This window comes from Natrix helvetica (genome assembly GCF_964273705.1).
Source record: "Natrix helvetica genome assembly, chromosome: 1".
NCBI lineage: Eukaryota > Metazoa > Chordata > Lepidosauria > Squamata > Natricidae > Natrix > Natrix helvetica.
In genome coordinates this window covers 38236040-38380218 of record NC_138548.1, presented here as the reverse complement: position 1 = coordinate 38380218, position 144179 = coordinate 38236040, and the positions used below count along the sequence as shown (strand labels likewise).

Genomic DNA, 144179 nt, shown 5'->3' with positions numbered 1-144179 from the left:
TTGTACAAATGCTAACTTACCCATGGGTAGGAGTGTCATGCAAGGGTAGCTCATTTCCCCTGCAGCATTCACCTGTAATCTAATAAGAAACACTTTCAGGTTTTACTGGTTCATAAAACCTGCATTCTGAGTCACGTAATCTATCAGTAAAGAACAAAACAGTATGACTGAAGTTTCGGGACAAATTATTACCTTATATATAATCATATTTTGCCCAGCATTGTTTTTCCCTCTCTATTCTTACACACCTGAGAAATAAATCCCATGTTCCTTTAGGTGCAATGAAACTGTATAGGCCATTCAGGAAATATAGTCATGATTTATACTGCCTGGAAGCACATCTTAAATTGCAGCTCGTTTCCAATTTCATTGCAGAAAATGGGTTTCTTCCAAGGAGGAAGGAATGCAATTGATGTGCATTCATAGGAGACTGTAATATTGCCAAAAATATATTCTAAAACTGTAAAATACAACTTATATTTTCAGAAGAAACTCTCTCCAGACAACTTTCTTCTCTTGTCTTTCACCCACTAGAGTAACTTTGATTCACTTTGCATTTATAGAAATAATTTTATTCAGGGTTTAGGAGAAAACCTTTTTCTTCCAGAAGAAGCTCTACCATCTCTTACAATGGTAGGCAACACAGTATCAACCTTCAGGTTTCTAGGTTCTATTATCTCCAAGGATTTTAAATGGACACCTAAATTAGAACCATCGTTAAAACAGCACAACAAAGAATGTTCTTCCTGAGCTCAGAAAGCTCAGACTGCCTAAGGCAGGGGTGTCCAAACTTGGGAACTTTAAGACTTGTGGACTTCAACTCCCAGAATTCCCCAGCCAGCATGGCTGGCTGGGGAATTCTGGGAGTTGAAGTCCACAAGTCTTAAAGTTCCCAAGTTTGGACACCCCTGGCCTAAGGATCTGCTGAATTATTGAGTCTGTCATTTGTACCTCAGTAACTGTCTGTTTGGCACAGCAACCAAATAGGACAGGTACAGACTTCAATGGATAGTTAGAGCTGCAGAAAAAAATTGCAACCAGCCTGCCTTCCATTGAGGAACTGTACACTGCACGAACCAGAGAGAGGACTGGGAAAATATCTACAGACCCCTCATATCCTGGACATAATCTGTTTCCATTTCTCCCCTCTGGATGCTGCTGTAGAGCATTGCATGCGAAAACAATAGACACAAAGATAGTTGTTTCCCCCGTGCCATCACTCTGCTGAACACTTAATTCCCACAGCACTGTCTTTGGCCTAAAGTTATTTACCCATGTAGCATGGCTGTATTGATATTATCCTTCTCTTCTTTCTCATCTTCTCATCTTTCCTACTACCTTCTCCTATTGGTATCTAAGATTTATCACTTCTTCTTGTATCTTATGATTAATGATAGTAACTATGATCTATGATATATAACCTATCACTTTGTTGTTGTATGTCCATTGAGAGCTTATGCATCGGAGACAAATTCCTTGTGTGTCCAATAACATTTGGCTAATAAAAAATTCTATTCTATTCTATTCTATTAAAAAATTATATTCAGAGTTTAAAATAACCTTGAGTGTTTTCCTTTATTCTAAGAGATGCAGTACAAACTCTCAAAATTCCAAGTGTGCACCCTGACTAAAAGAAAATGTTTCTTTAAGGCGGGGCTCATTTAGTTTACTTTCTGTAGATCTAGAGGAACTGTCAGAATGGTATGTATAGTCCATCTTCCCTTAAGCTCTCAGAGCAGTTATAGGCATTATGTCAGATCACCATGTAAGAGGTTTCTCGATATCTCTTCTGTAAGTTCTGTATAGCATGACCTGGATAACTCCTAAGGTTAATGTGCTGCATATTCTGCATTTATCTAAAATGCAAGGATTTGTGAGTTCAATTTCAGATAGAAAATTCGAATTCTGTTGAAAAACAATTGACCACCTGTATTTAATTATTTCCAATAAGGATGAAACTGAAAATGTGGCACCTGCTTGGTGGTCAAATAAAATAAACACTATCTCATTCCTTTAAAGGATCCAGAAAGTGTTGTGCTCCAATTGAATTTGAACAAGATTCTGACTGAGACATGACTCTGCTTTTTCTTGATTGTGGAACTTCAATCTTAGGAGACATCATCATCAGGTATCTATCAGTGGTAGGATTCAAAAATGTTTACTACCGGTTCTGTGGGTGTGGCTTTGTGGGCGTGGTGTGGAATTGTGGGCATGGGTTGGTGGGCATGGCAGGGAAAGGATACTGCAAAATCCCCATTCCCTCCCCACTCCTGGGGGAAGGTTACTACAAAATCTCCATTTCCTCCTCACCCCACTAACCTGCTTTCCAGCTCCGTTCTCCTGTTCAGGGCAACAAAAGAAGATCAGCTGGGAGGCTAGGAGGCAGCAGGGGCGGGGCCATCCTATTTGGCAGTTCTCCGAACTACTCAAAATTTCCGCTACCGGTGGCCTACTGCCACCAGTAGCCTCCCACCGTCCAGTACAATCCCACAGAGTTGACTCCTCAGGGTGCCGTCAGCCAGGCAGTGTCGGCTGGTGACTCCCAGGGGGAGAGCCTCTCTGTGGTAGCGCCTTCCCTTTGGAATGAGCTGCCCCCCAGAGCTTTGCATAACCCCCGACCTCTGGTCCTTCCGGCGCGTCCTAAAAAGTTGGCTTTTTCAGCAAGCCGGCCTGGCCTGAATAGAATAAAACAAATTATTAATTTTAAATTGTCAATTTTAATTTAATCCTAAATTTGATGTTAATTGTCAATTGAAGGTTATTCGATTTCCTATTTAATCTTTTTTAACTTTTGTCATATGTGTTTTTATGTTGTACGCCGCCCTGAGTCCTTTGGAGGAAGGGCGGCATATAAGTCCAATAAAACCAAACCAAACCAAACCACTGAATCCAACAAACCTGCAGTCTACTGCTGTTTCTGCCTTTTTATCTACCCACTCCGAGATTTAGGATTTAACAAAAGCCAAGAAGAAGCATCCATAACCGAGTCTTCAGCAATATCAAACACATTGTGTCATACATTAAAAAACGGGAGAACCATAAACATGTGGGTTTTTTAAAAAACAAATATTTGAAAGCCATATTATACAGAAGTATCCACACCAGGGATAGCCACAATGAGAGGTGCTGTTTTCAAAATGGCAGGCAAGACAAGGCAATCCAAACTGTGCCTCTTTTTAACGTGTATCACTTACATAGTGCACAGGCAAAAAGTGCAGAGCTTCAATTGCCTATCACTACTACCGTAGTTTGTAGCTCCTTACCCCTTAGTTTGATGTTCATAGGCATCAGCTGCAATGGAAGGTGATTTTTATTGCTATGCGTTTTGCTTGTGCACCTGGAGCAGTTACCCAGGATCACTGAGATAAAAACACAGTCATGCTACAGAGAATTAACACAAACAGCTGCTCTTATTTCTGCAGAGTAGCTTGATTTGGGTTAGCAGCATGTAGTGTGAAACCATTTTTTTGTCTAAATGCTTTACATATGGTGTTCTGTTAGGTAGCATGTGGAGCCTGTCAGCATACCAATATTATTTGCCAATTGCCTACAGTTGAATCACATATGTCAGTTATTAAAGATGATCCAAATATACTAAAGGAGGTGTTTTTACACTTTCCAAGATCTCTGCCTTCTCCTGCTGCTCGCTCATCGCTAACTGTTTAAGTTAAGAATGTCCATCATCTCAGGATGACAAAATTGCCCATCATAAGATAAACAGACTGTCTTAGCATTTTTTTTAAAAAAATTAATTCAAAATTCTCAGGGTCATTGTCATGGAAGAAAAATGTCAATAGCCAGGCTGTAGTTACTATCAATTGTAAAATAAGCTGTGGTGGCTGATTTAGCACACTATCTTAAATATTTAAAAAAAAACATTGTTGTTCCTGTAATACATGATTCAGAGCTATAATTTATAAATCACAGTAATCACAGGTTTTATAATGTGATTAAGACTGATTTTATTTTGGTGCATCTGTAGGCCTAACTTTATGTGAAATAGGAGGAGTGGCTGAAGTGATGTCTCAAGTTGGGATGGATAGGGATTGGACCAGAGGTGGGTTCCTCCCAGTACAGTATGGTACACCAGAAGAGGTAGTGAAAATCTGGCGTACCAGATAGGACCAATAGTAATGGTGGCCTGGTCACGCCCCGGTTCAGGCAAGGGAAAAAAAGCTTTAAAAATAAGACAGAGAAATGAGAGAGGGGGAGGGAGGGAGAGAGAAAGAAAAAGAAAGAAAGAAAGAAAGAAAGAAAGAAAGAAAGAAAGAAAGAAAGAAAGAAAGAAAGAAAGAAAGAAAGAATTTAGGGCTAGATAACTACTTGGAAATCATTTAGTCCAACCCCTGCTGCAGCAGGAAACTTTACATTGTCTGGATTATTTTGGTGTCTCTAAGAGAAAGGAAAATTGCCAGAAAGGAGAAAGAGTTTACTAGGACAAGGCTGCCATGCAAAGGAAGGCAGAGACAGTCCTTGACTTATGACTACAATTGAGCCCAAAATTTTGATTGCTAAGCAAAAGCGTTGTTAAGTGAGCTTTACCACATGTTACCAAATCCATGACATCTCCTGGTGAGTGACATCAAGTTGGCCAGGCCTATCCAGTCACATGACTGCCAAGCCACACCCACAAAATAGGCCACGCCAACAGAATAGGTAGTAAAATGTTTTTAAACCCACCCCTGGATTAGACCATGTGGTGGATTGATGAGTGCATGGGTTGGATTTGGACTTTTGACTTACTGAGGGAAAACCCGGAACTCTCAGATTCGGGGTTTTTCAGATGTGCCAGTACACCTACTCTAATGAATTGGAACTTTGAGAAAATGTCTGTCTTGAAGTTTTCATTTGGAGTTGGGTTCTTCTGGAACGCTGACAATGGCATTTCAATACATGCCTCTTTTAACACGTGTTTGGCATGTATACATCAGGACTTGCATCATGAACTCAAGTCTATCATATTGCCTGTTTTGAACTTCCTTTGTGGATGCCCCTGACTCACATATAAACAGATGATGTTGAAGCTGACTGCCATTGATAAAGAGAACGATAATGGAGGTGAGGTTGCGACATTTTCATATATGTCTAGGATATATACACCACCAGAGAATACGGGAAATCCATGTTCCAGGTACCATACCTCATAAAGGGCTTCAGCAATATCCTATGAGGAAAATTAACATGCTTATTTGGGAGAAGAAAAAGGTAAGGGAGGATACTAAAATAAGGCTACAAAAGTGCGCGCAGAAAAGGGATTCCATTGCACTCTGTCATTCATAATACTATATTTCTGGGTCAATCCCAAGGTCACTGAATGAGGCTGAGTGGTGGGAGATGCAAAGCAGTAAAAGGAAGTATTTTTTCCCTTACAGCTTGTAATTAAACTCTGGAATTTGTAACCACAGTGCAATGATGGACAACAGCTATGACAGTTATGGCAAACCTTTTGGGCTTAGCATCAGGGGTGGGTTCTGGCCGGCTTTACTGCCCGTTTGCTTGTATGCACCCATTGCGTGGGCATGCACATGCGCAGTTCAATTAAAATTGAACCATCAAATACAAGATGGCGATGGTGATGGTGGCGACCGAGGAATCGGTTCAGGGGCATGGCAAGCCTGAATTGCTGCCAGTTCCAGCGACCCAGGCCGCCATACCACTACTGGTTCAGCTGAACCGGGCCGAACCAGTAGGAACCCACCTCTGCTCAGTATGTCAAAAATTTGGAAAATGTCTCATTTGATTCTCCAGCCTGTCACAATTCTCTCTCTTTCTCCACCCAATCTTGGATACCCTGAACAGCAACATTTAATAGCATTGTTGAGGCTTGGCCACCTAGTACAACCACTGTCACTGCTACTCAACAGGCCATCTTGCACCATTCCCCAAGGCACACAAGCCTTGAGGAACTGTGTGATTTCTCCCACAGGCCAGCGGTCCCCACGATCTGTTGTGCACTGCTTACCTTCAGACACTGTTCTCTTTCTGTTCAGAGAAGCTACTCAGAGTGAACGTGTGGCTTTTGTTCTGGAAGTGGCTTCAGAGAATGCTCTTTCACAGTTTCTGTAGCCCCTAAAAGCTCACGAAAGCACTCCCTATTCTTGATGCCTGATTTTTAGAGGCTGAGGAGGCCACATGACAATGGGGTGTGCTGTCACATGGCCTCCAGAGCCCCCCAAAATCATGTGAGAATAGGGTGTGTTCTTACAGAACTATGAATGGGTCTGGAGACTGTGCAAAAGCACACCCCACTATCATGCAGCCTCCACAGTTTCTGAAAATTGTCTGAAAGCATACCCTATTCTCACATGATCCTGAAGGCCATGAGACAGCAAGGCTCTCTTGTGCAATTTCCAGGGGGCCCAGAGGCCATGCGACAGCACACTCCATTCTTGTGCAGCTCCGAAAACCACACAAGAAAGAAAAGGTCATACTTTCAAAAACAGTTGTCAGATAGGTAAATGATGACACCCAAACATCATGGTGTGTTAGCTTATATGTGTGCCATAATTTCTCCGTCACTGAGCTAGGATGAGATTTAAACAAATATGTAGAATTTGTTAATCTGGGAATTTATATAATAAAAAATGGCATAAGACCAGCAATATGGCCATGAAAGAAGTGAATTGCAAAACCATTTCAGTGCAATTGGACCTCAGTTCTGCTGTATGAGTTATATTACAGCATGAATTTGAACAGCATTCAAATTCTGAACTGAAATACTAAAGCCAACAGAAATACAATTAAAAATGCATGATGAGAAAAGATAATCCTTACTGCGGTGACATCTGTAAAGAAAAAGATACAATAACCAGCAATGCAGTGGTGGGTTGCAGGTGGTACGCCCCAGTTTGGGCGTACCGGTGCCTTCCAGGAGCACCAGGTACCATTCCGGTACAGTGCTCTGAAGGGCCCACGTGAGCTCCTTACCTGTATTTGAGCACTTCGGCGCTTCCGCACACTTGCACAGAGTGTAAAGCTCCTGCGGGACACTCCGCTGAGCAGCTGGAGCATTGCGGAGGCGTTGCGGAGGCGTCGTGGAGGTAAGGACGTATGCGTGCACTGTGCGTGTGTGTGCATGTGGGGGACGCCGGGCCCCATTGCACCATACCGGTTGCACCAGGATCCGGAATCTACCACTGCAGCAATGTGTTAAGTTTATTGGACTTAAATATGAAAACAGGTAGATTATTGTTGAAGAAGTTACTACTGGATTGAAATCAATCAACAATGCCAGCTTCACTTTCTATCCACCAAGAGTAAGCTGAAAATCATATTGAATGATGCTGTCCCTGTCTCAAGCATGTCAACAATAAATTGTGCTATAAGAAAGTGCCATATCCAAGTTTCACAAAACATGTCCAGTACCATACACTATAACACAAAAAGGTTTGAATTGAGCTTGATAGGGTAGCTGAAGGAATCCTTTCAAAAGTTGATTGGATCCAATTGCCTAAATACAGTGTGTATTTCCAATTCTAAAAAATAAAATTGAACTATCATGATCTGTGGTGACTTTAAAGCTATTAATCCAACATAACAGGCTGAGCACTACTCCTTGTGCAGAATTGAGAAATTTTATATTAAGCTTGCTGGGGGACGTTTCAACAAAATAGACCTAGCAAAGATTTATTTATAGGTGGAAATGGGTGGAAGATTGCATGATGTTTCTCACTATATTATGTAATAGAATTGTTTTTGAAATAGTATCAGTCCCAGCATTTTGGCAGAAAGCAATGGACCAAGAATACCCTTGAGGCACCTAAAGCTACTTAGATGTCCTCACTATGACTATATAAAATGAAAGGGTGCATCTGCAAATTTCAAGGAATTGCTTGTAGAGATGGAATGACTAAAGCCTTAGAACTTAATATGACAAATATGAGTTCTTTAAAACTGGCATTACATATTACAATTATATCATTGATGCACATGACCTGTACAAATGTACAGAGAACGTTTAATCAGTTGGGAATGCCCAAAGGCTGCAATATGTCAGGTACAATGCTTTTTAGCATTTATCAATTATTATAACAGATTTCTGTCAAACGTAGCCACTGCAATGAGTATGTACTACCCTTTGAACACTTTACTTCATGTGCGGAAGACATGATAGTAGTGTAAACAAGCTTTCATGGAAGCAAAGAAAAGAGTGATATTGGGTACAGTGCAGTAATGGTATTCTATTTTCTTCACTACCGATTCTGCAGGCGCAGAAGGTCCTTGATGACGTCTGGGTGGGTGGGTGAAGACTTGCACCACCACCACTACCAGTTTGCCCAAACCAGTGCGAACCGTCAGCATACCACCTCTGGTACAGGGGTCGCAATTATAACCCACACTTACCAATGACATTGGCTTGTGATGCCTCATAATATAACTCTGCAGTAGTTATGTTACACTTTATAAAAGGCAGCAATGAACACCCAATAGCTTTTGCATAATCACAGCTCACTCACAGCTGCAAAGCAAAAAAATGCACTATGTTTAGTTAGGGGAGCTAAATGTTTGAAGCCGTATTTGTACAGAAGGGAGTCTGCCCTCATCACTGGTCATCAGCCACTACTGTCAATCTTTTGAGTCCACAAAAAGGATTCCTCTTACAGCAGCTGCTCAGCTGCAATGTTGGGTTTTGTTCCTTGAAGGGCACATTCAGAACAATATTCAAAAAGCTGCATAATCCCCATACTTGTGAGATAGGGAGAGAAAAAGAGGTGGGGGGAGACAGACAGACAGACAGTCCTGGTCCAATAACTTCACCAGTACAGTTCATATTGGTTCAAACAAATTTGTACTGGTATTACTAACGTACATTAGTTGTTCCCTTTCTTCTCATGTCAAATAAGAAATCTTTTCATTATGCTATTTTGGTATCGTACAATAATTACACACTTTCTAAACTACAAGGTTCAGTTCCTGCTGCCAGAAGTATTCTTCTTTTCCCTTTCAAGGACACACTGATCATAGCCCTGACGTTACCCTTATGTCCTTAGCAATGTATCCTTTCGGTAGATGATGCTGAGTTGCTAATGGCAAAGTCCCTCCCCTATTTCAGCAGCAGCATCCTTGCCTCCCTCCATGCCTGAGAAGGTTTTCATTTGAATTGTGCTAAATTGTGCTTTAAAATGCTGCAACCTGATGAGATGGCTTTCAGTACTGTTTCAGAATCCTTTTCCTGATTGATCATGGCCTGCTCGAATGTACACATGAAATATGCATTTTGTACACCCACGTACATCAATCTACACTTTCTTCTACTGAACTGCATTTGCCATTCTGAGGTTGTTTCCCAGTTTGGACCAAGAGCTTGTAATGATACAATACAATACAATAGTAGAGTTGGAAGGGACCTTGGAGGTCTTCTAGTCCAACCCCCTGCCTAGGCAGGAAACCCTATACCGTTTCAGACAAATAGCTATCCAACATCTTCTTAAAGACTTCCAGTGTTGGGGCATTCACAACTTCTGGAGGCAAGCTGTTCCACTGATTAATTGTTCTCACTGTCAGGAAATTCCTCCTCAGTTCTAAATTGCTTCTCTCCTTGATTAGTTTCCACCCATTGCTTCTTGTTCTACCCTCAGGTGCTTTGGAGAATAGTTTGACTCCCTCTTCTTTGTGGCAACCTCTGAGATATTGGAATAATGCTATCATGTCTCCCCTAGTCCTTCTTTCTCTTAAGCTAAACATACCCAGTTCCTGCAACCGTTCTTCATATGTTTTAGACTCCAGGCCCCTAATCATCTTTGTTGCTCTTCTCTGCACTCTTTCTAGAGTCTCCACATCTTTTCTACATCGTGGCGACCAGAACTGAATGCAGTATTCCAAGTGTGGCCTTACCAAGGCATTATAAAGTGGTATTAACACTTCACGTGATCTTGATTCTATCCCTCTGTTGATGCAGCCTAGAACTGTGTTGGCTTTTTTGGCAGCTGCTGCACACTGCTGGCTCATATTTAAATGGTTGTCCACTAGGACTCCAAGATCCCTTTCACAGTTACTACTACTGAGTATGGTATCACCTATACTGTACCTGTGCATTCCGTTTTTGTTGCCTAAATGTAGAACCTTACTCTTTTCACCATTGAATTTCATTTTATTAGATAGTGCCCAATGTTCAAGTTTGTCAAGATCCTTCTGTATCTTAAGCCTATCTTCTGGAGTGTTGGCTATTCCTGCCAGCTTGGTATCATCTGCAAATTTGATGAGTTCCCCATTTATTCCCTCATCCAAATCATTGATGAAGATGTTGAAGAGTACTGGGCCTAAAACAGAGCCTTGGGGTACTCCACTGCATACTTCCCTCCATGTAGATGCAGTTCCATTGAGAACTACACGTTGAGTGCGGTTGGTCAGCCAGTTACCAATCCATCTGGTGGTGATGCTGTCTAACCCACATTCTTCTACTTTATCTAGTAGTAGGTTATGGTCTACCTTATCAAAAGCCTTACTGAAGTCCAAGTAAACTATATCAACGGCATTCCTCTGGTCCACTAATTTTGTCACATTATCAAAGAATGCAATAAGATTAGTCTGGCATGATCTGTTTTTGACAAATCCATGTTGGCTTTTGGCTATTACTTTGTTTGCTTCTAGGTGTTCGCAAATTCGTTGCTTGATTATTTTTTCCAGAATCTTTCCTGGTATTGAGGTTAGGCTGATAGGTCTGTAGTTTCCTGGATCTAATTTTTTCCCTTTTTTGAAGATGGGAACCACATCAGCTCTTTTCCAGTCCTCTGGTAGTTCCCCGGTGTTCCAGGATCTCTGAAAGATATAATAGGTAATCCTTTTTTATTTTTACTATCCAGAAAAGTTGGAAACAACCAACAAGTTTTTTAATCACACCACTCACCACTCCAGATTCCTTATAAACAATTTGATTGTTTATAAAATACTCTCTGTAAAGATAGTTTCAGCTTGTTTAAAAATGCAACCAAGATTAGAAGTTCAGTATCAGTTGCCAGCAAAAGGACATTCTGCTCCTTGGAGCAATGCAAAATGTTATTAGAATAACTCTCTATGCTGTGATGACATCCAGGATTGGTCTATATAAGTAATACAAGAGTACTGACTGAATGAACCCCAGGCACAAATCGAATCGCTGCAAGTAGTTTTCATTTAGGGGCACTTTTCATGATTAAAGTAAAAATAATTTAATCTTAATTTTGAAAGAAGGTTTAATTTTCATTCTTAAGCAAGTTTTTTTATAAATACAATGTATTTCAAGTCAGAAAAACATGGTGCTTTCTTCATTAATGATTTCAAGGGGAGGGGGGGGGGAAACTGAACAAAGTGAAAAATCCAACTGGCTTCAATTAGAGCAGGGGTGTCCAAACTTGGAAACTTTAAGACTTGTGGACTTCAACTCCCAGAATTCCCCAGCCAGCCATGCTGGCTGGGGAATTCTGGGAGTTGAAGTCCACAAGTCTTAAAAGTTCCCAAGTTTGGACACCCCTGAATTAGGGAGTAAGAGAGATGACCTTGAGTGAAATATGCAAAACCCATTATCTAGGCCAGGGGTGTCAAACTCATGATGACATGTTGTTGTCACATGATGTATTGCAACTTTTCCCCCTTCGCTAAACTGGGGGTTGGCGTAGCCAGCGCATGATGTCTCCGGCCCGCGGGCCACGAGTTTGATACCCCTGATCTAGGCAAAGAAGGCTGACTCATTCTTTTAGTCCTAGAAAACAAGATAAAATTCAGAAGCAACTCAGACAAATCCGTCTTTGATTCATTGAGACAGAAGCAGAAGGGAAGTAAACCTTGCAAACCTTGTTTGCAAGATTTTATTTATTTATTTATTAATCCAATTTATAGGCCGCTCCCTCTCCACCAAGGGACTCGGGGCGGCGTACAATTTGTTACACAACAAATAAATAACGAGGAGGAGATATATAAAAAACATTGTACAATACATAATAAATAAATAATCAATTAGTTAAGAACAACATAATGCAATTAAAAACAATTAAAATACCCAAAGTCAAACTTAATTTAAAATGTAAACATTATCCAGGGGGATTAGAAGATATAGTTATAATTCAGGCCAGGCCGGCTAGTTGGAACAGGTGGGTCTTGAGTTTCGTGCGGAAGGAGCGGAGATCGGTAGCTGTCCTAATGTCGGGGGGAAGGTCATTCCAGAGGGCTGGGCCCATCACAGAGAAGGCCCTACCCCTCGGCGCCGATTCTGTTATTATGGTCTATCTCAATAAAGTAAAATTCTAATCTTCCTGTGCGAGTGATTTTCTGGTGTGATCAATGTAGTAAGACTCAGAAAATTTCTCCTCTTGCTCATGAAAATTGTTTGCCTAAACCTAATGGTAAAGGGCAGAGGTGGGTTGCTGCCCCGGTTTGGCCCGGTTCAGCAGAACCGGTAGTAGCCCAGTGCAGCTGAGAGTGAACTGGTACGGTGGCTCTTTTGGCCTGCATGCCCATGCTCCAGTGACGTGTGGTGAGGTTTATGGCTGGTGAGGCTGGTGACATCATCAGGAAGGTGGCGAATGGGACCACGTGTGCTGGAGGCTCAGGCTACCTCAGCCTCCAGCACACGTGATCCCATTCCCCGTCTTCCTGAGCGTGCTCCGCCGGCTCGCAGTCCTTGAAAGCGACTGGGGAATAATGAGAACCTTCCTGCCTCTGCTGGACTTTGCGCGCTCCTCACGACTGCATATTGCAGTTGCGAGGAGCGCGCGAAATCCAGCAGAGGCAGGAAGGTTCTCGTCGTTCCCCAGTCGCTTTCGTGGCTTCGTCATCCGGGAGCGCTGACAACATTTCTGCCTCCGCAGCTCCCGGGCGCGGCAGGACGGAGGTAGCCAGAATGGCGCCGAGGTGGTCCGGGCGGACAAAAGAGCGAGCGAGGCAGCATGATCCAGTCGCTTTTGTGCCCTCGTCATCCGGGAGCGCCGACAACATTTCTGCCTCCGCAGCTCCTGGGCACGGCCGGGCGGATGTAGCCACAGCGGATGTAGCGGATGTAGCCACAACGACGCCGAGGCGGTCTGGGCGGACAAAAGAGTGAGTGAGGCAGCCTGATCCTCGGTCGCTCGCCCGCCAGACTGCCTCGGCGCCATTCTGGCTACTTCAGTCTGGCTGCGCCCAGGAGCTGCGGAGGCAGAAATGTTGTTGGCGCTCCCGGATGACGAAGGCACAAAAGCGACTGGCTTTCGTGCCTTCGTCATCCGGGAGCGCCAACAACATTTCTGCCTCCGCAGTTCCCGGGCGCGGCCGGATGGATGTATATAATATTATAATTATATATATATATATATATATATATATATATATATATATATATATATATATATATATATATATATATATATATATATATATATATATATATATATATATATATATATATATATATATATATATATATATATATATATATATATATATATATATATATATATATATATATATATATATATATATATATATATAATATTATAATATTATATACTATTATTTCATGAAGAGAGGTGAGGCTCTGCCTCCCCTGACCGCACGTCCCTGCCATGCTCTATATCTGTTTTTACGGCAAAAGGCAAATCGTGCATGCACACACACATGCACACATGCATAGTGTGCAGCCCCTGTGCGAGCCTCAACAATCAGCTGATTGTCTCAGGGGCAATGGATAGTGTGAGTTGGGTGCGTGCGCAAACCGAACGCATGCATGCGCGATCAGCAAACCGGTAGTCACAGTAAGTGTAACCCACCACTGGTAAAGGGGCATCTCTTATGTCCTGGCCAAACCCATACAGTCCTGTCTCTCCCTATTTCTCTCTACAATTGAACCCTACTGCTTTACCATAAGTATGGAAACAGAGAGAGAAAGAGATTACAGCAATTTCTGAATCAGTTGTTCCTCCTCTGTTTTCAGAGAAGAAAGAGGGTGGGAAACCATTTGAATATGCAACGTCTGCCTGCAATTCTATAGCAGAAGCAGATTGATCTCTAAGCCAAATAACAGCCACCCTATTTCCCAGGGTCATGACGAAAAGGGGAGGGACCAGAGAAGGAATCATTTGGATCAGTTCTCTATTATGGCAGCAACATAGAAGCAACTACTGTGGTAATTTGTGAGCCAATGCTCGCGCGCTCTCTCTCTCTCTCTCTCTCTCTTTCTTTCTCTCCCTCCCTCCCTCCCTCCCTCTCTCTCTCTCTCTCTCCCTCTCCCTCTCTCCCTCTCTCTCTCTCCCTCTCTCTCTCTCTCTCCAAGATGAATAGAGGCAGAAACTGAATTACTGAAAAGTGCAGGACCTTTCTCCTTTGCTGAGTGCTATCCATCCATATTTCAGTTGACACAAGCTATACCGACATGAAATTTCCTGTCTGCACTAATATCTGTCTTACTTGCATTGTTTTGTTTGTGACTCACTGCCAAATAGTTATGACCTGATCATGCATGTGCAGGACATATAAAGTAAAGCTATTAGTTTAATTTGATGATTTTGCAGTCTCACCCACTTCAGTCATTACCAGCTGGTAAGGAAACATCCAACAATCACTACGGTGATGTGGAAATAGGGTGGGGATTGATGTTTTGGAGAAATGAAGGTTAATCCCAAGGTAGCTATCATGTTTGTGAAGGATGTTGAATCACACATGCATATATCTCACGAACATATCCCATGAGCTTCATATTTCAACAGCCACAACAGCACAATCACTAAACTACTCATCTTGCACATCCGTCATGATGCAGGAGGGAAGGAAAGAAACATTAAAAAAAATATTAGTTTGTGGCAGTAGTACAGAAAGCTGTTGATTTCTAGTATATATTAGAAAGGGGTATTGTAGCAGGATTTGAAACTTGTGGCAGATATGGCTCAATCAGAACTGTTCAGGGTTATGTAATATAGTTAGTCCTCAAATTGCAATTGTAATGGGCCTGTCATAATGTTGTAAAAACCATACCAAAATATTTTACAACTATTTCGTGATGGCTGCTAAGCGAACATGGTGGTTATAACTGCAAACTACTATGGGAGCAATTTTGCCAAACACCAGACATGCCACTTTTCAGCAAAACTGCTGTAAAATGTGGTCATGTAATTACGGGATGCTGTAAATGGACACAAATACAACCATGTTGCTGAACACCGGAAGTGCAGTCATATGACTATAGCAAAGACTATAGAACTTTGGATCTGGATCAGTAGTCCCCTTTTTTCAAGTAGGACATAACTTTGGTTGCTAAGTGACTGGCTGTAAATAAAGTCTACCTTTAAACTTCCAAGGTCTTTCATTTTTCTCCAAAGGACTCCAATGTGGTTCATCTTCAGATGAATCAGGAAGTGCTTAAAAAGTTATCTAGATTGAAACCACTGTTTTTCCAGGGAAACTCCAGTACCACAGAGCAGGGCAACTAATGTCTTTTGTGTTTCTTGCAGTTCCTGGACCCATGATGGCGAACCTATGGAATGCATGCCACAGGTGGCATGCAGACCCCTCTCTGCGGGCACGCCAGCCGTTGCCCCAGCCCAGTATTACCATGCATGAATGTGGGCCTCCAGCCGGCCAGCTGGTCTTTAGGTCTCTGCCACGCATGTGCGGGAGCCGGCTGTATGTGCAGGGGGCACTCACATTGCATTTTGGGGTTTTGTGCACGTGCTTTGGGCACTCAGCAATAAAAAGGTTAGCCATCACTGTCCTAGATCATTTTGTGCAAATCCCAGAGCTTTCCCTTTTATCACAACACACTACTGAAATTTGTTAGCAAACCACCAAACTGAAGCAAATGTTCCTACCAATTTTAGTGGGAATTCAATTAAAATAAATCATACTGTATTGAACTTTCCACTAGGGAACACCCACCCCCACCCCCTGCTTATATTCTTGGGTTTTCTCCTTCTCACCACCAATGTGATTTTCTGGAATGGAGCAGCTGAGTGTCTGTCTAAACTTATATTGTCTTGTTGGCAGCTAAAAGTGCCTACAGATTTAGTGCCTTCCCATTCCATACTGTGCTGCTAATCTTAACTTGGGGCATTCATGTCAACAGGTGCCTTCAAGAAAAGGAGGGATGTGGGATATTGGTACAGCTGGGGCAAGTATTTATAGGCTCTGTGTTGTTTTTAAAGAGTAAGCTTCTAGATCATATCTCTGTTAATATATGAAACTTAATCAGGGAAAATCCCTGTTTTGTTTTTTTATATATATTCCACTGATACAGAATTTCCTGTGGAATCTTCTTCAGACCACAAACTTAAAACTAAAAATAAACATCATTGAAACTACACATGAAGTGAAACATTGCAAACATGAAGGTTTAAAAATAATCTATCTTAAGTAAAATACTGATGAATCAGCAGCCACTGTGTATGAAGTACAATTGATCATTTCTTGCCTTATTAGCATACTACTGAACTTTTTGTCAAATCTATTTGCTAGCAAATGCTAAATGTTTCAAAATTGGAGCTGACTGGCATCAGCAGCTTAACTTGTCTGTTCAAACTCAATCAAACAAGATGCAATTCCATTGCAGTTCATTATTCTACAAGTCCCTGGAGGTTAGTGTTAGTGTTAGGGATCTATGTACAACTGTTTACAGCACCCGAAAAGACTCAGAGTTTGGTGGGCAAGTATATCCATGTCCAATCAACAACTTGGTTTGGATGGTCTCTAGGTTTCATTTCTAAATCAGATTTTTTGCCTCGTATATTTAGGTGGCAATGGATTTGTTCTCAGTTCTGACATGAAGCTCAGTTTTAACAGATTCCTTCAGCAAAAACAGCAAAAGGCAATGCCATCCAAGGCAGCAGGCTATCAGACTGGGCTGCCTGTTAGATTGGGTAATGGATAGGCACACACAGGCTTAACGGTAACAACAGCTCTTTATTAAGTGCAACAACTGAGAACAATCCAGTGAAAGTTGAGTCTGACAGCAGCCCTTTTATAGGGAGCTGTCAGACCCTTCGACCAATAGGATTAAACCTCTGTTCCCGCTGGAATAGAGGACCTTGGTGGAAACCACTGTAGTTAGAACAAGTATCTAACACTGCTCATTCCCTCCCGCCTCTAAAGTAAATAATTGATGTTGGTTGAGCATAATGAAGATATCAGATCATTCTTGTAGCTCTGGGGATTGTTTCAATCTCCATTTTTACAGAGGCAACCATTTTAATTTGGGACAAGATTATGTTTATTTTTATAAACATAGAAAAAGCAAAATAGTAGAAATAGGCAGCAAAAAGATCTATATATTATATAATTCCTTATTAGGATTAGCAATACATAGGGAAGCTCAATTTTTATAAAGTATAGGAAATGCATCAATTCATTTTTGTCCTCTAAGGTATTAGACAGCATGGTGTTCATTCAGGGAGATGGAGATGCAGCCTGCAGCGACGTGCGGTGAGGTTTATAGCTGGTGAGGCAGCAATTTTTTTAGACTTGTGGACTTCAACTCCCAGAATTCCACAGTCAGGCATGCTCAGTTGCGACCTGCCGCCCTCCGCCCTGGGATTCGGCCACGGCACCGCCTGCCAGAGCTGCGCGGAATCCGGGGCACGCTTGTCGGGCGAGGGCAGCGCAGGTGGGGAGCGGACGGAGCGGAGGAAGCCTCTACCCCCCCGCTTCCCACACCTGAAAGAACAAAGGGAACCTCTGCCGCCGCCCGGGCAACCTGGCCGGCCTCTCTCGCGGCGGCTCTCTGGTGCCGAGCTTGGGAGTCCCTGGAGGAGCTGGCGGGGGCTGCAAGCACCGCAGGCTGGACTGGAGCCTCGAGTCTAGGGCAGCGAGTCATTCAATAGGAAACTTGCCTCTTGGAAGGAATGAGTCGGATTGGCTCCTGCTTTGTCTCTCTTGCCTCTTCGCTTCTCCGTTTGGTCGTTGGGTGGCAGATCGAAAGCGGGAGCCAAGCTGGGTCATTCCTCCCAAAAGGCAAGTTTCCCATCGAATGACTCGCTGCCCTGATGATGAGAGGTTAGGCTGTGCCTCACTTGCCTCACCTGACTGTATGTCACTGGCAGCTGAATATTTTGAACCTATCTTATTTTAGCTTGGAGGACATGTCCTTTGTGTCAGACCTGGAAGCCATCTTTTACATTTGGGCCTTCAGGCCTGCCACATTTTCTACTGTGGGAAAATGGGGGATTATATAGAGCATGGGTGATATATAGTCAAAATAACATTCTTTTCTCAGAGTGTCAAGGCCACTTGCCCTGCAGCTGTGATGAGGTGACTGGGAGGCATCTCCAGTTTTGCATGGTGCCTGATTGGATCATGAGATGGACCTGTGAGTGCTGGGCAGGGACCAGAACTTTCTTTTGGGTATGGGAAACCTGGAAACTTTCAGATTCGGGTTTTCCCAGATGTGCCAATATGACATTTCTAATAAAATGGAACTTTGAGGAAATTCAAGCCTCGGAGTCTTCTTCTTTTTTTAAATAAAGTTGTTTTATTTTTTTGTTCTCTCTATATATATTCACATAATTATTATTCTTTTTTTTACATTCATAATTCTAATACATTTGACATTCCATTTATAGAATTGTGATATTCCATTAGGGGTGGTTTGTTTACCATCCCTCGCCTATTTTGACACCACCTTCTTCTCCCTTCCTCCCTTCTCTACTTACTTCTTTCCTCTTTTCCCTTCCTTCTTCCCTTACCTCTCCCCTCCTCAGTGACGTGCGGTGAGCTTTGCGGCTGGTGAGGCTGGTGACGTCATCAGCGTGAGCCGCGGTCCCCTTCATGTTGACTCAGGAAGGAGGGGAATGGGACTATGTCAGCCTCCCTCCTGCGCACGTCCCATTCCCCGCCTTCCTAAGTCAACATGAAGGGGACCGCGGAGCGCGCTCCGTGTGACAGCGGCTCACGCTCCGCGATCCCCTTCATGTTGACTCAGGAGTCAGGAAGGAGGGGAATTCTCCTCCTTCCTGACTCCTGAGTCAAGATGAAGGGGACCGCGGCTCACGCTGCGCGATCCCTCCTCCGCGATCCCTCCAGCCTCCCTCCTGTGCACGTCCCATTCCCCGCCTTCCTAAGTCAACATGAAGGGGACCACGGAGCACGCTCCGCGGGACCACAGCTCATGCTGCGTGATCCCTTCTTCGCGATCCCTCCAGCCTCCCTCCTGCGCACGTCCCATTCCCCGCCTTCCTAAGTCAACATGAAGGGGACCACGGAGCGCGCTCCGCGGGACCACGGTTCACGCTCCGCAGTCCCCTTCATGTTGACTTAGGAAGGCAGGGAATGGGACGTGCGCAGGAGGGAGGCTGAGGCTAGAGGAGCCTCCTGCACATGTGGTCCCATTCCCCTCCTTCCTGACTCCTGAGTCAACATGAAGGGGACCACGGAGCGCTCCCATTCCCGACCACGTGTGCAGAAGGCTCCTCAGCGCCTTTTCCCTTTTCCCTTTTTTTTTAATTTTCATGATGAGAGCGGTGCGGCTCTGCCTCCCCTGCCTCCCCTGACCGCACGTCCCTACCCCTCCTCCTCTCTGCCTCTGCCTCTTCTCCTTCCTACCCTGTCTCCTTCTCTCCTTCTACCTTTCATCTTCCTCCCTCAGAGTCTTCTTTTGTTGGGGATGTTACTTGGAACCCTGACATTTTGAATCTTATGTGCATGTGCATATGTGGGTGGGTGTATTCATACATACAACTGTTGCTGTTCTGCTAGGTAATTTCAGCATTGTGATCTTGGGGAACTCCAAAGGCTTCTAAAACAGGAAGTTGGATGGTTGCAGATTGCTCTTCCATGATACACAGTTTGGCTGAAGGATCAAATTTGTGCAAAAAAGCCAACTATCTCTTTCACAAATTGGCTGGTTATATTCTGTCTATTATGGAGATAAATATCACTATGGGAATCATGTGCAGATTTTGTCCTAGTTTCACATTGCTCATAAGAAAAGAACAGAAATTATATGAAGGAAATGACAGAGAATTTAGAGTCCCTCCTTATTTGTGGTTCTGGCTTCAGCCCCATCCACCAAATGGGCCCCAGCTGGCCACCTTTGAGATCATGTGGCTCTGTAAAAGGGGGCCATATTCCTTTCAATATTTTTTTAAAACCCACACATCCAACTCTACCCTGACAGTCCTTTAAGAATCTCTCCCCATATCCCGTCAATATGACTTCACTGTTTCATTAATATGTCCACTGCAGTTTTTGACCCTCTCAAAATAAAAGTGTCCCCTTGGCTGCTAAAAAATTGCCTGTCCTAACATGCATGCAATGTGGGTATGTGTGAATAGAAATGAAATTACAGTGGTCATGTGTCAGCCTTTCTGATATATTCCCTTGGTTACGTCAGGAGCTGCCAGGAGCTTCCATTTCACAAGTTGGAGATTTGTTTCCCTAGATTTTTAATTGCTTTAAATTATCACAGGTCCTTCTTTTGAACCATCAATTACCAGACTGACCCAGATTCAATAAACACAAAACATTGCAAACTTGACAGTTGATTGGGTTTTTCATCTCCCTTCAATGGATGGATGGAGATTTTTATTTTACAAAAGGAAAGCTTACAGAATTCAATCTGTCTTTTATCTTTTTAAGTTTCTGCTTTCTATTTCTGTTCTGTCAAAGTCTTCGTTTCCTCTTCATCTTTTTTCTTTGTTTGATCCTGATTGGGCTTCTTGATTCTTCTTCTCTTCTTCCAAATCTTCATTCCATCGGAGGGAAACCACTTGAAGAACTTTTACCTCATATGAATCTGAGAGAAAGAGATAAATGCCTTTCTTCCCCCCAGTTTTCTCAGCTGCTGCTCCCTTTGATGTTGCCTGTTCTCATCTGGGCAGTCTATCTTTTAGTTTGCCTCGAGTCAAAATTCATGGGATTTGGCTGTGTTTATCCAGCCTATTTGTTGTGCTGACTCATATTTGATTGTCAACTAGGACCCCAAGATCCCTCTCGCAATTAGTACTATTGAGCCAGGTACCCCCCTATTCTATACCTGTGCATTTGGGTTTTTTTGCCTAAATGTAGAGCCTTACTTTCCTCACTGTTGAATTTTATTTTGTTAGATAGGGCCCAATGTTCAAGTCTGTCGAACTACTTCTGTATCTTGAGACTATATTCTGGAGTGTTGGCTATTCCTGCCAGCTTGATATCCTCTGCAAATTTGATGAGTTCCCCTTCTATCTCCTCATCTAAATCATTGATGAAGATATGATGAACACTGGATGAAAATATGATGAACACTGGAAGTCTTTAAGAAGATGTTGGATAGCCATCTGTCTGAAATGGTATAGGGTTTCCTGCCTAGGCAGGGGGTTGGACTAGAAGACCTCCAAGGTTCCTTTCAACTCTATTATTGTATTGTATTGTATTATATTGAAGACTGAATATTCTTTTCTATTGGATGCTTAAGCACAGAATTGCACCTGTGCATCTTCTATTTCTTCTAAAACCCATCTTCTCTTCTGCTAGTTGTGGTTCTATAACAGGTCTTATTCTCATTTATATGATCTTGGTGTACATTTTCCCTATCTGACTTGAGAGAGATGTGTGTGTGTGCATTCTTATTGCTTCCTTTGTTTTACCACAGTGGTATTATTGCTTGTTGCCAATCACAAGTGCAGTTAGTTGTTTCCACGTCACGTTAAAGATTCTGTGTAGCTATCTGATGCTGCTTTCACCTGCTGCTTAAATTATTTCTGTTAGTAGCCCATCAATTCCTGAAACTTCGTATTTGGGTGATTTTTTAACATTTACTATTTCCTCAATCAGTATTTCTGGTAAGACAAATCAGTGCACATTTCAATTTTTCAGATTGTACGTCAAGAATGTGAATTAGCAGTGTAAGGTTATCTGATGCTTGACAAAATTTTGTAAAACCACATTGTACTGGACTGGAAATAAAAGCAATTATCATTTACATGCCATGGTTGCAGTCAATATTTTGACATCATTTTACATTGAAATTGAGTGATAGTTTGCATTGTCAGCAGGAACCTAATCAGTCATCATCAGTTACATAACCATTATTGTAGAAAGTTAGAGAAACTTTACAGTATTTAAAAAGTCATCCTCTTTGACCTTGAAAAATATTGGGATATAGAATTCTATAGATATAACATGGGACCAGTGGAGCATGGCTTTTTCTGTTTTCATAGATTTAACTGCAGCTAAAAAGAGTTTGATCATACATAATTTTAGGAAGAACTAGTATAAAAATGATTTAATTTCTTTTTCCATGTATATTTGACTCTATTGTAAAATAATAGACTAAACATTTAAAAGTTGAAAATTGAGTCAGAATTGTTACATACGATACCTTGCATATTTTTAACACTGAACTAGAAGTGACTATCATTATATTGTGGCAAATATTTCAGTGAGATAACATTTATATCTTTTTGTTTCCAATTATCTTTGCTTATATGATTCAATAAATATTTGGTTTGATATGCATAACATGGTTTTTTAGCACTCATAAAAATTTAATATAATTCTGGTAGGTTGTCTTGTATAATTGTGGTAACATGACAAACATTCCTACCTTAGTCTGTACAGCTTCATTGTCTGAGCATATAACTTCCTCATATATCCCCTTTCAACTGAACTGCAAGAAGATAGGAAATTTGCTCAGCAATATAGTGGACTCTCCCTCCTTGGATGTATTGAAGCAGAAACTAAGTTGCTATCTGTCATGGGCGTAAATGGCCTTTTCCAACTCTGTGATTTTATGGCAGATGGAGAGATAAATGTACCCATTAAGAGGTATAGGAAGGTATTTCTATACTGGTTCTTCAAATTTGTAGTACTAGTAGCTTTACTCATACAGTAGTATAATCAATTATAACATCATAATTAAAACAAGTCTCTAAACTAAACTAAAAAGTCCAGGGTATATATACTTATCCCTAAACATTCAAAATAAAAATAAGAATGGATGTATTTATTTAAAAGAAATTTGTTGCTTGGGATTCAAATCATAAAAATACTTTAGATGCTCTAGATCAGGGGTGTCAAACTCGTGTTGTCATGGGGGCCTCACATGACATATTGTGACTTTTCCCCCCTTTGCTAAACCAGCCGTGGCCGTGGCCCCTTATGAAGCATTTGGCCTGCGGGCCGCAAGCTTGACAGCCCTCCTCTAGATTCTACATAACCATCTCATCTTTCATTGTGCCTCCTCTTGCCTAGGATGTTTGTATATAGTTTTGCCTTTTTTGTTCTTTTAAACAAGGAGATGTGATTGTTTATGAACTAAGGAAAATTAATTCATAATTACCATAAAGTGGTAGATTTAAGAGGCAAAAGTATTTCTCCACCTAGGGTATGGAGTGCCTACAGAAGGCCAACCACAAAATGAAACAAAGAATAGTCTGATGTTTCTGCTCTGGAAGTTTGGCTGCTTATTAAGATTCCAACAATACTAACTTTAGGAGAGAGATGTGATTAAAAAGTTTCATTTTCAGATTTATCTACTATATAGGATGGTTTGGACTATATATTTGCATTACATTATAGCTTTCAATTTCTTTTGGGAATGAGTCGTTTCCCCCCCCCCCCCGTTTCTCTTTTAACTGCATACATAATAATTGACTAAATCTCTGCACCCCTACTTAAGGCTGGTGGTGATATATTAAATTGTTGGCTCCACTTCTTCAAACAATCTGGGAATCTTAGGAAATATTAAATTTCCTAAGGCAATAATAGTGTCAATTTCAATAAAGGAGACAATCAATTCAATAATTATCATGGGATTATCCTGTTGTCACTCATAGGCAAGGTATTTATGAAAGTAGTCCAAAAATGCCTTCAGAAGAGAACAAGTCAAGAGTTTCTGTCAAGAGGATGCTATGTCCAAATTTTGTATTATAACAATTGCTCAAGGAGCACAACAGAAGTGGAAAGCTCATAATTGTGTTAATGAATTGTAGGAGCCTTTGATAATGCCCATTAATCAATACTACAGAAAGCACTCACCGTAAAACATATGCTTGCTAAAACCCTATGTTTCCTGCAGCAGCTTTTTGAGGGATCATGAAATTCTATTTGCATGAATGGCAAAATATTCAAAGATTCACTGATCTAAGGCAAAACTGCATTGTATTTCCTTTGCTGCTCAACATCGTGATTGATGCAGTCCTACAGAAAATCCATGCCAGTTAGTGTGGTGTCAAATTTGGACAAGATGGATTCATCACAGATTAATGTTTCCCAATGACAGTTTGATTTTTGCAGACAATGAAAGAGATGCTTGTGACATCCTACTCAGTATAAAAGTTTCTGCTTATACAGATGGACCATCAATACGATGAGACCCACTTTGAAAGAGTTCATCTTGAGCAAGTTGAATTATTTAAATATCTTGGCTCAATTGTTCAAGAAGAGAAGGTAACTGCTACAGCCAATATCAGCAACTGAATCAGCCAGGCTGCCTAATGGTGTCTAAATATTGTTATCAAAATGTGCAATAATCCAATAATTTGAAAAAGCTTGAAGCTTTCCAAATTCATTGCCTATCCCTAATTCTATATAAGAAATTAGAATTTATAATAAACTACAAAATGAAATAAAGAATGGTGTTGTAACCAATTTATGATAGTTGCTGAAATGTAGAAGCATCAAACACACTGAATTGGACACATAAAAATCCTGCTATTATAGCTATCATTGTTAGAGAGCTTAAATCCAAAATTGAATTGTAAGCTCTGTAAAGAGTTCTAAGATGTTAAAGGCAAAACTATACAAATGAAAGTTTGCTCATATTTGAAACAAACACACAAAGGAGAAAGAAAGAAATACACAGGAGGCTCAATGGTTTTTAGAAGCCATACTTTTTATGATAATTACTTTTGAAATCACATTTCTTTAATAATGTTGTATATATTTATATTTTCTTTTATCAAGTAATTTAGAATAATACAGAAGGGAAGGGAAAAACATTATTCTCATGTTTTACTGTCAAATCCATCCAGTAGAAAAACCACATTATCTGTTTCAGTTGACTATTGTCAAATTATTACTCATATTGTTACTGCTCTTCCTCCTCCTTTTAGCCCAAAGGTTCCATATTTCATTGCTGCAGAATACAGTAAATTTCTTTCTACTAATGTTCAAGCTTATCAATAATTAATTTGTACTTAAAACGCTTATATAGACTGAATAATTCCTTTCTTCCTATTATGAATGGAATCTTTGATTCCATATTAACCACACAGGAAATACAGTGTTGGTGCAATAACATGCCTGACTCAGAAGGTAGCGAATCCAAAGAGAGTGACTCGCCAAAGAGGACATGCTGTGATACGAGTAGACTTCTATAAAACACGTTTGTTGTTTTTAAAACACGTTAAACAAAACCATTGGCATGACTTCATCATCTTCAAAAGAAAAATGCTTAAGAAAAAATTAACCCATTGCTCTTAATAGCATTTAATTTACACAGCTTGACTATCCTTCCTGTTCATATGTTATGGGAAGTTCACGGAACATTATTAAACATCTTTAATTAAAATAATGATTTTGGTATGAAAGGAATTAATTTATCATAAATATTATCAGGGATGCTATCTAATAATGCTATCAATGACATATTTTCAGCACACACACACACACACACACACACACACACATATATATATATATATAAAGAAAACAGCCCCCCCCCCCAGATGCACAATCCAAGAAAATGTACTGTCTGATCTTGTACTTGTTTAATTAGGAGTAAAGTCCAAGTTAGCATACATATGGCTATTGTTTTTATTATTTTTGTTTTGTTTTATTTAGAAAGGGCAATTGGGACCTATCTGATATGAACTATTTGTCTATCTTCTAAGAGAAATGCATGTATTACGTACGTCAAGAGAGCTGGTAACACAGATTTTTAGGAAATTATTTCCTTTGACTTTTTACCTGTTTTCCTCTACTTGGTGCTCTCCAAATATGTGAGACTTCAGTTGCCACAATTCTTAACCAGCATAGCCTATATAGCTAGGGAAGTCCATAAATCTGGAATGTATCATCTTGGGGCAGCTGTTCTATCTTTTTCTAAAGATTTCCAGCATGACCTTTACCTTTTTAATAGCAGCCACAGTTCAGTTTTGACTGCACTACTCAAGGCAAGCCCAAGATCTGTTTCCTCTATAGACATTGCCTATATATACCCATGCTTATGGTAAATGACAACAGTATTTTTAACACCTTCTCCTGCCTCTTAGAGAAATTATTATGGGCTCTAAATTACTCAGAAATAACTTTGCATAACCAGGAACCTTGGCCATCTCACTGCCCAGCAAATCATTTTTAACAAAACTATTTGGACTGTTTTTAATACTGATTCTTTTTATATTTCTCAAATAGAAAAACTGCCCATTTCTGATTTTTTCTTCTTCTTTTATACACAATCACTGGCTCATATTATTGGTTTATCCTATACCTGCTACTCATAAACCATTATTGACTAATTTGTCAATTGGTTTTCAAATATCAAAGTACACTATGCGTACCATCTTCTGTTGTATCAGTAACACCATCAGAATTTTCTTTGCTGTAATTACAATAGAGGGAAAACAAACAGATGTATATCAATTTACATTAAGCTGCATGACAACTTATATTAGAGTTACACTGAAATTTCACACTGAAATAAAGAGGGGAACAAGTGAAATACATATTTTTAATAGAGTATAAATATACCAAATCAGTTACTTCGCACTACTTTTGCACACTGGAAATATAAGCGTTCAGCAAATTTAATTACATTCAGCTAGGTTTTAATGTCAAATTAACAAAAGTAATGCTAGCAGATTATGAGTGAGAATCATGTTTCTTATCTTGTATAAATTTAAGCTTTGTCAAAAAAAAATCTATTTCAATTTTCATTTCTATACCATGTACACCATCTTCTACTATCAACAATATGTATTTGCCAATAAGTATTTGATGAAATGTAGTACTGTATCCAGTGAATAAAAATATATGTAATATAAAGTAGTTAATGATGTATAATAGACCTTTTTTTCCTTTTGCTGCAACAGACAATTTGTTTCCCTTCACTTGCCTTTGATACATTTGTTCTTGTTTGCACAGAACCAGCTATTGGCTGGGGTGATATTGTATTTCTTTTTCCTTCTGCAGTCATGGATAACTCACTATTGAGCAAGAAGGGAGAAACAAATACTTAGCAAGGTCAATATGGAAGAGATCCTCGGGGGGAAAGAACCAGAGGCCCACTCTGCAGATGACCAGTTATGACTTAACATACTTTGAGATGAGTAAATGATTACACATTACTTTAAGAGAACTTCCTTATAAGATAATTAAGAACAACAGAATTGCATATATTTGTTTTTTTCCTCATTTGTAAAATTACATATACAGGAAAGAACAATTTCAGTAATGTTTCTACTTCACTAGCTAATCACAGTCTATAAAAACTGAATGCTGCAACATAAACGGATGGGATACTGAGTAAACAACTCAGTATTTCTATCCTACTAATAAGTATACATATTAAACTAGCTATTAAATGATACAAAAATTTAAAAAGGGTGCTTGCTGACACTATACAAATGTCAGCACTATTAATTGCCACCATTATACACTATAGGTGGAAAAGTGTTTAAACAGATAGTTCAGATGCTAGAATCACCTATGTATTTATACGAATAAATCCTTTGGTCCTTTTAAAAAAAAATGCTGTACATGAAATCAAAAGATTCAACAAATAGCCAGAGAAGGCCAGTGTGAAGAATGATGTTTGGAACTTGCATTTATAAAGCACATTTAATAAAACTATAGCAATAATTCACAATATGGGACTGAAAACAGAAAATGCTACATATTTTATCTCACCACCGCTTTTGTTTTCCAGTTGTTCAAAAGCAGTATGAAGGGGATTTATGATCTTCAAATTTGTTGATCGCAAAACATAGAACAGTAGCTAGGAGTCACTACTTCCTGACTGGATGGACATAGGCATGCTTTCCTAATCTGTCATTGGTATTAATTCATAGCTCCTCCAAGGACATTCTAGCATCTCTTTGAACCCATTCATATGCTTTATCCATTCTCTTCTCCATCTATTTCTTCAACCCTGACAAGCATATTAATTTTTCTAGGCCTTCATCTGCATCTATCACATGCCCAAATATTTCAGTTTCTACTTGTTGAGAGGTCATTCTTTATTTTATCTAGGCTAAATTTATTCCAGCTACCTATTTATTCCAGCTACTATCATTTTATAATGTAACCAATGTATATATTAAATAAGAGAGCATTTTTGTCTTGCTCCATCACCAACAATTCTTGCAACAGCTTTTCACTGCACATTCTCTTGTATCCCCCTTCTTTTGTACAGGCATATATACCAATTTTTTCCAATCTCAAAGCCAGTCATATTTTCTGTGACATAGAGCTGTTAATAATTTAATAATAATAATCCCTCTTCCTCTAGAGTTACAGACATTTCAATAGGTTCTTTTCTATTTGACAGTAGACATATACAATGGTGTAGTATATATTTAAACTGCAGTTGTTTTCTGTTTATTGCCAACAGTACAGTACCTCACACAAAAAAATTTGGAGTAACACTCACATTATTTTTTCATAATATGTGGGGGGGGGGAGAGATATTGCCTAGGGCAGTGGTCGGCAAGCCGCGGCTCACGAGCCAAATGCGGCTCTTTACACATTTTAATGTGGCTCTTCAGTGTGCCGGGCGCCCGCTCCCCTCCCTCCTCTCGGGCTTCGGAGGGAAGCTTCTGCAAAAGCCGAGTGACAAGTCTCCCAGGCTGTAATTTGCCGAGCTGTGCGCACGCGCCTGTTTTCCACGGCGTGGAGCAGCGGCGAGATTCTGCGTGGCGAGCGATGATTCCAGGGGCCATCTGGGAAGATGAGGAACGCGAGGGGAGACCCTGCCCCCCCACTGATGGCCCCCGGAATCATCGCTCACCGCGCAGAATCTCGCCGCTGCTCCACGCCGTGGAAAATAGGTGCGCGCGTACAGCTCTGTCAGTCTCTCTCTGATTCCCTCTCTCACTCCCTCTCTCTGTTCCTCTCTCTGTCTGTCTGTCTCACTCACACACACACTGTGGTCACCTTGTTGAGTGTTCCAATCACATTTGAAACACTCAACAACTGGCCTGCATTTATGGTATTTTGCAGCATACCATAAATGCAGGCCAGTTGTTGAGTGTTTCAAATGTGATTGGAACACTCAACAAGGTGACCACAGTGTGTGTGTGTGTGTGTGTGTGTGTGTGTGAATGAGACAGACAGACAGAGAGGGGAACAGAGAGAGGGAGTGAGGGAGGGAATCAGAGAGAGACTGACAGACACACACACACACAGAGACAGAGAGGGGGAGGGAGGGAGAGAAAGATAGACAGACAGAGAGAGAGACACACACAGAGTGAGTGATTAAGTGAATGAGTGAGAGACAGACACATCCACATACACAGAGTGACAGAGAGAGAGGAAGGGAGGGGAGAGAGACAGAGGGAGAGACAGACACACACACACACACAGAGTGAGTGAGAGACAGACAGACAGACACACACACACACACACACACACACAGAGTGACAGAGATGGGGGAAGGAGGAGAGAGAGACAGAGATACAGAGAGACAGACAGACAGATCGACACCCAGAGAAAATGACAGAGGGAGACAGAGAGGGAGGGAGGGAGAGAGAGACAAAGAGCCAGAGAGAGAGAGAGAGAAAGAAAAAGAAAAAAAGAAAGTGGGAGAGAGAGATGAAATTAAAAACAACAACATACAAACCTGACTTACTCAAACTATCCAAGGAAATGCAAGGCCAATGTTCACATTAGTGGTTGTGACTTTGTCAGTCATTGTCAGGATGTAATTTTCTCTGCATTGTAAGGCAAATTTTACGGAATTTAACGTTATCGATAAATAATATCGTTCTAAAGTTTTTGTTTTATTAGTTGTGTTATTTGTATCCTCCCGGCCTATGTGGATACTTGCATGCAGAATATTCTCAATAAAAACTTATTGAAACTAAAAACAGTGTACCATCCTATGTATTTTCGGTTTTAAAAATGCGGCTCTCAAAATAAATTTCAATCGTGGTTTTGGCGAGATTTGGCTCAGTTGAAAAAAAAGGTTGCCCACCACTGGTATAGGGTTTCCTGCCTAGGTAGGGGGTTGGACTAGAAGACCTCCAAGGTCCCTTCCAACTCTGCTATTGTATTGAAACAGCTTTCAGAGTAGCAAATGCCTTACAACCTAGGAGTCATCAAAAACCACTTTACATAAAAGTATCAGGGTTAAGTTCAGAGTATACTTTAAAAGCTAATTTGGATCTACTTTTATCCCCCCCCCTTCCCCAAATTGTCACGGTTTCAAGATCTACTAATAAACTGTAGTGAATTTCTCAGAGAAGGCAAAGCATGTTATACAATATGGGAAAAAATACTTTTACCGTAGGAAGTACATTTCTTATCTGTACATCTGCGAACCCCTTTGGTGGATTCCAGAAGCCCTCAACAATTTTCACCATAAAATACCGCTAGAAGAATTTCTGTTCGCTTTTATAGGGCCAGACTCTTGTCTGACGCTGTGTTAGGTTCCGTTAAAAACAGTTCACGTTTTATTTAAAAAAAAAACCCGTCTCCGGAAGAAAACGGAGCCTCTTCTAATAAGAGGCTCCCTGAACTGTACTGTCGATTGCAGCCACAGCTGCCTCTCGGGAGAAACGGTTGTCTCACCTCAATTTTAATCAGGGGTCCCCAAACTTGGCGAAGACCTGTGGACTTCAACTCCCAGAATTCTCCAGCCAGCAAGCTGGCTGGAGAATTCTGGAAGTTGAAGTCCACAAGTCTTCAAGTTGCCAAGTTTGAAGACCTCTCATTTAAATAATTCCAAGGAAGATGAATCCACTATGTCCGAAGAGGTTTGTTAGGAAACAAAAGCTGCATTTCCCCACCAACGACTTACTTAGGCGAACATCTGCTCCCCGCCCCCCTCTCACGGATTCCGGGCTGCCCTCTGGAGCAGCGAAGACCAAGTCTGTCTTACACGGATCACCTTTCCAGATACCTTTAAATCTCTCATGTCTGGAGGCTAACCTAGCTAGTTCCCCACCCACCCACTTGCGATCTCCCCTCCCCAATCATTCGCACCCGAGTTCGGTTACCGGTAATTAAAAAAAAGGATCGAAACCTGAAATCTCACTTGAGATTCCTTATCAGGATTCGATCCTTTTTAATTACGCGGGTGACCGCGCAGACCTGTCAAAAAGAGGAGCAGCCCAAGACTTCTCCTTCCCCTCCACGCGAAAAGCGCTCCTCCTCCTCCAATGCCCCACCCCGCCACCCCGCCAAAACACCTTAGCAACAAGAAGCGAACCAAGCACGCACGCCTGCGCCTGCGCCCTCGCCCTCCTCCCCCCCTCCTCCTCGTCTCCTGTCCCTGTGTGGAAGGGACGGTCTCTTCCGGTTCATGTAGGAGCAGAGGAAGCCGGGCGGCCATCTTGGATCATCCGGGAGCGGCGGCGTTGTTGCCGCCGCCGCCGCTGCTGCTTCTAGTGCTGTGGCTACTGGTTGAGAGAGCCGAGGGAGCTGGTTTGGCGGCGGCGGCAGAGGGGTTCTCTTCTTTCAGTGTTTCCAACCCAGGCTGTGACGGAAGGGTCTTTCTCCTTGGGTCTGAGCCTTCCCCCTTTGGGATAGGGGGTTGGTAGGCAGCGAAGGACTTGGGAGTTCTCCTGGAGAAGAAGGAAGAGGAGAGGGCGCAATTAAGACATGAGAGCCCGAGGCCCGGCGAAGCGATCCGTGTAGAGTTAGAAAACGGCTAAGGGCTTGGCCCGCTTCCCTTTGACCAGCTCGGGGGGGGGGGTTGTTCTTTCGCAGCCGACAGTGGTTGCGCGGAAAGCGGCGGCTGCTTCCCCACTTTTCCTTCCTCAGCAGCCTGCTAGTTGGGCTGTACCGTAATTGCTGCAGCGCCTGCCCGTTCCCATCTCTCCCGGCTCCCCGCTTTTTTTTCTTTCCTCTTTTAACGGCACCGGACCATTTTTTGCCCCGTTTTTCTTTTGGTGCTCCATGAGAATCTCCTCTAATCTGTCCGTCCCCACCTTCTTAAAGACCCTAATCTCTCTATAAGATGATTGCTGAAGATTCCCAGAGGGATCTAATGCTCCATTATCAGACTGGAAGATAGATGAGAAAAAGGGTGGTGGAGAAAAAAATCACCCCAAATTTCTCTTCCCCCGTATTGCCTTTTCCTTTGATGGTGGCACTTGATAACTGCTATCATGCTGTAAAATCACATTTTATTTGTAAATATATATATGTGCTCGGAGGGAGGGAGGTGTTAGGATTTTTTTATTTTTATATAATAAATAGTTGGATTTTGCCATTGCAAACGGTGCTTCAGCTAAGTGAATGAAAATGTCTACTAGAACTCCATTGCCCACGGTGAATGAACGGGACACTGAAAACGTGAGTGCGCTTAAGGATTCTTCATTAAGGTGTAGTTTCATAGTAACTGAATACTATTTTAATAATTAACGTCTATCATACAAAGTATAAGTGATAATGCAGATGCTTAGATTAATGGGGGAAAAACCTTTTGTCCTCAGTGAAAAAAAATCAACGTAAGGAGGTAGCATATAGAGAAATAGTCTATGTTCATTTAAAATATAGCTTACTATTACATAGGGAATTCTCTACTGCAGCAACCTTTGTTTCATGGAAGCTGAAAATCTGATAATGGTTATTTTTTACAGGTTGTTTGTTGCCAAATGTCAATTGCAAGAAAAGTCTTATGAGGCCTGCCTGTTGTAATAACCTCCCTTTTCTATTGTTTTTGGAATCCTGCTTTTTCTCTCACTTCTTTTTCAAAATAAGTCTCTCATGCTTTAAAAAATGTTTTCAGAAGACAATGGAGAACATACGTTCATGGACATAATATATATTAGTTGCTAAAAAGAGATCATGAATACATATATTGTGAGAAAGAATGGGTCATTCGTCCTGACAGATAATGAACAGTATCACCTGCAGTAAATAAATATATCTAATTTGTATTTCCTTTAACTATTTAAACTTTGATACTGATATGCAGTTGGGTAATATTCACTTGTTTCCTTTTTGGGTGGTAGTGAAGAGGAATTATCCATCCTTAAATTGTACATTTGCTAATTTCATGCATATTGAAAAAAATGCTATTATGATCTATATTGGATAAAATCTGGTATTTTTAACAATGTCAATGTCAAACAGACTAAAGATGTTTTGTGGAAATTTTAATTGAAAAGCAGACTATGTTGAACCCATGCATTAGTCTTGGTCTGTCACTTTAACAGATAATCAAAGAAATCCGCTACTGTAGAAGAAACATGTTGATTGATAGAGATCTTAAGTCATAAGAAATCCTTCTATCTGTATTTTGTTTGATTGCAAATTAATAGTAAACTAGAAGCTTATTAGGTTCCAAGAAAGGAAGATGTTAAGTTCCATTAGGATTTTAAATGTAGGAATGAATGTTTTATAATGGCTTTTTAATCAATTTGACTTATTATTCAATCAATTCACTGCTATTTATTGAATATGACTGAACCAGGTTTAGACACAAGAAGAAAATATGTTTAGAACAATTACATTATCAAGGTTTTGTATTCACTATCATTGTTGAAACTTTTATCCTTTATTTACTTTAGCTCTTGATACAACTTGTAAAATTGTGTTCAGCAAGGGTTAAATGCAAAAATTCAGCTATAGAATATTTTGAACTTCAGTTCAAGCTTTCAAAGTTTCATTTTATATAAAATTGTTGGGAATTAGATATTTCTGTAAATCATGGTCTCTCTGAGAATTATTTAGTAGGATTATTCATATGGACTTTCCTTAGATCTTTCAGTGTTGTTTACATCAATCACTTAATATAGTTTAGAAGTCACATATTAAGATTGCCTTTACTCTATACTCTAATACATTTAATGATGTTCCAGAGTATATGAATACTTATGTAGCTTATTAATGTACCATTGTTATTGTCAGTCTGAAGTATGCATGTATCTTGAGAAAAAACATAGTAGGGATTTAGAAAACTGGGGAGCAAATTTTCTATGCTTCTTTGTTTCTCAGCATATTATGTGTAATTGTATTGTGGCCTGCAAAAGAAGCAGTAGACAAATCTGGCTTGTTGTATGAATGTAACTAATATAATTTTAGCCTGTCTTTGATCAAACAAGAATAGAATACACGATTCTTAACACATTTTAAATTTCAGGATGTATATTTATAATTTCAATTGTATATAAACTTGCTTTTTTCCTTAATACCTAATGTTGAAATACTTCCTCATTGTAAATGTGGCAACTCTAGTGGAGAAGTTTTAAGTGAAATGGATTTAAAATGAAAAGCACCTTATCAAATTCTTAGGAATTCAGTACTTTGGTATTTAAAAGTTTCATTCACATTCACTGGGAGTTTAGGATTTTTATTTGAGTTGTGTTGAACAAGTCTTTGTAGTCTGATTCAGAAATAGTATGAGACAAATAAAAAATTATTTAAAAAAAAATAGTATGAGACTATAATGAGTAGGCTTGCACATCACACCAAGACTAAAACAAATAACATTGCTTAGCACGGCAAATGAATTTGGCTTTCATTGTGAGATTCTATATACAGTGCTTTCATTCATATTTTAACATGAATAAATGTGCATTTGTATTCCAGCAATATTTTTTCACTTGCAACATCCATCCTGGGGAGACTTTCACATTTGATATTTTTCTTGCCAGTCATAGCTGTCGTGTATGTGTGTGTGTGTGTATATGTGTGTGTAAACCTAAATTTAATGGCCAATCCCTCTTCAAGTTTAATACATTTTTGATACCACTGGAAACATCCCCACAAAATATTGGACCTGACTATTGTATCCAAAGTAGACTAAACAAGGTATTTTTTAAAAAAGAGAACCTCCATTAAGTTTATTTAAATGTCATTTGCATCATTATGATAAACTAGAACATTTGGGAAATATGGAGCTCCTTTACACAAATGTTCTATTAATCAACGATTCATTTGATTGTACATGGAAATAACTCTTGTTTTACACAATATTCTTAAGAATATTTAACATACATCTATACATCTTATTGTCTTTGCACTGTTCCTAAAATAAACCTAATTTATTTTAGATAGAGTGTCAGTTTGGTGTGGTTAAAGCATCAGGCTAGAAACTAAAAAACTGTTCCCACCTTAGGCATAAGGCCAGCTGGGTGACTTTGGGCCAGTCATTCTGTCTTAGGAAGAAGGAACTGGCAAGCTACTTCTAAAAGTGTTGCCAAAAAAACTACAGGCTGTTGCCAGACGTTCAAGACACAGATTTAGTTTGTTACTGAGTTTCTTCTAGACTATATTCTTGCAGTGGCTTGGGGCTGCTTTCCCTAGTCTGATATTTGCAGATGTATTGCACCACAACTGCTATCAAGCCTAGTTAGCGCAGTCAATAGCTATGCTAGTTGAACAGAAGCACAGTTGTAGTCTAAGACAGTGTTTCTCAAACTTGGCGACTTTAAGTCCTGTGGACTTCAACTCCCAGAATTCCCCAGCCAGCTATGCTGGCTGGGGGATTCTGGGAGTTGAAGTCCACAGGACTTAAAGTCGCCAAGTTTGAGAAACACTGGTCTAAGACTTCTGGAGAACCCCAGGTTGTGTAAACTTGAATTGTGGTAATTTTGAAAACATTGTTCTTATAAGGCATGTGCTTGAATTGTGTTTTTTATGGGCACTGTGAACTAACTACACATCTTACTCAATTATTAAAAGACCCATTTGTAGCATGAAATAGATGAAATCAGACTTTGCTATGGCACCGTAAAATGTGCCATAGATCAGTTACTGTGTTTAAATTAAAAAATAATAAAATGTAAGTGATTTATCAGTATCGCTCTTTGAAACAATGCAGTATTCCAACGTAGTGCCTTTGCCATGCAGACTTTCGCAGTAGTCCAGGGTCTTCATAGTAAATTATGTACTATTAATTCATAAATCAAACTGCCTCTGTTAAGTGACTTGTTTTAAATGATATTGTTTTAAATTATATAGTAGAGGTTAGGACATTGCTATAGAATGTGAATCAAGTGTATTTGCTGATGCATTTTTGTGAATTTATAAACTGCTTCAGTCACTGGCAGTCACAACCAGTATATAATCACATATAATTTATTTTCATGATGCAGTGTTAATGGCTTTTTATTTGGAAGCTATTTCACTGGAGAGCCAATTTGGTCTAATGGTTTAGGCATTAGGCTAGAAACAGGGAGATCATCAGTTCTAGCCCTCCCTTAGGCACGAAGCCAGCTGGTGACCTTGGGTCAATCACTCTCTCTCAACCTTAGGAAGGAGACAGTAGTAAACCACTTCTGAAAAGCCTTGCCAAGAAAACTGCAGGGACTTGTCCAGGCAGTGTCAGAATCTGACATGATAGAACTGAAGAAAAACAATCCACTGAGTTTATTAGAGATGGAGTTCTTCTATAAATATTAATGCAGTTGTTTTGGGAATGAAAACCAAGCATAAATTATATTTATCATCTTAGGGATACTTAACAGTTATATTCACATTATACAATTTGTATATTGGAATGTGGAAGTTTCACAGCATTTTCTTATTGATGTTTTGGGTTTATTCAAAAGCACTCAAATAATATAAATCTCTCTCTCTCTCTCTCACACACACACACACACTTGTATAAATAAATAAAAGATTAGAGTTGACATTTGACCTTTACATTCCTAAATTCCCAAGTTAACATATCTTTGGGATTTTATCTCTAAGAGATCTTTGGGTGCAAAAATGACTTCTTAAAATAGCCTTATGTGGCATAAGGTAAAAGTAAAGGTTCCCCTCGCACATTTGTACTAGTCGTTCCAGACTCTAGGGGTGGTGCTCATCTCCGTTTCAAAGCCGAAGAGTGAGCGCTGTCCGAAGACGTCTCTGTGGTCATGTAGCTGGCATGACTAAATGCCGAAGGTGCACGGAACGCTGTTACCTTCCCACCAAAGATGGTTCCTATTCTTCTACTTGCTTTTTTATATGCTTTCAAACTGCTAGGTTGGCAGAAGCTGGGATAAGTAACAGGGGCTCACTCCATTACGCAGTGCTAGAGATTTGAGCCACCAAACTGCTGACCTTTCTGATTGACCAGCTCAACATCTTAGCCACAGCCACCGCATCCCTTTATGTTGCATAATGAAATTGAAATCTAAAAAGATATTTTCTAACACAAATCCCAGAGCTTTGCCTATTGAATGTTATTATGGTTTCATACGTAATTTCTAACAATAGCTGAATAAGAATTGACCTAGGTCCGTGGTGGCGAACCTATGGCACGCGTGCCACAAGTGGAACGCGGAGCCATTTGTCAGGGCACGCGAGGCGCTGCCCTGTCAACTAGCCAGCGCGCATGCGCGTGCTGGCCAGCTGACTTCACCTTTTTAAAAGCTATTTTTCGCCTTCCCCAGGCTCCAGAGGCTTTATTAGGAGCCTGGGGAGGGCGAAAAGAGCCTCCCCCGCCCCGCCGGAGGCTTCAGGGACCATCCCTGAAGCCTTCGGAACGCTTAAAACCACCCTCCGAGCAAACCGGAAGTGACTTCCGGGTTGCTCGGAGGGTGGTTTTAAGCGCTCCGAAGGCTTCAGGGACCGTCCGAGGCTTCCCTGATGCCTTCGGAGCACTTAAAACCACCCTCCGAGCAACCCGGAAGTCACTTCCGGTTTGCTCGGAGGGTGGTTTTAAGCGTTCCGAAGGCTTCAGGGACCGTCCGAGGCTTCCCTGATGCCTTCGAAGCGCTTAAAACGACCCTCCGAGCAACCCGGAAGTCACTTCCGGTTTGGTCGGAGGGTGGTTTTAAGCACTCCAAAGGCTTCAGGGACCGTCCGAGGCTTCCCTGATGCCTTCGGAGCGCTTAAAACGACCCTCCGAGCAACCCGGAAGTCACTTCCGGTTTGGTCGGAGGGTGGTTTTAAGCGCTCCGAAGGCTTCAGGGACCGTCCGAGGCTTCCCTGATGCCTTCGGAGCGCTTAAAACGACCCTCCGAGCAACCCGGAAGTCACTTCCGGTTTGCTCGGAGGGTGGTTTTAAGCACTCCGAAGGCTTCAGGGAAGTCTCTGGACAGTCCCTGAAGCCTCTGGAGGGCCTCCGGGGGGTCGGGGGAGGCTCTTTTCACCCTCCCCGGGCTCCTATAAAGCCCCTGGAGCATGGGGAGGGCAAAAAAAAAACATGTAAAAATGGGGGGGTCGCGCGTTTTGTGCGCATGCGCACTGGGGGGTCGCGCATTGCATTATGTGTGCGGCACGCCTGCACTCGACCCCCCTGCACTCCCCCCACTTGTGGCACGCGAGCCAAAAAAGGTTCGCCATCACTGACCTAGGTTGACAATTTTATTGATGAATCACGCTTGCCTATGTCTTATTCTTAAGTTACTATATTTACATTTAAGTGCTGATGACAGTAAGAATGTAGTCTGATCAGTGAACAGACTGATCAGTGAACAGACTTGGCATGATTGAGACAGTATATCAGTTTGTGAAAAAAGCAGCTTTTTTCTCTCCAGTAAGTAATGATAAAGCTAGAATGTTCTTTTATGCAAAATAACGCATTTGTTTTAGTATTATTTATTTTGTGCAGGAGATCCCCTCAGTTCCTTGATCCCCTCAGTTCCTAACTAACTCACTATTTATTTTGTGATAAATCCAAGTATCCACATCATGGGAAATGTGATGCATTTTGAGTACAAGGATGCTCAAAGCAATTCTTGGCATCTACCAAGTCTCATTTGTTATTGTTTTTTAATTAGAAAAATAATATTGTGAAATTGGCATGCTGTAGAGCAGTGTGCCAGTATCTAGTAATATTCTCATTTGTAACGTGGTTGGCATCCTTTTCCAGCATTCATGCGATTTTGTGAAATGGGGCAGTCATCCAAGTATGTAAAACTGAAAATAAAAATTACAAAAATTTCCCAAGATTTCAGTGATGAGATCCCAAAGGAATATTATATTTTCATGTAAGAATGTAAAAACCTTTTGAGAGTTCATCCACTTTTAATGGTATTTCTTTTAATTATTCTTAAGGTGCAGGGCCTGCATACTTGAGGAATGTTATAGAAATCTTGGTGGCTGGGGGTGCCATTCTTCTGATTGTGTCTTGAAGAATGATTCTTGGCCACACTTCCATAGAAAAAGTGAAAAGTAACAAGGTGATCCAGAATGTTCTGTGACTCTGGAAGGAAGTTCAGAGAGCACATTCATAAGCTTGCCTTCTAGTAAATTGATATTATATAACTGGTTGTGTCCATTACAGTAGTCATTAACAACTCTCTGACATGGACCATTGTATGTGCTCAAATTTCCAAATACACTTCCTCAAAATGGTCGCTGATTGTTAACTTGGGTATTCAGGCAACCCAGATATATGACATAATTTAAGTTTGAAATATGAGTGCTTTGTGATTACCTAATTATTATATATCATTTATCATGATGATGTTATACCAATGACCAAAATTAAAATTGCTTCTTAGTTGTTGTAAGCCACCTAGAGTCACTGTGGTTAAAAATGTAATGAATAAATAAATAAATTGATGCAATTAAATGAAAACTAAGAAAAGTACCTCCCAAGATATGACTGTAAGGGCCATAGAAGCCTCTGGGCTATGAGGAGATACATAATGCAAACATTTAATGAATTATTCCCAGTTCTTTCTCTTTGGCATAGTGATGCCCAGCTTTGTCACTCTTGTTCTGTCTGGTGATTGGCTATGAATAGTATTTTATACTTGGAATGCATGTGTCTTTGACCTATGCTGTTAAACCTTCATGTGAAATACAGGAAGGATCAGCTGCTTATTTTTATTGATCAATTTTGCTTGCTTAGTGGTTGCTGAACATGCTATTCCTCTTGTATTTTTTGTGGTAGTGCAGTAGTTTCCATTCAGATTTAAATATTTGTTGGGAAGAATTTTGTTAACGTGAATATAGAAAAATATTAAAATATGTAATCAGAAAATTGAACTGTTCATAGTAAAGTGATGATCCTGTGGTAAATATCGCCTACTCAATCCGGTCAATTAGTTTAATGACTTTTAATACTGTAGCTACATAAGCTATAGCTACAGAACACAAAGTGGATCCAGAGAACGGAGGTTATATTGTATTGGACATTATTTTACTTTTTAAAATGCAGCATGGTTTCTGGTTACAAATTCACTGGATGTTTCAAATCTCTCTTATTTTACTTTGTCTGTTCAATTCCTATAGCTGCTCATTTCAAGCAAGTGAGTGTAGTAGTCCAATACGTATGCCTCTCTAGCATATTTCCCTTAGAGATGATTTTATTTACAAAAGAAACTTTATTTTTATCCAAAGGGTAGATTTGCACATGGGAAAAAGCTAAGTAGATAATTCAGCTGTTCAGCAGAAACATATATATTAATGGTCTTCTGTATTAAATGCACCTCAAAATTTCAAGCCAGTGTACTATTTTAGTCCAACATGACTGAAGAGCACCTGATTAGAGAAAAGTAATTGAATGTATAGAAATTCAAAGGGTGCATAGATTATTGCTAAAGATTATCATACTAACATGATTCTGGTATGACATTCTGAAGTTCAGGGTAAAGATGATGATGTGCCATCATTTGATTGTGTTAGCAATCACATGGATTTTCTCCATAATGATCTATCCCTAACCGGTCCTTCAACTCCTCCAATCACGCAACTATCATTGCTATAACTGAATCCATCCCCTCTTGCTATTGGTTGATTTCTTCTCTGATTTGCTTCCATATTTACTAGCATTAGAGCTTTCTCCAGAAAGCTACAGTAATATTTCATATAATGTGAAGTAGGTGAAGCCTGGCCATTTGTGCCTCAAGTGAGTAAGTACTATGAGTTGATCAGGTGTGAATCATTATACTAATCCAAAACTGGCAACATGTTATGTTGAAGTATCCCAGGCTTAGTCCACAGGTTAAATCAATCTCGCCTTCTGTTTATGCTAATCTGCAGACCAGGTAAACATTGATAGATTGCTGAATCTGAATTGTTTGGTAGGGTTGTGGTATATATTTGGAGGGGTGCTTCATGAAGCAGCCAAACTACTCCTTTGAACCAATGATTGAAATGTCCAGGTGTCATGGCCTCAAAAGCTCAGGTCATTCTCACTGAGATTGCTCTTGAAGTTGGCTCACACAATATGGGAGGGCCTTGAAGCGGTCATGGGAAACCTCTAAGAGGATATGCTGCCTTAACATTTTGAGCAGCAAGTTTGGACAAGCATTTTTATCACTTTGGAAATTATCTGCCAAATGTTTGTCACATGCCTACAATATAAAAAAGGTATCCTCTCCGTTTTTATAATCTCTATAAAGTCAGTATTTGTGGATCCAAATCATTCCAGAATCTATCTCAAAATAATAAATAATTTTTATTATTATGAGATAATAATAAAAATAATTTTAAATTATTTTAAAATAAATAATTTTGGGGTTTAACAAAATAACAAAGCTAATCTCTGAAGATTGAAATCTGTCCATACCAAATCTTGGTAAGCAAGAAATAGAAATTCAGAATAATTATATATCCTGTAGAGCATATAAAATTAATTTCATTATGACAAAATTGTGCTGAAACTGTAATTCTATTGCAGTGAATTTCTACTTCAGTTAGGTACTGTGTTGTACACTGTCCCCAGCATAACCCTTTTAGTTTATAACTTTTATAACCATCCTATCATCTCTGATATTTAGGGCATCAAAAAAGAATCTCAGAATGAGGCAGGGTAGGAGGCATTTTTCATTGTTGCCCATGCCATCAAATCAGTAATTTAAAAAAGTGTGTCACCTGGCTACTGAATGTTTGCCTACTTCTGTTTTAAAGACAAAAGTCCTAAAAAAATAGAAGATTGGTAATAAATAAGGATTTGCAGATGAATATTGGGAAAATGTAATAAATTATGAGTAGAACTAATAATCACCATTCAAATGTCATGTTGTAAATTGGGAAAAGTTTCTGCTGCATTCCTTATCCTGGTATAAAAAGAATCTGTCAACAAAGAAAATTGATTCCTTGCATATTATTTAAAATAGTATGGCAGTTGGTCTTACCTGAACTGCTATTTTCGGGGCTCGGACAGGAGGCCCCAGTGGATGGTATTGTCACGCCTATTTGGCCACGAGATTGGGATGAAGCTGAAGACGCACGCCTCTGTGCTCCACCCTTTCTTCTCCAGTTCATCGAAGTGAGCTCCCCTGAGACCTGAAAACAAGTCACAAAGGAGAACTCCCACCACCCCAGTTATTCTATTATCGAGGGCGGGAACTGGAACCTCCTGTCCGAGCCCCGAAAATAGCAGTTCAGGTAAGAACAACTGCCATTTTCCGGAGCGACGAACAGGAGGCTCCAGTGGATGGGACCTACCAAAGCTAAGTCCCATGGGCGGGGAAATAATGGTCTGCAATAACCTGCTGTAGCCCCCTGCGCCCAAATGCTGCATCAGCCAATGCGAACGCATCTAACCTGTAATGACGGATGAACAGCGATGGGGAGGCCCATGTAGCCGCTCTGCAAATGTCGTTTATAGGAGCCTGGGAGGCCCAAGCTGCTGAAGTGGCGGCGCTCCTTGTTGAATGAGCCGTGATGCCAGCCGGCACCGGCAGCTTCTGGGATTCGTATGCCAGGGAGATAGCTAGGCGGATCCACCTGCTAATGGTGGAGGGCGTAACTCTTTTACCCAGGGCTGAAGGTTGGAAAGATAGGAAGAGAGCCTCTGACCTCCGAAAGGAAGCCGCCCGCTTAAAGTAAATACTCAGGGCCCGTCGGACATCCAAACGGTGCCACTGCTGCTTCCGTTCCCTACTCGGGTTTGGGCAGAAATCCGGAAGGATAACCTCCTGGGAACGGTGGAATCTGTGCACTACTGGGGGGTGCAGGTTGGAGACCCCCCGAAGGAACCTCTTTACAAGGGCTAGTTGGGTGAGGGGGACCGGACCCTCGCCTGGGATGATCGTGGCAAGGGCAACTAGCTGCCTGGATATGGTGCCCCTGGCGATCCCTTTATCCAGGCCGTCCGGGATGAATTCCAGGTCATGAGGCACTGAGGCCCTGGTGGGCTCAATCTGATTCCCCTGGCACCAGGTTACAAAGGCAGACCAGGTGGAATCATAGACTCTCGTAGTGGATTTCCTGTGTGAGGCCTCTATGGTCTTAATCACCCGCAGGGACAGGTGGGCCCCTCTCAGGAGCTCCCCCTCAACTTCCACACGGCTAGTTGCAGTCAGTGTGGTTCTGGGTGCCTGAGTTTCCCTTAGTGCAGCTCTATTTCCCCCTCCGGGATACGCCAGGGAGGTCAGACCGACAGGATCTTGAGGTCCGCGAACCAGGGTCTCCTCGGCCAGTAGGGGGCCACTAGGATCAGCTCTGCCTCTTCCCTGACTAGTTTCTGAACTACCCCAGGGATGAGGGGAAGGGGGGGAAACGCGTACAGCAGCCCCTTTGGCCATCTTGTGCAAAGGACATCGACTCCTTCCGTTCCCCGAGCTGGGAACCGAGAGAAAAACCATGGCAGCTGGGCGTTGGCCGGGGTGGTGAAGAGTACTGGCCATCCAAACATACAGCAGATGTTCTGGAACAGCTCCTGGGACAAGCTCCACTCTCTGTTGTCCACCGTCTCTCGACTCGGCCAGTCTGCCTGATGGTTGTCGATCTCCATGATGTGTTCCGCCCGGATCAACCTCAGGTGTCTCTCCGCCCAGATGCCCAGTGCCATCGCCTCGTTGTGCAGCACCTTGGATCGTGTACCGCCCTGACGGTTGATGTGAGCTTTGGCTGCCACATTGTCAGTGAGGACCAGGATGTGATGGCCCTCGACGGAGTTTCAGAAGTGCTGAAGCGCCAAGTGGATCGCCTGGAGCTCCAACCAGTTGTTGTGTTGGAGCTGCTGCCAAGACCACTGACCCTGCATCAGCTGGGATCCCAGGGTCACCCCCCAGCTGAAGAGACTGGCATCCGTGGTGAGGACGAGGCGTTCCTGGTCCCTGAACTCGCACCCCTTCAGCAAGGCTGGGGACAGCCACCACCTGAGGGAAATCAGTACCTGAGGGGTGGCCTCGACCTTGGCCGGTGAGCTGCTGGTGTTGGCCCTCTGGAACGGTAGGAGTCGCCACTGCAGGGTCCCGGCCTGCAACCGTGCCCACGGTACTACCTCGATGCAGGATATGAGTTTCCCCAACAGGCTGGAGAGAAAGGCTCTGGGAACATAACGGTCCCTGCGGACCTGTTTAATCATCCTAACCAAACTGGACCTTCGGTCTGGGGAGAGGAAAACCTTCCCTGAATGGGAATCAATCACCGCTGTTGCAAACCTTGTGCAATTCCGGAGGAAATTGCTCTTTCTATGAGGTTCTGTAACCCCTTTGGCAGATTGTCCACATCCAGAGAATCCCAGCCGGAATTCTCTGGGTTTAGAGCTACCCCAGCCTGGGGAGCAAGTGGAGGCCTGGGTAGGGCCTGATCCTTTAGGGGATCCACATTGGTGCAGGGATCCTCCAAGTCCATGTCCTGGTCTTCCAGGAAGAGGGGAGGAGAATGGGATATATCCCCAAATAAACTCCCTAGGGTATCTGGGGAACCTGGGGGGGGGGGTTGCCAGTGCAGGCCTCACTCCCCAAGGGGGATCTGGAGCGAGGAGGGGAAGCACTGAACTTGCCCTGTAAGGCCCTTAGATTTTTAGCCCTGGAGAAGGTTTTCGAAAGGGCCTTGTGCCTCCTTAATTCGTCCCTCTGGGTGGCACAGGAGGGGTGGGGGATGGAAGCCTTCTTGGCCCTGGCAGAGGCATTGGGGTGCTGCCTGGAGGATGGGCCCTCCCCGGGTGAACATGGGGGAGAAGGGGACCTTCCCACCTCTCCCGCCATCTTGGCCACATGGGGATTGAAAATAAGGAAAAGCTACTCACCCTCCTTGCACAGTTTCCTGGCTCTCTCTCTTCAGCTGGAACAATTAAAAAAGGAGAATCAACGCAGGCTCAATTGCTGCTTCCTCCTCTTATGGGCAGCCCCTGCCTCAACACTGAGATCTGTGTGCCTGGGGGTTACCTCCGAGGCTCGGCTTAAAAGGGCTTCGCGCGCTCTCCTCTGCTCCTGCACCACGTGCACAATTAAAAAATATATTCCGTGCTCTTCTCTGCGCTCTGCTGCTTGCCAGGCTCGATCCCAGCCGCTGAAGACGTTTTGCGAAGAGTTGGGGCAGTGGGAGACCCTAGGGCTGGGAATCCCGAGCTTCTAGCCTCCAGATCGCCCAAAAAGCCCCCAGAGTCAGTGCCACGTGTTTTGCAGTGCCGGAAAAACCGCCGCAACCTCCAGCACTCTCTCCGACTCCAGGGATACAAAGTCACTCCCTCGTGGCTAGAAGGAAACCACCTAGAGCTACTCACAGGCTAGAGAGCTATTCACAGAGACTTCAGAGGCAAGGACGTTCCAGTAGATGCAAAATTGCAGGAGAAGTTTAAAATAGGTCTCGTTATTTAGCCGGACTGAGATGAACTGCAGAAGAAAGGGTGGAGCACAGGGGCATGTCTTCAGCTTCATCCCAATCTCGTGGCCAAATGGGCGTGACAATACCATCCACTGGAGTCTCCCATCCCTCGCTCCGGAAAATTGTATGGTTTCAGAAAAAAATAGATAAAATGTCTTCTGTCATTTAATTTCAGCTTTTAGCAGAAAAATAGTTTAGAAATTGCTGGATACTCAGATAAATTCATGTTATTTTTAAAAATCTGAATAATGAAATCAGTAATTATCCCATTTTTTTAGGAAAATGTTTTTGATGTCAAATGGTCAGTTAGGAGAGATTAGATAAATTAATATGTAGTTAACAAGACCATATCCTCCTTTGTATTCAAAATTATTTGCTGCAACCAACAAACATCACTGAGCAATTATTATTTTATTAGATAGAATAACTTTTCTTTATCTATAGTATAACTAAGGAAAAAGTCTAAATCAGTTTTGGTTAGCTTTTCAATATTTTTGATTACAATAAAAGATATATATATCTTGAGTTGAACTAGTCCTTGCTGTTGTCTGAGCTTGATTGTTTGCTTGCAGATGATGTTTCATTATCCAGCTAGATAATTTCATTAGTGCTGGTGAATGTGGGGTTTGCTCCCTGTTTATATAAAGTAGCTTGCTCTGCCAGTGTTGATTGGGGAGTGATTTGTGCTAGCACTAGTGATAATGTGCAACCTTCCAATGACTGCATTGCTTAGAGATGGCAATTCTGGCAGTCTCTGTTGCCATCATTAACTAAGTGGCATGACTAGCAGCTGCTCATGTAAGGTTAAACCCGTGATGGCTAACCTTTTCTGGACCGAGTGCCCAAAGTGTGTGCGTCCAAACCCCAAAAATGCAATGTGTGTGCGGGCTCCGCGCTTGGGCCTTGCTCCCCGCACAAGCATATGTGCTTCCCCTGCATGCCACCTGCCCTCTGTGCATGCGCGTGGGGCTCTCCTCACTCACCCTGCTCATAGCACATGCGTGCAGAGACCCGAAGACCAGCTGGCCGGTGGGAGACGCATGTGCATGCATGGCAGAGCTGAACTGGGGTGACTGCTCGCGTGCCCACAGAGAAAGCGCTGCATGCCACCTCTGGCACGCGTGCCATAGGTTCGCCATCACAGGGTTAGGCCAAGGAAGAGAGGGTGGGGTAGAAGAGAGATGTGTTGGGGACGCTAAAGTGTCCTAAGTATGGGGGAGCTGCCAAGCACTTGAATTTTGATCATGTGACCACAGGAGTGCTGCAGTGGCAGAAATTTTAAGGACCTATTCTAAGTACAATTCATTCAGCGATCACATGAAATTGCTGAATGAATACTTGTTAAGCGAGGACTATCTGTACTTGCTAAGGAGTTGCAATGCAAAAGAAAGGAATAATATATAGCTCAGTATTTTTGGGACAACAGCTTTTTCCTAGAAATGTCATTTTCCACTCTTTCATGTTGCTGAACTTATCTGCAGGAGAGACTGAGTACACAGTTCAGTAAGCAGAATGTGTGGAGGACAAGTTTAGTTTTCATCTCCCCGGGCAGAGTGTGGAGGGTTAGGGTTGAGGTACACATGATCCATTCACAGTACAGATATATTGGTTCATAGTATAATTATTATTATCATATTTTGAAGTAATTATGAACTTGACCTCTGGAAATGATTAACCATATATTCAAAGAGCTTATTATTATATCTGTGTGGTTAGGATAATACACCATAGTCCAAATATATGAATTTTTTTCTATTCAGCATTTTATGATAAGTGTTTTTATAAATACATTTTTAAAGATGGACAATAAATACAAATTCCTATAAAATACAATGCAGTTTCATTTCCTAACCATTTTATGATAAAGTTTTTTTTCTTTTAGCAGGTTTATAACCAACCATGTATCTTAACTGTTGATTTCTTAGTATTTCTATAGAATAGCCAGTAGTTTATCATGCATGTTAATGATAATGTCCTCTTTTAACCATTGTTAATGTGTCCTTATTATAACTTTTTGAAATATGTTTCAATAAAAAGAATATATAAATATCCCTCTAATAAAATTCAACTGCCCCTTTTGACAAGTTTATTTCTATTTATTTTTCTCTTCTTGCTTTCACTACGTCTCTTTCTTAATGAAAAAGGATGCTGGAACATCTGTAGGGGAAAACTTTTGTGAAAAGGTGGGTTATATTTTTTTGTCCAAAAAACATTTTTTTTCTTTCTTCTGAATATATTAACTATCAAATTTATTTCTCTGTTCTTAGTTTGCTGATTTTATTGTAGATCACCAGAAACTAAAATTATATCCTGTTGCTAAGAAGGAGGTGGTTAGTAAAATCACCAATACTTTCCATGAATACTTTGTAAGCTTGGATGTTTTGAAAAAGAATAATGAAATAATTGTGAAATTTACAATTCTTATTTACTAGGATTATGTAATTTATCTAGAATTCTTTACTTTGGATTCTTATAAGGGGAGTTTGTCACTTTTTATCTCAGCTACTTACGTTTCCCTACACATTGCTGATTTCTCAATGTATGCTTACTTTAAGTCATACTCTGCATAAATTTTTCTGTGAAAAAATATTGTTTGAATATTTTAATGTCAATTTTCTTTCCTGTATCTTGCTTTCTTTGCAGTTTGATTTTAAGACAGATGTACTCAAAATATTTTGTCACCAGTGGAAACAGTTGAATAATGTTTACTTAGTTGAAAGTTAATGAGATCCATTGGAGGTGATAGAGATGTGTCTTAATCTTGTTATCGGGGGGGGGGGGGGAGTTCAAACCAGTTGTTACTGAGAAAATGGACAGAGTCCTTGAAAATATTACCAGTAGTTCTGCCACCTATACTCTGAATCCATGCCCCTCCTGGTTGATTAAGCCCTCCTGGGAAATGACATATGGTTGATTTCAAGCAATGATTAATATCTCTTTGTAGGAGAGATGATACAGTTGTCCTGAAGGACGTGGTTGTGCACCCCCTTCTCAAGAAGCCACCTTTGCACCCCATAGTATTGAACAACTTTTGTCCAGTCTCCAATCTTCCTTTTGGGGGGCAGGTTGTTGAAGACTGGTTGGTGTACAACTACAAAGGGCCCTGGATGAAGTGAATTATTTGGACCTTTTCAGTTGGTTCAGGCCGGAGCACAGCACTGAAACGGCATTAGTCACACTTGTTGATGACCTTTGGAGGGCTTGAGATAGAGGTGGTGTGACCCTTCTGGCCCACCTGGACCTTGTAGCAACTTCCAGTATCATCAATCTTGATATCTTTCTGGATCAGCTTTGAGAGTTGGGAGTGTGAGACACTGTTATGATGATTCGCCTCCTTTCTCCATGACTGGTCTCAGTTGGTGTTGGTATGGAAGGAATGGTTGAGCCCTACGCCCCTTCAATGTGAGTTACATATATATATATGTAGACTAGTGATGTTAGGACCTTTTCTATGATAGCCCCTATACCTGTGATGGCAAACCTATGGCACGCATACTAGAGGTGGCACGCAGAGCCCTCTCTGTGGGCACGTGCGCTGTAGGCAGTTGCTCATTTGGTTTCTAGCGCACATGTGGTCTTCACAGGCACCAAAAATGGCCAAAAAGCAGGCATGCATGTGCCGGCCACCTGGTTTTCAGTTTTCCGGTGCTCCGGCACACGCAAAGACCAGCTGGCCTGAGCACATGAGTCTGCTGGAAACCTGAAGACCAGCTGTCCGGTGCGCATGCATGCACGTTCCAGTTTGGGCACTCAATGCCAAAAAGGTTCGCCGCCATAGCCCTATACTGTCCCCTGGATTTTGGCAGGTTTCTATCCTCCTAGCTTTCCATAGAGCTTCTGAAGACCTGGCTTTCCCCTCAACTACTGAGATAAGATTAAATGATTATGCATTAAAAGTTTGACTTGGCACCAGGTTTTTTTGTTTTACAATTTTAATATTTTTGTACAGTGGTACCTCAGTACTCATTGTTAATTGGTTACGGGAGCTGCAATAAGTACTAAAAACAAGGAACGAGTAACAAATCACATGATTTACCACATGATCCTTTGTTTTGGCCAGGAAGGACTTTCTGTCTGTCCTTTTTCTTATGTCAGCAACCTTCCCAGCATGGCTGACTTCCTGTTCATTCTCCACAGTCGTCGCCCTTTTCCTATCATAACACATCAAGTACAAAAAAAGGATGATTGATAAGTGGACAATGTTTTCATGATAAAATATCTCAACTACCAAATTCTATGAGTTTTGAAGCAGTTGAGTACCAAGGCACCACTGTATGTTTTTTTAAAAAAATGATTGAGAGCTGCCCAGAGTTGGTTATAAGATGGGCAGCTATATACATTTTATAAGTAAGTCAATTAATGTAGCATAAAGAGCTAAACTAAATAACTCTTAAGTTGGATAAAAGATAAATCCTGGGCTATTTAACTATGTCTAATGGAGCACTGCAAGGAAAGGAACACTATGCAAAAAGTATTCAAGGATAGCTTCTTCAGTAGTTTGTGATACGTTGACATTTGTAAATGGTTTCAAAAAACAAGTGACTTCAATCATTGAATGAAGATTGATGATTTTGTAGAAGCCATTATGTTGGGATGAGCCAATTTGAAACTTGCAGGATCTTGTTTTTTTAATATAGCCCTGAAGCCTGCCTGCTGAAGCCAGTTCCAGAATACATACTCAGGCATGCAATCATATAAATGACTAATAATGGTATTTCTGAGCATGCATTCCAATACAGTAATCAGATTTTACTATCGGTACCAAGTATAAAGTGACATTCATGAAAACTCATCTTAGTCTATCCTTATCACCAGAATTTCTCTAATCTAAAGTAATTAAATTTGGAGAGAGTGAATTCATTTCAATATTGCTGTTATTAGATAACGAAAAGCACAAAACCTGATCAAATTGTTGTACAACATTTAGAGATATATCAATAGATTTAAATCTGCTTGCTTTTAGATTTACAATACATTACAGTATTGTTCATTATTTTGTAGACAGAACAATAACACTGAAATTATTGTATAGATAAATTATTGAATCAGTTTAGAAAAAATGGAAAGATATTTGGAGGAACTATAAAGACATATAGAATAGTATGAATAATTGTAAAATATAGGAAATTAATTGTAAAATATTTTCCCCAAGTGCTGGGATAAGATTATGACTGCACATATAGAAGTTTGACTTGTTACCAGGTTTTTATTGTTGTTAATGTTTTAATGTGTTTAGTTTTATAGTTTTACTATAATTTTATATATTTTAACTTTTGATTGGCAGCTACCCAGAGTTGGTTAGAAGATGGGCAGTTCTATAAGTGTTTTAAATAAATAAAAATATAAAGGAAATACTAAATGTAAATATAAGGAAGAATATGAAGAATAATGATGCTAGAATATTATTGTAAAGAAAAGACTCATAGTACATATGGCAGTGCCATTTTATTATAATTCCAATAATATAATCAAAATTGTAAAGTCTAAAAGCTTGTTTTGCGGATAATATTGCAATGGCCAGTTTAGGCATACAATAAATTGCGTAATTTAGATTATTAAAAAGCAGGGAAAAATATTTTGACCATTCATGGATGCTATACAAATACACAATTCATTGAGAGAAGCTAATAGCCCCCCGTTAAAATAAAACTTATTTTGCCAGCTTAAAAGTAAGAAAGTTTTCTGAATAAATGTGCTTTATCCTGTCAACAAAAGGATTACATAGATGGAGCCTATGCATCTTCCTTGACTGGTAATAAAATAAAATTTCACTTGACAAGTGGGCAAGCATATAAATTGAATGAAGGAATAAATGAATAGTGTAGTATTGATCATTAATGAGAATTCCAAAATCCAAGGTCATACAGGACATGTATTTGGACCAACCTAATGTATAAAACTGTTTCAAGATTTTGAAATTTCTTCTTTAAGCAGAGTTTTATTTAAAAGTGGTTGTGGGGAAGAAGGGAGGACTTGACTTTCTTTGGAAATCATGAAGTTTGCATATCCAATTATAAAAAAATAGTGGAAAGTGATTCAGAAATATAATGACTTAGTTTTGTCTCCAAGTTTCATTTAAAAAGAAGTTGGGCGCATGGTTGGGTTTTTTATTTTTTATTTTTGCAGACAGGACGAAAATGCTATAGTTCATATTATCAGTAACCTTGAATAATTGTGCAAGATATTGACTTTACATCAGAGGTGGGTTTCAAATGCCGGTGCTACCGGTGCTCTCTCTCTGTCGCATGACACTTCTGCGCATGCGCAGAAGCCTCTGGGCAGGTGGGTAGAGTCTGCCACCGCTGCCACTACCGGTTTGGCCGAACTGGGAGCAATCCACCTCTGCTTTACATCATACTAAAATGTGAAATATAATGGAAACCGGCAGAATATCTCCAGATCATTGCAAGAAATGTCTATATTTGTATTACTGATTTAAACTATTCAACAAGAGTGTTTGTTCAGGAAAATACTATTATGTCATACTGCATTTAAAAGAAAATTTTAGAAATCAAAGTATGAAATCCATGTGTAATCCATCTTGTTCTCAATAGCTACTGAGATTGTTCAATAGGCAGACTGCAAGTCTGCAAAAAATCAGGTGTTTGCTTGTTGGCTTTTCCAAAACTTTTAACACAAATATTTTCTGTTTAAATATCAAAGTTTTAATTTGACTATCATAACATATACTTGAACTGTCTGAATTGATCACCAGCTGTTAACAAAAACTGTAATAGTTGAACATACTGCAAAACAATATTTTGTTCTGTGTCTCCTAATCTGATATCAACTTAATTATGAGTTCGAGTCTATTGTGTCACAGTATATCCTAATTTTTTCTATTTTTATTGTAGCATATCTCTCACAGTGAAGGACGACAGGAAATTTCCTCCCGAACTGGTCGGTCTGGGGCTCGCTGTAGGAATTCTATAGCTTCCTGTGCAGATGAGCAGCCTCATATTGGGAATTACAGACTCCTTAAGACAATTGGAAAGGGAAATTTTGCAAAAGTGAAACTGGCCAGACATATCCTTACTGGCAGAGAGGTAAAGTCTTGTACTGGCATTTTTGTTTTTAGATTTTGGAAGATAAATTTCCTAATATAATCATTTTTAATAATTAAAATAATGTGAACTTTGCATAGAATCATATAAATTTAACAGGATTTTTTCTCTCTATAATTAATGCTAACAAATGTTTTAGCCTAAAACAGTGCAACTAAAAGGTTGATTAAATGTTGCTAAATTAAACTGTGGTTGTTGTTCAGTTGCTAAGTCATGTCTCACTCCTTATGACCCCATGGACCATAGCACATCCTTCATTTTCTTCTGGAGGTTCCATGTTCCAAATCCACGTTCATTGCATCAGTGACCCTATCTAACCATCTCATCCTCTGCCGTCCCCTTCTCCTTTTGCCTTCAATCTTTCCAGCATCAGGGTCTTTTCCAACGAGTCCTCTCTTCTCGTTAGGTGGCCAAAGTATTTGAGCTTCAGTTTCATTATCTGTTTTCCAAAGAACAGTCAGGGTTGATTTCCTTTGGGATTTACTGATTTGATTTCCTTGCAGTCCAAGGAACTCTCAAGAGTATTCTCCAACACTACAATTCAAAAGTATCAATTGTTCAGCACGTAGCCTTATGGTCCAACTGTCACAGCCATACATTACTACTGGGAAAACCATAGTTTTGACTATACAGACCTTTATTGGCAAGTTGATGTCTCTGCTTTTTAATATGCTGTTTAGGTTTACCTTAGCTTTCCTCCCAAGGAGCAAGTGTCTTTTAAATTCATGGCTGTGGTCACCATCTGCAACGATCTTGAAGCCTAGGAAAATAAAATCTGTCATTTCTTCCATTTCTGCCCCTTCTATTTGCTAGGAAGTGATGGGACCGGATGCCATGAGCTTAGTTTTTTTAAATATTGCATTTCAAGCCAACTGTTGCACTCTTCTCCTTTACCCTCATCAAGAGGCTTTTTAGTTCCTCTAGTCCTGTCTTCTCTGTGATATTGTCTGCATAGCTGAGGTTGTTGATATTTCTTCTTGTGATCTTAATTCTGGCTTGTGATTCACCCAGCCCAGCATTTCACAAGATGTACTCGGCATATAAGTTAAATTAGCAGAGTAACAATATATAGTCTTGTCATACTCCTTTCTCTATTTTGAGTAAATCAGTTGTTCCATTTCCAATTCTAACAGTTTCTTTTTGCCCCGCATAGAGATTTCTCAAGAGATCGGTAAAATGATCTGTTACTCCCATCTTTTAAGGACCTTGGCGTAATTTGTTGCGATCCACACAATCAAAGGTTTTAGCATAGTTCATGAAACTGAAGTAGATGGTTTTTTTTGAACTCCCTTGCTTTTTCCATAATCCAGCGAAAGTTGGCGATTTTATCTCTAGTTCCACTGCCTCTTCAAAACCCAGCTTGTACTTCTGGTAGTTCTTGATTCACATATTGCTGAAACCTAGCTTGTAGGGTTTTGAGCATAACCTTGCTAGCGTGTGAAATGAGCTCAATTGTACAGTAGTTTGAGCATTCTTTGCAATTGCCCTTCTTTGGGATTGGAAAGTAAACTGATCTTTTGCTGGCATATTGAGTGCCGCACTTTAACAGTATCATCTTTTAGATTTTTAAATAGCTCAGTTGGAATACTATCAACTCCAGTAGTTTTGTTGTTGGTAATACTTCCTAAGGCCCACTTGACTTTGTACTCCAGGATGTCTGATTCGAGGTGAGTGATCACACCATTGTGGTTATCAGGGGCAGTAAGATCTTTCTTGTATAGGTGTTCTGGGTATTCTTGCCGCCTTCTCTGCTTCTCTGCCCATCTTTGCACGAAATGTTCCTTTGATATCCCCAGTTTTCTTGAAGAGATCTCTAGTCTTTCCCATTCTATCCCCCCCTCCATTTTTTTGCATTGCTCATTTAAGAAGGCTTTCTCCTTGCTATTCTCTGGAAATCTGTATTCAGTTGGGTATATCTTTCCCTTTCTCCCTTGCCTTTTGCTTTCCTTCTTTTGTCAGCTATTTGTAAAGCCTCATCAGACAGCCACTTCACTGTCTTGTATTTCTTTTTCTTTGTAATGGTTTTAGTTGCTGCATCTTGTACAATGTTACAAATCTCCATTCCTAGTTCTTCAGGCACTCCATCTAACAGATTTAGTCCCTTAAATCTATTCACCACCTCCATTGTTTATTCATAAGGGATATGCTTTATGTCATATCTGAATGGCCTAGTTGTTTTCCCTACTTTCTTTAATTTAAGCCTGCATTTCGCAATAAGAAGCTCATGATCTGAGCCACAGCCAGCTCCAGGTCTTGTTTTTAATGACTCTAAAGAACTTCACCATATTTTTGGCTGCAAAGTACATAATCTGATTTCTGGCGATGTCCATGTGCAGAGTCGACTCTTGGGTTGTTGGAAAAGAGGGTTTGCTATGACCAGCATGTTGTATTGACAAAACTCTAACAAAATAAAAATTACCAACCTTTTCCTGTTTCACGTTGTACTCCAAAGTCAAACTTGCCTGTTATTTCAGTTACCTTTTGAAAATGTATCTCTTACTTTAGCATTCCAATCTCCTATGATGAAAAGGACATCTTTTTTTGGTGTTAATTCCAGGAAGTATTGTAGGTCTTCATGGAACCAGTCAACCTCAGCCTCTTCATTATCAGTGGTTGGGAAAAGACTTGGATTACTGTGATCTGAATGGTTTGCCTTGGATTCAAACCAAGATCATGCTGTCATTTTTGAGCTTGTCCCCCAGAACTACTTTTCCCATTCTTTTATTGAGCGTTACTCCATTTCTTCTAAGGGATTCTTGCCCACAGTAGTAGATAATGGTCATCTGAATTAAATTTGTCCATCCCATCCACTTTAGTTCACTGATTCTCAAGATGTCGGTGCTCAATATTGCCATCTCTTGTTTGATCCCATCAAGCTTATCTTGATTCATAACTCTTACATTCAAGATGCCTAAACAATATTGTTCTTTATAGTATAGGTCCTTCTTTTCACTTTCTTTTCAGATACATCCACAGCTCAGCAACCTTTCGGCTTTGGTCCAGCTGCTTCATTCTTTCTGGAGCTACTTGTAATCACCTTCTGCTTTTCCCCAATAGCATATTGGACACTTTCCAATCTGAAGGACTCATCTTCTGACATCATATCTTTTAACCTTTTGATACTGTCCTTGGTGTTTTCTTGGCAAGGATATTGGAGTGGATTGCCATTTCCTTCTCCAGTGGACCATATTTTGTCAGAACTCTCTCTATGACCTATCCATCATGGGTGGCCCTGCACAGTATAGCTCATAGCTTCATTGAGCTGCACAAGCTCCTTTGCCATGACAAGGCTGTGAACCATGAAGGAGAATGATTAATTAAATTAAAATTAAAGTAAAGTAAAGTAAAGTAAAATTAAACTATTAAAAATTAATGTTCTAGGAAATCCAAATAAATTGTATTCATTACGAAAAGCTAAAACATTCCCTTTTATATAAATATTGGTTTGACATGTAGCTTTCTTTATTTCATATATATTCTTGGCAGTACTTATGTAAAAAATCTTTATCCTTTAAAAATCTGCGATTAAAATGAATTTGGATTCTATTGCTCAGTTAAGAATGCAAGTGTACTTCTGCATTAGGATGAGCCCCATTATTCCAATATCCTCTTTTCTATTTTGGCCAACTAGATGCCAAAGGATCTAAAGAATATGAAGAAAGGAGCCCCCTATGCAACTCTTCCCTAGCAATTATAGAATACTAGAGGTGGTTGCATATGTAGTGGACAATGTGATATTAGCTGCTATCCATTAATAACCATATCACCTATGTACTTGTATAATCTTTTTGTAAAATCAGCTGTCAGTGGTTGTAATCATTTTTCATAAATGGATGAGTCCAATTCATCGTTGATTGCCCTTTTCAGCTTCTTTCTGCAGCTTTGGAATATCTTGGTGCTGCAACCAGTTAGATAGAGATATGTAATACATATACAAAGGTTGATACTTTATGTTCATTTGTCTTCTTTCTTATCTCCACAAACAACAAGCAGATTCTCTGTTGCCCAGGAATGTTTTCCTGAGCAGGCAATCATATCTGTTCAAACTGGTGAGATACTTGAACCATATTGCAGTATCTAAGCTGAAAAGGTCCTTTACTAGCTCAATTTAATGCTCTTCCTTCAGTCATTTTGAAAGGCAGATACAAAAAAAATTCCATATGCTGTTTGACTATGCCCACGTGATACTGATGCTGTAGAACAGAGTTCCCCAACCTTTCCAGCTTTGGGACCAAGGGTGGGGGGATGGTTCTTTGCAAGCCGTGGGTAAGCACCTATGCGCACATCTTCATTTGTGTGAGCGGTGGGCACACCTGCCATTGTCCACATATTTTATTTTTATTTCATTATTAAATTTATATGCTGCCCAGTTTCCAACAATTCTGGATAACTGTGTTGGACATGAAGTTGAATAAGGGGAATAAGGCTTATATGAAGAGGGGTTTGAACTATGTTTTATGTTAAAGCTGGTTGATTGATTCTTATCAGCAACTTACACAAGAAAAAAATAGAATTCAGAATTTTGAGTCCACTGTGATTTAACTTGACCAATTAAAAAGTTTCTGTTTGGTACAATGAAAATCATGATTGCAGAGTATTCATAATGTTGAAGAAGTGTATAAATATATTTCTGCTTATAAGAATTCTAGATTCAACAAATTATATCTTCCTGTGTCTGAAGAGAGATAGATTAAGAGGAGATCACTTTCTGTGTACTAAGTAACAATTTAAGTGTCCATTGTTAGTAACAAATACCTGTCTTTACTGCAGAAGAAATATTGCAAATCTTGATCGTGGACTGTATTTAGAAGAGGGATTTGAAGAAAGATTCTGTTACAATCTCTTTTTAGATTTTATGAATTGTTTTCCTTTTTTCCAATCCAGTTTTTTCATCCTTGTCATCTTTATTCTTCATGTTTGTCTCTTGTTGTTTGTCTTATCTTTAATGTTTTAAAAAATTTGTAAACTGCCCAGAATCACTGGCAGCTGAGTGCCATATATATTTAATATATCATCATCCATTATTACTATTACTACTGACATTACATTGATTTTGTGCAGTTTGCTCATTTGGTAATAGGCTGTTAACAATCAAATATTTCTGCTTTGTAATACAGCTACAGTTAAGAGAAATTAAACAATCGTATTTTTTCTAGGTTGCAATAAAAATAATTGACAAAACTCAATTGAATCCAACTAGTCTACAAAAGGTAAGTTTATTAGATGTTCCATCTTTTAGGTATAATACTTAGTTTAGAATATTCTTTTCTGGCACTTCTCCTTTCCATTTTTAAACATTGTGGGTTATTTTAAGAATAATGATTTCATTTTAATCATACTTATTTTCTCTCCTAATGGATAGAATGGAAGGAATCATGTAATCTAATAAAATTAGTCTTGATCTGAGCTCAGAATTTTTATCAAAAACCTGAAATAAGTACTATACCTACATTCTCATACCCAAATCTGTAGTATAAATGGAATTGTCTCTGCCATTTTGATTAATGGACAAAAATTATAAAAACCACATCTTCTCAGATCACTTACTCGGGCTGGAACTATATGGATTGAAATTAGGGATCCAGATTACAAATTGACTGGGAATCTGAGTAGTGGAGGAGATACAAGCCATGCCTATAACTTCCCATCACCCAAAATGTTTCCTTGAGTTATGTAGCAAATTTGTATCAGGAATCTCCTCCGTAGAAAAGCAACTGAAGGAGGGAGAGATGTAGGAGGAAGTGTAGGAAAGATTAAGCAGTCTATCTTGCCCATTGTTTCACTATTGAACATTCCCTGCTGCATTTTTAGGTTTCCAGCAGTGAAACGGATTTTCTGTTGAATGTATATTCCAAACGATGAATGATGGTATTATTTATTCAGTAAATTTTATAGCTGTTTGATGATTGTTTGAATGCTAATTTCTCATATATTTCTAAAAAAAATCCTGTTCTAGCCACAATGAAATGATATTTTGGTAGCATTATCTCTGAGGCAGTGGCTGATTTAAAATAAAACCATTTGATTGCTCTGCTCCTTTCTCTGTTAAAAGCAGAAAATAACAAAACAAATGTTTGGAGTGTCAACTTGAAACCTTGGTTACTTCAAAAGCAGAAAAAGGAAACCATTGTGCAGATCATGCAGTTCTTAGGAATCAGTCTTTGCTTTTGGAATCTTCCCAACTGAAAATCCCAGCTGTCAAATGAATATTGTTTACTTTATTTAACACCTTGATGAAAATACCTTACTTTGAGTTGAAAATAATTTAGCAAGCAGATCAGTTTCCCAGTTAATGCCTATATTATAATAGGTGTGTATTCAATTTAGAACAATCCAGTTACACATTTAAATAGAATCTTACATTTTATAGGAAAGAACAAAAAGGGAATTCTTTTCTTTTAAAATAACTGAATGTCCAAAACAGTGCAAGCACTTTCATGGAAACAAGTAAATACAAATGCAAACCTTCTGTTGTCATGTTCCTTATTAAATATATGAAATAAAATTATATAAGGAGGAAGAACATAAGTATTGTTGAGTTATTATGAACTTTTAATTCAATGGTAGTCATTCCGGTGATTTAAAATGTCTGCCAGTGGAATGGAGAGGTGATTTTTAGGAACCTTCTAATTCTTGCAGCGCAGTGCATATCTGTGGGATTAATGTGGACCGGTATAATGGGCTGGAGGAAACAAAATGGCCAAAAATATTCTACATCCTTGTTTAGTTGAGGGAATTTTCCATCATTTGAATGACTGTTAAAATTTACAGTCTAAAGACAAACCTCCCAATGGCTAAGAGTACCAGTATATCCAGGGAACTTCCTTTGCCACTCATCAGGCTCCTTGTCTCATTGAATTCTGAATTTCTGCATTAAAATGAGAAGTTGGAGAGGAAGCTTGAGCACAAATGAACATCTACACATAAGTGAGGAAGAAACTCCCAAAGTAAAGAAAAATCACCTTATTAGAGTCCCAAAGTTTCCATGTTCAAAGCAGCACACAAAAGAGTTGTCAGGGAGATCTGAGGGTCAAAGAGCAACAGAAGATTTGTGAGACAGTTTGCGATCCAAAGTCAAAGTTATGGGATTCAAAAGTTAAGGTTTCAGGAACATGGAGTATGAATTAATGAACAATTGTCCAAGGGTTTGCTGCCTATCTACTGTATCTACCTACTGTAAGTAGAGACAGTCATCGTTGCTCATTGCGGAAGGTGTGCGTCTTCTTTTGTAAGGAGCCTTGCAGAGTGCCTTTGCTCTACTGTCTTCTCCATGTGGTGAACCCTTGCACTAAATGGAGGCAACAGTTCAGAGCACTCATCTCCTGAAACCAATAGCAGGTAATCCTGTTGATTACCAGCTAGCTCACCTCAACTTCCTGCAGGCCCACAGATAGAAATTCATCTGGTAACTCTGGGGCAGGGTTAGGATATTGATTTAGAACTGTACAGATTCCAGTCACCCATCAAACTGTAAAATTATTTTAGAATGTTTTAGCTTTGACATCTGAAGAAGTAAATCTGTGAAGTTTTGTTTATAATTTTCTCCATCTTTTTTACTTTTATAAATAACTCAAGGCAGTGAACATATCTAATGTCCTCCTCCTACTTACAACAGCAAGCCTGTGAGGTGAATTGGGCTGAGAGAAAGTGACTGGTCCAAAGTCACCCAGTCAATTTTTCATACCTTGGATGGGACTAGAACTCATAGTCTCCTGGTTTTCAGCCTGGTGCCTTAACCACTAGACTAAAGTGACCCTCAAAAGTTCTAATCTAATGTTCAGATTAAGAAAACCTGAAAAAAGATTGAATGTTCTTCTGGTTTTTCTTCTGGTATACTTGTAATTTTCCAGACTCTTCAAATATGATTACAGTTGTAACACTTTTACATGCACATGTTCTCGGGGTTGCTAGCCATGTAATACTAACTTTTAAATTTTCTTTTCTAGCTGTTTAGGGAAGTAAGAATAATGAAGATTTTAAATCATCCCAACATAGGTAGAGTATGATTTAAATGTTCTCTTTTTGCATAGATCTATTTATCCATTCAAACATGCATTTTTAAAATATATGAATAAATGTGTACATTTAACATCTTCATAATCCACATGATTTTTAAAGCACATTAGTCATTCTCCTACTGCATTCAATATTTTCCTTCATTTCCAGTTTCAGTCAACTATACTCAAATTTTATTTTATTCATTTAAAAACTAAGGTCTTGGTACGCAGATTGATCACATATGTATCTTCTGTATGTGAAACCTTTCTATTGGGCATGCTTCTCCCTTAATTATTTGCTGCAAGGCAGAATTAATGTACTCATAATATCACCAATCATTATGTGGTATATTGTGAGCTGATAGCACAAATAAGATTGGCTCATCATAACTCAAGTAGTAGCAGCATTCTGCAAGGGAAGGCAGTTTTCAAAGTCAGAAGCCTTCTGGGTGTAAATTAATACTTTATCTTGCCTGCAGTTTGTTCCCTTTCAGAAGAAGCAATTGTATATATGTATGTATGTGTGTGTGTGTGTGTATGTATGTATATGTATATGTATATATATATATATATATATATATATATATATATATATATATATATATATATCCATTACAGCTGATAATCCAAATTTCTTTAGAGCATATTAAAGAATATTAATTGTTGAGATATGGGAATGAGTGGATTAAATAAACCTTGGAAAGCTTTTCAATTGAAAAGTCTGCTTTCTGTGTTTCATTCTGCCCTGGCTTTGTCTTTTGTACAACTGTCTCATTATCTTGGGCACTGTTCTTCTTTATAAGTGCTCAGACATGCTCTATTATATTAATTCTTTCTGAAGAGGCTTTAGCTGCTCCGAGCAAACATTCAGCTATGCTTCTGTTTTCTCCACCTCCAATAAGCCCTCATTCACCTGGGTAACATGTTGAGGAGCTTCAGGCTAACGGGGAGAGGGAGAGCGCACAGGAAAAAGGAGTGGAAACAATAGAGTATGAAGCAAAGTGGGGAATAGAATAAGATACTGGGGAGGAAGAAAGAAAAGGATTAGAAGCATCGCTAGAGAAAAGGATGATGAAAGAAATATAGAGGGGATTTAGGAGAAATATGAATGGATGGCAAGAAAATAGACTTCCAGATTTAGACAGAAAAAAATGTAGACGGCCACTGAATTGCAGTAAAAGGTTTTTTTGCAGCTCAAATCTAATAGCCTTAATAAATGGAATGGTATGTCCCAAAGAGAATTTGCCTTTGGTCGTTTGCTGCTTTAGGTACAACTTCTGGAAAGAGCTGTGGTGATGCAATGCTTAGAATGCATTATTGCAGGCTAACTGCCCGTTTCCAGAAGTTCAATCCTGACTGGTTCAAAGTTGATTCAGCCTTCCATCCTTCCAAGGTCGGTAAAATGAGGACCCAGATTGTTGGGGGCAATACACTGAATCTCTAAATCACCTAGAGAGTGTTGTAAAGCAATATGGAGCTGTTTATTAGTTATAAAATAATTTGTCTCATTGTAAAAAAATTTCCTCAGCTTCAGGGGACTCATCATTTGTCCTTAAAATATTTGGATCTGCTGAAGCTCTGCAGCATTCAGCAGTGTTCCACATGCTAAATTTATAACCCAAGTACACATTTATTTTCAAATGAGATTGAGTTATATCAGCTTAATTGGCATTTAAAAGTAAACACCAGTATTGAAATTAGTTAATTTTAACTGAATGTATTTTTGTGGAGTCAGCATTTTTGTAACTTGGATATTGAAGAGAATAAAGCAGTAACTAGTTTGCAGCTGCTAAGAGACTATTATTGTTGGATTAAATTCTGAAGATCAATCAACACTGATTCCTTATATCTCACAATTTTTTATTGTTATAAATTGGTCAAAAAAGGTATACTTTTCTCTTTACTTTTTAAATTAACATCTTTTTTCTCAAGATGTATAACTACAACTCACTACAGTGAGTGTTTTTTTGACACTCACGATAAAGAATATCTAATTAAAAACAGACACATTAAGTAACAAAAGAGTTTATATGATTCTAATTTGACAAAAACTAAGAATTAGATTATATATCTTTTAGGATGTCATATATGATTCAGGTGTGAATATTGATTTGAATAATTATTTTTAGGGGAATCCTTTTGAATCTTGTGTGTCTCTAATCAGCATAATTCATTAACAATGTTTAGTTCTCAATTAGTACTTTCATAATCATCTTCCTTTTATGTAGGAAGTCTTTATCTTTGATAAGAGTTATACATTCACCAAAAATTGAATAAATACTGTAATCTTAGCCTGAGGCAAAGCCTTAACCGACCAAATGTAATTAGACAAAAGATCATAATTATGGAAAATTGATTTATTAATACAGAAGTCTGCCTTAATTCCAGTAACTATGTGCATCTCTATTCAAGTTAATCTAAAAATATCTATCACTTCACTATCTAAACATAAATAATATACTAGCATGAATAATTATCTTATTTTTCGGAGCATAAGATGCACCAAGGTTTTGAAGAGGCAATTTTTTTTAAAGTAGGTAGGTAGATAGAGAGAGAGAGAGAGAGAGAGAGAGAGAGAGAGAGAGAGAGAGAGAGAGAGAGAGAGAGAGATGGAGAAAGGTATTTCAGTAATACAGTAGGTATTTCAGTAATACAGTAGGTATTTCAGAAATACAGTAGGAGAGAGAGAGGCTTTTGACATTTTTCTGTGAATACTTATCTCTGCCTGTAAACTGCTTTTGAGATTCCCCTGTGATTTTAATTATAGAATATGCAGTTCAGCTTAAGGAGAGGCAGTGACTCAGTGAAAACAACATACTATGTAGATTCATTCCTTAGCATTTCTAGCCAAAGGACATTAAGTAGAAAATTGGGATGGCGTTTTGCAAAAGGAGCCAGGTTTCTCATGTTTAGCAATGCCTTGCTGTTCTTCTATTCCAGGGAGAATTTGGTTAAAATATGTATTTTGTATTTGATATCATTTACTGGAATATCACATAGGAGAATGAAATACACTAACATTGTACAAGTAGATACATATATTTGATCGCATCTCTAAACTAGTTCTTTCTCTTTCTTTTTTTGGTTGTTGTTATTGTTCCAGTTAAATTATTTGAAGTAATTGAGACTGAAAAAACACTCTACTTAATCATGGAATATGCAAGTGGAGGTAAGTTCAAACACTTGCAAGCAAAACGCTTACCTAGCTTCTGTTTATATAAAATTTTATTTTTGAACAAGATATTTAAGAATTACTACTTTATAAATATAAGAATACTTAATTATTTTCAGTAATTATTTTTCTCTTGTTATTAAGCAAGGACTCTAAAGTTATCTAGAATAGTAATCTAGAACTTTAGATGTTTGTGCTTTCAAAAAAACACTAGTACTTGTTAATTTATTTGCCCAATTTAAATAATTGTATTTTTGTTATATTAATAAACTCCCTTCCCATCCAGTTGGGAAAATAAAAAGTATAATTCTTGGAATATATATTTCAAATAAAAGCATATTCTATTCTTTTTTATGTCCTTGGTGCTTTATATATTTCCCAAATAACATGTTAATTTGCAAATAAACAGTTTTTACACTGGTTTGTCCTTTGTACACAGTACAGTATATCACTTACAACTTTCTTTTTTATCTGTACATGATAAAACATTTTATATGCAGACTGTTATGATTAGCTATCAAAATAATGTTTGGTGTTAAGCCTAAGAATTGTCCGCAAACAAGATAATCTTATCTTCATTACTTCCTCTTTACTTTGCATTTTGGAAAACAAAATGAAATCTCAGTCATTAAGGGTTATAAAAGAGATCTGATTGTTCATGGACAGAACAATTTATTTCTATTTAGCAGGTAAATACTCATATTGTAAGAATTGGTTGGACAGATTTTTTATGTACATAGAATAGCTTCTTTCTACTCAATGATAAAGAATACTGATTAGCTTAATGTGATTAAAGATTGACTGTGGGAAAAGTTGATATTCATATTTAATAGATTATAAAATGTTTTTAAAATGTTTTTCAACACATCGGAATTTAAATTTTAACAATAGTTTAATAATTTTATCTCCTCAGGAATTAGTACTTACAGTTGTTTATTATTTTAGAAAGAGCGCCCCCATATCCTCAGTTATTGCTTAAATAATTTTGTGTTTGTACATTTCATATTTAGTTTTATTTACTTAACTATTCTAAAAGTTATAAATGAATTAAATCTGGTCAGAATGCTCTTCATATTGGGCTTCAAATCACCTTTAATCCCTTGTGGGGGTTACTGTGATTAAGAGATTGATTCGTTTAGTTGCTACTTCAGTATTTCCCCCTATCTTGGCTTAGTCACTTTTGATTTTTAATTTAATTGTTATTAATATTCTGGACAGTCCCAGTATTTGATGTTATATTGTCTTCTGAAAATGAGGTGCTTAATTGCTCTGATGTTTTCATGCAGCTTGTCTTGCAGATAGAAAAGACATATTTCAGTGATAGCTACAAGCTGAAAACTATACCATGCCTTCCTTTTTTGAACAAAAACAAACATACAAATCATTTCCTCTGTATAAAATCTTACTACCATCTAAATAAGACAAAAGGAAAACTTTTCTAGACCATTGGTTGGCTAAGGGAAAAAGAGAAAAAAACAGATCCAGGAAACTACAGACCTATCAGCCTGACCTCAATACCAGGAAAGATTCTGGAAAAGATAATCAAGCAACTAATTAGCGAACACCTAGAAGCAAACAAAGTAATAGCCAAAAGCCAACATGGGTTTGTCAAAAACAGATCATGCCAGACTAATCTTATTGTATTCTTTGACAAAGTGACAAAATTAGTGGACCAGAGGAATGCTGTTGATATAGTTTACTTGGACTTCAGTAAGGCATTTGATAAGGTAGACTATAACCTACTACTAGATAAAGTAGAAGAATGTGTGTTGGACAGCATCACCACCAGATGGATTCGTAACTGGCTGACCAACCGCACTCAACGTGTAGTCCTCAATGGAACTGCATCTACATGGAGGGAAGTATGCAGTGGAGTACCCCAAGGCTCTGTTTTAGGCCCAGTACTCTTCAACATCTTCATCAATGATTTGGATGCGGGAATAAATGGGGAACTCATCAAATTTGCAGATGACACCAAGCTGGAAGGAATAGCCAACAATCCAGAAGATAGGCTGAAGATACAGAAGGATCTTGACAAACTTGAACATTGGGCACTATCTAATAAAATGAAATTCAATGGTGAAAAGAGTAAGGTTCTACATTTAGGCAACAAAAACGAAATGCACAGGTACAGTATAGGTGGTACCTTGCTCAACAGTAGTAACTGTGAAAGGGATCTTGGAGTCCTAGTGGACAACCATTTAAATATGAGCCAGCAGTGTGCACCAACTGCCAAAAAGCCAACACAGTTCTAGGCTGCATCAACAAAGGGATAGAATCGGCTTCTGGTTCCGGCGGCTGACGGCGATGGGCAATTTGTTGCTCGCTCCGGCTCCCCGATGGGCTTCCCCACTTCTTGGGGGGCACAGGACGCCCTGCAGAGGCGTCCTGCCGGAGGGGCGGCACCACGGGGGATCCCTGGATCGGCGGCGGCCGGCAGGAGGTCCCCCGCCTCGCCCAAGGCACCGGGGAGCAGATCAGAGGACGCGTGGGCGTCTTCGCTGAGAGGCTGTGCGGAGAAAAAGAAAACTGAAAGATGCGGCAGCGGAGCAGTGAGGCGTAGACTCCCTCCATCCCCATTACTAATTTAAAAACTCATCAGTTGTGCAAACTTTTTTTTCGGTTTGACTTGGAGAGGCGCGGCTGGAGGGGAGGGGGATTTTCCCCCCCCTCGGACAAGCGGCTGGAAACAAGTGTGCTCTCAGCCCCAAGGGAAGGAGGAGGGGGAGAGCCAAACCAAAGATGCCACACCCTAACTAAGTGGATTTTCGGACTTAAACCTAGCGTGTTTCCCCGAAAATACGCCAGGGGCTTATATTTTTTTGACCCACGAAATATGGCCTTGGGCTTATTAAAGGGGAGGGCTTATTATTTTTGGGTTGCCGGGCGGCTGCTCCCTTGTGACTGGGTTCCCGAATAGCCAGGCACAGCCTCAGGGTCGAATGGCTGTGTTGCGCTGTCGCAGCAGCAACGCAGCAACCATGAGGTGACCAAGCTTATGAGCAGCCGCCCGGCAACCCCCCTTTCCAGCCGTGTATAGTGCCGCTGACCGACCTAGCAGTACCTGGAAGGCACCAAGCAACGTGCGCGCCTGTTCGCCGCCCTGAGCGGCATCCATCCTCCGTGCTTTGAAAAAAAAAAACCAAGCGGGGGACGGCGCCAGCAGCGCAGATGCCCTTCGCGCGAGCCGGGAGAGGAAAAGCCGCTGCGAACTCCCCTCCAGCCATGCAGAGCCCCATTCACTCACCTAGGGGCATTCCGAAGGCACCGAGCCACGGGAGGCGGAGGGCGGCGAACAGGCGCTCGCATTGCTTGGTGCCTTCCAGGTACTGCTAGGTCGGTCAGCGGCGCTGTACCCGGCTGGAAAGGGGGGTTGCCGGGCGGCTGCTCATAAGCTTGGTCACCTCATGGCTGCTGCGTTGCTGCTGCGACAGCGCAACACAGCCATTCGACCCTGAGGCTGTGCCCGGCTCTTCGGGAGCCCGCTCGCAAGAGAGCAGCTGCCCAGCAACCCCCCCCCTCTTCAGCTGGGCACAGCGCCGCTGACTGACCTAGCGGTACCCCGAAAGCACCAAGCAACGCAAGCGCCTTTGCCCCCACCTCATTCCCGTGGCTTGGTGCCTTCGGGATACCGCTAGGTCGGCGAGCGGTGCTCTGCCTGGTCGGAGGGGGGGGGGGATTGTCCAGAGAGTTTATTTTCGAGGGTGGGCTTATATTTTTGCGCACACGAAAAATGTCGCAAGGGTTTAGTTTCAGGACAGGTTGTATTTTCGGGGAAACACGGTATAAAATAATGAGATCTGGAAGCTTTGAGATTTTTGAACTTTGAAAACTTTATTTGTTGCCTCGAAAACCGAAGCTGGCAGGGCAAGATGGCACACTTCCGTTGTCTTTATGAAATGTGAAGCTTGACTCCACCTTCCAAACTTCAGGCTTCCGGTCTTTGTCTCCGTGCTACCTGGATAACTCTCTTGTTGATTGTTTGCCTTTGAACTCCTTGGAGTGAAAAACTTTTGCTTATCTGCCAGCGTGATTAGAAAATCCCCCTCTGCCTGGACTCTCTGTCTCCTGGACTCTCTTGGCTGTTCTACCCCTCTGACTGATCCTTCTTTATACTGACTGGACTCTTTACTTCATAAACAATGGCATCTAAAAGACCACCTCCTGGAAAGTCAGGCTTTGCTGCCTCTGCCCCAACATCTGCAACCTCCAGTCCTAGCACACAATCAACGTTAACAGCCTTTAAGCAACCTAAATCTACGGACCTGGAGTTTCATCAAATGTTTCAACAAATTCTACAGGGGCAAGAGGAAATAGACAACTGAAGGAGATGAAAGAAGAAATTAAAGAGAACCAGGATAAAATTAATAAGAACTCACAGAGACTGGATCTTTTGGAGGTTGGGGCGGCTGAGATGAGGGGGGGGATAGAGGGTGTGCAGAGGGGAAACAAAGAACTTGACACCCAACAAATGAAAATAGAGTTTGAGAGAATGTCTTTTTATCTTAGATTTCAAAACGTGATGGAGACAGATGATGAAAACATAAGGGACATCATGACAAACATTTTGGCTGAGTATATTCAGAAGGAGAAACAACAGATGGGGTGGGAAATAGACCTGGCTTATAGAGTAAACTCAGCTTATGCTAGAACACACAATGTTCCCAGGGAGGTACACATTAAATTTCTTAGGAAAAGTACAAGAGATGAAATCCTGAATGCACAAAGGGTGCAAGCCCTGATATATAAAGATAAGGAGATAACCATCCTGAAACAGATCCCCAAGAAAGTGAGGGAAAAAAGAAAACACTATTCGCAATTGGCGAATAAATTATACCAGAAGGGGGCGTGGTTTAGATGGTTGATGCCTGAAGGTATGTTAATATTCTGGGAGGAGACAAGAGTTAGGATTAATACACCCATAGAGGCGCAGGCCTTTATGGAGAAAAATAAACTCCTCCTAGAAAAACCAGATGACTCTTCAACAGACATACAAGACACGGGAGGGGCCGGAGCTCTGCCAGCGGGGGGAGATGGGGCGACAACAAGAAAGCTCAGATCACATAAATGAGTAAGAAAAGCCATCTGATATAAACTGATCGAAATTACCAATTGAATTTACCACACTGACTACATGTTATTACTTAATATTGAATTTTATGCAAATGTATACTATGAGTTTGGAGGGGGGGTGCATCTACCGTATTTCGCAGCTGCCAAAATTTGTAACTTTTCCCTTACCTTTCCCCTTTGTAAAATATAAAAAAACCAATAAAACTTTGTTTAAAAACAACAACAAAGGGATAGAATCAAAATCACGTGAAGTGTTAATACCACTTTATAATGCCTTGGTAAGGCCACACTTGGAATACTGCATTCAGTTTTGGTCGCCATGATGTAGAAAAGATGTGGAGACTCTAGAAAGAGTGCAGAGAAGAGCAACAAAGATGATTAGGGGACTGGAGACTAAAACATATGAAGAACCGTTGCAGGAACTGGGTATGTCTAGTTTAATGAAAAGAAGGACTAGGGGAGAAATGATAGTAGTGTTGCAATATCTCAGGGGTTGCCACAAAGAAGAGGGAGTCAAACTATTTTCCAAAGCACCTAAGGGTAGAACAAGAAGCAATGGGTAGAAACTAATCAAGGAGAGAAGCAACTTAGAACTGAGGAGAAACTTCCTGACAGTTAGAACAATTAATCAGTGGAACAACTTGCCTCCAGAAGTTGTGAATGCCCCAACACTGGAAGTCTTTAAGATGTTGGATAGCCATTTATCTGAAATGGTATAGGGTTTCCTGCCTAGGTAGGGGGTTGGACTAGAAGACCTCCAAGGTCCCTTCCAACTCTGCTATTGTATTGTATTGTAAGTTCCAACAATCAACTTGGAACTGTGATTATCTACCAATTCCATTGATTTTCTGTTGTTTTTGGGTTCGGTATAAAGTGCAGTTAATGTTTTTTAAAGCACTTAATGGTCTTGGGCTAGATTATCCAAGATCAATTTCAGTCCATTAACCTACACAGTATTGAAAATAATTTCAGAGTCTTACTAGAGATAAGATGGACAGGTACATGAAGGCACCTATTTTATTGATGATGTCAACACCGAGGAATATTTTTATGCCTGAAAAATCTATAGCCTTTCCCATTACCGTTGATTATTATTGTTTTTGTGGTTGTTATTGTTGTTTAAAACCTTTGACCACTCAAAGCAGCTAATGGATTCATCATTCTCTAAGCCCTCTCCTTTGTATCTAGCCTTTGAATTGAGGAGTTTCTTTAACAGGGCCTCTCCAGCCAATCTTCCCATCTGGATAGATGATAACTTAGGATTCTGTTTGTCTGTATTAAGTATTTAATGCATTCATTTAAATGGGGCGGGGATGTTCTGCCACATGTAAAATTTTAAAGTAGGCTTGTGTTTTAGTTACTGCATTGTGATTTGTTCTCTCTTCTGCTTTTGACAATAGAGCTTATGGAAAAACAAGTTATCAATAGCATAATCACAGTGCCTAGTATTAGCATTAGATTCATTAATGTTAGGCTAAGTTTAAGAACAACATTCATCCACAGTTCAGTTCCATATTTATGCTTACACATAACAGAAAGAATCTTGTCAGACTAAATCCTTGCGGTCCTCGGCCTAATATATAACCTGTGAAAATCTAAGGAGTGGCTATCTGAATAAACTATCCATTTCCAAGTTATGTTGCCTCTTGTCTCTCTTCCCCTTTCTGGAATGTGCTCCCTCTTTACAGGGAGGAAATATGTGTGTGTGTGTGTGTGTGTGTGTGTGTGTGTGTGTATTGTATCATACATGATACTGTCTTGACAATATCAAGAAAGCCTTCAGCACTGACTTAAAATAGCGAGCATCTTAAGAAACCCCAAAGACAAGATCCAGCTAGAAAACCAAGGAGTCTACGAAATACCATGCAAAATCTGCCCTGCCACATACATTGGACAAACTAATAGGAGAATAAATGCACGCATTGCAGAACACAAGAACGCAGTCAGAAAAAAAGAAAAAACTTCCTCCCTTTTCCAGCACCTTAAAGGAACAGGACATGAAATTGATTTTGAAGGAACCAAATTAATCTCCAAAACAGAACACTTCAACCAGAGAATAATTATGGAAGCCATCGAAATAGAGAAACACCCCCACAACATGAATAAACGTGACGATACCTCTCGCCTACCAGACATCTGGAAACCAGCCCTGGTAAATAAATGAGCCCCACCCACCACCCAGGCCGTTAACAACACAAAACAACAACGGACCCACAGCCGGCACCAATCTACCAGTCATGATACAGCCACACATCCAATCAATCCATTTACTGAAACAACGCCAGCACTCCACACACACCCCACCAAGATTTATAGAAAGATGGCAGCTCTGTCCACGCTTTAAACCAAAAACACCAGCCTCAGAATGGCGAGTGAGACCTTGCTGAAGCGTATAATTAATAATTAAGCTAGAGCCTATAAAAGAGGTTCGTTTCATGAATGGCTTTTTCTCTGGTATGACCATGTGTTCAATAATTGTTCAAAGTTATGATAATGTTATAATGTATTTATTATGTGTTACTGGAAGTGGAAGTAATATAGGTCCTCAAGTCACAAATGCAATGGAGCTTGGCCATTCCATTTGTAACCCGAGGATTCATGGGAGTGAATCCTGTACTTTGAACAGGATCACTCCCTCCTTTTGCTCATGCATTTGCTAATTGAATGCGAGGCTTGTTAAGTACACATGAGGTATTTCAGAGTTAGAAGGCCATATGGGGGCCTACTGATGGAACAGGCCACCTGCCTAAGACCACCAAAGCCTCCCCAGCCCATTGAAATACCTCATGCTCCCCACAATTGCTTTCCCCCTCCCAACCTGCCGTGCCGGGTCATTTACCTTGTGAAGTCTAGCAAGCAGTCTCCTCTCCAGCCTCTTAGCCGCGTGCACCCCTCTGCATTTCCGTTTGGGCCTCCGCAGGCCTCGTCCGTCAGGTTAGCATCCTAAATGGAGTTTCTGAGGGGCAAATCCGGCCCTCAGAAGCTCCAGAATTGCCTGCAACAGGCCAGGGGAGGGCCAAACGGAGCATCAGAGGGCTGGAACTGGACAGGCCTCTAGACCCCCAAATGGAGCTTCTGAGGAATGTATTCCCTCCCCCCTTCAAAGCTCCATTTTGGCCAGCATTGTGCAGGACGAATGTTGCAAAGCCTCTGTGGTTGTTCATAAGGGCGAACAACTGCCATGGTGGTGCAAGGTTCAAGTTTCTGGCCTTGTTCTCTAGGGGATGCTTATCGCATAACTTTGAATGTTTGCTAAGGGAATACTCATAACCTGTACATATCCAATTCCCTTGCTATATTGCTGCTGCAAAGAGAGAACAAATTGATTACTGAAACATAAGAACAGGAAAAGATTAGAACAAAACTTAGGTGGCATAGTTGGAGTGTGGGATAATCAGTAATGTGCCTAATCACACCTGAGTTGTTCCTGAATTCAGTTCTCAACAGCAAATAAGCATATTCTAGTATATGCTGTTTATAACACAATTGGTTCTTCTCTTGAAGAAATATGTTAACAAAGTACGAGTAACCTTTTCATTTTTTCACTTGATATTTTACTTTTTATTTGCATATTATTTATTTTATTATTTTATTTTATTAAATTTATAGACCGCCCCCTCTCCCCGAAGGGACTTGGGGCGGCGTACAGACACCACATTAAAACCCAATATAAAATAGATACACTTAAAAACCAATTAAACAATAAGGCTGTACAGGGTAATAAAAGTTAAAAATCAGCTTAAAGCAACCCCAAAAATTTAAAAGGACAGAATTGAGGGACTAGATTGGGATTAGGCCAGGCCCGCTAAACTAAACAGGTGGGTCTTGAGCATCTTACGGAAGGAGCGGAGATCAGTGGTTGTTCTGATGTCATGGGGGAGGTCATTCCAGAGGGTTGGGCCCATCACAGAGAAGGCCCTACTCCTGGGCGTCGCCCGCTGGCACTGCCTCATGGATGGTACCCGGAGGAGCCCCTCCCTGTGAGAGCGGATCGGCCGAAGGGATGTATGGGGCAGGATATGATCCCGCAAGTACCTCAGTCCTGTGCCATGGAGCGCTTTAAAGACGATGACCAATACCTTGAAACGCACCCGAAAAGCCACAGGTAGCCAGTGTAGACCGCGCAGGAGAGGTGTTACGTGGGAGTACCTAGAGACTCCCGCAACAACCCGCGCGGCCGTATTCTGAACCAGCTGCAGCCTTCGAGTGCATCTCGGGGGGTGCCCCATGTAGAGAGCTATATTATGCTATAATATATTTCATTTGCATATTAAAATAAGGAGCCTTTTTCTTTTATTTTTTCACTGTAGCTGGTTTGAAAAGATCTTAATTTGTATAATGTAAGAAAGCATGGTTTTGTTAGCATGCATGTTCCTGGAAGATTCACTCTGAGCAGATCAAAATTTGTTGTATTGTCATTATATTTAGGGTGACATATTAATTGGATTTTCTTTAATCAGTACATAGCTATTTGTTCAGTTGAAATAATATTTTTCTAAAATATTTAAATATTTTTCCAACAAAGTTTCAGGTAGTATGAAGATATATCTTGTCTGGCCATATACTAAAAAAATAAAGTACATGAAGATAGTTATCAATTTACATTTTCTTACATTTCCCTTACTGCTAGTCTTTGTATAGTCAAAGCAATTTTACTGGTGGGGGGGGGGGCATTTTAAAGTAGCCCACTGGCACAGTGACAACTAAGAATAATTTATATTAGTGGTTGCTGGCTGATTATTGATATGGCTGTTACAAGTGCCTAGCAAAACCCCAGATCTACCTGTCCTTGGCGTCCCAAGCCCCCCCCCCCCCCTTCCAGCATACTTCCTGCCCCTTGGTACCTTTACAAGTCTTGGGCCTGCTTTCCACTCCACCAGGTCTCACATTCTCCTCCTCACCCCTTGTCACCAATCACTAACCTATGTTCTATAGAATTCCAGAGCTTGTTTGTTTGTTTGTTTATTGGATTTATATGCCCAAAGTCCTTCTCCCAAAGGACTCAGGGCGGCGTACATTTAAAAAAAAACACATATTACAAAAGTTAAAAAGGAAATTAGATAGAGTATCCAAAAACAAACACAATTAATATTAACAATAACATTTTAAAAATTAGATTAAAATTAACAATTAAATCAATCATTTATTTTATTTTGTTCAGGCCAGGCCGGCTTGCTGGAAAAGCCAACTTTTTAGGGTGCATCAGAAGGACCGGAAGTTGGGGATTATGCAAAGCTCCGGGGGCAGCTCATTCCAGAGGGAAGGCGCTCCCACAGAGAAGGCTTTCCCCCTGGGGGTTGCTAGCCGACACTGGCCGACGGCACCCTGAGCTCCAGAGCTCCAGAGATTGCAGGCCATTTTGCCACTTGTCATCCCTGCTAGCTTCGTGACAACATCCAGGGATCAGGCACTATTTGTAGAGTGGCCACAATGTGTCTACTTCCAGAACAAACATGCAGCCTAGGGATGCCAAGAGGTGGAGCAGCCTGCTTTCTTCCTCCAACACAAGCTTCCAGACTTCCGGAACTCTACAGTAGATAAGTGACCAATCAGTGATGGAGTTGGGGAGGAGGGTCTGGGACTCAATAGAGAATGAAAGCAGGCCCAATGCCTGTGGAGCAGGATTGGGAGAGAAATGAGCAGGAGGCTACTACAGATCCCTGCTGTTAATCATAAGGGAAAATCCACCCAATTTTGTTCATGTGACTGCAGGGGTGCTGCACTGGTTATAATTTTGAAACCAGGCGATGAGTAGCTTTTCAGGAGTCCATTATAACTGAACTTAGCAACCAGCCATAACTTGTAAACTACCTGTAAACAGAAAGCTGGAAACTTCTGGAGGAGAGAATGCTTAGTTGGCTTAAATCGGATCAGTCCATTTATTGTACTAGTAATATTTATTTACATGCTTCCAAATTGGAACTAGTATGGAGATTTTTTTTTCTGTGGGGCCTAAATGGTTTGGAAGTTAAACCACCGTTTTCTAGACCCTGAGTTGTGAAGAGCTTTCCCATATTTTCCAAGATGAGGGATTATTGCCTTGGCATAGGTTTTTCTTGTAAATTCCAAGTGTGAGAAACAATTATAAGGATCTTCCTTCTCTCAAGTACAGAAGCATAGTAACCAGTCTCTGCTTCTCTAACTGCAGAAGTAATTTCTTATAGATAGCTTTAAAGGAGTGCAATTTATGTTACCCTGAAATTCTTTCCAATTCTCTAAAAATATGTGGACTATATTTGTTATAGGTTGGGAAAGCAGCCCACATAATTTCCTCAAAACCATCTGCAGATCATTGTGTGCAAAAGTTCAGGAGAGCTGGAGGCTCTAAATATGGGCTACAGATGATGGGAAATTGTTAATAACTGGGAAGAGGAATCTATCTGGTAGTATAAGAAAATTCAATTTGATTCTGGCAATTTCCCCATTCTTATTATATTTATGTATTTACTTTACATTCTAACACAAGATATCAGCCATTGTATTTTGACCTTATCTAATATGCAAACATTCTCAATATTTGAACTGTCCTATAGGCTATAGCGGGGGGGGGGGGGACATGTTCATGGCTTACAGAATCATATACAAAACTAAAATTAAATTATATGGTATAAAGAATAATAGTTTTTTCTTCATTGTGTTACTAAAACTTAATTACCCAATGCCATTTATAGCAGAAGATTGAAGACAGGCAAAATTATCTCTTTCATGCAATATGCAGTTGAATTATTGAATCTACTAATCCCGAAATGGCGAACCAGTGGCACAGGTGGCACGTGGAGCCATTTGTCAGGGCACGTGAGGCCTTGCGCTGGCCAGCTGAATTCAGCCTTTTTTAAAGCCATTTTTTGCCCTCTCCAGGCTCCAGAGGCTTTATAGGAGCCTGGGGAGGGTGAAAACAGCCTTCCCCCCCCCGGGGCCCTTCAGAGGCTTCAGGAGCTTCCCTGAAGTCTCTGGAGCGCAAAAAAACGGCCCTAAGGGCAAACTGGAAGTTCAAGAACGGACTTCTGGTTTGCTTGTGGGGCCGGTTTAAGCCCTCTGGAGCCTTCTGGGGGCTTCTGGAGGCTTCCCTGAAGGCTCCGGAGGACTAAAAACGGCCCTACGAGCAAACCGGAAGTGACTTCTGGTTTGCTCGGAGGGTCGTTTTTGTCCTCCGGAGCCTTCAGGGAAGCCTCCAGAAGGTCCCTGAAGGCCCAGAGGGCCTCCGGGGGGGGATTTTTTCGCCCTCCCCAGGCTCCTATAAAGCCTTCTGAAGCCTGGGTGAGGGTGAAAAAAGCATGCAAAAAATGGGGGGAGCACCTGTCATGCACGCTGGGGGAGGTTTCGCGCATTGCATTATGGATGCGCTCCCCCCGCTTGCGGCACGCGAGCCAAAAAAGGTTCGCCATTGCTGTACTAATCTAAACGAATCACCATTTTGGATCAACATTAGATACGGTGTTATTTATTATTGTGGTCATGATTATCTTGCTTCACTAAGATTAGAAAAAGCACGTTTTGCAATACCAATTCCAACATAAGTAAGAGAGAGTCTTTCTGCTCTGCTTATGCTATCTTTTCTTGTAGATATTTAGTTTAACTAATACAATTTTACCCCATTTATCCTCCAGAGTTTCAGAACGTTTACAGTAGTTGAAAATTAATCTTAAAATGATAAAATGTAAAGAATTAAAAATAAAACCAAATTGATAAAATGTAAAGCAGTTTATAACAGTTCTGAAGATGTTTAATAAAATATAACATAAAATCTATAAGATTTCACATGAACACATGAATGTTCTGTTTGTTTTTAATTATAAATTTACTGTCACAGTGAAGTATAATTTAACTATTATTTGATCATTGTGATCTGTTTTTCTTTTGTATGCCTTAATTACAGGGGAGGTATTTGATTATCTAGTTGCACATGGAAGAATGAAGGAAAAAGAAGCAAGAGCGAAATTTAGACAGGTATGAAAATACTTTGATGTATAAGACTTTTTCTGTTAGTGATTGATCTCATCCTTAACATAGATAATGTTAGGGTTCTAAATACCATGCAGAAATAAATCATTGTCCAAGGCAAAACATCCTTAAAGGTGCAATTTATTCCGCAGGCATGTTAGCACAGCTATGGAAAATTCCAACTCTGGAAGTACATCCTCTAAGTTCACCCAGTTGAAAGTTCATGATCTCTCCCCACACCCACAAATCCATCACAGGCGGCCTCTCTTCAAAAGAAAAAACGTTTCCTGCAAAGAGAATAACATAAGAGTTAACATAACAAAATTAACCACCTCTTCTCCACCCAGGGGAACCCCTTGACTTCTCGGAAAACTTCCCATTGAATTGCTTTACTAACTTTTCCACTTTTAGGTTCCCACTGTTCACCCAATTAGCTTCAGGCCAAGGGTAACCCTTCCAATGCACTAAGTACTGTAAACGACCTCTATACAGCCTGGAATCTAATATTTTTTTCACTTCATAATGTGTTTCCCCTTCTACCACTACGGGAGGAGGTGGAGTTTGGGTGGATGGTCTCGTGCTAGACTCCCTTACCGGCTTCAATAAGCTACAATGGAATACCGGGTAAATTTTCCCTAAGAGTCTGGGTAGGCTGAGTCGAACTGTAACTGGGTTAATTATCTTTTCTATTGGGAAAGGACCTAGAAATTTTGGACCTAATTTCTTACTAGGCATCTTTAATCTTATGTATTTAGTAGACAAAAAAACTTTGTCCCCCACTCGAAAGGGGGGTTGTAGGGAACGATGTTTATCAGCTTGCTTCTTCTAGGCTTCTGCCGCATCTGTTAGCGCCTTTTTGGTATTCTCCCATCCCTTCTTTAGTGCCTCCAGCCATTCATTCAGGGACATGGATGAGGGAGGTTCCTTAGGTAGTTCAGGCATGGGAACGAATTCCATGCCACTGGTAATCTGGAAAGGAGTTAATCCGGTACTGCTGTGAACCGCATTTTTCCAGATATTTCAAGAATACCGTCATAATTCCATCTTGTTTTAAGGATAAATTTCTCAATTCTTTCAGTATTTCTTCATAGGACTCAATTTCTAGCTCCCTGATAATACATTTTGCTGTTCTCAGAACCTGTTCCAGTTTGTCTAATTCCTTTTTGGAGTATGATGCCCACAACTGGGCACAAGCTTTGAGAGACGGTGTGATTAGCCTAGAAGGAAGTATTGTGATTTCAAAGTGTTTTTATTGCGGTTTTAAATTTTGATCTTTATGCAATAATCATATTGTTGGCTCATTCTCAGTTTGCAACCAACTTGTTTTTGAAGACTTTTTTCACAAGTGCTGTTACCATACCAAATGTTCCTCCTCTTATATTTGTACACTGATTTATTTTTTCTAAGTAAAGAATTTTACTTTTGTCTCTTATATTTCAATCTGTTGAATTTTAGCTCATTTTTGTAAGTTGTGGAAATGGTTTGTAAATTGGATATTAATATTCCATCCAATGTGTCCTCTTCAGATTTGATAAGCATTTTGTTCACTTGCTCAGTCAGATAATTAATAAAAATATTAAAAGTGTAGAGAACCCAAAACAGTTCCTTTGTGGCATGCCACATGATTTCTGTCTCCAGTTTGAGGAGCATTACCTCTGCAACACTCCCTTCAGAGGTTATCCACAAATGTGACCAACTTCACTCCCACATTCTAGCCTAACACCCAGCTGGAAGAGATTCTATAGACCCTCCTCTTTCACTTTTTTGAGCAGCTTTTGTTCACTACATTCATCTGATACTTCACTACCTGACCAGGATTTCTCCAGCAGAATTCATAGAGTTTCAACTGGATTATCAATAAGTTCCCTTTCTTTGCATCTGGCTCTACAGAGTTCAAGTTATTGATATTACACTTCTTCAGTCCCATGCTTTTGTCTTGTACCTTCATTCTGTTCTTTGTAATTGCCAAGAGGAACACATCCCAGCTTACTAAGGAAGATTGAGTAGAAGCTAAAATTGAGTAATTTTTTTAAACTTTTTTTTGTCTGCTAGTATCTTACAGTCTTAATTAAGCAGATGATATACTATTTTTTTCTCTTTATTTTGAATGTATCTGAATGAGTTCTTTTTAATTGCTTTTATTGTTTGCCAATCTCTGCTCAATGTAATACAGTGCTTCTCAATTATTTTCTGTCATGCCCCCCCTAGGAAGAAGAAAACATTTCGCCCCCCCTCCCCCGCGCGACTGTAAATAGTATCATTTGTCTATAAAATTGTTATAAGTACACCTCTGCATAACATAGCACACCGGTCTTTCCTCATCTCCCACCGTAGTCACATGCTTTCTTTCCTCTTTCCCTCTTACTTGTCTATCCTTCCTTCCACCCTCCCTTCCTCCTTCCCTTCCTTCCTGCCTCCCTTCCAGTTCCCTCCTTCCTCTTTCCCCCTGCCTGCCTGCCTTCTTTCCCTCCTGCTTATCTATGCTTCCTTCCTTCCTTGCACCTCCATCCCTTCTGCCTGCCTGCCTTCTTTCCTCTTTCCCTATCCTCCTATCCTTCCTTTCTCCCTCCCTCCTTCCCTGCCTCCCTTCCAGTTCCATTCTTCCCTCCTTCCTTCTGCCTCCTTCCCGCCTGCTTGCCTTCTTTCCTCTTTCCCTCTAATTTGTCTATCCTTCCTTCCACCCTCCCTTCCTCCTTCCCTTCCTTCCTGCCTCCCTTCCAGTTCCCTCCTTCCTCTTTCCCCCTGCCTGCCTGCCTTCTTTCCTCTTTCCCTATCCTCCTATCCTTCCTTTCTCCCTCCCTCCTTCCCTGCCTCCCTTCCAGTTCCATTCTTCCCTCCTTCCTTCTGCCTCCTTCCTGCCTGCTTGCCTTCTTTCCTCTTTCCCTCTTACTTGTCTATCCTTCCTTCCACCCTCCCTTCCTCCTTCCCTTCCTTCCTGCCTCCCTTCCAGTTCCCTCCTTCCTCTTTCCCCCTGCCTGCCTGCCTTCTTTCCTCTTTCCCTATCCTCCTATCCTTCCTTTCTCCCTCCCTCCTTCCCTGCCTCCCTTCCAGTTCCATTCTTCCCTCCTTCCTTCTGCCTCCTTCCTGCCTGCTTGCCTTCTTTCCTCTTTCCCTCTTGCTTGTCTATCCTTACTCCCTCCTCCCCTTCTTCCCTCCCTCCCTGCCAGCAGCTCCTCCAGCATCCCAGCTGGAAGCAGCAGCACAATAGTCGCCGTTACCAGGGGCGAAGGGGTGGCGGTGGCAAGATCGGGCGACTGCCGCCCCTTTGTCCCTTCCCCAACAGCGGCTGTTGCTCTTCCGCTTCCAGACGGGCTGGCGGGGAGGCGAGCTACCTGCATAAAGACGCCGCCGAGGGCATGGCAGAATATATCCCGGCTTGAAGTGGCAGCGCTGGGGACTGCTCAGAGACTCATCAGAGCCGCGGGCTGGAGCTGTGCAAAAAGTCTGCTTGGGCTGGGGGGGGGGAAGGGAGGGAAGCCTGGGACAGCCATGCTTCCCTCCCTCCCACCCCCGCCCGAGCAGGCTTCGTGCACAGCTCCAGCCCGCGGCACCAATGAAAATCCACAGTCCGAAGTGCTGCCACTTCCAGGCGGGATATATTATGCCTCGCCCACGCCGCCCACGCCGTTGCACCCAGATGGAAAGGGAGCCTTCGCGCCCCCCTTTACGGAGCCTCGCGCCCCCCCAGGGGGGCGCGCCCCACTATTTGAGAACCGCTGATGTAATACCAACTTTATGGACTGTCTCTGTGCAATCTTCCTTAGTGGTACATTCCTCTTTCCTCCACCTATATGTGTCTTTTATATGCTGTTTTAATTTTCAAATCTTCATCAAGCATTTTGTTCTCATGTAGACTTCTTGTGCCATCATGCAAATTTGCTCTCCTCTTTAAAACTGGTTGTCTTAGGTTTTTTGTTATAAATCCTTGTTTATATTATTGAAACTCTACAATAAATTACTTTTGTATAATTATGTTATCACCATTACAATCTGCAAAATAACTTTATCAGCACCCAGATTCCTAGTTTCACTTCATTTTTTAAAATAGATTTTTATTTTTGAATATGGGGACTAACATGCTATAGAGCAAAGAACTAACCGTTATCATTTTATTTCAAGAATACTTATAAACACATTTGGGACCCATAGGAATTACTTAGAACATTTTTAAAAATTCCATGGGTTGCTAATGAAAGATTAACAATAGCCAGTGTAAATAATAGACTTGCCGTCGGTCTTGTAGTAAATATTATTATTTGAATAATTCTTACTAATTTTGGCAAATATATTTGAACCTGCACCATTTAGCATTCATAATATGTCTTGTATTGCCTTTATAACTTTTCTTAATTTTAAGCACAGTTATAGTTGCTAGAATATATGAGTGCAAAATCTGATTCTATAAACAAATATTTTTATCATTGAACTTGTTTTCTATCCAGATAGTATCTGCAGTGCAGTATTGTCACCAAAAGCATATTGTTCACAGAGATCTCAAGGTAAGAGAACTCTAAAAGAATTTTATGTGTTTGCCTTTTAGTCCACATTTTTTTACTCTTGCATTTAACTTTAGTCTGAAAAAATAATGGATTACATTCTGTGACAAAGATGAACTATTGCTTGGCATGTTATTAAGGCAAATATTTGGCTGGCATTTTAATAAAGTTGAACATGTTTTAGGGAAACAGATAGAAATAAGTATGGTTTTTATACTAAATAAGGCTCTGTTGCACAAGTACAAAATGATTGTAAAGGCAAAAGTAGAAGCAACACATCTAACTTCCCACTTTAAGCTTTACATAGCCTCACACTGTCTATGTTTCTTATTCCATCACTCCTTGTCTCTAGAAAAGTTGTTCGTACTCAATGTGATATGGTCTATTTTCAGACCATAACAGCAGCAACATTACACATTGCACATACTTTAATATCCCCATAATTCCATTTTTGTTTGGGTTTTCAGCATCTTTGTTTAATTTCATTTTTTTCTTCAGTTCTTCATGTTCTGTTTCAAGATTTTGAACCTGTTTCCTGGCTTTCCTTTCCTTCTTCAATGTCCACCTTTAAAATTCTTGTTTAACTGTTTCATTTTATTATTTATTTTATTCAATTTATAAGTCGCTCCCTCTCCACGAAGGGACTCGGGGCGGCGTACAATTAAATATACAAGCATATGGTACGGAGGAGGTATATACATAAAAACATTTTTACAATTCATAAATAATAATAATAGCCACAAAGTTAAAAAGCAGTAACAATAAAGTTAAAAACAATTAAGATACCCTAAAATTTACAATTTAAAATTGCCAGGGGGATTAGAGAATAGAGTTCTAATTAAGCCAGGCCGGCTAGTTGGAACAGGTGGGTCTTGAGTTTCTTGCAGAAGGAGCGGAGATCGGTAGTTGTCCTAATGTCGGGGGGGAGGTCATTCCAGAGGGCTGGGCCCATCACAGAGAAGGCCCTACTCCTGGGCGCCGCCCTCTGGCACTGCTTAGTGGACGGCACCCGGAGGAGTCCCTCTCTGTGAGAGCGAATTGGTCGCAGGGATGTATGGGGCAGGATGCGATCCCGCAGGTAACTAGGTCCTGTGCCATGGAGCGCTTTAAAGATCAACACCTTGAAACGCACCCGGTAGACCACAGGGAGCCAGTGCAGCTCGCGCAGGAGAGGTGTTACATGGGAGTACCTCGTACTCCCCATAATTGCCCGTGCGGCCGCATTCTGGACCAGCTGTAGTCCCCGGGTGCATCTCAAGGGGAGCCCCATGTAGAGAGCATTGCAGTAGTCCAGACGGGACGTCACCAGCGCATGAGTGACTGTGCGAAGGGCATCCCGGTCCAATAGGGGGCACAATTGGCGCACCAGGCGAACCTGGTGGAACGCCCCCCCTTGCCACGGCTGTCACATGGTCATCCATAGACAGCCGGGCATCTAGGAGGACGCCCAGATTGCGCGCCCGCTCCACGGGGGCCAGTTGCTCGCCCCCAGTGGCCAGCGATGGAATCCACTGGTTGAACCGGGGGGCCGGTAGCCACAGCCACTCCGTCTTGGAGGGGTTGAGCTTAAGTCTGTTGTCTCCCATCCAGACCCGTACGGCTTCCAAACACCGGGACTTCATTTCGACGGCCTTGTTGGGGTGGTTCGGGGTGGAGATGTACAGCTGCGTATCGTCAGCGTACAGATGGTATCCCACCCCAAAACCACGGATGATCTCACCCAGCGGCTTCATATATGTGTTGAACAGGAGGGGCGAGAGGACCGACCCCTGCGGCACCCCACAAGTGAGCGGCCTCAGGGTCGACCTCTGCTCCCCTGCCAACACACATTGCGTCCGGTCGGAGAGGTAGGAGCAGAACCACCGCAAAACGGTGCCCCTTACCCCCAGCCCCTCCAGCCGGCGCAATAGGATACCATGGTCGATGGTATCAAAAGCCGCTGAGAGGTCTAATAGGACCAGGATAGAGGAACAACCCCTATCTCTGGCCCTCCAGAGATCATCTACCAACGCGACCAAGGCCGTCTCTGTGCTGTGCCCGGGTCGGAAGCCGGACTGGCGCGGGTCTAGATAATCAGTTTCCTCCAGGTGACGTGGGAACTGTTGGGCCACCACACTCTCTACAACCTTCGCTAAGAAGGGAAGGTTGGAGACGGGACGATAATTAGCTAGCTCAGTTGGGTCCAGAGAAGGCTTCTTGAGTAAGGGCCTCACAACCGCCTCTTTCAAGGCGGCTGGTAGGGACCCCTCACTCAATGAAGCGTTCACTAGTCCCAAGAGCCAGCCTCGTGTGACCTCCCAGGATGCCAGTACAAGCCAGGAGGGACACGGGTCCAATAAACATGTGGTGGCTCGCAGTCGCCCACGCAGCCTGTCCAAATCATCGGTGGCAACAGAGTCAAACTCCTCCCAGAATGGTCTCTCAAGACTCGCCTCGGACGTCCCCCCTAGATCACTGAGGGGGACCCATTCCCTCCGGATTTGAGCGATTTTATCCTGCAGATATTCCCCAAATTCCTCTGCCCTGCCCTGCAAGGGGGCTTTCCGCGGCCTCTGTGACAGGAGGGAGCGGGTCACCCGAAACAGGGCGGCAGGGCAGTTGTCTGCGGACGCAATAAGAGCGGCACAATGTCGGCGTTTGGCCACTCTTAATGCCACAAGGTATGTCCTTAAGTAGGTTCTTACTTGTGTTCGGTCAAATTCGGAACAGGGGGATCTCCATCTGCTCTCTAGGCGTCTCTTGTGGCGTTTCATCGCCCTTAGCTCCTCGGTAAACCAAGGAGCCAGGGTGGTTCATTGCCACAGGAGAGGCCGCAAAGGCGCAACCCGGTCTAAGGCCCCGGCGGCCGCACTATTCCATGCGGCTACCAGGTCCTCCTTCCAGGAGCGGGTCAGGTCTACAGGAAGTGGCCCAAGCTCCGTCTGGAACCTATCTGGTTCCATCAGGCGCCTGGGGCGGAACCATCTAGGACATTCTGGTTCCGCCTCCTCGCGGTGGGGGGTAATGCCAGGGAAGTCAAGCCGGAGAAGTGAGTGATCTGACCATGACAGGGGCGTAATGACTAAGTCCCCTATTCCCAGATCACTCGTCCACTGGCCAGAGACAAAAACAAGATCCAGCGTGTGGCCTCCCTCGTGCGTGGGGCCCTGAATTAATTGAGTCAGGTCCATGGCTGTCATGGAAGCCATGAACTCCCGAACCACCTCGGATGCTTCTCCCATCGATGGCAGGTTGAAATCCCCCATAACTAAAAGTTTGGGGGTCTCAACCGCCATCTCTGCGATCAGCTCGAGTAGTTCAGGCAGGGCCGCTGATGTATAGCGAGGAGCCAAGTATACAATCAGCAGGCCTAGCTGTCTCCCTGGGCCCCATCTCACGCCCAGAGACTCACACCTGGATGTCTGTGGCACAGTGAACTCTCTCAGTTCCAGACTCTCCCGTATAATCACCGCTACCCCACCACCCCTACCCTGGGCCCGTGGTTGGTGGAATACTCGGTAGCCTGGTGGGCACATTTCCACGAGGGGTAAACCTCCCTCGTGGCCCAACCAGGTCTCCGTTATTCCTGCGAGGTCTGGCTCCCCCTCTGAAATCAGGTCATTAATGAGGGGGGCCTTGTTGACAACGGAACTCGTGTTACACAACATCAGCCTCAGGCCCTGGCTCTGTAGGTCCTGGCCACCTAGAATGCGGGAGTTGGTACAAGTGACCGGGTGTGTCCAACGACCACGGCCTCCCAACCGACTGCAAGTTCTTCATCTGTCCTCGCACCCACCCCTCCCTACGACAGTTGGTATAATGAAGCCCTCTGTTGGAATGTTATTTTCCCTCCTCTCCCCCGCTCCGCTCACTCCCCTCCCGACCACACCTGTTCGCCTGGCTCTAATCACACTCCTGGCATGTTTAACCCTCTCCCCACTCCAGAACCCCCTAAAACTGTTAAAAAGCACTTTATTAAAAATCCCCTGAGCTTCCGCTTCCTCCACCTCTCTGGGTTAATAAACCCGTTATCAAGGTGGGCCCTTGAAAGGGCAGAGGGCCATACCTGCGAGAGAGGGGACTCTCGCAGCAGCAGCAGGTCTAACCTCGAATAGATCTTGTTCATATAATTACCACAGGGCCGCGCGCATTATCGGGTGCTGTAGTTGTTTCCCTGATTTTGTAAGCCGGGATTCCCTACAAAAGGGGATAAATAGATGGTAATTGTCTATCCCTAGGTGGAAAGGGTGGGGTGGTGAGTTTGCCAGCTGGTCTATGGGTGGAGCTGAGATGCAGTTCGTGGTGGACGGTAAGGGCAAAGCCCATAGTCAGAATGGTAAAGTTGGTAAGTGAGAATGGTAAAATTGATAAGTGAGCGGGAGAGGCAAGTTGTCAGCAAAGAAACGGTAGGGGTAAGAGTCAAACCTTAGGCGTATGGCCACTAGCTTCTCCAGCGTCTCCCCCTCCACGTCCAGCCTTCGTCGCGAGTGGCCCTCCGCCTACTCAGCGACCCAGAGCCGTGTTCCAAGGCCTGCAGGACTGTTTCGGTCTCCCCCACGGTCCTCCTGCCGATCTTCCGGCGCCCTCCGGCGCCTCGGGCCTCATTCTCCCTCTCGCGGCCCTCCCCGCTGGTCTGGTACTCATGCCGACCGAGAAGTTCGGCGCTCAGCGTCTCCGACCGCCCCCGCCACCACCTCCATACTGTCGCCGCTTGGGCCGCTCGGGTCGTTAGGGTCGCCCCCATCGCCGCTCCTGTCCTCGTTATTCCTCCGCTCGGGCCATTTGCCGCTCCGTTCCGCACCGCCCCGCTCAGAAACGCCAGCTCAGAACGGCACTCCCCAGCTCCAGCCGGCACGCTCTCCTTCTTCTATCCGGCTATCCGACCACCCTGGTGGGCCAGCCTGGATCCAGGGCGAAGCCGAGGATGGTCGCCAACAAATCCCCGGCCCTCGAGGTGGAAACAGGGGCCGGCAGCATCCCTACCCCGTCAGAGAGCTCCCACAATCCTGCGGAGCTCAGAGGCAAGCCGCCATTTCCCTCGGAAGCTCCTCCTCCTTTAATTTCTCACTGCCAAAAGCATAAAGAACAATAGTTTTAACCCTTAGCTTTCCTTTTTTCCTCAATTCTAAACAACATTAATTTGGAAAATTCATTATGAAACTACAGCTTTTGAAAAAATCAGCTGTTTTTGCTATCTTTTCATAAAGATGATAAATCTTTATGAAGCAGTAACATTAATTGTGTATGTTTTACATTTCTTATTTGCTTTCAGTTGCCAGATAATGTTCAATTGTTTATCTATTAAATCTTTAACCATTACGCCAATTACATAAACTACATCTTGAAGGCCAGCAAATAGAGGAAGCGGTTTATTTTTTGTGGCAAGAACACACACCACCCCCGGCACAAGTCTTATCACATTATTTTTCCCCTCTAGGCTGAAAATCTATTACTTGATGCAGACATGAACATTAAAATAGCCGATTTTGGTTTTAGTAACGAGTTTACAGTTGGTAATAAACTGGACACATTTTGTGGCAGCCCTCCCTATGCTGCTCCAGAACTCTTCCAAGGCAAGAAATATGATGGACCAGAAGTAGATGTTTGGAGCTTAGGTGTCATTCTTTATACCCTTGTGAGTGGATCTCTGCCTTTTGATGGGCAGAATCTAAAGGTATGTATCTAATTTATATTGAAAAGATGAGGGAAGGGAGACATTTCTTATGTCATTTCTCAGCTGCATCAGCATATTGACTGCTTTTTGGAATTTTCTGATCACTATTGATTTAAGGAACTCAGAGAGAGAGTGTTAAGAGGAAAATACAGGATTCCTTTCTACATGTCAACAGATTGTGAAAACCTGCTAAAACGTTTCCTGGTGCTAAACCCAACTAAAAGAGGCACTCTTGAGGTAACAGCATACTCGATAAACTTACTCTTATTTTACTGTAGCACATTTAGTAGACTTATTAATTTTTACATTCGTTTTTGCATAGATTATATTCCTTGCTAACTTTCATCTGCTAGATCTCCCAAGTTGTTTTTCAATTGCAGAAAGAGAAAACATACTTGGGTATATTATGCATGCAGCATATTTTATACCAGATATAATTAATCTACCTCCCATGCCCTCTCAATTACATAAGAAACTCAAATCTTGTTGCTGCCTTATGCATATTGTCCTAAGAAAATCAGGGCACCATGCAGTTGACTAAAATCATTGTATTGTCAATAGTGAACTCTGTCTTTAGTGTTTTTTTTTTTAAATTTCTGTATTTTAAACAGGTTTTTGAATTTTAAAGAGGAATTTTAAAGACGTTTCTGAATTTTAAAAAGGTTGTGTTCTACCTGAAATGTTCTTTGTTAGTCTGAATCTAACTGAATGACTTTATAACAATAATTTATATGCTGATGTTGTTCTTTCTTCCTTAGAAAGCGCTTGTTTAACACAAATATCAAAGTGATTTGTGAATATGTTTTTAGAATCAAAGCAGAGATCTATTTAAAGTATTTGTTTCAATGGTAGCCAGCAGTCTGTCTCTGAGAAGCCCGCAAGAAGGAGACAAGTCACTTTGATGTTTGTTTTAACCAATTTTTCCCTTGGTTTCTCAACAACTAATTCTTATATGTTAGAAATAATATATAAAATCTTGAGTATGTTTTGTTAGCCTTTTACGTAGTGTAATGAATCTGGATTGTAGAAATTCAGAAAATATCTACTCCATTAGTGAACCCATCTGGTTATCCAAATATCTGCAGCCAAAATACTATTCTTCATGTTAGTTATATTATGTGAAGGAATCTTAAGTACCAATTAAATGATATACTGGTAATTGTTTAACAACTGGCTCTGTAGTTCCATTGCTGCCATTGCTACACTGAACAGCTGATCTGCATGCTTGGCATAATAGCTTAGGTCTGCTCTCAGTCAACTAACAAAATTCCAGAAAATTTAACAATCAGCTCTTGTGAGCTGGAACAACCTGGTTTCACCACATCACTATACCATACTAAGAATCAAGGAGAAAAATGTAACAAGTTACTTTCCTCTACAAACTATCGTATTGGTAAACTGTTGGTGAAAACAATGTCTGGTAAAATGTACCCTTGGATACAGCCTTTAGTGTTTCAGAGCAATGGAAAAAAGACATACATGACATGATACAATGAATCAGCAGAATTTTTGAGACTCCTTATGAGAGAAATGTCCCTTATTCTTTTGTACAAATTCACCATTATGCAAATGGAAAAAAGAGAAAAAGTTACAAATAGAAAATATTTAAGGAAAGGACTATAGCATATCTGAAATTATAGTGATTCCCTTTGATTGAAGCCAATATTTTAACCGTCTACTATATATTGATAGAAGGTTCTTATTAGCATGCCTCTCATTCTTTCTTTTGTTTTGTGAACACATACATTATAGTTACTAAGACTTGTCTGTTTTAGCAGCAAGCATCTATCTCATCTCATCCCTAGGAAGAAGTCAAAGATTGCTTAGATAATCATACTTTCCCCTATTTCCTTTGAGGGGATCACTTTTTTCTCTCTTTGGATCAATGTAAGCCTATATACCAGAAACATCCCATGCTGTCCTTCCTTCCTCGGTAATTGTCCAACAGTGGACAAGAAGGTGATTCAGTAATTATATTCAGGCGGGGGGTGGGGGGATGTTATGGATTGTAATAGAAAGGCTAGGTCACAGAATCATGATAATTTCAATATAGCCTGAACTAGTTCTTAATATGGACTTTCTTTAGATGTCATTCTAGATTTCCATTGCTAGAATTTAAAATTTATATCTGGTGCATTGTATGTAGAATAAGGAAGTAAGAAAGTATTTTGTGGCATGTGGCAAAAAAGTGTCAAAAAATAATTTTGCCACATGTTAAAAATATATACTATTCATTTTGCTTCATATAGGGCGAAGGCAGTGTTAGTATTGGAAGGAAAGCCAATGCTTATTTCTCAAATAAAGCGAGCTTACTTGCCTTCAGTTGTGAGCTTTACTAGAGATGTTTGTTGCTGTTGGAATAATATAAAAACTTTTTATTTGCAGCAAATAATGAAGGACAGATGGATCAATGCAGGACACGATGATGATGAACTTAAACCATTTGTGGAACCAGAATTAGACATCGCAGACCAGAAGAGAATAGGTAACCAATGAATTGAGATAGGAAGCATCAATAATTAATACAATAAATAGTATTTGTTTAATGTGCAAATTTATACAGGACAAAGATATTTGCCATAATATTTCTGTAAATTGAGTTAAATCTATAATTAATATAATATGCCAATCAAACTTGAAAATTCCTTTTTTAGATATTATGGTTGGAATGGGATATTCTCAAGAAGAAATTCAGGAATCTCTCAGTAAAATGAAATATGATGAAATCACTGCTACATACTTACTACTGGGGAGGAAATCATCAGAGGTAAGTTAATTTTGTCAACTAACGTTATAAGCTGAATATAATCACAAACCATATTGTTTTATTAATATTTCATTAAAATCAGTATTATGTGTGTGGTCTATGTGTGTGTTCAGTATTTAGCATTACAAGTTGATTCCCATATTAGTTGTGCAGCAGTTCTTTTTAAATAGACACATGCATTTAAAACTTGAAGCAGCTTGTTCTCATAATAAACTAGGATGTAAGATATCTCAATTGGCTTATATACCCTTGAATATAAAAACAAATAATAGTTTGATTTAACAAGCATCTGAATACACTTGAAGAAGTAAATTTAGGAGAGTTTGGTGTTATGGTTGAGAACAGTGGTGCTTCTATTTTAGCAAGATTTTATATTTTCTCTCTATGCGTCTATTATTTTACATGTACTTGTTTTCTTTTTATAAGATGGAAAAAAGATCTCTCTCTCTCTCACACACACACACACACACACTCACACACACACAGCATTTTCAGTATTAATAAAGTAAAGTTAATAATTCTACAGAGAAATTAGCAGAGTTATTTACTGATATCCTGCTCTTACATTGAGTCTCTGTGATCATGGGAGATGCAGATGCAAGATATTAAGTAGCCATCTTCATCTTAGCGGTTGTGTAATCAGAATCCAAAATGGTCTGTTTGCAGCTTTTTTTTCCAGGTTTAAGATAGGAAGTAGAGCAGGAAACTCTGGCAGGCAAAACACTCATATCCCCATTTTTGATCTTCCCAACCACACCCAACCAGTAGCTAGGAATAGAATTACAAATAGTAATTTTAGTCTGATTGTTTTTTCAGGAGTATTAAGGTTGAGAAGATTCTTACAATATGAACATTTTCTACCTCATCTTGAATTATTTTAACTATGTTTGGTAGAATAAGCTATAATGACTAGCTTCATACTTCACACTAATCCAAGCCCCCTTCCTCCCCGTATTATAATTTAGCATGATGTGTAAAGTCATCCACAAAGAACTAGACTTAGTTTCCTTTATATTCTTATTGAATGCTGATCCACATTGCTAATGACCTAACCTTTGTCCTCTCTATTTATATTTAGTTGGATGCTAGTGACTCAAGCTCTAGCAGCAACCTTTCTCTTGCTAAAGTCAGGCCAAGTAGTGATCTCAACAATAGCACTGGACAGTCTCCACATCACAAAGTTCAAAGAAGTATATCTTCTAGCCAGAAGCAGCGAAGGTACAGCGACCATGGTGAGTGACTTTTCATTGTCTCAGAACTCTTCTGCTGTAGAAAACCAACACATAGGTTGAGTCTCTGCCAATAGAGAAAAAGAAAAGACTGTGCCAACAATGAAGAGTTTAGCATATGGCTAATGAGCACATTTTCTTTCAAGATTTCTTCCCACAAAACACCTTTCCTTCTAGTTCTGTTGTCTCATTGTGTTTTTGTTTTCATGAAGAAAGATTCATGTTTACTCCTACTCTCATTTCCTTTTCTTCTGTGGGGAATCTGTCATTTATTTCACAAAGTTTCTAATTATATATGGGATGGTGCAGTGGCTCATTGGTTAAGACGCTGCATTTGTCAGATGGGAAGCCGGCAACCAAGTTTCGATACCCAAGTGCCACACACCGGGGTGAGCTCCCATCCTTGCCCCAGCTCCTGCCAACCTAGCAGCTTGCAAGCATATAAATGCAAGTAGATAAATAGGTACCAGTTTGCTCCATGATGTCATGCTAGCCACATGACTGCGGAAATGTCTTTGGACAATGTTGACTCAACGGCCTTGAAACGGAGATGAGCCCCTATAATGAGCAACAACTAGCGGAGTAAAATCCACCAGAATTCCTTTACCTTTTTTTTACCTAATTATATAGAGCAGCAACTCAATCTAATTTGCTCTCTATGATGTAATAAAAGCAAACATTTTCTTATTTTACATGAATTTGAAGGCTTGAAGAAAGATTGTACTTCTTTTATTCAGTTTCTAAAAGTTGTGTAAACAATTAAAAGCTCCAGCTTCTTAACACCAGTGCAATTTACTACAAGGCAAAAATAGGTTGCATTTGAATTAATTTTCTAGAGGCTGTATGCCATCTGCCCAAATATCTATAAATTTAAATTTAAACATGTTAGAAAAGCTAATACATCTTAAATGGATCAAGACTATTTTGCTTCTATTATGGTAAAGTATGTCTTGGTGATGAGGTCATTGTGATTTCATTCCAAAAGCAGTTACTTCATTTTGAAGACATGGATATGTTGAAGTTTTTAAACTAAGAAAAGAGTACATATATTTGGATTAGATGGGAAAGCATATGCTTTCATTGCAAAAATTGTATGTGTCTTTCAACATGGGAATGATATATGTGTGTGTATGTGCAGATTAAGTTATAATAACCACCATTACCAACTGCATAAAAGCAAACCCTATGTTTAACTGTATAGAATTTTAGCTTTGCTCCATCTGAGAATGAGATGAGTGGCACCTAAAATTGACAAATAAATAAATCTTCATTGTTTTAAAAGTAAATAAATTCAGATTCTGTGACAAGTTAATTTGCAGCAGAAAGAAAAATCTGTAATAGTCATCCTGGATACAAAGTGGAAAATAGGTTGCATTATTTTTTGTGTGATGTAATAGCTAGGATGTTGTACTGGCATTGGAAGACCCATGCTGTAATCTACTCTTAGCCACAGACGTGCTATAGGACAGTCATTTTCCCAGCCTACTACCAAGGATTGTTGTTGTGGAGAAAAGAGAAAACTATATATGCTACTTTGAGCTTTTGAACAAAAGGAATGGTACAAATTTCACAAATAAATAAATTATTAAATTCTTTCTGAAGCTCTTGTAACAGCCGCAAAAGGTGTTTGAAAATTAACAGAAAAACCTTAGTCCATATTCAATATGTGATTCCATATTAATAGGCATATAATAAAAAATCATTGGTTTCAAAAGTTGAATAATATTTTTAAGATCAAGTGGTGCCAGGAGCACTACTCCAATGCTGGCACCACTAGAGGTCATCAACAAGAGTGACAGTGACGTTTCTGTTCAGCACATAGGCCTGAATTTTGGATGAAAAGTGGCCAGCAAAACATTTCATCCAGGAATCTCTGTAGCTGTAGTGCAACAACCTTACCAAACAGGAAAAGTTAGAGAATGGCTGATAGTTGTCTAAAACAGAGGAGTCAAATGATATCATCTTAAGATGGGGGAGGACATAATAATACCTCTTCCAAAGCAGGAGGTAACCCCACCCACCCACATACAGGTACATTCAAGCTTGTTCTTAATTGGACTTATCTTCAATCTTACAAGAATTAGAACATGTCTCTTAATTTTTTACACAGAAAGAAATGCTGCACTAGTTTGTTTGTTTGTTTATTTATATGCCACCCTTCTCACAAAGGACTCAAGGCAGCGTACAACATAAAAAAAACCACACATATTGCAAAAGTTAAATATCCAAAAACAAACCCAATTAATATTAACAATAAAAATTTAAAAAATAGATTAAAATTAACAATTAAATTAATCATTTATTTTATTCTGTTCAGGCCAGGCCGTAGTAGTAGAAAACAAAACAATTGCCCTAGAGAGTGGGCAAGTTAAGAAAAGTAGATGTATTGTTGGTAATGTCCTCACTGAATATTTCTTAAAATATAGGTGCTTATTTCTTAGGTATTAACATTTTCACGGATACTTTGCAATCATAATATACAACAATTCTATGTTGCTTTTTTCAGCTGGTCCATCTATTCCTCCAGTAGTAGCATATCCTAAAAGGAGCCAGACGAGTACTACTGACAATGACCTCAAAGAAGAAGGGATTCCATCAAGGAAGTCCGGCAACAGTGCAGCTGGAGGAAAAGGAATTGCTCCTGCTAGTCCTATGCTTGGGAATGCAAACAATCCAAATAAAGCTGACATACCTGAGCGTAAAAGAAGTTCTGTTACACCCAATGTAAGTTGTGGATTTTCTTTAAATTATAAGACTATCTTACTCTTCAACCAACCTTATGTATTAGGAGCAATTTCGGGCAAAGCACATTAATTTTTTTATCAGTAAGGAACATGATATCTCAGGCCTATTCTGTGATGTATCCAATTCTGAACTGTCTCACCATAGATTCTGAGTGTGGTATGATTGTGAGAATCTGTTGATTAGGTTTTTTTCCTCCTGAGTCAACTTTGAGCTTAGAGTGAACCAAGACATTGTTATGCGACTGATGCAATGTTTTTAATTATTTTTGGACTGGCTATTAATGTGGAGTTCTGTAAGGGAAATGGACATTAACCCATTTCAGATACATGATATAGTTTTCCAAAAATATAATTGGAGAAATACTACCTCATTTGTTAAAACTTTTGATTGTGGAAAGTGAAAATGCTTCTGGTAATTAAATTTGTTGCTTTAGATCAGGTAAGCTCTCAGATTTAACAGGTGAAAGAGGTGAATGAAATAGAAATGAGGAAAAATGTATAGCTTAGTATCATCTGGAGATCTGATCAATGACAGTGAAGGCATCCTAGTCATGTCCTCACAAAATTATCTGCACTGTCTCTTGATTGATCTGTTTTCCAGTTCTCCTGGCTTTCTCAAACATAATCAGTCTATCAGCACATTTCCAGTCTGAGTTACAATGTATTTAGTCCCATAAACTTAAACTCATTTAAAGTAATATTGAGAACTAATTTGGTGTAGTGGTTAAGGTCTCAGGCTAGGGACACTATCAGTTCTAGTCCTGTCTTAGGCACAAAACCCAAGGATGCAATGGCAAACCAGTTCTGAAAAATCCTGCCAAGAAGGCTGAAGGGAGCTATCCAGGCAGCTATCTGATTCCTTGAGAATCAGACATAATTGAACAGAAAAGAACATACATACATACATACAGTGGGACATTGGGTGCCAGGACTTCGGTCGGCACCCGAATTGGTCGTGACCAGAAGCAAGACAAACTGCGCAGGCACGTGCACACAAAAAATGGCACGGAAGGAGAAATCGCAGCGGCTGTGTTTATTTGGCACCCGAGAATGTGTTCGTGACGTGAGTGAAACGTTTAGCAGATTTTTTGGGCTGCACCCAAATTGTTCGTTGTCTGAGCCATTCGGGACCTGAGGTCCCACTTATGTATGTACATCCATCCATACATACATACCTTCATTCCTGGGGAGTTGCATACCATTTTGTTTGAAGAAACCAAGTCAAAATAAGAATTGAATAGCTGTGTCTTTTCTTTTTCTTTTTTGTATTCTTACTATTTTACCATTTTCAGTGAGTAGCTGAAATTTTTTTCAGCTTTTTTCATTTTTTTTAAACTTAGCACATAGTTGAACAATTTCATTAAAATCCACTGTTTTGAATTACCAGCTTCAGGTGTGATTCATCTTTAATATCCCTTAACATCAAGAACAACAGAATTAACATGGTCAGTTTTCCCTGGTATTCCTGCTTCTCCTATAACTCAACAAAATAAAATGTCTTGTCTGTCCTATCTGTTAATACACAATCAGAGACAGAGGATCTTCTTGTAGTTTCCTCCAGCTTCTGAAAGAAAAAGTTGTCAGCAAAATTAGTCAAGAATTCTTGAAAGGTCATGCTTGCAGATTTTACTTTCCAATAAATGTTAGGATAATTTTCTATGGAGATTCTCAGTTATTGAGGTCATTGTTGTCCCAAAGGTGCTTTTTCAAGATACAACTAGACTTTCTGGTTTTTCTTTGAAGACGTTTCGCTTCTCATCCAAGAAGCTTCTTCAGCTTCTAATTATCCTAATTAGTTTCCTTAATTATTCCGTTAGAACAGAAGTGAATATACATATGGATGTTCTGTGTTTTTAATTCTTCAATTAGTCAGTTAGAATAATTAAGAACACAAAACATCCTTAACATGTTGCTTATAACATTAACTATTATAAAATGGTAATTAAGACCCATCTTTTTAACCAGTATTTTAAAATGCATTTGTTTTTTGCTGCTATCATGATTGTTTTGTTGTTGTCAGCATGGCATTGTTTTCATTATCTATTTTATCCATTAAATTAGTAAGCTTTCATCACAGTTCCATATAGAATAGCTGTCTGTTACAACTCCTGATCTTATTCTTCCAAAAACACATTTCTCCATCTTTGTCCAGTTATAAACTGCCTTGAGATTTTTCATTTGAATCAGCAACATTGTTCAAATAAATACATAATGCAAGATACTGAGTATTGTGCCAATGTTTTGTATTGCTTAGCTTATCCAAGCCTACTAGGCAATCATAGAATTATAGAGTTGGAAGAGGATCATGTAGTCCAAATTCTTCTTGGTAAACCTCCAGAGTTGGAGAAGAAGTCCATAGATTGGTTCATACTATAGATCTTACTGTCATGAAGTCCTTCCTTATTTAAACAAAATCTGTTCTAAATTTTAATTTATTCTATTTACATAGCTACCCATCTGTCAGGTGCAAACAAGCAGACCCATAATTTAAAAGTTCAGTTAGCTATTTTATTGCTAAAGCCTCTCACTGGGTGACACTAGATAAAGTTTGACGGCTTGTGGGGGTGGGGGACGGTTCTGACTTTCATCCTCTTGTGCCCATATAGGGATTCTGACAATTCCCCATTTGAAACACTTCCTTTGGGCTAATCTCTCTTCTACACTATCTCATAAAAATGACTATATATATATCATATATATATATACTTCCAATGTGCTATATTGTACATCTAATTTCCCTTGTCTTAACAATGATATTTTAAAAAAAACTCCCATAGTTGAATGGAAATTACAATTTCTGTAATCTGTTAAAAGTCCTACAGTAGATTGTATCTAGACATTAATTAGTGTATAGCTTAAGTAAATTCTTAGTGAAAACAGCCATTGCAAAGCCATTGCATTTGTGACTTCATAATTTCTAGAAATTTAAACAGATAAAGGGAATCATAATGGAATGGCTTGTGACATTTCTGGCCCACATTCTTAGTTAATTGCATTACTCAGAGGGAGAAAAATCAAACCTTTCCAGCTATTATTGTTTCCTCTTAAGTCACAATGGGTGCATGTTGATTCCTGATAAATAAGCCCAATAAGCATTGTTTATTTGCTACATATCTCTTTTTAAACAGTCATATCTGATAATTCCATGCTCGTTGATGGAAAACTGTTCATGGCTTGGACACATTGTTTCTTTGGAAAGTAAGAGGCTAATGTTTAATTTTTCTTTTTATGCTGTTGTCCCTAAACAAAATATTTTAAACGGGCTTGTGGTTATTTTTTCTTTTCTGTATACTTGTATTCATATTTCATCATGTATTGTCCAGTATTTTTGCCTAAATCCTTTCTGTTCTTACTTTCTTTTCCATTTAACAAGACTTTCTTTGCAGCTGTTACAAGTAGACATTATATTTGTATTTTAATGTAAGTTACATTTTATACTAAGATTCTGCAATGATCCCTTCCTTAGGTAATCAATACAAATGTGTTTTTTTCTTTATCTAGAGCAACACTACAACTGGAGCCATGACACGGCGAAACACCTATGTTTGTAGTGAACGAACTGCTGCAGACAGACACTCGGTAATTCAGAATGGCAAGGAAAGCAGGTAAGAGTTTCTAAAAGGAGGCTATTTCAGGTTTATTGAAAGCATATCAGTAAAGCACGAGATAAGCATGAAAAAAGCAAACAATACAGAGATGTGCAAAATTCTATCCTAGGCATACATAGAATGTTCTGGTGTTTCCCAGAATGTTCTGTTTTTCTCCTGGAATGTGTCAGATTGGGAGATTCCAGGGGAAGAACAGAATATTGTTAACTTTAGAATATTTCATGCTTGGAATGCAGTTTTGCATTACATTAATAGCTGAAATATTTAATTTTGTGATTATATGCTTTAGTGTATCCCAGTTTGTCATAATTGAAAATAAAATATCTTATTACTGTACATATGTTTAAAATAATTATTACTGTAGAACAGTAAAATATAAATATGTACAAAAATGTCTGTTTCTGAAGACTAACATGCATGTTATACCCCACCTTATATTTGTTTTCAGTCTCTTCTAAACTTTCAAAACATTTGAACAATTGTTTTCTATATGAGTTCATGTTCTATTATGTATCAATATATAATAAAACATGGTGTTTCTTTTATCTCTACCTAAGTTTAGAACATAATTAAACATTTTAATATTTATATTGGCTCATAAATTCTAAAGGGTAAAAGTAGGTGGCAAGTAGTCCCCCCTTTCTCTCTTATAGCATATAATCTAGAATGATGACCACACAGCTGATAGAGTATATTTAGGTGACATGGCAGGAAGAAGAAGAAGAAGAAGAAGAAAGCAGGGGGCAGGGGAAGGTCCTTTCATTTGATGTAACGTGTCTTCCTGTGATGTTGCAATCACTCTGAAGAAATTGAATCTCCAAGACGAAGAGATTGAATCTCTTTGCACATCTTTTGGGAATGTGTATGTGGTTTTGTTTTAAACAAAGATAATAAATAAAATGTCATATGTGTTTTTGAAGGGGCATAATAGATACTTTTTTCCTAATATTTCTTGATTATGCAAAAGGTAATAAATTGTGTTATTTTGTTGCACATTAATAGTAAGCCTACTTAGTATTTTAAAAAAACTTTTAAATAACCTTTTTTTCCTGCTGGTAATGCTGGAAAAATCTGTTGCCTTTTAGCTATGTACTGCTATCTAATATGGGCAAAAATATCTAAATAATAAAAAATATCAAATAATTGACTAGTGAAGCAAGTATTAGGACATTTAGTTAAAATCTGAAAATCTATAGACAGTCTTGAAAGTTTTTTATAAGGAAAATATAGTAGGAATCTTAGGTAAGTTATTTTCTCCACTATCTTCTGTCTTTATATATGTATATGGAGGGGGGGAGTTGTTTGTTTCCTTACTTGCTTTTTTTGCAACTTAATATCTTGCATGTTTATCACTAGTTAATTGTATTCCTTCTGGCTGTGATTGAATCCAGCTCTCTCACAAGCTGACTGAGATGCTCATTTATAATACAGCTTGCCCCAATACATATCCCTATGTTTGACTGTAATATCACAAGTCCTTGGCAACGTTAACCTTTTTCTGCATGTAAAAACATTTTTTCCTCCAGTAAAGAATAACAGGGATAACTTCAGATGAATATACCAAACATTTCTTTAATATCAAACTAATTGGCATCCATTGTCTAACAACAACCCTCCCCCCCCAACCATTTTACAATTGCTTCTGGAATCATCTTTTCTTGATCAATATTTTAAGTATTCCTTACTCCTTTAGTACTGACAAAAATCCTTTTAGCCTTCCATTATAGCCAGCTTTTGGAAAATATTAGAATTAAAATGTCTTCAATGTATTTTTCTTCTTCAAACATACTTCGAAAATAATGTAATATTTTTCTTTGCATTCTTTCTTAGCCTGTTTTTAATCTATACAAAACCTTTTTTCGTCTATATGCAAGTATTTTATTACCATTTTGCAATATGTTTGTGTTGTAAAGTGTAAAATATATAACAATATAGAAAAATAATCATCTACTATATTATGATCTACAAATTTTTGTCTATATGCTATAGTAGTATATTATGCTGTTTGTACACACAGCTTTGTAAACGATTGAGGTTATACAGTTGAAATGTTTAAGGTCCCTTTGGCTTTATTCTAGTACCATTCCTGACCAGAGAACACCAGTTGCTTCAACTCACAGTATCAGCAGTGCAACAACACCCGATCGTATCCGATTCCCAAGAGGAACTGCCAGTCGTAGTACTTTCCATGGTCAGCTTAGAGAAAGGCGCACTGCCACCTATAATGGACCCCCTGCGTCACCTAGTTTATCCCATGAGGCAACACCACTTTCACAGGCACGAAGTAGGGGCTCCACTAATTTGTTCAGTAAATTGACTTCAAAGCTGACTAGAAGGTATGTATTTTTTAAAGAATCACAAACTAAGTTATAATTACTAAAGGAATTTTCAGTACTGAACAGTTACACTTATATAGATACATGTGACATTTTCATGTCATTGATTTTTTTTCTATAACCATTTTTAAAAGTTAAATATTGACTATAAAAGTATGGAAATTATAGGTCAAGTTCAGGAGCATTACTTTGTAGGAGCTGCCTGCATTTTCTCTCAGACAAATGTTATTCTAAAATGGATAACACAGTAGGTTTTCATCCTGCAAACAGAACTGTAGTTGTGGAAGCCAATTAAAATGATCCTTTTAAACAGTATGAACTATGATGTAGAACATCTGCTGTAATGCATTTTTATTTTATTATTAATTTTATTATTTTAATGAATAGGAGTGTAGAAAATGTTCCATGTGTCTGGATCAGTTGTATCCAGGATTAGCTTTGATGGAACTGAATGAAACATAAATGTTTCCGATACTTTGGTTCATGTGTTCAGGATGCAACTGTATAGTTTCAGATAAGGAGAATACTGTTCGCTAAAGAGAGGTAGGAGGAGAAAGTGCTAAGATTGGTGGATGGCAAGGCAGGGAGGCATACCATGGTGATTTGGTGTTGGCTGAAGGGAATTTCCTGAGAAGATTGGGAGGCAGACAGGCAAGGGAAATACGTGTGCCAAGTTGAAATCTTACCAACAGAACCTTTTTTCAGTTAATGTTTCTGAAACATTGCCTCTTTGCTGTTTATCTATTTAGTGGTTTTATTGTGATTCAGCTCTGTAGCATATCACAAGAAAATGACAAGCATTCTTTTTAAGAACTTTTCTCAAAATGCACAACATACAGGACACAAAGAATTAACTATCGATACCATGTTAATGTTCAGTGCTGTAGACTTGTAGAGACAGAAGCAGATGGATTGGACAATATAGATGCTACATAGCCTCAAAATGAAAATCTGAGAATGTAACAGTCCCAAACATAACATCTTTTACACCTTTTTGTCTACTTTCAAATATTTAAAGTTACAGTTGCAGATTTTACAAGAAATGTGAGAAAGAGGATTGTTTCTGTGGGCATTTATCTTTGTTTGGAATTATTATAGGAGCTGCACTTCCAAAACTCCCATGTTTCAGAGATCCCAGTTGCAATTAATTAAGCAAATGGGTAAAGTCAATTCCTTAGTTGTAGAACAGGGCTGTCAAACTCCTGGCCCGCGGGCCAGATGTGTCATGCATTGGCCATGCCCACGCTCGGTTTAGCAAAGTGGGGGAAAGTCCCGATACGTCACATGACGCCACCATGAAAAGTGAGTTTGACACACCTGTTGTAGAAGATGTTTTGCAAGCAGAAGATACCAAGTTCTATCTTCAATACTTCCATGTAAATTTGGAAGTCTGCGGTACTTCATATATATTGATTAACTGAAGTTCTTGTGGTTTTTTCACTGAAAAATCTCCGAATGCTCCTCACCGTTTTCTATAATAGAGGTTTAGTGTTCCACCATTGCTTAGATCATTTTAATGATGCCTGATTAGGGTTGAAACCATACTTCCAATACTAATCTTTGCCTGAATTGATGCATTGGATATCCAATAGAAATCTTATGACTGTTGAAAAAGGGAAGAATCCTGTTCATTTGGTAGAGGGAACTTGGACATGGAGTATGGATAAAGTAGACTGTTTGGAGTTCTGTTAACAAAAGTTAAGAGCTCTGCGGAGGATTTTTGGGGCCATGCAGTTAATTTCTTTCACTGAATACCAGAGGTTTTACTTTTTAAAAGTCATTTTGATCCAAAACTGGAATGTACAAAATTAAACAATTTGGGAATTAAATGTTTTGGTCCTAAGTAGGCAAATATTGTACATCCCTAGCTCAAAATATTCAAATACTTACAACATGAGTTCCCATTGTATCTGAATTTTTTGAAGAATGCCTGTAAATATCCTGAAATGTGCAGGGTACCTATCTGCTATCTGCTCCTATTATCTATCTGCTCAGTATTTCAATCCACATCTACACTCTTGAATCATACATAAATAGTTCTAGAATTTATTGGCATACTTTTTAAAAGGACTTTTTAAGCAAAGTCCTTTTGACTAATTAATCATATTTGTAGAACCTTGTTTATAATGTACATATATGTTGGCATGTTCAAAACGGATTTCTAAAATATGTACATTCAGAAAATAGTATTTTTTTATATTGAAGATGTAATATGTGCATTATTTCTGTAAGTGATCAGAGTTATGTACACAACTGACCAAATATTTAACTTTCACTCCAAAATGTAGTATTTTTATTCTTGGAATGATCTGTACATATTTCCCAAACCATCATCCTTTGTCTATTTTTACCCTACAACAATGTTTTTTAGGCATTTAAAGCATTAAACAAAATATGGGTGTTTTATCTTATCCGAAATAGTTGTGATTCTGTCCTTGGAAAAATAAAAAAAAGTAGTAGATTTAGGTCATATAATGAGGAAATAAATTGGAAAAATACATTCTTCTTTTTTTTTTCCAAGTCCCCAGTGCTTTAAAATATACTGCTTTAGATGTAGATATAGAGAGAAACAGGCCGAAATGATTAAATCACTCCTATTTAAATCACCTGACTATTTCTCTCAAGTTCAGGGAATGTAGACGAAATTCAGAAAACAAACCCGGCAAAACTTACTTGTCAGTTTTTTCCATCCAGTTTTTTGATGACCTTTTTCTTCTTGAAGGTCTATAATATTGTAGAGAGAATCGGCATTTGTGGGTTGGTGAAGCAAGTCATCTTCCACCTGCCTCTTCTGAAGGCTAATATCCTTTGTTTTTATATTGTCTTCTAGAACATGTGCATACTGTCTACAGTAATCTATTACAATAATATACAGTAAAACACTGTCTTAATTTAACTGTTTTTGGTTAATACGGGATCGTATTCTGCCCCATACATCCCTACGACCCATCCGCTCGCACAGAGAGGGACTTCTCCAGGTGCCGTCCACCAGACAGTGCCATGGGGCGGCGCCTAGGAGCAGAGCCTTCTCTGTGGCGGGCCCAGCCCTGTGGAATGACCTCCCCCCGGATATTAGGACCACTACTGACCTCCGCTCCTTCCGTGTCAAGCTCAAGACCCACCTTTTCCAAATAGCTGGCCTGGCTCAACCATAACTTCGTATCGCTCCTGATGGGTTTTTTAATTTAGTAATTTTATTTAAGGGGATTTTAAATTGTGTTTTTAATTGTCTTTCACTTATAAGTCAACTCTCCTCCATGCACATATGTATATGTCTCTGTTCTTTTTGTATATATGTTTGTCTTATGTGTATTTTTATCCGTTTTGATTGTACGCCGCCCCGAGTCCTTCGGGAGAGGGTTGCGGCTAATCAAATAAAAATTATTATTATTAAATTATTATAATGATAACATGTAGAAAGCAGAAGTGACATGAAAGGATTCTCTGCTACTCAGAAGAGGTTCTAGATCAGGGCTGTCAAACTCCCTGTCCATGGGCCAGATGCGTCACGCGCTGGCCACAACCACGCCCAGTTTAGTGAAGGGGGGGAAAGTCCCGATACATCTTGTGATGCTGCTGTGACAAAGTGAGTTTGACATCCCTGTTCTAGATCAACTATTGATAAGTACTAGAAGCACACAGAGAAGAAAAATGTTGAATTCCTCATATCGAAAGGCCATCCATTTCAATAACTATTTTTAATTTAATTAATGAAGTTCAAGTGTTTCCATATTTCATACAGCTAGACTTATTCTATGTCTCACACTATGAATAGATTTTCAGTTTATTTCATAATAACCCATTTGTTAATTATTATTTTGGCTTTAATTTCTTTTAGAAACATGTCATTCAGGTTTATCAAAAGGTAGGATTTTATTTATATTTTAAGAACCAGCTCTTGCGATTAACACTGAATTTGGCTTTCTAGCCTTGATTTTTCTTTTTTTTTTAATGAAACAACACTAAACCTTCTGCTGAGAACTAAATACTTTTCATGAACCCAAGAAAATAAAATAAAAAACTTCATATTAACTAATGATAATCCCTGTGGACTCCTGAATAATGAGATGCAAAGCATGCCTCGTGCGCTTTACTTACTTCAATAGTTCCAAAAATAATTTTATTCTTTATACTAATACACTTAGCATGCTTGTGATTGGAGATTGATGTTTGGTGACACTGATTTAAACAAGTTATGTACAAGAAACAGGTAAGTAACTCAGAACTTGCTTTATTATTCACATTTTAATTTCATTACCGTGTCAATTTCCACTAATAATACATTCAGAACTTATTTATGATTTGCAAATAAACTGCTAATATTGATAATTACAGTGTTAAACATCTTCAAGATTTGTGTGTGTGCGTGTGCGCGCGTGTGTGTGTTGGAGGTATTCCTGCTGCTTGCTTGATATTGATGAATATGTTAATCAGAAAAGGAGAAATAAAGAAGCTGTTGCTTCCTACTTTTCTCCCTTGTCAGTTTGCAGCCAGGAAGAGCTTGTTGGATCTTGCCTGAATATTCTGCAAGTTTGAGAAGGATTTTTCATACTTCTTGGTTTCAGAAAAAGTGGAATGTAGCTTACATATATGTGTAATTTACAGCTGGTTGGTTCACTGTCTCTGCCATTTTCAAAATTAGTCATCAGTTAGTGCGTACTTGTATTTTTTGTTACTGCCTTCATTCTCTTCAGCCTCTTTTCATACGCTTTGCTTTTATGTTCTTCTCACTGAAAGCTTCTCCACTTTCATATGGACTGCACCTAGTCCATGTGCATTATAAGCAGACTTTTCTCATGCAATAGGAGTTGCCTTTGCTTTATTTTCCCTCTCCTGACTGCTAGATAGTCACCCAGTTCTTCTGAGTAGGAAGAAGGAAGAATTCATTCTGTTGGCAAATACTCATTCAGTGTTTGATAGATACAACAGTTAAGACTGTTACAGCTACCGTATTTTTCGGAGTATAAGACGCTCCAAAGTATACGATGCACCTAGCTTTTGGAGAGGAAAACAAGAAAAAAAAATCTGCCTCCCAGCAATTTGCCTCCTTGCAGCAAACAGCCCATTTCAGTTTCAGTACAGCCTGATTAGCACGAGCAACTGATTGTCTGCCCTCCCTACTATTGGCTGTTTCAGGCTGCAGGGATTGCCATAGCCTATTGCCGATTCCATGTGCCCTATTTTCCGCCTGTTCCAGCCGGTGGGGATCGGAATAGACGGAAAATGGGGTGCGCGGAAGCCAAAAACAGGGCACACAGAGGCCAAAAATGGGATGTGGAGGCCAAAAATGGGGCACGTGGGGGTGGCAATATGCAATGGAAATCCCTGCAGCCTGAAACAGCTGATGGTTGTGCTGAAACAGGCTGTTTGCCTTTTGCTGCAAGGAGACAAATTGCTGGGAGACAAAGGCCAAAGGGTGGGTATGGGTGGGGGATACATTCAGTGTATAATACACACCTACATTTTCACCCTCTTTTAAGGGATGCATCTTATACTCCGAAAAATACAGTATTTTGCATATATAGTTGTCAGCTTACAGTGGTCTGCATTGTTAGCCCTTGAGGTTTTCAGCTAAATATATGTAGTTTAGTGATTATTCAAAGTTACAACAGTGCTGGAAAAAAGTTACTTACGACAGATCCTCACCCTTACAACCATCACAGCATCTCTGCAGTCAAGTGATAGCAATCCAAGCAACTGGCAACCCCTTCATATTTACCGCAGCTGCAGTGTCCTCAGATCAAGCGATTGCCATTTTTAACCTTCCTGGCTGCCTTCCAACAAGCAAAATCTACAAGGAAGCCAGTGTCAAGAATGCATGTCAGTCATGTGATGCCTCAGTTAACAACCACACCACTTAACTGCAAATTTTCTGGTCCCAATTGTGGTCACCAGTTGAGGACAACCTACAGATTGAATTCAGCCATTGTTCTTACAGGCCCAAATAACCTTGTAAAGGTTACATAATTAAAGTTGTCAGGGGGTATCTCGGGGCATACGTTTGTTGCTCATTTCACACAACAAATGAAATGCACAAGTCCTTAGAACAGTATTCCCCACTATTTTCAGTTACATATAAAGTCAAATTTAAGTGAAAGCATGTTTTCTGTAGACATTGCCTGCTGTTATTTTTCTATGAGAGCATCTTGGTTAATTAGGCCACTGGATTATTGGAATAATCTTGAATGAAAGTATATAATCTTTTTGAGTCATTTCTGTTTTTGAGAGAAAAATATACAAATGTAATTTTACATTCCTGCACATAAAACTGCTACTTCTTCCTGTAAAATAGCTTATGACCTCCCCCTGTGGCAGAACCATTTCAAATACAATTAAAATTTATTTAGTCTTCCATATATTTCCCCAGTGGTGTCTGCATCATAACAGCCTTGGCTGACTATTATACAGCTGTTCTGGTAGTAGCAAATAAAAGCATATTTGTTTTAACTTAAAACTAATACAATTTTACTTGGTTAATAGAGTATAAAACCAGTGAATATTTTAGCTTTGTTTATTTATAACTTTCTAGCACTCTTTTCCAACATTCCCCCTCCCTCATGAAGTAATAAAAATATAAAAATCTATTAAAACATCTTTTTAAAAAGAAGCAACAGAACAGCAGTAGAAACCATTTAGGCACTGAAATCACCAAGAGAAGACTGTCTAAAAAGCACTTTTGATTCTGTATTGATTATTTATAACTTTACTTTTAGTACATTTGCTTGTATTGTTGTCAATTGACAGCATAAAAGCCATCTGGTTTTGTGGCTGCCATATGCCAGTTTTTCCAATTATAAATTCGTAATAGGTTGTTCTTACTATGTGAGTTAACTGCTTAAATAATGTTTAGCCTATATCTTGCATCACTATTTAACAAACTAACAGAATTTACCAGTACAAGTGCTTTTGCATAATACAGTGACAAAACAATAAATTAAAGCCAAAGATCATATTTCTTATTTCTCTTTTGCTATCTTCCAGTATATTGTCCTTTTCTAAGGCACAATGCAAATTAATGGAAGAAGTTATATTACTATTGTTATGTTGTAGACCAGTACTTCTAATATTAAAATATTAGGTAGCCTTTTAATTGTTCTATAGAATGCTACTTTCAAATTGTATAGCTCTGCAGAATTGGACTTCACATTTGTATGGAGCTCTAGATTACATAGTTAATTATCTTTTAGATTTAATACACAGTGCACTGAACTGCAAAAAGAAATGTTTAGTTTTCACAGATTTGTGAAATAATTCAGACTTTCATATCAATCAGTTTTATTTTCATATAACAGTCAACCAGCCTCTTTAGAATATATTTAGATGCTGCCTTGCAGCCTTGTTTCCTGTCGAGAATATAATGTAGAGTTTCACCTGAATATGTTGAGCCAATCAAATATATATTTTATTGTTACTATATTTCATACTGACTTTTGAGGTGAAACTTTCCATAACAGTGTGACTAAAATTCCATACAAAGCTGTGACAATTCCACAATTAAGGATTTGGATAGGATTGGTATAAAGACTTTGCCAGCATACAGGTGAAACTTGAAAAATTAGAACATCATACAAAAGTTCATTTATTTCAGTAATGCAACTTAAAAGGTGAAACTAATACATGAGATAGACTCATTGCATGCAAAGCAAGATAGTTCAAGCCGTGATTTGTCATAATTGTGATGATTATCACAATGGGTTTACAGCTCATAAAAACCCCAAATCCACAATCTCAGAAATTAGAATATTGTGAAAAGGTTCAATATTCTAGGCTCAAAGTGTCCCACTCTAATCAGCTAATTAAGCCATAACACCTGCTGATATTTCCTGATATTCTAATTTTTCGAGTTTCACCTGTACTTTCAGTCCAGTATCTCAGACGTCTAAAAATGACAGATAGATAAAATGATATAGAACCCTGAAAGATAGCTCTGAACTTACAGTGCCAAGAAAGCATTTCTTCCTTATTACTCTGTTAGTTATTTATCTATCCATTGACAGTAATTTTGTTGTAGAAATTCATTTTAAAGACGAGTTTAAAGATGTCTTTTTAAAACCATATATTAATTAGAAAATATAAAAGGTTAGTTGAGATTCTTGTTTCACATCCAGTTTATGCAAATTTTATTTTCATATGTTCCTGAAAGAATTAAGATGTATTTATCTTGTATTAGTTCTTTTTTTTAAAGATTTATAGTTAACAGATAAGGGAAAAGTATGCTAAGTACATTCCAAACCAATGTTTGAAAGACAAAACCTCTGTACTGTATTTTGCTCCTGGGTTGTCTCAAAATAGTAGTCACACTGTGCGCACTCTGACAAAATTACAGAAAAATAAAAATTTTAGCTGAAAATATGGATACTGTGAACAGCAATTATCTAATTGGCTGTAAACTTTTCTTTATCAAATGTTGCTAAAATCCTGGGAAGACTAAAACACAAATATAAGGTGTTTCTATTAGCTTATCTTAAACTGAAATGAATTTTTATTGCTTTAATTTTTTTCCTTCCTATCTAGCATCATCTACAAGTAATTGAATCTTTCACAACCAACTTGTTTCTGATATCTCTAGAATATCTCAGACAGCAAATACCTGAGGCTTCCCAATATATTTGATGCATGCTTTATATCCTGAATGTCCTGATTATTTCAGTGTTTAAACCCAAGCAGTGAATTGCAATTAAATTGAATGAGATTTCAGTGTGCAGTGTTCTGCCATCATTATTTGTGCTAGTGTAAGATTTGTCTTCTCTTTCCTGCTTTCTTTGTGCTTCGGCATTGTTTTCATTGAGGCTCCCGACTGAATATGAGAGGAATGGGAGATATGAGGGCTCAAGGTGAGGGAAAACATGTTTTTTGCTTAAATTTTTAACTTAGATTAGTATGTCTCGTTCTCCCCTCCAAAATACGTAAGGGTGTTGGTGGTGTCGGTGGCGGTGACTTAAGTATCTGAAACCCAAAATGCCTCCTATCTGCGAAACTGTGATTAAGTCATTCAAAGTACATGATTCTGATTTCTCATGCAGGTCTAGACCTACTTCTTCATCCTTAAAAAGAATCCGTGATCTTAGCTGCAATGTAATAAATCAGCTCAGAGAGATCCAGCAGGTAGTTTGCTGCTAAAGAGTGCTCTCTGTTTAGCTTCAGATTGTCCCAAAAAGAAGCTACTTTCGTTGCCAGATAAAGAAGGAGCTGCACGCTGAAATTGCCAGTTCAGATCCAAGGATGGGAAAACATCCTGCCATAGAAGCAGTTTCATGCGACTAGGACTTAATCACAGAAATATCTGAACCAAGAGCTTTGAATGCTGAGCTAATATTTTTTACATAAATTCATAGATTTTATTGGCCTTAAAAAACCCCAACCACCACCACCTCTAGGATCCTATTAGAAAATACCACATGCTGGGAATGAAATTAAATGAAATGTAGTAGTTTTCTTGAATGCCACAGTGTTATCTCCGAAGCATTTGGTGCAATTCTGATTCCATGCACAAAACCTAACAGTACTAGATAACTTTGTTTTTTAGAATTTAGGTGATTAATGCTTTTCAGAAAGGCATGACAATTTTTCACAGGATCAAGAAGTAGAAGAGTATGAAATTCTAAAAATTCCTGTGACCTCATTTTCTCTTAGCTTATCTCCAAAGAGTAAGGGACTTGGGTTGGGAAAGGAATAAGGCCATTTGTCATATAGAACCAAATGTATTTTTATCCAGAAGACTGTAATCCAATAAACAAAAATCTTAACAGGTGCTGGTGTAAATTGAACCAGATTGCAGTTTATAATTTTAATTCTAATCAACCTAGATACAGTATAACAGTTTTGGAATGTGTATGTTAATATTGCTGTTTTTCTGGAGCATAAATGGCAATTTTGAGCCATACAAATTATGAGTGATAATTTATAAAATAATATGATGAACCTGTATTACTAATGTAAAACATGAAAAAGTATAATCTGTTTATTTTTTTAAATAGATTTTTTTTAAGTCTGAAGTCATCTTCTAGCAGTTATAAACTTTTAAGGAGTCTTTTGTAATAGATTCAAAGTGCAGTACCAATTTATTGTGCTCTCCCTAAAGAGTAGTGTAGTTGTTCCTTAAAAACCTCAATTCTCAATGTTGTATATGTCCTTCAGTATGCTCTATAAAATTCAGCATAGCCAAGCCTACTTGTTTGGAATTCTGTGAGGACAGGAAATATGACCAATAAGGGAAAAAGATTTGGAGCAGAGAAGTTGCAGCAAAGTAATATAGTAGGCATGCTTAGTCACACTTCCATTTGCAGCTCCCCACTCCCATAATATCTGCTTTCGGGAGGAACTAACTGTGGCCTTTTCTAGCTTTAGCTTTATAGGGCTCTGTCTAATTCATGTGTTGCTAAATACTAACCTAAGCTTTTTAATACTGATAGAAGAATGTTTTTAATAATGCATGCCACAAAAGACAATAGCTTTTACTAACAGCAATTTCCAGGTTCATCCGTGAATACTGAAACTTGATTTCATTTCAGTCGTAACGTGGCCGTTGATCAGAAGGATGACAGCAAGGAAGCCAAACCCCGCTCACTACGATTTACTTGGAGCATGAAAACTACCAGTTCAATGGATCCTAATGATATGATGAGGGAAATTCGCAAGGTCCTGGATGCCAATAATTGTGACTATGAACAGAGGGAACGTTTCTTGCTTTTCTGTGTCCATGGGGATGGCCATGCAGAAAACCTCGTGCAATGGGAGATGGAGGTGTGTAAGCTTCCCAGACTGTCCCTGAACGGAGTTCGCTTTAAACGGATATCGGGAACATCTATAGCTTTTAAAAACATTGCTTCCAAAATTGCCAATGAATTAAAGCTGTAATGAGAAGAGCAATCGAGTTTGTAAATTAAGTAGCAAATTCAAGTGTTTTTGTTTTGTTTTTGAGGACACCAGTGGTCATGTATAGAATACTTAGGGCAATAACTTCTGCATTTTCTGGATCGTGATATTAAAACAAAACAGTTCAGACAAGCTGCTGAACTAGGAGGGAAGTTGGACTTTTTTTATAAGTGCACTACAGCATTAAAGTTGCCTATGTAAAATATTCCCTTCTGCTTTATTTCCATTGCTTTGAGTCTTGACAAACAATCTAAAACACACCATGTATACATTTGGATATTCCTCCTGTTGTGTGGCTGTGTGAATGTACAGTATGTGTGTATAATTATAATATAAAAGTATTATATGTAAACAATTCATTTATAGCATCAGAACTGTACCAGTACCTCTTCCAGGTTAATTTTGGTGCTAAAATGGAAATGGCCAAGGTGAAAGCCCTTAAGAATACTAAATAATCGGAAAACACAAGTTTCACAGTTCACTGTTGTGTTTAAGATTATGAAGGTTTGGGTTTATGGGTGTGAACATTATTCCTGTATTTTTTTAAATTAATTTTCATGACATTTAAATCCCCCCCAAAAAATAATTCTTTCTTTTCTTTTTCCTATTTATTATTATTTAAGTCTGAAATCAGTTTAAATTACTTAATTATGATAATGAAAATTGGGGGGGAAATGCTTCAAGGTTACATGTTTTTTCCTTTGCTAAGCTGATTGAGTATTTTATCCTCACCTTTTTTTCTAGTACATATTATAATTTTTAAAATTTTACTTGAAAAGTTTGTTCTCAACTCCCATTCATTTCAGTGGAGCTGGTGCAGGGAAAACTTGTTGCTAATGAAATACTGTAGAAACAGCCTGAACAATTGATATAAATTTTGCATTTAGGCTACCTTATAATAATGTATTTTGAAGTTAAAAAAAACATATATTCAGATATTTCTAGTGTGAAAGAAATTCCTATGGCAAAATAATTGGGCCAGATCAGTAAAAAATGATCAGGAGAGAGAATTCTTGAATTCTAGTAATTTAACATTCTTGTACGTACTGTACAATGACTGATAATGTTAATCATAATCCAAACACTATCAGCAAAGTTTATAAAAGTGAGAAAGTATGACCTGTCCAGCCAGGATTTATGTTTTTTGGTCTTTCCCAATTGTTTGCTGTCCAGATTTTAAAAGGCTTGGAATTATGGGAATGGTAAAAATAAATAAATTAAGGGAGATTAGAGGATTGAGGAAAGCTATTCTAAGTCTATCTCATGTGTTTCAATTTTGTCAGAGGCTTAAACTTATTTAAAGCCTTGTTGCTGGTCCAGTCTTCCTTCATCATCAATTGCATCTCTATAGCAAATTCTGCCCTTAGAGACAAAAAGCTGTTGAAAACATGGTGGGTGGGTAGGTGGAGAGGATTGCCTGCCAGTGACATGATAGCTCATAATTTCCATTTGGAAATGCTTCTGTAAATCTGAACAGGTTTATATTCTTTCTTGCACAGCTTCATGTTTAAAAATATTTTAGTCACAATGCACTGGAGTTTAGAAGGGGGTTGTAAATGACTTAAATCTTTGTTTTTATGCTGGGTAAACAAATCCAATCCCTGGATCTTTATCTAAACTTCTATTTTCTAAGCTTGTGACAAAGCTTCAGACATTCAGCATAATTATGATGACTAAAACACTTTTTAAGAAGGCTTGCTGATCCTGCATTGCAGGTGATACGAAGCAATTTTAGGGTGTACTCTACATGAATTGGCTGTAACTATCTGCCTTTTTCAAACTGCTATCTCCTCTGCTGGTCCTTACTAAATTGGGTATGATTTGAATAAATCAAGTCATAGGATGATACAATCTTTTCTGCTGCTTGAATCAATGCCTTTTGATTCAAATTTGTTAGGAGCTTAAAGTATCATGTATTAGATATATGGTCTGGCAAAAAACCCTTCATTTAAAATGTAGTGAATTGAATTATAATATTTCATTTGGAGGCACCCAACTAAAATTCAATCCAGAATGGCAATACAGAATATTGAATGTTCTAGACATTTTTCATTTATGTGTAATTCTCCCTTGAAACTTTGTAAAGATGTTATATTAATCCTGCATTGCGGTAGTATAGCACAAAGTGACTTACTTCTGGTTTGTTTGGAAAGAACAGTATTCTGTATAGAGATTTAATTATAATTGTTCAACGGTGGCTGTAGCAAATACTGATTCTCCATTTTGTCAAAGCAATAAATAACATTTCAGGGCAATTATTTAAAACTGCAGGTGAGTATCCATCTGTCCTGTTATCTTTCCTGTTTAAATCTTTTTAAGCTATTTGAACTTTTTAATGCATAAAAATTGCCCGTTTTTATATTGTTCTGAAGAGAGCCAGGCCAAAAGTGAGAAGTAAAAAAGGATGTTTCAAGATGATAATATATATTCTTTAGAGTCTGCAGACTTGCTGAATGAGATTTTACCATGTTCATAATTTCTGTGCTGAAAGGTATTCTGCAATACAAACCTTCCGGTGATGCTATAGGTTTTCTAATAAATTTGTCACCTGCCATAACTTGTTTCTATTTGTCAGTAACATATATTGTACTCATCTTAATTTTGAATTCATTCAAAGGTTTAGAATTTTAAAGCACTTAATTAACTAAAGATTCCATTGTCTACTTCATAATTCACCCAATGTACTAGCTACTATTTATTCTACCAGGGGATACATTGGGATGCTTGTCTTAGCAGTATGATGGAGTCATCTTATATACGTAGACATTGGAAAGGAAAATAGCGTCTGCTTATTGTAAAAGCATTCTTGCTACTCATTATTAAGAAGCAACTTTTTGGGAAATGCTATTATTGTCAGAGAAACTCAAAATCTTGCTTAGACCACCACTGTACTTTCTTTTTCTGGGCTTCCTGTTTCCAATTGAATCCTAAGCGTAGTTCAAATGTTAATAATGTCATTTCCAATTTGCTCTTTGAATATGTGTTCAGTGCCTATGTTTAGTTGATCCAGTACCTGATACTGCTTGGGATATATAATTTTGGGAAGAATGAGATAATATTGATTGAAACAAATAATGACACTAAGCCAAACATTTCTTAACACTGTTTCTGCTTTAACTTTATACTGTAACTATATAAAGGTATTGTTTCCTATAAAAGTATGAAAAGCTCTGAGGTATTCAGTCAAGAAACTTACCTAGTTTAGTTTCCCACGGTGGTCAATCAATTGTATAAAAGTCACTGGCAGGTATAAAACAACAAAGGTTGATCATTATCTATTGTGCTGAAGTGCTGCCTCTCTCAATGTAGTTTTTATCAGACACTATGACTATTAGAATATTCTAAACAGTACAGGTTAAACTCGAAAAAATAGAATATCGTGCAAAAATTCATTTATTTCAGTAATGCAATTTAAAAGATGAAACTAATATATGAGATAAGACTCATTATATGCAAAGCAAGATAGTTCAAGCCATGATTTGTCATAATTGTGATGATTATGGCGTGCAGCTCATGAAAACCCCAAATCCACCATCTCAGAAAATTAGAATATTACATGCAATCAATAAAACAAGGATTGTACATAGAACAATATCGGACCTCTGAAAAGTATAAGCATGTATTCAGTACTTAGTTTGGGCCCCTTTTGCAGCAATTACTGCCTCAATGCGGTGTGGCATGGAAGCTATCAGCCTGTGGCACTGCTGAGGTGTTATGGAAGACCAGGATGGTTCAATAGCGGCCTCCAGCTCTTCTGAAATGAATGAACTTTTGCACGATATTCTAATTTTTCGAATTCACCTGTATATTGAACGTAACAATATACTTGGCTTCTTAATGCAATCATAGCACTAGAATGCAGAAATGAATGCAAAACCCCAGTCTCTTCCAGAATTTAAATACTTATTTCCTAGTGTTAAGGCTAATGAAGGCTTATGCAAAAAGTCCAAAGCACCCGAAAACTACAAGTTGTCCCTAGGTATCATAATGCTTAAGTGAAAATTGATTTTTCTTATAAATCTGCACCTTACAGTTCTAGGTTTCTTGTTCAATGTCCGTTTTGGATTTTACCTTTTCAAATAGGCGTCCTTCAATGATTTGCTTACATCACTACTTATTTCTAAATTCATGTAGAAGCTGGATGGGTCCATTTACATGTAGAACTATGGTAGCATAGTCAGTGATCCAAGTCTCAACATATGAATTAGGAAATTTTACATTTATGTTGTAGCATCTACTTAATTACTCAGTCTACATATTCCTTAGACATTGCTTTTTTTGCAGAAGCTATTCCACTTCCTTTTCAGCAGGTCTTGTGTATTGTACCAATAAAAGAGAATATAAATAGCTCAGAGTTAAACTATGGAGTCATTGGCACTCTGTGAGCATGGTTGTTTGTTAGTAGTCATTTCATTGACTATTACTAACACTGATAATAGCTAGTCTGGTAATGAAACATCTCAAGCAAACAACCAAGCTCAGCAAGCATCAAGGATTCCACTCATATATTGTCTTTTTCCAGCAACTTATGTAGAACAGGCTGGAATACTTTTAAGGACAAGATATTTTTCAAAACATGTATCTTTTTATAAGATATGCAGATCTCTTGTGTCTATGAATAACAGTAAACCCTATGCACCTTGATTTAAAAATAAATGTTATTAAATTCAGGATAAATAGGGTAAATTGACTGAAAGGGCAAGAATAAGTCCTTAAAATCCCAGCTATTAACCTAGAGGAAGGGAGAAGATGCTCCCAAAAAGATATTGAAGACTTTTGAAAATGAATGGTATAACCAGTCTGTTCATGTGAGCTTTTTAAGAAGTCTATGCATTTTGAAAGATGACAGGGGGATCATTTTTAATAGTTCTTGTAACAGACATAAATAAAATAATATAGTAACTCTGGACTGAGAGTCTAACTGAGCTGCAAAGCTGGGTCCACAAAATTGCAATGACCTTGGTGGCCACACGATGTCTCTCAGGTGCAGAAATAGAAAAAAAAATACATATACATTTTGGTGGCTATCATAAATAGGTAGATCTGCTGAAAGATGAAATTATAATAAATAATAACAGATGGACGGTTAATTTGGTTTGTTGGCAGATCTGTTAGTTTATTTTTAAGACTTGTGGGCTTTTTTTTTTTCAGAAGAGCTCTAGAGCAGCATGCAAATAAAAACAGAGAAATAAAACACTCAAAAGAAAAGCCTAGTTTTATATTTAAAATCAAATATAAAATCCTCAAGTATTAATAAGTGGCCCTGCTGTATTTCAATGCAACTTAGACGGAATGCCATTACCAAGGAAACCTGAAGGTCATATCTACAAGCAGCAGAACCTTCCGAATAGATGTCAACCCACATATTGGTTAATAGTAAGATCACTCCCCTTTTAATTACTTGGAAGCTAAAACCTTGAAGGCTTTATAAATTTGACATGACCCCTGTAGCTCAGTAGAATCTAAACATTATAGGGCTTGAAACTGCAATTGCATTTATGGGAACTGTAGTCCAGTGTACCTGGAAGATTCCAGCCTGTGGAAAGCCATTTCTACGACGTTTCAAGAACTCAGCAAAAGTAAATATGCTTCTTTTAAATTCCAGTCTGGTGTTGGCCTTTGCAAAAGTCTCTACTATTAGGACTTAGGAAATGTAATTGCACAGGAAGTCAAGATAACTACCCACAGAGACAAAAAATGTCAAGTGAGGGTTACAGGAAAGACTGGCTTGATACTAAAACCACCAAGTCTGCCTTTAGTCACTTTCTTAAAATGAAAGGCAGGAAGTGGAGCCTTACAAACCAAAAGTTGCAATGTATCTCCTTAACAGCTATGTAATTATGTGAAGGTGTGATTGTGAAAAGAGTGTAACACACAAACGAAAGCAGCTTCAAATTTTTGCTCTGCATGTGAATTTGTTTATTTAAAACATTTATATAAGTTCCCCATCTAAGGTCAAATTCTGAGTAGCTCCTAATCATTTAAAACAACATCAGTAAAATCAACGGAACATAAATCTATTAAAGTCCCTTTCGGGAGATGGGGCGGTCTATAAATACGAATAATAAAATAAAGCCATAAACATTAATAATTTGACACCAAAATGAAACTTCCAACATTCTTATGAAATCTCTGATCCACTTCACCATATTCTAGTGCAGGGTGTCAAACTCACGTCACGGCAGCATCATGTGACGTGTCGGGATTCCCCCCCCCCCCTTCGCTAAAGCAGGCATGGCCAGCACATGACACATCCGGCCCATGGGCCAGGAGTTTGACAACCCTGTTCTAGTGATTGGAGGAAAAAGCCAGGTCTTCAAAGTGCTTTTCAAAAGGCTAAAAAGATGGAGACCTGCTAGACTTCATCAAGGGGAAGGGAGTTCCACAGGCCGGGGCTGCCGCAGAAAAGGCCTGCTTTATAGATCTCATGAGGTGGCAATGTTTAAGGGAAAGGACTAGGAGTGTGCCCGTTCTTTCTGATCTGATAGGAAGGGTAGATGTGCCTAGGGAGAGGCAGTGATGAGAGAGAAATTGAGGATTTACAAATGCAGTTCATCTCTATGCAAGTAATTACAGCTCACTTTGGCTAAGAGGACATCTAAGGAGCATTTGCTTTGCTACCGTGAGGGGAGCAAGGGACAACTGACTTTTATTGGGAATTAAAACTGATCTCCACATTGCTGCTGCCTAATAAGTTTAACAATGGATTCTATTACAAATCTCTGTAATTAACTCTTGTTTATAGCGTAGTCATCCAATCTGCCACTGAATATAATGCACCACTAGCCTGCCTTCTATTCTTTCCACCTGTCTTACACTGTTGCAATGAAAGCAATCATTAGGAGTGCAAGATTGTTTTATTCCTGCCATTGCAGTCCCACCCCACAAATTGCAATGGAGGGAGGGAAGGTCTAATTCCTCCAGACATATTATAAACCATTGAAGACTGGACTGTTATATTTAGTGTATCACCAAATAACCGCTATTTGTTTCCAAATTTCCATTATCAGAGTTATTTTTAACATGTTTCATTTTGTGTTGAAATCTCCTTCTAGAGTAGGGGAGGAGTGAAAAAACTGGTCAGTTTGGACAGAATAAAATGTTTCTTCATCTTGGCAAAATCAGGTATGTGCATACTGACGTAGGGAGACTCTTTTGATCTTTAACCATTAAAACCAGTACCTTAAGACAGCAAATTGCCAACAAGCAAAATGTATCTTTTAGCCCTTAAGAGCCTAGCTGCTTCATTTTAAACTAACCTAGTTTGGAGTAGTGGTTAAGATACTTGCCTAAAAGCCAAGAGACACATGTTCTGGTCCTGCCTTAGGATGAAGGATGGCTGGATGACCTGGTTTAGTCAGTCTGTCTCAGCCCAAATCACCTCACAGGGTTGTTATTGGAGGGAAAATAGGAGGCAGAAGTTCCAATGTTGCTTTTGTGATGTCCACCTGGGGAACTAGGACCACAAAGGGGTACAAAAGATTCTTAGGGACCAATCTGAGTATCAATCTGTTCAGTTTTTTGATGATCCTCTAAACCAGGGGTGTCAAACTCAAGGCCCAGGGACTGGATCCGGCCTGTGGGGTGCTTGGATCTGACATGTGAGGTTGCCCTGGAAACAGTGAAGGACCAGCCTGCAGTGTCTCTGCCAGTGAAAAAAGAGCTCAGGAGGACTGTGTGCCCCCCCCCCCCCCAAGCTCCATTTTCACTGGCAAAGGGTTGCAGGAGGCCATCACCGACGAAAATGGTGCCTGGGAGTTTTTGCTGGCAGAGCAATCAGACCAACACATGTGCCCCTGACACTAGCTGGCCACGCCCACCCTGGCCACACCCACCCTAGCCCCCCAAGGTTAACCACAGTCCACAATGGAATCAAGTTTGACACCCCTGCTCTAAACAGTTCACAACTAAGTCAATGTGCAAACAGCAGGAAGAGTAGAACTGTCAATAAGAGAAATGGCAATTTATAATGTTATTTATTTAATCTAAGCTCCCCTATTCCCAACTCCGATTGCAAAGTAATAAAGATAAGACTGCAGGGGAGCTAACTCTGGGCCAGCTAAGCACTAGGGGATGTAAGCAAACAAAACAATTGTCTGAAATGGGTCTTATTTGTCTAGTTCCCATAGAAACTAAAGCTGCACCCTCTGGCTTTTCTGTTTCTTGCAGATGATTAAAAAGTAAAAAATCTAGCTCTTGTTCCTGACAGCTATGAGTCAGTCAAAAGAGAATTAGTTGGCATTCCCACTGCATCTGCTCCATACTATTCCTGCTATGCAGTTGAAAAGATGCAGCCACACAATTGGGTGTGTGCTTCAAAATGTCTGTTTTCTATTATGAAGCTAGTCAGCTACCAGCTAAGGCCACGTCCGATCAGACAGCAGAACTGAAAGTTACAGATGGGAAGCAAAGACAAGTTAGGACTGGTTGGCTAGAAAAAAAAAACATAACCACAGGAAGGCTGTAACTTCTGGTTCAGAAAGCAGAAGCTGATTTGCTGAAATGAGGCTAGAAGAGAAAATGCACCCAAATGCAATTATTTTCTGTTGTATGAAATTTTTTTGGAGAAAAGGGCATCCACAAAAGATGTTCTGCTCTGGATCCCCCAAGAAGTGCAGGTACCAATAGAGTCTGTTTGTTACACAGCTACTGTGACAGGCAGCCCCCCCCCCCCCCCCAATGGTGTCAGTGAAGCTCTACCCCTAATTTTCCTTGAAGGGAGTCATCCATAGTCAGGGCAATCCTGTCCCACAAACTAGATCCAACAATCACCAGCCCCGATTCGTAAGGCAAGAAGAAAGTGTGAAGTCCACAAACAAGCTTCAGAGTTCACAAAGCCAGGTCCAAAGTCCACAAGACAAAACCCGAAGCCCACAAAGCAGGGTTTACAAAAGCCATAGAAGTGTTTGCCGAAGCAAATGGCTGTTGCCAACAAATGCACCTTCCCACAGCGCCTGGCTAAACCATCCCAGCCAAATGTTCCTTGTGAGGAAGGGAGGGGCTTTCTCCTTACCTGAAAGCTGCTCATGTTTGCAACCCTTACACATTTTTGCTCCATCTAAAACCTAGGGAGGCAAAAGTAGGCTTTCTGTCAAGGCTTTTCCTGAGCATCTTCCTGACTTTTTCATGGAAATTTCCTGGGAATTCAGAGGATCTGCTTCAGCAGCTGAGTTCAGACCAGAGACTTAACCAAAACCATGCAGAGCTCTGATTTGGCCTTCACTGCTCCTGCCTCATTTACTATCAATGTGGTAATACGGGAAACAGACCTAAATAAATGAGCATCTCTACTTGTTGACAAGAAAAGAGACACCCAATCCAGCTTTGTTTAATACAATGCAGTTCATGCTAATGACCTTGATGAATGATCTGTTCCCATTGTGAGGCCTTGTGTTTTGGAGATTAATTTGGTCTCTGTAAATGGTGTGAACAGCTCTCAGTTCTACAAATCATTTTGGCATATAAATTACTTCCACCTAGGGAGCCTGTATAGTTTTTTGAGTTCCCGTTAATTTTAATTTACTTGTGATTAATTTTACAAGTGAACTAAAGCATTATTCAATTCAATCTAGTAAAAAGGGCAAATACAATGGGTTGCGGTTATTTTATTTTTATTTTTTTGGAGCATAGCAAGGAGACTTTTTGAGTAGTGTATGCTGAATATCCCATATCTCAGATATAAGTGAAATTAAGATTTGTGTATGTTCTGAAACACTATAAACTAGGCAAAAATTATATTTTCATTCCAGATTAAACTGATTTCCAGGTTATGTTATGTTTCTTGTGGGGAAAAAATGATGATCTTCAGAGATTAATATTTGTTGCTTAATATTTGTTTCTTGACTATATCTGCCTGTATTTTCTATTCCTAGAGCCTATTTCTTCATTTTAGTGATCCCTACATTCTGTTCCATAATTATTTGTTCATAATTCTTACTGCCTTCTGAAGTTCAGTTTTTTTATAATAATAGTTTTATTAAACAATTATTCAGAGAAAATTAATACAAGGTATAACAAAGAAAAAAAGGAAAAGTCCAAAGAGAGGAGAGAAGAGGAAGTATAAACAACTTTAAACATGTCCACCATATCTTAAAATACAACAAAGTTTTTTTCATTCCATATCTCACCATATTGTTTATAAATCTTTAAAACCTCATCAATCCTAATCAGCAAAGATCCATTAAGGGATGTCTCCTTTTCTATCATTAAAGAAGTCTCCCAAACATTATCTTTCAACTCTAATCAGTAAAAATCCAATAAAAGTTTACTGAACAACATAACTGTTTTAACCCTAATTAGATAAATTTAGAAGACAAAAAAAATCTTTTTTAAATCCAATTTAGAAAAGTAATCCAAGACATTCTTCTAGTGCATTATTTGTATGTTCTTTTAGTTACCAAACATTCACTGGTTTCATTTGTATATCCAACATTTCATCTTTTTCCACATCATTCTTTTAGGCTGTCATTTTTAAACCCACATTTGAGTTAACTTCAGTCTTGTTCAGTAATACTTGTTCCTCTTCCATAGCATTATCAATAATGGCAGAGACTTTTAAAATTAACTTTCTGGGCCCATTGTTTACAAATATCTCTCAATCATCCATCCATAAAAGATTTCACTTTATTCTGTATTATCGGTTCACATTTAAGTGTACCCCCCCTCCAATTATAGTCTTTATTTGCTTCTGTTAGCATGTTGTCTTGCCTCTGAATGCAAAAACATGAATAACACATATTTTTTTAAAAATCTAACATTTAATTTCAGAATTTTATTACATTCAATTTGCACCCTTAATCTGTTTTTAATTTTATGAAATCAACGCTCTAGTTACTCTTTTGCTGTTAATTCTTTAAAAAAACCTTTAAACTTGTAGTTAAAATTTATTTCACAAAGGATGGACTGAAACTCACCCAGTGAATGCCATAAAGTTTGCCGAAGGATCTCATTATTTAAAGAGCAATAAAAAAATTAATTCCAAAATGATTAAGGAAGGAGGATTGGCTGAACCTCATGTTCTTAAATATTACATTTTGCCTATCAGCTTCAAATGAGGACGTGGTGAACTGAAGATGTTCCTAAAAAAGTAGAGAGGACATTTCAGCTGAAATTGCTGGTCGAAGAAAATAGAGATTGTGAGACTACCCCCACGTACTCCAGTGAGTGACTCCTCATTCATAAATGGCAGGAACTGATGTTTTTGCAATTTGTTTGTAAGTTGAGCAGTTGGGGAATTGGAGATTCCATCAAAACCCAACTCACCCTCTTCATCAAAATTAATATACATATTTGTTGAACAAATAAATATTCAAGAGGAAAAGAGAAATCTAAATTGATTCAATGGATTCAGCTCTTAGTAAGGAACACACTTCACTTGCATTAAAACAATTTGTCCATACTAAAGTGGGAGACATTTTTTCAATCTGCTCTTCCAGGGATCCCAGACAGAAAACCAAAATCATGAATATGAATATTACCTTCATTATAAGGTTACAGTCATAGTCATGCAAGTCTGTATCGTCGTCTCCCTTCTCTGCCTTTACGTTCCAGAAAACTAGGGAGGAACAATTCTAATACCTTACTCAGATTATATTCTTGCTTTGGGCTCAGATTTCATTTTATCAGATTGGCCCAAACCCTGCTGGCCAGGTTTCACTTAAGACTCAGCTATTTGTCTAGCCATGAAGATCATGAACCTAGCACTATTTCTCTTTCTTTAATCTTGTTTACAGTTATTTATATTATTTTCCTTTTAAATTCTGTTTGCCACCCAGAGTTGTTTTGATGAGAGGGCTATATAAATCAATGTTGACATTCAATACCATTGGATTGGAGGGTCCATGCAGTTTTCCAATGTTGTGCTATTGAATAGTTGATTCTTGACTACAATCCTGTTGTAGGGTTGAAAACGTAGTGTCTTTGGAGGTTCTCAATCATCCAGGTCATGGTTATCTCCCAAAGGTGCTTTTTCAACAGGCAACTAGACTTCCTGGTTTTCCTTTGAAGACATTTCACTTTCCATCCAAGAAGCTTCTTCCGCTCTGACTGGATGGAGGGGAATAGAAGGATTTATACTCCTTGCAGACAGCTGGTCATTTGCATTCTTTTAGCAAGTCATTAAAGCCACCTGGAGGTTTATCTGTGTCATCAGGGTCACCTGAGTGGTGCAAATGAAAAAGCACCTTTCAAAAAGCACCTTCGGGGTTAAAAACTTAGATTGCTGCTGCAACATAAGATGCAGTGACCCTTATTAGAATTTTTTCTCTGTGAGACAATATTGGGTAAAAGTACTAGAGGAATTAATGAAGTATCTCGTCAGAGGCAACCCTTAAGTTCCAGAAACTACTATAGCTTTCAGGAGCCACTAAAAGTCAATATCTAGGTATTTTTCTTGATTGGATGCCCAGGTTTTGGTACCTGAGGCACGTTCTCTTGGATTAAAATAATGGGCAAAAATCATGACTCCTGTGTATCTTCTTGATTTGTTCCAAGAACAATATTCATTCCTCCAGTTAGCAGATGTGGAGATCCTGAGATTCCATTATTGTTGTCTCTATTGGAGTAGTACCATTGCATTGATGTATCAATGTTCCCTTATGATGTAGGGCAGATCTAAAATAATGATTTTATGAAACCTCCATTTTTAGAAGCAGTATACAGTATCTCATGAGGAGGTACCCATTGCCTTTAAGGTGGATGGGTGAGCATCTGATGTGGCACTGCAAAAAAACATTCTGCTCTGATGTAGCTTTTCCAAATCTAGATGCATTCAGTTGTATGGACTTCAGTTGTCAGAATTAACCTGCCGGTATGATCATGAAAGAGAATCCTTAAGAGTTGAACATTACACATCTGGTGGGAACACATACTGGAAAAGACTGGTATACTAGGATTATAGACAGATTTGTAGTAAAAAAATATGATCCAGCATTATGGGATAACTTCTCAAGCACTTACACACTAGACCAGAGGTGGGGTTCCGGCAGTCACTACTGCCGGTTCACTCGTGGTCTCACTGTGCACACGCAGTGCAATAAAAATTGCTCTGTATATGCACAAAAGCAAAAAACAAGATGGCACCGCCCGGAGAACCAGTTCAGGGGCGTGGAAGGCCTGAGTCACTGCCGGTTCCAGCGACCCACGCCGCCAAACCACTACTGGTTCAGCTAACTGGTCCAAACCAGTAGGAACCCACCACTGAACTAGACCATGAGCAGTTGAGAGAGCATGGCAATCCATATAAAATTTGGAGCTAAGCTTCTGGGCGGGGAGGGGAAGCAAAATAATAGAAACTGGGTGTCAAAAATGCAAGCCAGATGGAATCTTCTTAAAGGTTTAAGTGGATTCAGTGTAAGAGATGCAAGGCTTGGACTAGTGCACTTTTTAAATTAATTCTACTTCTTTGGAAGTCTTGTATCAGCCATGGGTCTTTACAGCCTCCGTTCTGGTCCATTTGAGCAATCCATCCTGTTATGACTCAGAATTTCTTCTAAGAGACACCAAATGGAGGCTGGGGGATATTCCCAGGATGCTAACCATCAGCAATGATCAGTGACATAGTTGCACCATCTTTGTTAAAAAGTCAATCCCTTGGCACTCATTAGACATGAGCAAGAAATAGAAGATAGTTGGAAGAAAAATCCAGCAGCTATAGATAACGCTTATGTAATACATCCACAGCAGCAAATACAAATGTAACAAATATTCATATAATCATTTAGTAAACTGGTTGCACGGGTTTAGGCCTTGTCCCCTTCTCAGCTCACCAAATATGAATATTGTTTGTGCAACACTGACTCTATCTCCAGAAAGTATTTCTGACACAGGAGAACAAAAACAAAAAAGCATCTGTTTTAAGGAATGCAGACAGGAGCTATTTCTCCTATTCTTCTCCACCTCTATAATGGGACTGGTCACCACGGAATAAAAGAATATTGGATAAATGTGGTATACATGGTGTCCATCCTGTGGGGGTGGGGGGGTGGAGAGCAATAGGAAAAACCCTTCAGCCCAGAATCCTTCAATGATGAACATTTTCTGACTGGAAATAGACCAAAACAACAACTCACACAGAAATACCAGAGATGATCCTAAGATTATCCTGCAGAATTCTTAAGACAGACATGCTGACTAGGAAATTCTGGGAGTTTAAGTCCACACATCTTAAAGCTGTCAAGTTTTTTTTAAAAGCAGCTCTCTCTCTCTCTCTCTCTCTATAGACATTGGCCCACTCATAGTGGTCAGTTGACGTAACGCGTAGTCTTTGCTGCTTCTTAGAATCTTCTAGCTCCTGCAGCTCTAAGGCAACTTTACGATTGTAGCTTTAGCTACCTTATTATTCTTTTTTAACCCAATAACAAAATCAAGATACTTTTCAGACCAGATGAAGTTTTATTTCAGTTTCTCAGTGATATTTCAGCCATCAAAAAAATAAACTCTAACACATGTGGATGGAAGACTTTCTACAATGTTACTAAGTGGGAAAATCTCTTTTGACTCCATGATTTTGATCGGAGCGTCATCTTATTTTGTGTGTATATAATTCATCCAATAAGTTAGGAAGAAGCATGAGGAGCTAGAACATTAAAGTGCTTTTCATTTCTGAGCTGGGATCATATCATTAATGCACTGGCCCTTTTCAAGGCGTTTCTCCATTTCAATCAACAGCTTTACTCCATCCACTACCATCTGCACCAGCTCTACTTCAGAGAAGCCCAGACGGTCAGCGTTGGAGATATCAAAGACTCCCCCCACAGCTGCTGTGTCCACACCACCTAAAACAAACCAAAACAGAAGTTAGGAACCCAAATTAAACGCTCTACGATACAGTGAATACATTGTTAAGTTGGAATCAGAATTCAAATTCAAAAAATTACGGTAAACACACACACACACTTCTTATTCCAGCATGTTTGAACAGCGCTACTTTACAAGCATCCAGTCAGCATGTTTATCTTAAAAATTCTGCAGGATTGTCTTAACATCACAAAATGAGGATTAAATCCAATTAAACTGCTTATCTGGATGTGCCTCTTTTCAAACAGCTTCTAGTAAGGAAAAGCAGCATGTAGTTCCTAAATTCCAGAAGTGAATTGGGCATGTGAGCTATCAGGCATTAAGGGAGTGTCTGATATCATTTGGGCCATGCCTTTGAAATATCAGACATCAAAACTAAGCTGCTTTAGACTAGACTACCTCACTTCCACAACAATATAGCACAATGGTCTTGGAAAGTCAGTCAGTTTTTTTGAGTAAACTCTACTTGCCAGATAGGTCATCCCTGCTATGAAGCAGAATGCAGCACTATAAATTGGATCAAGTTCCTTTTTCTTGTATTATCACAATCTACCACCAGCAGAGCCTAAAGTATTTGTGTCTAAAGCAGTTCTGAGGTCCAGTCCTAAACAGCCACCCTTCATGCATCACGAGTGATTTCTCAGAATGATGGACACAGTGAAAGAACCCATGGAGGCTCCCTGAATAATGTAGCCATCAAAGCTACCTCACAACATGGCATAGAGCCTAGTTGCCTGTTTACCTTTGATACCACTGCTTACTATCTGCCTGGCTAATCTGGCTGGGATGGCCCGCATTACATATTCCTTCAATTAAACAGTATCAGGATGCCAGAAGCTTTGTAGCAGCACTTGCCCTGCAGAATAAGATTGCCCCCGAGATCTGGATGGCTTTCGCTCTACTAGTGTTTCAATGGGTCTTCAAGCCCTGCCTGTGGAAAGAGTGAGTGAAAGCCCCTGGACTCTTTCTTTCCATTCCAGTCAGTTTCTGTCATCTTGCTATTTTTTATTTCTTATTAACTGGTTTAGTGTTTATTTGTAAGCCACCAAGAGTCATTGGGAGTTCACTCTTGACAAACTAGATATAAAGATAGTGATAAACAGATCCTGATGCCTAACTAGTGTGAACAGCAGGGGTGGGTTTCTGCCGGCGTTACTGCCAGTTCGCTGTGCGTATGTGCCTATAAATTGTTCTCCGTATGCACAGAACATTAAAATAGGACTAAAATAGGAGTAAAAAACATGCTGATAATGGCATGGGTGACCGCATTCAGGGCCATGGCCAGCCTGCTGTCCCTACTGGTTTGGCGACCCAGTCACAATTTCCAAACCAGTAGCAACCCACCTCTGGTGAACAGCAATGCTGCTAACTCAGGAAGGCAAAAAAATCATCTTCCCATTTGAGTGGGGATTCAACCCCATGGACTCTTAGAATCTTCAGGTGTCAGAGAGCAAATTTCTTTGGGCTGCTACATTACCAAATATATTGAGGCTACAGAATCCCCAGAATTCTTGGCCAAAAATCTGCCTAATGTCTGCTAAGTCTTCAAAGTTGAGGGCTGTTAGAATGAGATTCTAGGACAATCTGTGCTTAACTGTTAATATCTTGGCTCTGCTGAATATGTATCAGTCAGATGGCATTTGCCAACTGGAGGGGCAGAAATGTTTCTTAAATACAGATAGAGGTATGACATTTTTCAAAATTAGGAATGTCACCCAAAGCCAAATTCTAATTGTTAGAGAAAAAGAAGCTGATTATAACTCAAAGTGATGCTAGGATCTTGCACTTAGTAGCTTTTTCATGAAAAAAATATTCCCTGCATACAAAAGCAAGATAGAAAGAGAATATTTATCTTTAAAAAATCTGTATCAAAGACTCATTTCTTTGTACTATGGCCTTCCCCCAACCATTTTGTTTAAACTTTTTGTTACATTTTAAAATGCCTTTCAGAAATTGTTTAAATGGGTTTTATTGTTTGTTTATCATTCATCATAATCTGGCCCATGAGTCCTGGACAGAATGATTCACCAATTTCAAACAAATAAAATAAGCACCACCCATGCTTCCTTTCTCACCTGTACCACGTTTCTGCAGCCTAAGCCTCTTGAGGATATCTCCAAATTTCTCATGTTTGCTAAGATTCGGCAATTTAACATGAACTCCCCCTCGGAGACCTGTGCCAAGGTTGGATGGGCAAGTCAAGATATATCCCAGATGGGAATTCCACATATATTCATAGTTTTGGGATTTGAAGAGTGATTCAAGCTAGAGAGAAATACAAATAGTTATAAAAAGCTTCTTCATTTCACAAGTTGAAGAAAACTGAACAACACAACTTAAAAGACATCTGCAGACTCCAATGTTAAATAATGTCAGCTCTGACAGAGGCCATTTTGAGACTTCAGCACTGACATATTGTAGAGGAGGGACAGGGAGAGGGGAATAGAGATAGTTGGAGTTTGTAGTCAAAACAAAATACTTTCTCTTGGAAACCAAGGACATTCCTGCAGATGCTCAGAAGGAGGGGACTGGAGTCATCACCTAGCAACTGGACAGTATCCTGATCGGACCATGTGACTGATTGTTTTGAGAAAGTGAAAAACTTTTACTTTTAATTAGGTGAAAACTGTGGGAATAGTCAGAGTCGGTTTTCACCAGCCCTATATGATATATCCAATAGAGGTATTCTTTGAGGAATTCAGTAGTTTTGTTTGCTACATGTATGTTACTTGGAACCCTGACAAATTATGGCCAGCACATTTATATGAGCTCAGACAAAAATCCAGGTAAAAATAATTGAATCTTTGGCATTGTCATACAACAATCAGTGGCTCAGCAGTGGGATTGTCATGATCATATAAAAGATTGCTGGATGAGATTGTTGACCCCTTGATTTATAGAGTGAAGGCAGTTTAGTTCTTTCAATTCCCATACATAAAAGTGGAAGGAGAGATAAAGCCAGCACTATACAGTAAGAGTGAGATATGCAGCAAGGTTCTTCATGAAAAGTAGGTCTCCCACTCTGCATTTCTTCAAAATAGAACCTCAGCTTGATGGAAAGTAACACTATTGGCATAGGTTGGTCCAAATTAAGGTCTCCGGGTTATATGAAGATGTCAAATATTTGGTGCAACCTGCAGAGTTGATTCAAAGACTGCCACCAAAATGTAATCCCTTTAATATGCAATATTATATATGCCATATATAGTATAATATGTATGGAAAGTAAATTATATCACATTATTTCTGAACTTAAATAATCAAAAGTACTATTTCCCCTCTTTTCTGTCTGTCCATTTGCTGAAATGCAGTTCCCAGTATACTAGAAAGTAAACAGAGCACATACACACAAAGCAAATACAATTTAGAGCTTCTTGTTTTATCCCTAATAAATGGATAGGGCTAATACACTTCCATCTAAAATGAATGAAAGATGAGATTTTGATTCTGTGATTCACTTATTGCTATTTCTTTACTGTTTGTATAATAATAATAATAATAATAATAATAATAATAATAATAATAATAATAATAATAATTTTATTTGATTAGCCGCAACCCTCTCCCGAAGGACTCGGGGCGGCGTACAATCAAAACGAATAAAAATACACATAAGACAAACATATATACAAAAACAACAGAGACATATACATATGTGCATGGAGGAGAGTTGACTTATAAGTGAAAGACAATTAAAAACACAATTTAAAATCCCCTTAAATAAAATTACTAAATTAAAAAACCCATCAGGAGCGATACGAAGTTATGGTTGAGCCAGGCCAGCTATTTGGAAAAGGTGGGTCTTGAGCTTGACACGGAAGGAACGGAGGTCAGTAGTGGTCCTAATATCCGGGGGGAGGTCATTCCACAGGGCTGGGCCCGCCACAGAGAAGGCTCTGCTCCTAGGCGCCGCCCCATGGCACTGTCTGGTGGACGGCACCTGGAGAAGTCCCTCTCTGTGCGAGCGGATGGGTCGTAGGGATTATCATTTTGGGCACCCTAATGTGCCCAGAGGATTTAGGAAGTTACTGTATAGATTTAAAATAATTAAAGAAACTTCTATTAAAGAGACATACCAGTGCTCTGGTATGCCACCTCAACTATGGTGGCATACTACAGCACTGACACCATTATGCTAGAAATGTCAGAAAAAGCAATGGCCAAACCTCATTATAAGCTATGCTGGGACTGGAGATATGCTGGGACTGGCCCTCTCTGCTCTTGGAAACTCATTTCTGAAGTTGCATATAACTATCTTTTAGTACAAGACAGGCAACAGTTGGAGAATGGCTTAAATCTGCAAGTCTTTCAAGATTTCTGGCCAGAGACATAAGAGAATATATACATTATACATCACTATTATTTGACCTCTATTTTTTCAATAAACAGGGAGAGTGATATTCAAGAAGTCTCCAGGACAGGAAGGATCTGTATTTTTACTTTCAAGCTCACTGTACTGCTACTTCTGCCTAAACAGATTATTTGAAACCATTATCATCACTACATCCTGATATATGTTTGCCCTAAAGTCTGTACTGTATTTAATCAGCACTTTGAGTTGGATATTGTAGAGAAGGCTGCACCAACTTAGATCCCGGGGCAAAGTTCACATGCCTCCATTACCAATTATATTTACCTGGGTTAGTCCAGAACAGAAGCGAGTGAAAACCTCTTTCATATTGCCACCTTTTTGCATGGAAATAATTCTAAGGTGATCTTCCTCATTGATCCAAACAAGGAAAGTCTTACTGTCATTATGCCTAAGAAGACAAAAAAATGAGTAAGCTCCACACTCCTTTAACTCAAGCATAGAATAAACATATATTACATACTAAAAAAGCTTCCAAATGATGTTCTGTAGCTTCTGATTGAGCTCATATAGTTGCTCTGCTGTGGCCATATCTATATATTACAACTACTGTATACTCATTGCTATGATTTTTAACTGAACAAAATTCTACATCACAGGGAATAATTTTTGAACCAAGATACCTCAAACGGACTACAGAATGCATCCAAAATCCAGACCCATGACTCCCAAGACAATGAAATTTGGGGAAGTTGTGGCTGCTTCAGTGTTATTGGTTGCTGCTGCGCTGCTGCTGCAGTCATGTGAATCTTCATTTTCAATGTCCCATGACAGTTCCCAGCCAGTCTTGCAATCCCTTCTTTCCCCACCCAACATCAGACACCTGCTTGCTGGAAGGGAAGGGGATTTCAAATACTTCTTGCTTGATTCCCACTAGGAATCTCAATGGGGAAGCTAGCAGGAATTCAGAAGTCACTCCTGCTCCCATTGCATTTTTGCCCACCCTTGGATCTTTCTGTTTCTCTGAAAGGTAAGGAAATATCTCTGAAACACTGATTCAATAGGGCACAAGGTTGCCTAGTAGATTAACAAAATATACCAAGCTTGTAACTATAAATGGGAAATCTGCACTCGCTACAATTATGCATTTGTCCAGAAATGAGTATACCAATAGTGAGGTATAGCAATAGCACTTAGACTTATATACTTTACAGCTCTAAGCGGTTTAGAGTCAGCATATTGCTACCAACAATCTGGGTCCTCATTTTACCGACGTTGGAAGGATGGAAGGCTGAATCAACCTTGAGCAGGTGAGAATTGAACCCCCCACAGTCAGCAGAATTAGCCTGCAATACTACATTCTAACCACTGTGCCACCATTGCTCCTTGGAATATTACACTGCCCAAGAATAATCAGTCATCAAACAATTCTTTCATCAGACTGTAAAATCAATCCATGAATACATACAACAAATGAAGGTATACATTAACTGTGAGTGAAACAACTGAAGTCTAAGTATGAAATGCATCATCTACATTGATAAAGGTGTGCATAGTGTGGTGATATTTGCATGTAATGTTCCAAGGAATAGAGAGAATAGGGAAAAAACAGGTATGAATTATGGGGGAAAACTCTATTTTTAATTCATGTGATCCAGAGGGAGAAAAAAACATTCTTCTAGGTGATCTGGATGGATGAGTAGGGGTGTGTGTGTGTGTGTGTCTGTGTGTGTGTCTGTGTGTGTGTGTCATCCTCATTTTCTGCAGCATAGATAGATAGATAGATAGATAGATAGGTAGGTAGGTAGGTAGGTAGATAGATAGATGATAGATAGATAGATAGATAGATAGATAGATGATAGATAGATAGATAGATGATAGATAGATAGATAGATGATAGATAGATAGATGATAGATAGATAGATAGATAGATAGATAGATAGATAGATAGATAGATAGATAGATAGATGATAGATAGATTGATTGCTGCAGAAAATGATGAGAAACATGCGTAAAGGATATGGAGAGCACAGATATTTATTTGCAAATGTAACCAAAGAGAGCAAGGTAAGTAAATTAAAAGATCAAAATATGAGAATCAATAGATGCTGAATGATTTGAATTTAATACAGAATGAATGAAACCTGAACTGGAAAACAAACGTGAGAAGAACGAACGAACAGGTTAGGGTAAAGAATCTGAAAAAGTCATGTTTGGATAGAATAAATGAGGTCTTGAGAAAGCAACAGGTAAGAAGTTTAAAGAACAAAAGGTTCTTTAAAGCATGAAAGGATTGTTTACAAGGACAGAAAGGAAAGAAGAGAAATAATTAATGATGTTAATATAAGATAGCTTTAATTATGTCTCCTTATATCATGCCCTTAACTTCTTTGGTTAACGCCAAGTTACTGTGACAAGTATATATTATTTTGCACTGCTAGGATTTTTATTTCTTAAAAAAACCAATTTCATCAGAAAAAAATATGGGTCGAGGGACAATTCAAGTTAATTCTGCATCTTATCAGCATTCTGCATGTTACCTTATCAGGTAACATGAGCTGCATCTTAAGTTAAAAGAGCTTCTGTCTTCCAGCAAGTCTCTAATATGTTAAATGATACATGTTGCTGATCAACTCACTGACCAGTTTCACATTTAGTTGTAATCCACAATATTGTGAAGTCATCTTTGAATAAGTCACAACTGGATGGCTATACGAATTTATAAGTCGCAATGTCAAGGTTAAATGAATGGCTCAATATTCAAGATGCAACTTTGCGTGGCAACACTCACCAGATGCCCCTTCCATCAGGCCAGTCACGGGCCATTCCAGAAGCCAAGAGCAAAGGGGAAACAGGTTTATCGAAAAGGAAGTGGTCATCAATGAGCTGCTGCTGTTCGGCGTCTGTCATATTCTTCAAAGCATAGTACTTCCCACTGAAGTCCCCTTCCAGGCTGGCCAAAGCTGAAGGAAGAATAGCGAGGCTTGTAGCATTGAGATGGTTTTCAATGGTCCTATTTAATAGAATATGCATATTCTGGCCTACCATTCATTAATGCCAAGACAGCAAAAAGGGTAGTTTCAGCCAGGCATGCTAACTTTTAACAATTCTCTTAGCAAAGCAAGGCACTGGCTGTTTCCCAGAGTCTTGAGGCAGGAATGGGAGGAAGCATGCACCCTTCACTCAATGTATCTGCTTTTTAGCTGCTCCATTAATTAGCGTGCAGTTATTTGATACTCATGAAGTAGTATTTATTTTCAGGAACTTCTTCCAGCAGGATTATCTGCAAAGCATGCTCATATTAAGATGGTGGTTGCAACAATGCGTTTAAAGCTCCACACATGAGAACACTTAAAAAACCCGGAGGAGTTGTAACTGTAGTTACTCTGTTTCCCTTGCATTTACTTGAATAAATGCAAGGGAAACAGAGTAACTACAGTTCAATTTTCTGCTGCAGGCAAGACTTTGCAAAGGTGCATTGAGCTACAGGTATGGTACAGCTTTCTAGCTAACCCAAAAGAGTCTAATATGAAACAACCAAGAGATAGTTTAATTATACTCACCAAGTGTCTTATTAAACAAAGCAGGTAGTCCTCAATTTATGGCAATTGAGACAAAAATCTTGGTTGTTGAGCGAAGTGAGATATTATGGGACTGCCCACATGACTGCTTTGCTCAACGACTGCAATCCCAACACTCATGGTTGGGATTGTTAAATGACTGCACAGGTCATTAAGTAGATAGTATCCTAAATAAAGAGTGTGGAGTGCTTGGGAAATAGGGAAGCCATGGGAGGCTCTGCTCAGCAGCTGAAAATCCTCCCTGCCCGTATCCAAACAGGATTTTCAACCCAAGTACAGTGATGCTTACATATGTTATGCACTAGGCCTCCCTCCCTCATCTGGGGCATCTCATGCTTCCTACCATACCATGCACTTCGCTTAGTTTTCAGCTGCATCCCGTCTCTGGCTGAAAAATCTATCTACCAAAGGAGTTCAGCTCCCCTCCATGCACAGAAGAGAATTCATTTGGTGGTATGCAAAGACAGGGCTGAAATCTAAAGGATTTTAGCTCCATTTCTGCACCCCACTAAAGGAGTTCAGCTCTTTGGGAGGCAGCTCTTTCAGCCAGCCCCTCACCTGGAGCTAGAGGGAGTCCTTTCACCAGGATGCTGAGTGGTGATGCAACATTTTGTGATGTCTGGATGTGCTGTATGGCCATAAAGCACCCTTTCAGAGGCCATAATTCCAGATCATTGTTAAAACAAACAGTTATAAGTTAAGGACTACCAACAATGCAAAAGGTAAGGGTAGTTCTACCCTATTATATATCTACCTGTTCTTTTTGATTATCAAATTATCATCAGGACTGAGACCAATTCTATTTGTTTTGGGGTTTGTGCACAAACAATGCTGAATTTTACCTTCCACAGAAAGTTTTTCAATTGCACGTCTCTCTCCTCTGCTACAGTGGGGAGGCAGACAGAAGCCACGAATGCTCCTACCAGTTCGGACACGTGAACTCAGAACATAGTTGGGGTCCAAATCATCACCACCCTAATAAAAGGAAAGAGCTTCATAGTAGTAAGAGATCCAATAGCAAATTCCATCTAAAAATCACTCTGCAAATGAAAGGCAAACTCAGAGTTACATTGTACACCTTATTTTTAAAGGCAAGTGCTATTAAATGTGAACTTTCATTGTCCTCCCATACCCTTTAATTAAAATTTAATCAATTTAAATTTAATCAAGGAGAGACGCAACCTAGAATTAAGGAGAAACTTCCTAACAGTGAGGACGATAACCAGTGGAACAGCTTTGCCTTCAGAAGTTGTGGGTGTTTCATCACTGAGGTTTTTAAGAAGAGACTGGACGGCCATTTTTCTTAAATGGTATAGGGCAGGGGTGTCCAAACTTGGGAACTTTAAGACTTGTGGACTTCAACTTCCAGAATTCCCCAGCCAGCCATGCTGGCTGGGGAATTCTGGGAGTTGAAGTCCACAAGTCTTAAAGTTCCCAAGTTTGGACACCCCTGGTATAGGGTCTCCTGCTTGAGCCGGGGGTGGACTAGAAGACTTCCAAGGTCTCCTCCAGCTCTATTTAGATTGATTTATTGACTTGCCTGTACAAATTGCAGCCAATATCCAGTTCCCAACTGCTTCTACTTCAGCCTTTTATTACAACCAGCCTTGCTGCTGATAAACAGCACCATTCCATAATTTTCCTAGCAGATGCATTAAGCAAGTTCAGTACTTATGCTGAAAGAAGCATTTTAAACCAACTCTTGTCATTCCTACAGATAAAGGAAGTGTGAGATATTGTTGTAGAGAGAAAAGCTCATTTTTAGGGGGCATCTCCACTCTGGAAATGGGATACTGGCAATCAAGAGCTTACTTTGGAGTCAAAAATATGCCCCACGTCTGCTGCGGGGGCTTGAAAACAGGTAAAGTTTCAATTTGCTTCCTTACTATTAGTCCTTTACTTGTCCTTGAATTGAGTCTTAATACATATGGAGGCACTGGAGGAAAATCAGAGCATCAATTCATTAATCTCTCCAGCCTAAAGATGACTTTCTTCCATGAACAAGAAAGCTCAGCTCACTAGCCATGGCCAGGTATTTTTTATACTGACACAGTGATAGAATACTCTTCAATCCTACATTCCATGATGGAAGTGATTTATCCATCTCCACTGCTAAGGAATAAAGGACTGAACAAGTCAATTTATCATGTTCATTGCCCAAAGGATTCTAAATGGATGTTCAGGGTCCAGACAAACATTCACACTCAGACTAATAAGAGTTGGAAGGGACCTTGTAAGTCATCTAGTCCAACCCCCCCCCCGCCCACTCAAGCAAGAGACCCTACACTATTTCTGACAGATGGCAGCCCAGTCTCTTCTCGGAATGATGAGCTCGCACAACTTCTGAAGACAACTTCTGTTCCATTGGCTGATTGTTTTCACTGTCAGAAAAGTTCTCCTTATTTCCAGGTTGAATCTCTCCTTGTTCAGTTTCCATTATTCCTTGTCTGGCCTTCAGGTACTTTGGAAAATAGTTTGACCCCCTCCTCTCTGTGGCAGCCCCTCAAATATTGGAAGAGTACTATCATGTCCCCCCTGGTCCTTCTCTTCATTAGACTAGCCATGCCCAGTTCTTGTAAACATTCTTTATAAATTTTAGTCATTTGATCCCCTACTCATCTTAGTTGCTCTTTTCTGCACTCTTTCTAGAGTCTCAACTTTTTTATAGTGCGGTGACCAAAAATGGATGCAGTACTCAAAGGCTTTATAAAGTGGTATTAGTACCTCACTTGATCTTGATTGTATCCCTCTGTTAATGCAATTTAGGATTGCATTGGCTTTTTTGGCTGCCACTGCACACTGCTGGCTCAATTTTTAATTGGTTGTCCACTAAGACTCCAATTTCCTCTCATTCTTTCCTGAAGAATTTGATCTTTCTACACATGAGAAAGAAACCTAATAGTGGGGCTTAAGCCAATCCTAAACATGCCTGTGCAATTTGTATTACAACTCTTTAGCAACAGGAATCTATTAACATTTTGAAACTGGCAATATAAATTGCAGCTTTCATATAAATGTCACTCAGTAAACATATTCCATTGCTGCAGAAATAATTCTAGGTAAGGAAGCTACCAATGGGTAGTTTTTAACATGCCCTTCCAGGTGTGAATAAGACGGTACAGCATCAAAAGAATAAGTTAGCAATCTGGTAATATTTGCCAATAAAGGAGAATATGTGTAGCTCTGACTGCTCTTTCAGCTTATTTTCTTGCAGATGTTTCATTACTCTAACTAGGTACATTATCAGTACTAGTTGACCAGCACTGATAATGGTACCTAGTTAGGGTAATGAAACATCTGCAAGAAAACAAACAAGCTGAGAGAAAACCAAGGATCCCTCCATAAATATCTGATTATTTTTAAAAAGACTTCTCTACCTCCAGGTTATCAGCATTCAAGTCAGTCTTATGTTGATCCGTAGGTTTATAGCCTCCATGTCGATCTTCAATAACTGGGTCAAAGAGTTCATGGAATGTGACATACGATTCCTCATCACCAGCTACGCATCCTACTGTCTTAATGTAGGGATGGCCTACAGGAATTAACAAGCCAGAAGAGCTTTGGTTTGGATAATGCTTCAGTTCCATTCTAGCATTTGGCATGTCCACTCAAACATATTAGATTTTGCATGTCATTAGCTTTATAAGGTATAAAGACATTTTTGATACACCGTGAGTTCTCTGTTCAATTAGACTTTGTAGTTTGCTCATAGGTTTGTGTGAATGCAGCACATTTAAACTCTCTCTTGTGTGTGTGTGTGTGTGTGTGTGTGTGTGTGTGTGTGTGTGTGTGTAAAGCAAAGCTGCTTTGAATATTTGGTTTTCCCCAATGCTCCAGAATTAGGCAAACCTAAAACCTTAGTTTCCATTAATCTGTGTTTTATTATTATAAAAATGCATAGAACTATATATTTTCTGTGTAGGTATCAAACATCTACACAGGTGGTCCAAATTCTACAACCAGCACACATAGGCAAACTAAAAATGGTTCTTTTTGGCAAAAACCATTCTGCAACACATACTTTTGCAAAATAGAATCCCAGGAAAATAAGCATCAAGATGGAGTGAATGCAACTCCATTTTCTCACCAGATAAATCTTCTTTAGACTTTGAAATTCTGAGATTTCAAGCAGGGCTAATTTCCCTAACCGGCCAACCCTCAGAAGTATGAAACTACCATTATCCTTAATCTGCTAGCCAATGGTTCCCATGGGTATTTTAAAGTAATCTGTCTGGAGGGTACCAGGTTGAGGAAGACTGTAATCAATGTCTGAAAAACAAATCACCAATCAATTTCATAATAAACCCGATACTTCTCTTCTGGCAATGCCATCCCTTAATGGACCAATTTCTATCAGGCCTACAGGAAAGTTGCCTAATGCTCAGAAATCACTAAAATTAATGCACTCATTATTTATCAAATTTAAATATCATCCATCTCACTCTCATTATCACATAGAGACTAAGCATCTCTGAAGATGGTCACATTTTCATCAGAGATCATTATCAAATTATAATTCATCAGTCACGGATGCCCACAAGACTTTTTATAACATTCACAAGTTTCCTACCCGGTCCACAACAAATGACTTCCCAAGTGCCTCCATAAAACTTGCAAACAGAATGTCAAGACTAGAGTCGTCTCTGAAATGTAAGACAGTTGACCACAGAGGCTCCATTTATCCTTCTTGTTTTCATTCACATGTATTCAGCAGCCTATTTCTAGAAGTAGCCCATAGCAGCTATGACAGGGGTGTCCAAACTTGGGAACTTTAAGACTTGTGGACTTCAACTCCCAGAATTCCCCAGCCAGCATGGCTGGCTGGGGAATTCTGGGAGTTGAAGTCCACAAGTCTTAAAAGTTCCCAAGTTTGGACACCCCTGAGCTATGACGACTATGAGAGACCTTATCACTTAATTCAACCCCCTTGTTAATGCTAGTGTTACCTTCATCACATCTAACAGTTCTGAATGACTTGTTTCCAAGGAACAAAGGGCATAAAAAGCAATTTTAAAAGCTCCATCATACACCGCAGTTAAACTCAATTAACCATCATTTCATCTGAACCTGGCTTGTTTCAGCCATTTTGCATTTTCCTAGCCACAGCTGATTTCATGCCGGAGCAAAAAGTCTGTATCTGCATCAGCCAAATACACCAGCTCAGGGCTTTGGCAGGATTATCAATCCTGTTATCCAAATGACGTCGTTCAAGGAAAAGGACTGTCTGTCTGACAATTTCTATCTCAGATTCAGGATTAGAACGTCAGCTACATGGCTCTTGACTATGGATGTTCTCACTGGAAGGCAGTTTCTAATTATTAAAGGTGCCAGTTCAATACTGCTAGAGAGCAACAGGAAAAATGCAGTAATATCCCCACTACTAAGATCTGCTCCTACTTGATTTGCCAAAGAGAAGCTAGATTTTTTTAATCAGATGATTCATTTTAAGAACTACAGTTGTAAATTATATTCATTTAGAAGTAGGGCTTCCTGGGAGGGGAAGGGAGTTTCTCATTCAATATTAATATTTAAGGGTGGAGGGAAACTGGCAGAAGGAATCAATAGGTTTGTATTTGTCAGTAAATAAAGTCATTCTGGTTGCAATCAAGATTCTGCACAAACACTTTGTACAATTTTTTTTTTAAAAAAATGTAATACTCTTGAGGTTGCAAGGAGATTCTCACAGATGGCGTGTTTTTTTTTTAAAGCAGCACGGCACTTCCTTGTTAAACGAGGAACAGGCAGAAATTAAATGAGCAGCCATTTTCCTTTACCTGGGTTGTCCACCCCGGTCTGAATACAATCATCCACAGTAAATCCACTAGACGTCTGTTTATCCCTCAGCTTTGAATATAACTCCAAGGTCAGAACGGAAGCCATGTGATTGTTATGGAGACTCAGGTCTGGATATTCATCTTCTGCAGAGTAATTCATCTTGGAAAGATTGTGGCTGTTTGAGAAGGGCATAACTGGCCTGTCTGAAAGGAGCTAAGGAAGGGACAAAAAGAAAAAGGAGAGGGAAAACATCATTTTGCCTCCTGCAAGGTCTTCCCTTAGCTTCAATTGTACAGGGGAGGAATAAGGCAGGTGGGGAGCAAGGTCACCTTGCAGGCTCTCCCTGACCTGCTCCATTCAACACTTTGTCTGCAGAGCACCTGCAATTGTGGAGGGTTGCCAAATATTACTCAACTCCTCCCCACACCGCTGGCACGCAGGCTGGGCCAGTACTAAGAGGCTTGCCCCAAGGTCAAGGTGCTCTAACTGGGGCTGAGCAACCAGGAATAGGAAGCCAGCCACCTAACTTCCCCCCTCCCCCCCCCCAGCTCCTAAGGGCTTCGCTAAGAACGCCTCCCTCCCTTTTCCTTGGTCCCAGGGGTCACCTTCGCCTCGAGTTAGCAGACATTTTGCTGCAAAGACAGAAAGAAACCTAATTCGCTCCCGGTGGATTTTTCAGCTACGGGCTTCGCGAAGCCATCCGCCCGGCTGCCGGGAGAGCAGAGAGAGAGCCCTGCAAAGCAAGCCGAAGGAGGCAGCCAGCCAGCCCTCTATTCTAGCCTCCCACTTCACCGGGGCTGCCTCCTTCCGCGCCCCAGGCACCTTCTCTGTTGCAAAAGAGAAGAGAAGCCGGTTAGGGATGCGCAGCGCTTTGGCACAAACAACCATAGGAGGAAAGGGCCGCGGGGCTCTGCTCTACTTACGGCTTCTCCATCGGCTCTGCGGGAGAGGCGCTTCGGAAGGAGCAGGTGGCGGAGGGAAGGGAGGGTGGAAATAAAAAGGCACGGAAGGCGGGAGGGAGGCTTTTTAAGTGGATCGCAAACAGGGCGCTGGCTGCGATGCATCGCAGCCGACGTCCCGTCCCCCCCCCCCGCGCGCGCTCTCTTTCCTTGCTTGCCCAAGCCTCCATCCGGGAAGGGAGTCGCGAAGGTCCCCTTGGCTGTAGCAGCCTCGCTTGAACGGGCGAGCTGCAGTGCGCGACGGCTCCGGCAAGGCTGGCTATCTGGGGAGCAAATGGTCCGGAGGCAGCAGGGAGTTGGGATGCCTGGCTTGCCTCAACGGGCTTCCCTCTGTAGCTCCCCCCCCCCCGCCCCGAGACGGGACCACCGCTCTTCCCCTACAAGCCCTGCTTTAGAACGGGCGGACTTTGCCTCCCTCCCTCCCTCCTGTACACGGCCAAGAAACGGGCTTTCTTTGGGCACCGCCGCCTAAGGAGAAGCAGCCACTCGAAAATGAAACGGGCCAGCATTACGTAACAAACTAAGATGAATGTAGCTAAGCGTTTGCGCGAAAAAAACCCCAGTTACTCGGATGCTGGGAGCCGTCCGAGCATCGGGCCCCCAGCGAAAGGAGTCCTATTTTTAAAGGGGGTAAAACCCCAGGACCCCCTGCAAGAGCGAAGCCTTCTCTCCAAGCCCGCGCTCGCCTTGGGACACTTCCACATCCTTGGACGTGGCGGTTCTGTCTATCTCGGTTCAGAAAGAAGCTACACACGTTGCGGCGTGAGACCAGAACCCCAGCCTCCTTTCCTTTCGCCGGGGCGAGATGCTGGCTTTAAAAGAACGCGCGTTCGCAGAGAGAGAGAGAGGGAGGTGGGAAATCACCCTGGTCTTTCGTGCCGTAAAAAAATAAAAATGCCTGCTGGCTTTTGACTCCGAAAAGCAAGAAGACGCCGCAGAGCCGGGCGTCCAGCTCGCCAACTTCAAGCTCTAATCCGAAGGGCTGCCCGGCACCGCTTGTCCTGCGCACTTACCGAGACTTTCAGAGGAACCGCGAAAGGAAAGCGCTCTTCGCCTCTTGCAAGTTCCGCCCGAAAGACCTGCCTGAAATGAAGCCTTTCCCTCCACCTTCCCATCCCTTTTATATACAGCCTAAGCCGGCTGCTTATTGGCTGGTATTTATATTCCATTCATTCCATTGGAGATTTGCTCCCAGGGTGGGGAAGACTTCTCGCCTTGCTTGATAGCTAGTGCTCTGGTCCCCCCACTTTGCTGTGGGGCCTCTCCTTGTTAGATGGCCGGCCGTGGAGTGGAGGCTCAGACAGCCACAAAAGGCTTTCAACAAAAGGGGAGTCACTTTTGAAGGCATTCACTGTAGGGAAAGACGAAGGATGCCGTCGCCAGCATCCCCCCCCCCTTCTCCTCACCGAAAGGGAATGAAACACCAAATGCCTGGGAATCAGGAAACGGCTGCTGATGCAATTCTTCGGAATAAAGCTCTGCAAATGTGCTTTATTCGTAAAGGACGAATTGAGACTCGCAGATAGGTGCGATGCATACCTGTTTGAGTCAAGGTGCTTTTTTTCTCCCTTAATTCGCTGTTTTTCCTTCTTCACCCGGTGGAAATGAACACAAGAGCAGTCAGTACAATGGAGAGAAATGCAAGCCAAGAGCTTTAAAGATTTGGTGCTTGGTTGATTGTAAATTCTCTGCGATTGGATTTACATAACAGCTGGGCTAAGGCAGACTTTGTTTAACCAGGATTCATTACTTGGATTTTCATCCCATAGTAAAGAAAACTGTTACAATTTCTCAGTTTTCAATAGGATTGTTCTGCACTGTATTAGTTTAGCAACTGCCAATGGACGTATCTGCTACTCAGCAGATACCCAGAGACTGTAGCTTCCTAGATTCTAGGCCCTGGAGAAGTTTAAGAACTGCAGCCTCAATGTAGGAGATTCCAAACAGTTCTAAGTTGAGTTCTGTAGACCAACTCTAAACCCATTTCATGTTTGAAATATTAAGGCTTAGTACCAAAGGAAATAAATATACGTAGGAGTAAATGAGGTTAATTACAACAGGATGAACCCTTTCATGAGTCTAAGATATTTTAAATCTACAAAGATCGGTCTCTGTCAAGTAGAATGGAACATGCACCCATCCAGTTGTTGGACAATTGCAATGTTGCCATTGGCCACACTGATGCCATAGTGAGCCACATCAGGAATGCCATGGGTCCTTCATCCCTAAATTTAATTCGGTGAACTCTTGAATTTATTTCTAAAGACAGTTTGGAAGCCTTGGCCTTACAATAGCAGAATTTTTATTTTCTTTTTGCTTATGCTTATTTTGCCTAATTGTCTTTATGTATTGGAACAGAAAATGAAATTCTATCAGAGATGGCCAGATGCTAATGAGAAAAACAGAATTTCAACAGGTGCTGCTACAAAGTCCCTCAGCAATAATTTTTAACAAGCTCCAGATTGCTGGGGGTTCCATGGATCTTATCTTAAACAGACAGTATCAACTTATGACCACTTTTGAATTCAACTGGTTTATCATACTGCGTGAGATAACAGTGAGCCACTGAGTATTTTATTGTTATTGATTCTATTTTATGTAAAACATATACCGTATATCTAGCCTTTTTGAGAAGTGCAAAACAGTAACACATGCAATAGATAGTAACATACAGATGAAAGTTTCAAAATGGAAAAACAGACTCCAGCAACCACTAACCAAATTGATGCAACATGTTAAATCAGTGATAGACCTTTAATGGCCAAGAGCCATGCTTAACATTTATTATTTTGTTGAGAGCCACAAAGTGGCTGGATTTATGTTCTGAGTGGAATTTGAGGATTTACTTCTTTTTCCCCTCAAACTGTGATTCAGTATCACAGTTATTAAAATTATGAGAAACTGCTAGGTCAGAAGGTTGGGGAAGAATCCCGTTTGCATACAATGGAAACTCCTGAGACATTGGTTATATCTAATCTGTCCGAAGACAAAACGAAATAAAGTGGTTTGCAGTTCAAGTCAATGTGTGTGAAACAGGTCACAGCCAAAATCTAGTTAGTTTGCAAGTCTTAACTAAGATATCTGAGGGGAAATGTTATGGCTTTGTACCTAATATCTTATCAACACAAGTTTCTGTGTTATACTTAAGCTGGGCTGAGCTTTTGCAATATACTAATCTAAAATGTAGCTGGCTAGTTTTTGTTTCAGTATGTTATGAGAATACAATCCATAGGGCACACTTCAGAATAAATAAGTATCTGGTATAATATTTGAATGAGAAATTTTTTTGGGTTGGGGGGAGGGGAGGGGGCATAGTATCTGTATGTGATTTACATTGTATGGGGGGGGGTTAAAAGGGGGAAAATTTGTTTGTATAAAACTTTTTCAATAAAAAAAAGAATAAATATGTATACACACGTATGATGTAACTTATTAGAACATCTTTATTTAAAAGGTAGAGATGAAAGTCAGAAATCAGAATGATAATAGCATAAGAAAGCAGCAGAAACACCTTAATAGCTACACAGCAAAATCATGGTAGAATTGAAAAGGAGGTAATTAATAGGGATATAAGCCAGCAGAGATATTATTCCACTGGTTCTTATTTTTCTTTAAAAATAAAACTGAAGTTTTAATTCATCTTATTCAACTGTTGTTATAATGTTGCCTTGCTTGCTGGCTGGCTTTTCTGTGTTACATAAATTGCTGTGGGGACCTTGTCAGGGCTGAAAAATAGCGTGAAACCCTTTAATAAATTATCACAGATCAGTCCATGGAGTTGAAAATTCCCTGTGATGGCTGCAGCCTCTGAAAAAGGAGAGAGAGCAATCAAGGTGCATTATGGGACTCTTGGGACCAGGGCAACAGCAGTTACAAGAGGCAGGAATGAGCGCACATACGGCAGCCTTTCTCTTCATGCTGCAAGCAACTTCACCGCCTAATTTTCACACATAATACAACCATTTAAAAATACCACTGGAAAAAAAAATACAAACCTATTTTGAAGAGTGGAAGAGCCTCATCAAGTCCTTAGATTTTGGGGTTTTTTCTACACAGAAGGAAGGCAAAAGAAAATAAAAGAGCCAGTATCCCACAATGATTAGAGTTTTGGATAGTTCTTTATTGTACTGTTGGAAGAAATGTCCTTCTGGGTTCAGTTCCATGTGGAGGAAAAGACACTGGAAACATGGAGGCTGCTTGGAAAGATGGTTTAATGGTGGACAGGATCACATGGCTTGAGCTCCTGAACAGAAAAGGGGGATCACATGCTTCCAGATGGTTGGTAAAGAAGAAAAAGGGCAGAGATGCTGAAAATCCCTGGTTTTATCCCCTCTCTGGG

At 39.8% G+C, this 144179-nt stretch overlaps 2 protein-coding genes across 6 annotated transcripts; one reads left to right on the top strand and one right to left on the bottom strand.

The window, feature by feature from the left end:
* The first annotated feature begins 31369 nt into the window (after positions 1 to 31369).
* Positions 31370 to 110625, top strand: MARK3 (microtubule affinity regulating kinase 3). Of its 4 annotated transcripts, XM_081938108.1 has the most exons (18): positions 31370 to 32367; positions 52320 to 52511; positions 57686 to 57739; positions 60476 to 60524; positions 63630 to 63695; positions 76648 to 76718; positions 81155 to 81211; positions 86625 to 86861; positions 86979 to 87098; positions 89247 to 89346; positions 89516 to 89628; positions 90707 to 90860; positions 93364 to 93581; positions 97103 to 97206; positions 99288 to 99545; positions 103384 to 103410; positions 108335 to 108379; positions 110057 to 110625. In XM_081938108.1, exons 1-18 carry the CDS (start codon positions 32311 to 32313, stop codon positions 110400 to 110402), a joined length of 2268 nt encoding a protein of 755 aa, XP_081794234.1. In that variant the 5' UTR covers positions 31370 to 32310; the 3' UTR covers positions 110403 to 110625. The 4 variants fall into 4 exon arrangements, with proteins under 4 accessions (XP_081794234.1, XP_081794235.1, XP_081794236.1 ...); XM_081938109.1 differs by lacking the exon at positions 103384 to 103410; XM_081938110.1 differs by lacking the exon at positions 108335 to 108379.
* A 14166-nt stretch (positions 110626 to 124791) lies between these two features.
* CKB (creatine kinase B) lies at positions 124792 to 141511 on the bottom strand. Of its 2 annotated transcripts, none has more exons than XM_081945013.1 (8): positions 141380 to 141511; positions 138881 to 139094; positions 136484 to 136638; positions 133949 to 134081; positions 132317 to 132488; positions 129853 to 129976; positions 127292 to 127481; positions 124792 to 125194 (listed from the first exon to the last, which is right to left on the bottom strand). In XM_081945013.1, exons 2-8 carry the CDS (start codon positions 139071 to 139073, stop codon positions 125016 to 125018), a joined length of 1146 nt encoding a protein of 381 aa, XP_081801139.1. In that variant the 5' UTR covers positions 139074 to 139094; positions 141380 to 141511; the 3' UTR covers positions 124792 to 125015. The 2 variants fall into 2 exon arrangements, with proteins under 2 accessions (XP_081801139.1, XP_081801138.1); XM_081945012.1 differs by lacking the exon at positions 141380 to 141511 and adding an exon at positions 140854 to 141001.
* Between the last annotated feature and the right edge of the window lie 2668 nt (positions 141512 to 144179).

Bases quoted from the DNA above. Each gene is read 5' to 3' on its own strand.
- MARK3 (XM_081938108.1), top strand. From the start codon at position 32,311: ATGAAAATGTCTACTAGAACTCCATTGCCCACGGTGAATGAACGGGAC. The intron at 76,719-81,154 runs GTATGAAAATAC...TTTTCTATCCAG, and splicing joins CAAGAGCGAAATTTAGACAG to ATAGTATCTGCAGTGCAGTA. The intron at 99,546-103,383 runs GTATGTATTTTT...AATTTCTTTTAG, and splicing joins ACTTCAAAGCTGACTAGAAG to AAACATGTCATTCAGGTTTA.
- CKB (XM_081945012.1), bottom strand. From the start codon at position 140,955: ATGGGAAGGTGGAGGGAAAGGCTTCATTTCAGGCAGGTCTTTCGGGCG. The intron at 139,095-140,853 runs GTAAGTGCGCAG...TCCCTTCCTTAG, and splicing joins CGGTTCCTCTGAAAGTCTCG to CTCCTTTCAGACAGGCCAGT. The intron at 129,977-132,316 runs GTGAGTGTTGCC...TTGTCTTCTTAG, and splicing joins CCTGATGGAAGGGGCATCTG to GCATAATGACAGTAAGACTT.